Below are 144179 nucleotides of genomic sequence, written 5' to 3'. Positions count from 1 at the left end.
CAATCCCGTGTTCTGAGGAGCAACAATTGAAAACCATTACTTCCCTCTCCTGCTTGTGAGCCTCCAGGGTGTGGGATGCTGTATGAGACAGAATGCTGGAATAGCTGGATCTTTCACCTAAATTGAAAGTTCATCTAAATTGGCTCTTGTTCATTTGTTATGAGCTTTGTCTTTTCATGGTTAAGCTGCAAACATGTCTCCCTGTTATTAAACAAAGCACAGGATGGTTTTATTATGTGATGCTATTCTCTTTTCTGCTTTTCACCTAACAGTGCAGTTGCAGCTCCGTCTTTTTCTCCTGACCAAAATTTCAGATTTTTTGTGGAGGTGTAGATCAACACAATTCATTGATTGGGAAAGACAAGCCCCTCCTGATATGTCCCTGGAGAAGCCATATAGTTCCTTTGCCCCAGGCTTCTGCCTTGGATTGTTCAACCTCTGAAAGAAAGCAGACAAACCCAAATCCTTTGCCTAGCAGAGGAAAAAATATTTTTCTTTTCCTCCTGTCTGGTTGAAATGCTTGAGTAAGCCTAGATGAACAATAATCATATTATCATGATTCACCAAAGCCTTGCACTGTTGTTTACAAAAGAACAGATTGCATAATGGCTTCTGTGATCCATATCTAATGCAAACTTTTCAGAACAAAATAAAACTATTTCTACTGGGGAAATTTTAGATGCTCACTTAGGCTATTCTCTTTTTGCTTGGTGCTGCCCCAATTTAAAGAAGCAATGTCCACTATTCTCCTAATCCCCAGGCACTGCTGGTGGTACTCAGTTTAGTGAAAAACACATTTTGCAAGTAGACATCCCTGGCACAAACTTTGCTAACGTCTTGCAGGGATAGGAAAGATCTCAACAGTATCAATAATATAATCTGAATCAACAGTCCACTTTCAATGTAAGGCAGCTTCTTCTGCTTCTAAATAAACAAGATGAGGGAGAGCCCTAGATCTTTTAGTCTTCCTGGAGTCTCTTGGATATTGAAGAAGACCATACAATCCTTCCTAATTACTCAAGTGATAATCCCAAATACAAATCCTCGTCACTATCAATTCACAATAATAATTTGATAAACCATGATATCTAGTTGCTCCCTCAATATTTTATTACTGGATTCTTCTAGAAGTATCTGTACAATGCAACAATTAAGTTTAAGCTTATTTATTTGTCAAGCATATATAAGGTTACAGGTAAAAAATATAAACATAATTTGAATACATGAAAAGAGTAAGTAAAAAGGAATATTTGGACAGGGACGGTAGGCACCCCGGTGCACGTATGCACGTCCCTTACAGACCTCTTAGGAATGGGGTGAGGTCAACAGTAGACAGGTTAAGGTTAAAGTTTTGGGGGTTTGGGGAAGAAACTACAGAGTCAGGTAGTGCATTCCAGGCATTGACCTAGTGCTGTTTTGAAATTATAAACTTCATATAAAAAGTCCCAAATTGATTATCTTTCAACTTCCCAAAAGTAAAAGACTTTTAACTAGATTCTTGTGCCATTCTCATGCAACTCGGCATGATCTGAGGCAAGGAAATATCTTCCTACTCATCACTTCTGTCCTCTACCTGTTCAGAAGCAGTTGTATTAAACAACCTTTTGCCTTGTTGCCTATAGCAATTAAAAATTGTCTCCAGGCAACTGGGCAGAGATACTTTTATAAACTGGGAATGAGTTGGTCCTTCATACATTGCCGTCTTTGTTTTCTTCCTTTATGGTTGCTGACATGCGGCAAATGACAAAAAAGCTTCTTTTACTGGTAGTAACTGAAGTTAAGTTACTGGAAAGATGATGAGTGGGTGAGAAGTGGAGATGGATGAGACTGTGATGCATCTTGATCAGGGCCAGGGAGAAAAGGGCCACTCCTTCCAAGCAAAACAGTAAATGTTTCCCTAAATTGAACTCTTTGGATAGAAATGATTTTGAGGAGAAGTCTATTGCCTTGATCATTTTGAATGGCATAGATGGCATGCATGTGGCATTGCTTTCTGTTTTTTACTTAGTTGTAAGAAAAGCAGGAGTTTCATATTAATGACTTACAGACATGAATAGAATAGAACAGAACAGAACAGAACAGAACAGAACAGAACAGAACAGAACAGAATAGAATAGAATAGAATAGAATAGCAGAGTTGGAAAGGACATTGGAGGTCTTCTAGTCCAACCCTCTGCTTAGGCAGGAAACCCTACACCACTTCAGACAAATGGTTATCCAACATCTTCTTAAAAATTTCCAGTGTTGGAGCATTCACAACTTCTGGAGGCAAGTTGTTCCACTGATTAATTGTTCCGTCAGGAAATTTCTCCTTAGTTCTAAGTTGGTTCGCTCCTTGATTAGTTTCCACCCATTGCTTCTTGTCCTGCCCTCAGGTGCTTTGGAGAATAGCTTGACTCCCTCTTCTTTGTTGCAGCCCCTGAGATATTGGAACACTGCTATCATGTCACCCTAGTCCTTCTTTTCATTAAACTAGACATACCCAGTTCCTGCAACCGTTCTTCATATGTTTTAGCCTCCAATCCCCTAATCATCTTTGTTGCTTTGTTGACATCTGTCTTAGAGCCTTTATAAGGCTATGAGAAGCCCAGGAATAGCATACTTATCTGAGCATCTCTCAGCTCTTTTTTTTCACCACTCACTGTGATTTATTTCTTTGTTATTTTCTTTTCCTAATGAAATCAATGGCCCAGTAAATGGAACAGAATGAAAAATACTGAAATAACTCCTGGGAATAAATTAGAAATGTTCAGTTTTTTTCTGCCTTCCATTTAAAAAATGTGAATTCTTCCAACTGTTTAAAATATTGAACTTGCTTTGGGTCAGTCTTCCTCTGGTGAGGGGCCAAAGGCACTTGCCTTATTATCACCTTAAAAGAAAGAGCTTTCTTTTGTAAGAGATGTCTAGACTTCTGGCTCATGATGATGACTAAAGGAATAGCTATTGTCTCCATGTCCTTCTTTAGGAACTTTCTGAGTTACTAAGGACAACCTGTAGGACTGAGTTGTTCAAGAGAGCTGATTTTTGATTCAGGAAAGCCCTTCCCAGAGCTCCCTTTGCATTCACTGCTCTGCCAATGCCAATGTCAGCGTTCCAGAACAACCCAACTCCAATTAAAAATGCCAAGACAATCTTCATCTCAAAAAGGGCCTGGTGGCTCAGCAGACTGATAGCATTGTGATTAACACCAGCTGTCTACAATTACTGTAAGTTCGAATCTCACCAGGCTCAAGGTTGACTCAACTTTCCAACCTTTCTAAGGTAGGTAAATTGAGGACCTAGTTTGTGGGGGCAATAAGCTGACTTTGTATAAATATACAAAAGTATGAAGGCTATTGCTTAATGCATTGTAAGCCACCCTGAGTCTCCGGAGAAGAGTGGCATATAAATCAAATTAAAAAAAAACTTCATTTATTGGAATAGGTATACCGCAGGGATGAAATCCATTTTTTTTCCCTACTGGTTCTGTGGGTGTTGCTTGGTCGGCATGGCAGGGGAAGGATTTGCAAAATCTCCATTCCCACCCCACTCTGGGGCCAGCCAGAGGTGGTATTTGCTGGTTCTCTGAACTACTCAAAATTTCCGCTTCCAGTTCTCCAGAACCTCTTAGAACCTGCTGGATTTCACCCCTGGTATACCGGCATCTGGGAAAACCCAAATCTGAGAGTTCTGGGTTTTCCCTCAATAAATCAAAACCCCATATCCAGCCCCTGCACCCATCAGTCCATCACATGGCCCAATCACCATCCATCCCAACTTGAGACACCTGTGCAACCACTCTTCCTCCAGATGCAGGACCACCATGACCTTGACTGAAAAGAAGAATACTATTATGTCTAACAAAATCGCTCTATCAAATCCCCCCTCCTACTTTCCCAAGCGCAAGAAGGTGGCAGCATGGAAGCTTCCGAGGTTAATATGACTTCCAAAACTGACAACCAACTAAAACTTAAAAATAAAAAAAGGACATCAGCGGATATATTGCAAATCCATTGGGCAGGGAAGACAGGTAATATCTAAAGAATTAGCAGCAAATTTCAAGAACAGGAATTGGAATCACAATGGATCCATTTTGTGAGAACATGGGAGGGAGTATTCTGGAGAAATCTGGGAGTTGAAGTCCAACCTTAGCAATTTAAAGGTTGCTAAGGTTGAGAAACACTGCAGTTTATCAGGGAACTGGCTATTGTCTAGCAACCAGAAAATGCCGGAGAAAGATCCAGGACTGAATTTTAACTATAATATGTACAGCTACAAGATCTACCTTGTTTAAATTGAAGCACTAAAAGCTAAGCGTAGGTGACAACAAATCTATTTTGTGACAAAGGTCACAACCTAACTAGGATGAAGCTGGGAATAAAAATGAGAAGTGGGAAGAACAAATTCAGTAAAATGTCTATGTTGCTACTCAGGTGGTTCTCCAAATACATATTGGAAATTGAGTGGATGATTCTTAGTCACTGCTAAGTTGAAGACCTGCTTTTAGCAGAAACCTGTGCCAAAAGGTCATTTTGTTTCCTGTCCATGGATTCTCACTATTGGAAATTTCTGCAGCTATATACTCTCTGGACATGGAGTTACAAGTTAATGTTAAGGAGGAGAGAACAAATGGAAGGGAGGAGAGAGAATGGATCTTGACCATATTCTACCCTCCCATTTTTTCCCTTGCAATGCAATCAAAATATATTCAGAATCTCAGCTGGGAGCCAAAAGCACAACACAACTTGGGGGCAATAGGTTGCAGAAAATCTACTCCTTCATTTAATGATAGGGCAGGCCTTTTTTTCATCAGCTGATAGCAAGCAAATATGGAAAACTAATCTATCTGTCTCGAAGAGCTGTGAATGCCAAATGGATGGAGAAAGTGAGAAAAGTCAAAATGAATGTAAGCGTTCCAAGTTGCCAAAAATTGCATTAAGCTACAATATTGATGACCACGAGAAGCTAATGATCCTGAAACCATCTCCAAACGAGAAAAGCAAGTTAGAAGTGATCAGGGTGAGCACTGCAGTTCAGAATGGATAGCCATTCTTTGTAAGAGTGATGAAAATTGCTTTGGCTTGTCTCTTTCGGAGTAAAAGCTTTGAGCTCCAAGGCTGCGTGTACATAAACAAACACAAATAGTTACATCCTACTGAAGTCCAAGCACTGGAAATAATGAATATGTACATACACGCACTTACCCAGAAAATCATGTATCCATTATCTATTTATTTTGCATGAATGGAAGGAAATTCTACCTGCAGGTCAAGTCTTTCAGGCATAGCTAAGCTTCTTGGTCACAATTATAATACCTAATTCTGGATTATCTAATTTCCTTTTTTGTAAGTATCCCTTGGCTATGTGGCTTATCACTATTTAGTTATGCTTACCATTATCAGGCAAGGTTTTATCAGTCCAAACTTGTTTTTTTCAAGCAGGTCATGGCTTTTTAAATCTGAGATCTGGATCTAATTGCAGACAGAACAGAGGACTCATCTGTATAATTATCTGTGTACTGTAAAGTATCTCCTCTGCTTTCAATATGGGTCTTATCAATAATATCACATGTGTTCAGAAAACAGTCTTGGTAGCCCCAGGTGACCGGGTCCTTTCATAAGGCCCAGGTGTCCAGTCTGAAGAGTTCAGTTTTAACCCTAGCACAGTGTTTCCCAAACTTGGGAACTTCAAGATGTATGGACTTCAACTCCCAAAATCCTACAGCCAGCCATGCTGGATGGGGAATTCTGGGAGTTGAAGTCCACACTTCTTAAAGTTCCCAAGTTTGGGAAACACTGCCCTAGCAGCACCATTAATGATAGCAAGAATGGAAAGATAAAGAGAAACCAAGAATCCAGTATTTTGATTAGCATAGATAATGATTCTGTGGGGCACATCTTCTGGTGGGAATAGCAATTCTGGTGCAGTCCAGTCTCTCTATTCTGAATACTGCATTCAGTTTTGGTCGCCACAATGTAAAAAAGATGTTGAGACTCTAGAAAGAGTGCAGAGAAGAGCAACAAAGATGATTAGAGGAGTGGGGGCTAAAAAATATAAAGAACAGTTGCTGGAATTGGGTATGTCTAGTTTAATGAAAAGAAGGACTAGGGGAGACATGATAACAGTGTTCCAATATCTCAGGCGCTGCAACAAAAAAGAGGGAGTCAAGTTATTCTCCAAAGCACCTGAGGGCAGGACAAGAAGCAATGGGTGGAAACTAATCAAGGAGAGAAGCAACTTAGAACTAAGGATAAATTTCCTGACAGAACAATTAATCAGTGGAACAACTTGCCTCCAGAAGTTGTGAATGCTCCAACACTGGAAATTTTTAAGAAGATGTTGGATAACCATTTGTCTGAAGTGGTGTAGGGTTTCCTGCCTAAGCAGGAGGTTCGACTAGAAGACCTCCAAGGCCCCCTCCAACTCTGTTATTCTATTCTATTCTATTCTATTTTATTCTACCTGACTTTTTTTGTAATTTGGGGAACTTCTAATGAAATCATAATTAAATGGAAACATGACATCCAAAAAAGCATTATACATCATCTTAATTTACAGCCATTTTGTGAAAATGCTTGTGACATACTCTCAAAATTCAGATGCATTTATTGACTAAAAAAAATATATCTGATAGACTAATGCTTAATTTGATATAAAGCTATTCAGATGCTGAACTGTTATCGATACAAATAGAGGTTTGGGCAAACATGACCAGCTGTGTTGTATTAGACATTCAAGACATTGTCTGGATCAATTTTCTTCACTTTAGCAAATTTAAGATGTGTGGATTTCAAGTGTCAGATTTCCCCAACTAGCAATGTGGCTGGAGAATTCTGGGAGTTGAAGCCCATACATCTTAAAGTTCCCAAGGTTAGGAAACACTGATCTGGATGAATCCTTGACATATATCTAACCACACCCAGAACTAGCTATTATATATAATTCTGAAAAATCTAATTTTATACTTAGGTCAAAGGTGAGAAGCCTTTGGTGTTGTTGAACTATCCCTCCTGCAATCCATCACCACTGGCCGTGCGGCTGTTAAGAATTAGGATTTTCTATCCATATTTATGTCAGCTCTGTCTCTTATGCAGTATAATTCATTTTTCCTTCCCTGCTTTCCATCTACCAGTATAATTTTTCCTTGTTCATCTCATTGCTGGTTGCATCAGATGAGTGCAATAAATTATTTGTGACACCTAGGAGTGAGTCAAGTAGCTTTTATGGTTCTTAAAATGAAGCATTTCCTATGTTATATTGTTTATGAGAATACTGGGAAAAATAGGCTCTTGGGGACTATATCATTTACAGAGCCGAGAAGGAAGGTAACTTTGCATGCCATATTGGAGGAAATTCCTACCACAGTGATAAAAAGCAATGCATTAAATAACAGAACACATGGATTTGTTAAAGAGGAGCTTTCTTCGTACTTCTGAAAAAGGTTTAAAAGGCTGATTAATTACTTCAACTGTCTTAAGTTGTCATGATAGCACAGGTGATTAAACTCTGGCTATGCCAAAGCAATTTATATACTTGTTTATTTATTTATATCCCATCTTTCCCCCAGGAGATCAAGACAGTAGAAAACACTCCCTTCTCCATAGTAATTATCTGTATTATATTCTTATTTCAGGTGATTCTGTGGGATGTTATTGAACAATCATATTGCTTCAATGTCTATTCACATGAATGCACTCATTACCAATCCCCAAGTATAACAAAAATAACAGAATAACAAAGCTGGAAGGGACCTTGTAGGTCATCTGGTCCAACACTCCACCCAAGCAGGAGACCCTACACCATTTCTGACAGATGGCAGTCCAGTATCTTCTTGAAAGCTTCCAGTGATGAAGCTCCAACAACTTCTGAAGGCAAGCTATTCCATTGGTTGATTATTCTCACTGTCAGAAAATTTCTCCTTATTTCTAAGTTGAATCTCTCCTTGATCAGTTTCCATCCATTATTCCTTGTCTGGCCTTCAGGTGCTTTGGAAAATAGGTTGTCCCCCTCCTCTCTGTTGCAGCCCCTCAAATATTGGAATATTGCTATCATGTCTCCCCTGGTCCTTCTCTTCACTAGACTAGTGATGCCCAGTTCCTGTAATCGTTCTTCATATGTTTTGGCCTCCAGTCCCCTAATCATCTTTGTTGCTCTTCTCTGCACTCTTTCTAGAGTCTCAACATCTTTTATATAGAGTTGATGTGGCGCAGTGGTTAGAGTGCAGCACTGCAGGCTACTTCAGCTGACTGCTAGCTGCAGTTTGGCAGTTCAAATCTCACCGGCTCAAAGTTGACTCAGCCTTCTATCCTTCCGATGTCAGTAAAATGAGGACCCAGCAGGGGTGAAATCCAGCAGGTTCTGACAGGTTCTGGAGAACCTGTAGCGGAAATTTTGAGTAGTTCAGAGAACTGGCAAATACCACCTCTGGCTGGCCCCAGAGTGGGGTGGGAATGGAGATTTTGCAGTATCCTCCCCCTGCCATGCCCACCAAGCCACGCCCACCAAGCCACACCATGCCCACAGAACCGGTAGTAAAAAAAATGGATTTCACCACTGGGACCCAGATTGTTGGAGGCAATATGCTGACTCTGTAAAGCGCTTAGAGAGGGCTGTAAAAGCACTATGAAGTGGTATATAAGTCTAAGTGCTATTGCTATTGCTATATAGTGCGGTGACCAAAACTGGATACAGTATTCTAGCTGTGGTCTTACTACGGCTTTATAGAGTAGTGTTAATACCTCACATATTAATTTCTCTGTTAATACATCCCTCTGTTAATGCAATTTAGGATTACAAGTACTTCTAGCCTTACATTGTAATCTATCTGAAATATTATGAAAATAAAAATACTAAAATTACTATTCTTGAGTTTGGAAGGAAGACAACAGCTATGTGACTAAGTCTTTGTAAAAATAATAGTTTTACTAAAAAGGTAAAGTATCCAAAGATCCTTAGCTATTATTGTTGTGAAAACTGCTGGTCATAATTGCTGTTACTATCTCTAAATGTTCCAAACACATCTTTGCTAACAATGACCAGGGAATGAAAATTCGATATTTAAGCTATCCTTGGAGATTACAGCCACATCTTCCTAAAAAGGAAGCCGTGTTGCATTCAACAGAAGTCATTGACAACATCTGGTTCAAAACAGAAAGATTATTTGAAGAAGTTCAGACATGTAAAGAAACAATGCAGTATGCCTTTCTGATAAAGATGTTTTAAAAATGAGGAAATTTTTCCAGATCTTCACATTAGATTCCAGTCGTTCCAGTCGTTCTAGTTTTCATTTTCTTGGAATAAACAGGATTTTCAGCATCCATTTGAGCAAGGGTGGGCAAATGTGGCCCTTTTACAACCTGTGGACTTCAACTCTGAGACAGGAATTCTGGGAGTTGAAGTCCACAGGTTGTAAAAGGGCCACATTTGCCCACTCCTGCATTTGAGGATTACTTACATTTTATATTTTTCCTCATCTCTTGGCATTTTTCTTTAAACTGCTTTATGAAAAGGTCAGTCTCTAATTTTTTCTGGTTGCTTTCAAGTTGTTAAATAAAACATTATATATCTTGTCTAATCTGATTCTGATATTTTAGAAAACAGCCAGAAAAGACATAACCACATAGTCATAAACTGATGGCTTAGGTCCACGTTTCTTCAGGTGTGCCTTGTGTGATTTGCAATTCTGGTTGTTGTTTTTTTAATGTATATGCACAGGGGTCACCAACCTTTCGGACCCCAGGGACCACTAAATTCATAATTTTAAATCTCGTGGACCACTAATATGATCTGCCTAATGAATGGTTGGGTGGGCATGGCAAGGTGGTCATGTGATTGGGTGGGCATGGCCAACTCGATGTCACTCACGTCGAGGGGTGCCTTGCCAGCCTCTACTCACCACTCCTTGCCTGCCCGCCTGGGCTTCTTAGAGCCCCAACAGGAAGCAGTTGTTGGAGCTAAGCAGCCACCATGAGAAAGAGTTGGCAAAACAGCTGGCTCAGTTCAAATTGGATCTGACCAAGAAGGAAGCTCAGCAGAAGCAGCTCACTGAGGACTACGAGAATAGGCTTTCCAAGCAGAGGGAAGACCTGTGGGAGTGCAAGGCCACGTACCAGCACTGGAGGCTCAGCAGGCTGAGATGGTCAGCCAGTTTCATACCATGATGCAGTTCCACTGGAACAAGGCCCTCTGGCTCTTCGCCACCAGTGGCATTTCCCTCCAGCCTTCATCCAAAGCCCCACACCAGGAGGCTGAAACAGACCCCAAGTTGGAACTTCTGCCCCCCTCTGCCCCCACAAAAAGACCCAAAAGGGAGAGACTCTCTGCAGCAACACAAACGTTCATTGCACGTATCTGGCCCAGGGGCTGTAGTTTGAGGACCCCTGATTTAGTGCAATATAAAAAATGCAAATAATATTTCTGTGGACCACCAGTTGGTGACCGCTGTATATGCACATTATCACTCTTATGGGTGTCCATTTCCAACTATACCAACCCCTTAGGAATCTGGTCATTAATCTAGGTGTGCAAATACCACTATTTTTCTTACAGCTTGGTTTTTAAGAAACAGGTCTGGAATATAACATCCTGTTTAGTCTCGGTCCTTAGTACAATCATACCATGCTAATTTCAAGAGATAATGTTGAGCATAAAAATATTAACTAGTCATCTGTTATTGGTTTACTGGTCTGTTGCATCTTGTTCATCTTGATAGAGTTTAACTTCAGAAAAAGGATGCTACAGATCTAAATATAGGAGTTTCCTCTTTCTCCTAATATGTTCTGGAATCAAAATATAATATGCAAGTCAAACATGTGAATGAAAGTTGTTAAGCAAATAGATAAGTATTTACAGTAATCATTGTGGGCATGGGAGATACTAAAAATTAAATAGATCCATCACAGAATCTGTTTCTCTTATTAACCTGCATGCAGTCTATCAAAATACGTAAAACATTTTAAACTTGAAGGTCAACCAACATTCCATAAAACAATGAGAAAACCCATTTAATTTTTCAGAACTCTTAACAGTCGGACTATAGTCAGAATTATGAGATTTAGGGAGAAATCTGGCTTGGCACTGAAGCCAAAAGATGCTTAATTGGATTTTACTCTGCTAATTAATATTCCTAAAGATCCATAGAGCATCTAATAAGCCTGATTCAACTAAATTCTATTTTCTACTTTATCTAAGTAAAATCTAAGTCAACCCTGTTCCCAGTAGACTACAAATGATAGAAGCTGAATTATACACTAAATATTATTGCAATTTGTTTAACTTGGATTAAGCATATTGTGTGAATTCAGCCATTCTGGTTGTTAACAGTCATTTGGCATTAAATGTAAAAATGGGTTGCATGCCGACTTCATGATTTTACTAGCATGCCAAATACTTTCACCATTCACTCTCATTTTGTGTAACATCCACCCTAGGGTATAGCACTCATTGTTTTGTGACATTTGGTTGGCTGGAATATTTGCAGTTACAGTTACAAGCTTTCCTACTGACAAATGTTCTCTGTTGATATCAGTTAAAGACCATTATATGTAATGCTCAAATGTTAGGAAAGGAAGCCTTCTGCATTTCTCAAATGCATCTGTTTATAATCATTCTTCATCAGGCTGCATATTTTATTTTATTTTTGCCAGCAAATGAGTGGAAAGAGGAGTATTTGGTGTCATGGTACTTACAAGCCTCTTTCTAATAGAAAAGAATATACGTAGTTTGGGATTGAATTGGTGGGATACAGGTTCATTCCTCGCATCCATAAATCCAGAACTAGCAAAAGAATTCATTACTGCACAAGATAACCTGAAACATCCAGACTCATGGAACTCACTGAGCTTTATCTTGCTACCTTTTAACTCAAGGAACAATTATACCAGCAAAGCAGGAAACCTTTCATGGATCCACTATACAGATGACACCTTCATCATCATTATAAAAAAGAAACACAAGACAACACCTTTAAAGAAAGAATCGGATTGAAGATGATAATATCTGGTCTAAACAGCATAGTACCGAAAGCTTCCGTTAGTGCGCTAGAACTCCATACAGTGTTTTAGATGGACAATAGTGATTGTATCGTTCTGGGAGATGCTTTGTTTTAAATTACGTTTTGAATTTACAGAAGCATGGGGGGGGGGGTGTCATTAATGTCAAAATGGTGGGCAGGCCTGGGCTATCAAGGCATCACCTCTTCTTGCATGCATTTAATATGTAGCACACTTGCTAAAATGGGGGGGGGAGAGTAGGACTTTGATGTACTCATTTGCACCCATAATTATTTTTGCATCATTGTGTTTCTCTTGTGAATTTGTCTCCGCTTTGTTTTGTTTTTATTATTAGCTTTACTTGTGTATCACTTATGGGAACCAGATGAACTGAAAGGGGGTTAGATACACTTCATATTCAGTAACATCTGTTCAGATAATTGAGTTTCAGTATCCTGAGTATAATACTCAGTATAATATGGCAACACCAACTGGGGATATTGCTCTGATGTTGCCTGTGATATCTCCCCGCTGGCCATTATTAAGAAAACACAATTATCTAAATCCCATTGATTTCAGTGAAAGAGAATCAGGTACTATAAATTAAAAAGAATGAGTACTGTGCTTGAATCCTGAATGATCCAAAGTATAAATGAAAATGATGTTTTGCTGAAAGATGAAGTGTATAAATTCTCTGCATAAATGTTCTTGGTTGCTGCCTCTGGTTCAGTAGTGGGTTGCTACCGGTTTGCCCCAGTTTGGGCGAACCTGTAGCAGCATTGGGAGGCTCCGCCCACACGTCATCAAATACACTCTGCGCATGCGAGCGAACCGGTAGCAAAGGTAAGTGAAATCCACCACTGCTCTCGTTCTGTACATCATAAGATAAAGTAGGTAGCCATCCACAGAATCAAATAACCAATTCAACTTAGAATTGTAACTGTTCTCTTTTTCATTACTGAATTGATGGATATACCCAGCCATCCAAGATAGCATGATGCAGCTGCTTAATAGATCAGAAACTGACAGTTCAAACCTGTACAAATCCGTTGTGGTCCGCCGCCGGCCAGCAGAGCTGGCAGCAGTCGGACAGTGAGGAGACTGGGGAGGAACATGGGACAGTCCTGGAGTCTGGGGAAGGCTCGGACGAGGGCTCTGCATTAGAAGCAGAGATGGGGCCAGGGCCATCTGGGAGTTATGTGCGGACTCTGGAGCCTCCAGAGTTGGACATCAGCGAGGCAGAGGAACAGGGGGAGCCTGTTCCCAGTGCGCGTATGCACAGAGCTGCCAGAAGGCAAGAACAGTTAAAACAAAAGGGATGACTTGGGAATAGGGCTTGGAGATGATTGGCCCCTCCCATAAAACATAAAGGAGGAGCAAAGGTACATGGGACTTTGCAGGAAGCAACTGTTGTTCGTGCTGGCCAGTTTCAATAGTGCAGCTCCGTTTTGAATCTGTGTTCCGTGTGGCCTTGCAAAGTTAATTGCCAATTAGGTCTTGGCAGCGTGTCAAGGGAGATAAAGGTGGGTGCTTATCAGCCTTATCCTGAAGAACTGTGCCAGACTTCTGTCGGACTTTTTACAACTATTTGGGACTCAAATAGAGGTTGAGAATGAACAGGCTCTGAATGAGCAGAATTCACAGCCGTTGAAATAAAAAGAGGGTTTTTGGGACTCATTGTGTGCTTTTACTGTATCAGGAAGCCTAGGTCAGAACAAAATCTATTTAAGGGCCCATGTATCTATATATAGCACTGCAGCCAATGGAACTATAAAAATGTTGCTAATTAATTATGCAATGTAGTTTATAAATGCCTTTGATGTTCTTCCAGGTATGCTGATGTATATGAATGTGTATGAAGAATTTTGCAAGCGGAGCTGGGGAAGTTTAGAGCAGAGATTAAATCATGCTTTTCCTAGAATAAAATATAGTCAAACCTGCTTCATTCTGATTCTTTTGTTTTGGTTAAGTGGATTCCATAAATTCTAAGTGCATCATCACAAACTGCTGAAGATAAAGAGAACACTTTATTTTTTTTCTTCCCTTTTATTGTTTATAAGAGGATCTCTGGTTTACCATTTGTGATGCCAAAAAAAAAAAAAGATTATACTGTTTAAAACTTCTGGCATCCTGGAAGAAAATATCCAGTAATTTACAATCTGCCTTTCTGTTCAAGAAGTAATGTAACCAATTGCATTTAGCTACAGCCTGTGGGAACCATTCTGCCCTAATAATAGAAAAATTAAAAACAACAGCTAGCATCCAGAACAGCTGACTGTGGTACAGTTTTGACCCAATTAAAGAAATACTTTATATTTGATTAACATTTGTTAATATTTTCAAACTTTACCAATCATTTTGAAGCTAACAGTTTAGAAACTTTTTAAAATGATATAATAGTTAATACTAACTAAAAAATATTTTTTTAAAATCCGCACCAAATATTTTGGGCATTAGGCTCTTTGACAAGTGCTATTTTTCCTTGCTTCTAGTATATAATTGTTTTCAGTATTAGGTACAAAAAATTGAAGATATAACTTTCTGTAGCTACACGATATGCTTTACCATTGACTTTGCAATGTGCTGCTTACTTATCTATATTAAGAAATCAATTGTCCAATGTAGGGTCCACAAGGACCCAGGAAGTAAATCATGCAATCTGTTTCTTGAATCTTTCAATAGGATTTTTACCTGCAGAAATAAAAGGTGCTTTTAAGGGCATCAGCATTGGCATTTCCATTTTTCAGATCAAGGTTCTTCTGGAAAGTTACAATTATATTAGTTCTCTAATGAAGTGTAAGCAAGACTTGAAAATCATGGTAAGTTTACTGACAGTATAGAGCAGGGGTGTCAAACTCGTGTCATCATGGCAGTGTCACGTGACATATTGGGACTTTTTCCCCTTTGCTAAACTGGGGGGGGGGATGTTGGCCAGCACGTGACGCATCCGGCCCACAGACCATGAGTTTGACAGCCCTGATATAGAGAAATAGCTCCATAAAGAAATTTGCCAGTTTTAAAAATCTAGAAGGCATTCTTACCCCTTGGCTATATTTGTGTAAGATGCTTAGTCGTGGTTTATCCAATTAACTGATAAACAGATTGCCTTTGCATGAAATACTGGACTACAATGTGTTTACTCATTTGATTAAGTTTCTCTCTTTCTATTGAATAAAACACTGGTGGTTTTATCCATAAAATGCAAGAAATGAACCATAAAAATAAGAAAAATAAATTACTGTAAAACAAAACCACAATTTATTTCACTATGTTACGATTAGGCATGTTATATATGAACACAGCTATAGATTCAAAGAATTTATCTGTTAGCATGCAAGCCACCACACCCTTCATCCACAATCTGCTTTACAACCAGTCTTTGGCAATTTTTTTTTAAACAAGTTTGATTATTTGGCTCCCTGCCATACAAAGCATCAGTGGTAGATTCTAGCATCATTCTCCAAATTGGAATTAAAAGTACCGGTATAGCAGTTCGGTGAAAAGTTCATGACTATTTTCTTCTATATTTGTCGTCATGCCAAGTTTTCTATCAGACACTCTATTTATGACACTTGTGTTGTCATAAATTTTCCTGGAGAATATATAAGGTTTAATTCTCTTGTGACTGCTTTTACAAAAGCTGAGGGGGGAGGGGATGTATTTTATTCTGAAAGCTAAAAGTGGTATGCTCAAGACAAAGAGAAAAACAGTATTGCCAGAGCTATGCAGTGTATCTTTGGAAGCTCAGCTGCTTTCAAAAATTTATTCAGCCATGTACATTATAACAGAATCTCCATTCCTGGGCTACAAAGCACTGGATGACCACTAGATGGCAATGGGCAGGCAACACAAGGTGATATATCTATGCTGCCACTTAGTGGTAGTCTAGATACTGCACCCAAGTCAAACTTCATAAAGTGCTTCAAATTACAAAAGGCTAGGCAGTGTCATGGGTCCGCCCCATCCCCACCCCTCTCCAGATGCGAGTTCAGAGTAAAAGGGTAAGTTTGAATCTGCAAAGGAAAGTTTGGAGCCGAGTATTGGTCAGGATTAGGGCTCAGAGAATGCTAGTTTGATGGACCAGCCTCATCTGAGTCCATTGGACCAGTGACAGTCTGAACTAGGCGAGCTGAAGCAAGTTTGCCAGGACGGTCCAAGTGAGGACAGGGAGAAGCTACCTCCTGTTAGCAATGAGGAGGAGGTGAAGTCTACACCTCCTCGTGATCCAAGGACACATAGAGCAGAGAGAAGTCAGGCACAACACTGGTCAGCTAGAGTACTTATGAGGCAGCAACTTCACCTCTCCCGAAGGGCTGCACCAGCATTGCCTACTTAATCCCACCCTAAAGACTTGAGTGTTGCTGGAGCAATGGGCCCAGTTCTGTGCCTTGTGCCATGTATCCTGGACTGCTCGACTCCTGGACTGCTTTCCTGTACTTTGTATGTGCCTATTGGACTTTTGTTACCCTGTGATTCTTGCTGTACAGATTGTAGGAAGTTAAAACCCACCCCTCTCCTAGAAGAATGAAATATTTTAGGAAATATTAAAAAGGCAGAATATTATATTTCCCTGGATGAGAAATGGAGAAACATGTTTTAAAGACAAATCAGCTCCCTGCAGCTCCCTGCCTGCCCCCACCTTTGTCAATGGGACATTAAGGCCTGAGTAAGTCTATTCTACGTAACAAAGATCTACAGGCAAAGCCATAATAGGAATCCCAAAGTCCTTTCATTACATCATCACCCAGCAAGGCTCAACAAACTTGGACCAGAACAGCCTTCAGAGTTGCCCCTGCATGGCCCCATGGGAGTCTGACAGCCAATCAGAGTGCATTTCTTATATTGAAGTGGGAGGCCCCAGGGCGCGGCTCAAGAGAGGGTATAAAACCAAGGAACTCTCAGCATCTTGGCCCTTTTTTCTCCTCCAACCAACATCTTGAAGCATGTAATTGCTTTTCCTGCTCAGGAACTCAAGCCATGTGGTCCTGTCCACCATTAAAAAACCATCTTTCTAAGCAGTCTCCATGTTTCCAGTGTCTTTTTCCCCACTTGGAACTGAACCCAGGACGACATTTTTTCCAACAAGTTTGAAATTTGGGCCTGTGCAACAGGGGTACTTTCTGAGGACCTGTTTGGGGGGTGGGTGTTGAATAAACATTTGTAGAATTCTTACTGTGAGTGGGTGGGTAGCACAGTCAGATAGAGACATTAGTTCAACAAGGCAATCATGTGACCATCCCAACTAAATGCATATTTGAGTATAAATTAGTGCAGAACATTAAAAATTGCGCATATATTTCTATAAACAATTTTAAGCAAGCATTCACTTTGAAAATTGTTTGAAAACAAGAATTTTGGAGACATTTTCATTGGTAGCAGGGTAACATTTTTGCAATTAATAATACAAGATAGCTAAGAGGGGTGTATGAATATCTTGACTTAGATGTCTCAAGAGTGCAGTCTACATTGCTTCTGACATTTCTTCCACTTCCATTGAATACCCAGAGAAGAAACCAGAAAGGAACAATGTCTTAAAGTTCTGGAAAGATTTTTCAATAATAATTCAATTATAAAATCTCTGGCCACTCTACCAAGGTTTGCTAAGGAAATCCCACAGTATCCTATATATACTGTAAATTTATGAATTATGTAAAATGGAATCATCCATACTTTTAAAATGATGTAAATGTGAAACTTCTTATAAATTGAACTGATACATGTATATTGATTGGCAAAAGTACATAAGTGGTTTGACACTACCGTGTTTCCCCAAAAATAAGACCCTGTCTTATATTTTTTTAACCCTGAAATAAGCACTTGGCCTTATTGCCATGCGCTCAAAAGTCTGATTGGGCTTATTATCAGGGGATGTCTTATTTTGGGAAAAACAGGGTATATTCTTCCATGCTATTTTGGGACTTTCCAGTCAAGTTACAGCTCTGATGTTTACCAATAGTTTTCCATCAAAGATAGTTATATACAGTATACCTACTGTATATGATACTGAATTGACAAAATATGCATTGTGACATCACAATGCAAGCCCGATCATATCATATTATTACACACACACCTATGTGAGGAATAAGTTATTATGGCTTCATCACTCATGTTTATCACTTGCTGCCACCACCACCTTTATGCTTACCAAAGCAATTTTACTTAGCCTTTTTGAGCTCTGTTAGGGAGTCAGCAGGTGCTATCACCTACAGATAGGCTTTAAAATGATACATATAGAATCATAGGACTGGAAGGAATCTCCAATATCTAGTCCAACCCCCTACTCAAGGCAGGAATCTTAGACCATCCCAGTCAAATGGTTGTCCAGTCTATTTTTGAAAACCTCCAGTGATGGAGCATCAGAGATGGGTTCCACTTACCTTTACTACCAGTTCACAATGGGAACGTGCGTACCTCCCACCGGTTTTAGTACTGGTTTTATTACCGGTTCTATAGAACCAGACTGAACTGGGAGCAACCCACCACTGTGGAGCATCCACAATACGAGGAAGCAAACTATTCCATTGATTAATTGCTCTTAATGTCAGAAAACTTCCGCTTACTTCTAAGTTGAATCTCTCTTTGACAAGCTCCTATCCATTATATCTTGTCTTGCCTTCTGGTGCCCTAGAGAATAAGTGAATCCCCTCTTCTTTGTGACAGCCCCTTAAGTATTGGAAGCAGTGATCAGATTCAGCCGGTTCACACTGGTTTGGGTAAACCGGTTGTTATACTACCTCCCCCCTACTATCAAAGTGGATCCTGGACACTGTGCTGTGCTACAATGGAGAAACGGGCAACGGAGCTGCCAGCAGCTGCTCTGTTTCCCTTTCTCCATTGCAGCGCAGCACCCAGGATCCACTTCCATTGCGGGGAGGGTAATTTAACAACTGGTTGACCCAGGGTCAGGTTGGCTGTCACAGGAGGCTTGTCCCGCATGTGTGGCATAACTAGACGATGGGAATGGGCCAAGCCTCCCACGACAACCAAATCTTACCCTGGGCGAACCAGTTGTTAAATTATTTGAATCCCACCACTGACTGGAAGGCAACTATCCTGTCACCCCCAATCCTTCTCTTCAATAGGGTAGCCATACCTATCTCCTTCAACACTGTTCTCTAAATATTTTTTGGTTCCAGTAATCAGGCGAGCTATAAATGGGGAAGGGGAATTAGGATGTTGACGTAATTTACACTTCCTGCCATCTGCTGCAATTGTGCCTTAGATAAGACCTTTCATTTTGAGAATTAGCAAAATTCTGCACATAACTAAGATACAGCTTTTTCTCTGCTTCTAATGGCTACAGATTAAGGCACTTTTGAAAGCACAGCTGTGATGAAAAACTAGGCAAGCCTATTCTGCTACACATTTATCAGGATAGGAACTAAAATGGAGAGTTCACTCTGTAATGAAATAGCATGTAAGGTGGAGGAATGAGCTCCCTCTTTGCCAATCACTTCTTAAATAAGTTGTCCTTCCTGCATTACAGAACATTTTGTCTTTTATTACAATAGGAAGAAGGTAATTTCAGCGTCTGTCATGAAAGTCTCAACACTAAAAAAAAGAGAACTCAGAAATATATCACCTCCAGCATGATTTCTTTGCCCTTCCTTCTTAAAAATGGATGCCCTGCAGGCATTGTGGGAATTAAAATCTAGGCCCAGGGAATTCTCACTTGACCTGGAGGATTCAATAATCAGTGCCAGCTTCTTCTTTGTCCCTGAGAGTCTGCAAAGTAAGATATGAACTCCTCTCTTCTGGAGAAGCAGAAAATATCACTGATTTCAGAGGGTTTTCCTTTACAAATACTGTAAAACTTTTTTTTTCTTTTTCTGATACTCATTGAAGCTGGCTGATTCCATGCAATGTTGAAGGAACTCAGATCTCTAGTAGATCAAATGTGTTTAGATAAAAGAACTAAGAAGAAATGTCTGCTGTAATTTTGGCTAATGACCAATTAGGGCTTCTGGTTATGACTTTGATTTTTGAAAGATATTAGATCTCAAAATTCGCCTCCTTTTTCACTTTTGTTACAAGAGGCAGACATATTACACTTTTGTTACAAGAGGCAGACATATCATTGTTGCTTCTAGATCATCTTCATGGTAGCTGCTCAGGAATTGCCCAAAGGGGAATGAATCATTCTTTGCATCAATCAAACTGAGTTGCCCCACATTTTCACTTTGTCTCAGTTTGATCATAAATAGCTCAGCCTGCTTCTTTTTCATGTCTTTATTTCTCATCAGTTTATACAACTGGGAAATGGAATCATACATTCAAAGAAAATATTATTCCCTCATCTGGAGCTGTCTCTTGTATGACCCCCAACCAGCGTGATTAGTTTGATTCAAAGTGTTCCGTGAATCCAGAAACTGAGTTAATTTGTTCAGTTAACTACAGAAGGCCTATCCTACGAGTACAGCAAAAAGGACGAGCTGGATTCAAAGAGTATTTAAAGCATAATACATTACAGACTGGTTTAACAAATCACACAAAGCCATAAATCATCATTTCATTCAAAACAGTTGGATTTGGGCAACTACTCAAAACCAAAATCAAAAACCACATTCTCAATATATTGTAACGCAATCTGTGAATTCATCAATGCAGTATTTTACTACTTTGTTCCCTGGTTTTCTTTCACTGCTTCCTCAAATATCTTGATATATATATATTTTAAAAAGCCACTTCAAAATCTGTATTTTTATGCCCTCTTCCTATGTGAAAAGGTTTGGGTGTTCCAAGGAAAGTGGGTTTCCCCCCCCCCATTCTTTGTCCTATTCCCGTGATGGCAAACCTATGGCACACGAGCCATATTGGTGGGCACGCAAGCTGAGCTCCGGTGTGCATGCATGTGCCAGACAGCTGATTTTCAGGCCTTCTGGGCCCACCAAAAGTCAGGAAACATGCTGCTTCTGGCCTCTGGAGGGTCTTCGGGGTGGGTAGGTGAGGAAGGCCCGTTTTTTGCTCTCCCCAGGCTCCAGAAGCTTTCTAGGAGCCTGGGGAGGGTGAAAATGGCCTTCCCCACCACCCCAAAGGCCCTCCAGAAATAGCCTGTTTCCAGACTTCCGGTGGGACCGGAAGGCCTGTTTTTCACTCTCCCCAGGTCCAGAACCTTTCTAAGTGCCTGGGGAGGGTTAACATGGCCTTCCCCACCCCTCTGGAGGCCGGAAACGGCTTGTTCCCCGACTTCCGGTTCCACTGGAAGTCCGGTGGCCCACTGTTCCATCACGTGCCAAAAGCGTGGGGAGCACGGGGGGGTTGCATGCACATGCGCAGGGGGTGGGGCACATAGAATTATGAGTGTGGGCACACATGCGTGTGACCCCCCTGTGCTCCCCATGCTTTGATGGCACTCAATGGCAAAAAGGTTAGCCATCACTGTCCTATTCCCTTGAGGTTTCAAAGACAAAGGGAAATACAGGTAGTCCTCGACTTATGACCACAATTGAGCCCAAAATTTATGTTGGTACGTGAGACATTTGTTAAGTGAGTTTTGCCCCATTTTATGACCTTTCTTGCAACAATTGTTAAGTGAATCACTGCAATTGTCAAGTTAGTAACATGGTTGTTAAGTGAATCTGGCTTCCCCGTTGACTTTGCTTGTCAGAAGATTGCAAAAGGGGATCACGTGATCCCCAGGACACTGCAACCATCACAAATATGAACCAGTTGCCAAACATCTGGATTTCGATCCATGGGGATGCTGCAATGGTCATAAGTGTGAAAAACAGTCATAAGTCACTTTTTTCAGTGCCGTTGTAACTTCAAACGGTCACTAAATGAACTATCGTAAATCGGGGACTACTGCACATTTTTTCTATTTTGCCTGAAATGCCTTATGATCTTCCAGGGATGACCTATGGAAATCCTATTTAGAGAGAAATTTTACAATTCGGCTTTCCCAAAATGGTGCTGAAAATATATACTGAATTGATGACTAAGGATTGTGAGAATTTGAATCCAACACATCTGAAAGATTGGGATGGATCCTGTAAAGTGTAAATAGCAATAGCACTTAGACTTATATACTGCTTTACAGCCCTCTCTACGCAGTGTACAGAGTCAGCATATTGCCCCCAACAATCTGGGTCCTCATTTTATCTACCTCAGAAGGATGGAAGGCTGAGTCAACCTTGATCCTGGTGAGATTCAAACTGCCAAATTGCAGGTAGCCGGCAGTCAGCAGAAGTAGCCTGCAGTACTGCGTTCCAACCACTGCGCCAGCACGGCTCTTATCAACGGCCACATCATTCCCACCATGTTTCCTTGCCTTTGCTTCAATGGGAACAGCAATTTTCAAGTTTTCTGCTGATTCAAGATAGCATTTGAACTTACTGTAGCTGTGGGCAAACTAATATACAGGTATATTAGTGCTTTGTTTCCATGGTTACTGCCCATTTCTTTTGCTCTCTTCTATGGGCTGCCACTCTTTTTAATTGCAGTTCTGAAACAGATTCCTTTATATTGCTTCTAGGACTAGAGGTGCTCATGTTGCCTTAAATCAGTGCTGTCAAACTCCTGGCCTGCAGGCCAGATGCGTCACGCACTGGCCACGACCACACCCGGTTTAGCAAAGGGGGGGAAAGTCCCAATACATCACGTGACACCGCTGTGACGACGTGAGTTTGACACCTCTGCCTTAAATCATTTCACCTGTGCTTTTCAGGAGTGTTTTAAGGAAGCATGTTAAAAATTAAAGACTGTCCTTTTTGTTTGTCATATACCACAAGTCTGAACTGATAGCATCTTCACATTAAGCTATTATAACTTGTACGGTGTATGGTAGAAATATTAACTCTCCTAACAGTAGGCATAGCAAATGCCAGCTATAAATTTTCTTTATTTTTACCTTTTTTCAATCATACAGGATGTTTCCTGGACATAACCCCTGAGTAAAGTCATATATATTTTCATTTGAGGTGTTGCAGATCAACTTACTACTGGATATGGCAAACTAAGAATTAAGGTTTCTCTTCACTGGCAACTTGCAACATCATCTAATGCAGGGGTGTCAAACTTGATTATATTGAGGGCCGCCTCAGAGTTTGACCTCAGGGGGCTGGGTGGGTGTGGCCAGCTCAACGTCACTCATGTCGGGGGCACCTTTGGTGGCCTGGGTGAGGCTGCGGGGGATCCTTCTGCAGCCCTCTGCCAGTGAAAATGGAGCTCATGGCCCTCCCGAGCTCTGCTTTTGCTGGAAGAGGCACCGCGGGTCGGTCCTTCGCTGTTTCCAGGGTGGCCCTGCGGGCCAGATCTAAGCACCCAATGGGCTGGATCCAGCCTGCGGGCCTTGAGTTTGACACCTCTGATCTAATGTATCTGAGCACTATTACAAAGCCTGTGCTCATTGTTGTTATATTTGATGACTGAAAAGGGATTATACATAATCACTAAGGCTCAAATAGGAAAACTTCTCAAAAGTTTCTTTCCCTTACTTCATCTTTAGAGATTTTCTTGAAGAACTTTAGCATTATATACTTTGGTGCCAAAGTTTAGTGGGACTGACAGGGCGGGTTGCTTCATGCATTTTTCATACTTGCCCTTCTACAGAACCATTAGCATGCCATATTGCAATCGCAGGAGCTGTAATCCTAGCTGTTACATTTAACACACAACCATTTGCCATTTTAAAGTTTGCATTGTGACAGTGATTAGAGTTTAAGAAAGGTTAACATTCCAAAGACATGGAGAAAAAAATTCTGTGAGTGCCGATTGAAACCACTAGACAAATGTGTGTTATGTCCCCAAAGCAATTTCTTCTGCTTCTCCTGTTTTTCTCTAGCTGTTCTCACCCAGCTTTAGCAGAACCAAGAAACAGACTCCTTGTTCCAAAAAATCCCTCTTTATTTAGCTCCTGTGAATTACTGGCATTCGCCCACTGAAAAGTCTGTTTACATTATTGTTTATCATTATTCTATTTTGATGCACAAGATTCCATGCTTTCTGATTGCTTATAATCACCGAACAACAACAAAACCTTATAAATAATCTCTCAGTGGTCAGGTTCTGTACTAACAATGAGTTTTTCTTTTACAAATAGTTCAGCACAATTTCATCCTATGATCCGTTACCTATTCCAAATTATTAATATAACAGCTTTACTTTCTGAAGTTTTTCTTCTTAACTTTCAATATACTTGTGAATTTGGTCCTGTGATTCTGGTAAATTACTGATCATTAGAGAGTTGAATAATTAGTAATGAATAGTTTATTACTATGCGGGAGTAGTAGAGAAGGCAGATTAGTACAAGGGCTCTGCATCTCAGTGCATCTCTTCAGCTAAAATCCGAAACAGAACACTGTGGCTGTAGAAAGATGAAAGTACAAAATTCTTTGTGAAATGGAAACTGCCAGCCATAACACATTTATTTATTTAGAATACCTACAAGACAAGTCACTTTTCAATTAAATAAAAAATCCATGAACCATGATAAAATTTACATGAAAAAGTCATGTTACTTATACAAAATCTCAGAACTGGTTCAGTGCTGAAAAGAAACCAAAGACTGCCAGTGAATGAATGATAGCACTGTGGCGTAACTCTTGGGAAATCAGTTCCAGAAAATGCCATCATATATTTTAGCAACTAGAAATTTTATATGCTTTCAGTTGTGCCTGGAGTGCCTTTATATGTGTTGTTTAAGCTTTCTTATGTGGAGTTTTATTAAGATTAAATACTTTAGGGGTTCTTGATTTAAGCCTTACTTTATAATATAAGAATTGTTATTCTAATAATGAAAGGAAAGATAAAAGTTTCCCTCAGTGTAGTTCGTCTGGAAAACTCCCAGAATGTATTAAGGATGTTACCTGATTTTTTTAAAAATGAGCTCTGCTGATTTCAAGCGTTAAGTCTTACCCTTTCAGTCTGATCTCCACCATGTCATAGTGGAATACTCATTTTCTTTTGGAGAAATCTGAACCAAAATACAAGTAGTCCTCAAGTCACAACCAGGCGCCCCATTACGGTCGTAAGACATAATGATCATAAAATGGGTCAGTTATACAACCAACCTGATTTCACAATGTTTTCTGTGACGGTTGTTAAGCAAATGCACAGTCATTAAAAACCCCATTCTCTCTATGACACGGTTTTGCTGAAAACTGGAAGTGATGGTTTTCAACAAAACCATTGCAAAATGCAGTCATGTGACCATGAGTTGCTACAAGCAGCCATGTTGCCAAGTGCCCAAAGGTCCGTCACATGAGAGAGGGAAAAGTGGCCAATGGGACTTCGGACCCGGGTCACAAGTCCTTTTTTTTCAGACAGGCTGTAACTTCAACCTATTTTGTATTTTATAGTTTTGTAGCATTTTATTTATATAGTTTTATTTTTAATATTTTCAGTTTCCCAGAGTTACGCTGTGGGAAGATGGGCAGCTAATAAATTTGATAAATAAATAAATAAAACCTATCACTAAGTAACTGGTCATAAATTGAGGACCACCTTTAGGAGTTAAATAACTTTTTGTTGCCTTTAAGATGTCACTATTTTCACAGAATTACTGTTACACTATTTTTTGTGTTATTTTTAAGATATCCAAAGGCGGCTTTTCTGTTACTCTTTGCATCCTATGCTAACCTCAGCTTACTCAGAGCTTTCACTTTCCTAACACCAGTTTTATAGGCTATTTGCTTCTTTTCTTTGTGAACACTTCCTCTTCCCATTTCCTATACCTGTCCTTTTTTTGTTTGCAGATTATCACTAGTTTTTTTTTTTTTTTAGTCATATTGGTGTCTTCTACTGTTCTTTTCCCCCTATTAGGTGAAATTGTTTGCAATTGTGGTTTCATATTTTCTTCTTTAGGAACTCCCACCCATTTGGATTCTTTTGTCTGGCTTGTTAGTTGCAATTGTAACCCCAATAACCACCAAAACTTTTCAATATTAGTTCCTTGCATACTAATGACTATATTTTGAATCTCTTTCAAACATCCATCTATTTGTCCTACCTTGAACATTAAGAAAAATAAATTTGCATCAAGTATTGGAAGTTTGCCATTACGGCTCCACTTTAGCCTTCTCTTCTTTAGGCTAAACATAATAATCCGTTCATTTAAACATTCTTGTCAGGATTTATAGTCCAAGCCTTGCACCATCTTTGTCACTCTTCTCTAGAGTCCTTCCACGTCTCCAGCATCCAAAACTAGATAGTTTCAGGTGCAGCCTGACCAGTGCGAAGCAAAGCAAAACCATAACTTCCCATGATCTTAACATTGTACCTCTGTTGACGTAACACAATTCCAGACTGCATTGGCTCATACTTGATTTGTAGTCTATTAGGACACCTTCTCACAAGTACTATTGTCAAGCTACTACCGAAGTGTACCTGTGCATCTATGGGGTTTTTTCCCCTATCTAAATGCAAAACCTTTTAATTTCTTGCTATTGAACAGCACAATTTAAGATACTGTCCAATGTTCAAGATTATCAAGAATGTCCACTGAGCACTGAATTTATTTTCTTAGGTATTAGCCACCCCCATTTCCAATACTGTATTATCTGTAAAAGTCTCAGTTCAGTTATTTACCAAAATGTTGAAGACACTGGGTCTGGAACAGAATCCTGGGACCCCTCTGCATAACTCTCCATACATAGACCCATTAAGGACCACATATTGTGTACAGTTGTTAACTGTGAATCCATCTTACAGTGGAAACATCCATCCTGTTAATCAATTTTATCAAGGAAGAGACTATAGCCAATTTTATCAAATGCTTTACACCTCTTAACTAGAAAGGAAAGCCCAGAGTCGACATGCCACCAAAGTATGGCAGCAAAAGTAGTACAACCTGCAGCTGTAAAAAGCTTTCTATCCTGCCAGTGTATTTCTTGAACATTCCCTTCCCTTTATTCCAGATTTATAGTTTGCATTTTTTTTTTTAAAAAAAGCAATGTTGGCAAAATGATTGAAAGCCTCCGATGTAATTATTTCCTATTGCTGTCTTTTACGTATTCTACAGGATTTTGTTCATGCATGCAGATTAATCATGATTTAAAAATAAACAATCCCTGACTAAAATAAGAGCGCTCCAAGGTTACATTTTGATCTGTGAATCATAAGACAAGTGGCGTGCAAAGACTGCTGATGCATTCTGCCCATCAGTGAAGGAAACTGGGACAGTGACCTATGAAAGCATGCTTCAGGTGAATATAGGCTGTGCCCACACGTAACACAACTAAAATTATTCCATTTTATTTTCTACTATGTTGAATGAACTTAGATTTCATGGTTAGTTTGTGGTTCAGTGCATCATGTAATTCAGCAAAGTTGGGACTGAGCAAATCAAGATTAATTATGGGTATGAGTGCTATGAAAACAGCCATAGTTTGCAGCTTTCATTGGTTATGTGCCCAAAATTTCAAATATAAATGTGCAACTGTAAATTGGGAGAAGCAGAATCCTGGGTTGAGTTAGGAGCAGTGATACCTGCTGATACAAAAGAAGGATATGGATATGTTTTATATGCAGGAAATCAGCACATTATTTACAGTTGTTCCTGATGCTTTCATGTATTTGGCAAGGAGATGGAATAGTTTAAAGAGGAATAGCTTAAACAGGCAACTAGCAGCTGTGAGTCTAGGAGGACCCCTAATGAATATTTTTTTCAGTTCATCTAGACTCAAAGCCAGGGAACTGCTGGTTTCAAATGGTATCCAACCTGCAGCCATTCCACATTATGGGTTTGGGCCTGAATGCAGCTGATTATAACTTCCAGACGCTGGGAGCTCGAGGAATCTCAAAATAATGGAGCATGAAGAGCAAACCACAGGACCTGGGACGAGTGTTTCCAAAATGCATTATCCAGCGGTGCTTATAGAGCATTTAAATCAGATGTGCTCCAAGAAAACAGTTCTTATGACAGATAAAGACAATATTTTACAATAAGCAGAATAGTTTTATTTTGTCCTATAAAACAAATATTTAAATCCAAAACAAGTTTCTTGTATTTAGCTAAATAAGATTAAAAAAATTATCTTCATTCATATACAAACTAAGGATTTAAACTTATATACAAAACAGTCAGATCTCTAAAAAAAAGAGAAGTTCAAATTACAGCGGTAACTTTTATTACAAAACATTAAAGCTACTGGCTTCACATTTAATTTCTCACAGAACTAAAACTAGACAGTGGATTTAAGACTGATAAAAAGAAAAAGGTGACAGTTTACTCAAAAGTCTTCAGTTGGTACATATGATCCATGAGAATGGAATGTATGTATACTTTGAAAATATAGCCTGGATGACAAATGAAGTGATATATTCTTGTAAAAGACTCCAAAATAGGAATCAGAATCTCCTGTTTCAGCTGAAGTTACTGCAGAGAATGGGCATTCTGAACATAACTCTCAATTCGTGTAGTTTTCAAAGTTGAGGAAGGAACTTGACTGCTATAATTGCTATACTCTTTCATTCCCTTGTTTTTTTCTACATTTTACGCACAAGACAAACTAAAATATAGTTCTGTCAGGCACAGATCTTTTTTTACGATGACTGAAGTGAAGAATATTCACTCATTACTGTAAAGGGAAATATGTCCAACCAAAGGACCATCTTTTCCATTTACATAGGATTTTAAATGCATGAGTCACATTCTGCAGAAACTTCATTACTAAAAACAAAATGTCTTCAATTCAGAAGCTATTTATTTTAATAGTTCCCATTTTATTTGGGTAGTGGAATTTTACAAGAATGAGAACTCTTTGGAGGGGAATTGTAAGAATAGAGTTAAAGGGATAGATGCAAAGAGAATTTAATCAGGAAACATGGTACAGAATTCAATGGCACAGAGAGCATCCAGTTATATTAATTTGAATAGCAAATTGCAATGTTTTTAGTCTTCGTGGCAAATTTCTGTAAGCCAGATTGTATTGGCTTACAAGCTCATATATGGTACCTGTCCAACATTGCTTTATATAGAACATAAATACTTCCGTTTATTATTTAACACTTCCTTTTTTCAGCCCTGAACTTATACAAAAGGTTTGCTAATGGAAATTATCTTGGCTTTTCCTAAGTTCCAGGATGAATCAATGGTAGTAATGGAGTAAATGTTTAGTTTTGACTGAGCCAATAGCAGTATTTCCTTAATATCAATACTGAAAAGAACATGGCTTACTTAGCATTATCATTCTTCTCTGAGAAATAAGAAGGGCATGGCCCAACTCAACAACTTCCCACCAGATAAAAGATAGACAAAGTTATAGAAATGAAAATTTAAAACATCTCCTGAATTTCTGTACCAAACAGATTCTTCTTCCCAGCTCTGTGGGAACACAAAACACAGTACATACTGTATATGCAATCTGCAATTAGGTGTGTTAAGTATCAAACAAATGTTTCCAGATCTTGAGCAGTAAGGACATAATCATATATTTCCATTTTGTTCCTGTGGGAAGTTATCAAACTGCAGTGTCAGAAATTATAGACATTCATCAGAACTGTAGGCACGGTCTTCCATACACAAGTATAATATTTCAACCATTCTCTATGTATCCTCTACAGGTCAAAAGAACCTCTGAGGATAAACGTACTAGGCACACAAGGCTGTTGCAAGAATAGAAGAATTTCAAGTCCTTTTTCACATTCTGAACTCCACTTAATTATATAGACCTCTCTTAGTAGTTTGGTTGTTACATTCCAATAGTTTCATATATGTTGTGGATGGAAAAAAGGAAGATTTCAGTGGACACATATGAAACCTGAAGCTGTCATAGACACATTCCATCATAAGTTTCCCTTAGTACAAATCCAACCTTGAGATTTTCACAAAGTACCGTGTTTCCCCGAAAATACAACCTACACCGAAAGCCCTAACTTGATTTTTACATGTGCACCCAATATAAGCCCCACCCCCAAAATAAGCCCTAGTTAAGACCCTGCTCACTCTGGGGTGCATGGGGTGGGGCGACACACATGGGTAAAAATTAAGCTAGGGTGGGGATGGAGGGGGGGTGGAGCTGCCATATTTACCAGGCCTCACATACCCCAACACCTGCCTTGCTGGCCCACTTCTGCGGCTGCTTGCTGCCGCTTATGTGTGTCGCCCCCGACAAGCGGTGACAAGTGGCCACAGAAGAAGTGGGTTGGCAGCAGGCTCCTGCTGGGCGGGGCTGTCAGTGCGGCTGCCACGAGGTGAGTCAGTGGAAGACACCCCCTGAAAATAAGACCTGGTGCCTTTTTTGGTGGCAAAAAAAATATAAGACCTTGTTTTATCTTATTTTCAGGGAAACACGATATCTATTCATGAATTGTTGTATCACAGATGTATTGTGGTGGATTTTTTTAAACTAAATGGTATTTTGAAATTAATTTGGGTCTCAAGATCTTTTCTTAGATCCTAACTGATACGTGTATTTTTCCAAATAAAAGGAAACACGCCAATTTAAATTCAAAAATTCAAACCTTAAACAAATTCAACTTGAAGTAGCAAAGAATACAAAAGTCCACAATTCCTTAACTATTTTAAATAACATTATTATCAAAAGAAATACTCATTTTTTCAGAACTAAGGGAACTGACATTCCTCTGCTATCACAAAGTCAGAAAAAAATACTGAAAATAAAATATTTGTTATGTTTTTTTATCTGATAGACATCACTGAAAATATATTAGCATTCATTCAGAGTTATAATTCTAGTAAAAATAAAAAACAAAGACAAAAATATAACACTGAAGAGTAATACTTTAAAAAAAGGGGAAAAAGCATGAAGCTCTTAAAGACGTTTCTAGACTAGATAAAGTTCATATTCCTTTTCAAATGCTGGAGTAGGATAGGTAAACTTGCTAATGAATCACTTCTCTTTTTTAACTCATTTCCAAAGTTCATTATACCAATACAGCAAAATGAAAGTAAGGATTGTTTAACCTCAAGAGGTTGTTACATATCAAAGATGATGAATATTTTTTGGATCAATTTAGATAACAGATTAGTGTGAAAGGATTTCTCAACATTTTTAACAGTTCAATGAAAAAGCAAAAATTTGAATTTCTATACTTCATCCAAGAACATCACGTCAGAATTATTGTTCTAGTTACTTGGGTTTTTCATATAAATGTGTACTATACATTCTGATAGATTATATTAATATATATATATATATATTGTTTGGAACTGAACTGTAAAAACTGTAAAGTCTGAGTACCAATCTTATTCAAATCCATTTCCTACTTTTGTATTGATTTGTAATACAAAGTTTAGCTCCCAGCTAAGTCAGGATTTCTCAAAAGCAACATGCAATGTATCTAAAATCTACCATTCATACAAAGCATGATCTCTTCATGAGAACTCCATTCAATGGCATACCTGAGTTAGAAAAGGTGCTATAGCAAATAGAAATAGAAATCCACCTACACAGTAGTCATAGAACAGTTTATTGTAGAACAGTTTATTGTAAGGAATGATGGACATCTATTCTACTGCCAGGTTTTCCTCAGAAGTTCTGCTGGCGTCTTTTCTTTGCTTCAATGGCATCTAGAATTGGTTGCCGCTTTGATTGATACCTTTGGCGAACCTCTTCTATCTCCTGCTCCATCATGGGATCGAGTGTCCCAAGTCGTCTTTGAAGTTCTTCAACTGTCCAGTTCCTCAACTAAAGAAAAACATAAGGCAAAATAAATAAATAAAATAGAGTGAACTTGCAACAGGCAAAAAGAAGAACAGATAGAAGTGGAAAAATGGAACCAAACATGTATTGCACTAAATGGTTTGCTAAAGAATAACGTGAAGGGATTTACTTTTGGCAAATAAGTGTAATGAAATTTACTGTTAATGCTAGGACCTAATTACTGCTCCTACCTTGCCAAAAATGCACTTTTAATCATGACAGTCGTAATACCTAATTCCCAGGTAGTGGGAATATTTTCCCTTTATTATATAAGAAATGATGCACTACTTTGTTTTAATTCAGCAGAAAACAACTGCATATTATGTGCTATATTAAATACTTCTCCAAGAGAAGACATTATAGTACAATGAATATCCTAAATTGTTAACCAATATTATTTACAGGTAAGACTTACGTCTGTTCATTTAACCATCTTCTGAAGTCATGAGGGCCTTAGAAAAACTGATTTAGGAACTGCATTTGCATTTACAGGTACCCAGAGTCATGTGATCACAATCTGAGTGCTTGGCAATTGGCTTGCATTTACTACTGATTGCAGCATCCTACAATCATGTGATTACTATTTGTAACCTTTTTTTGCCAATCCCTGGGAAAGCATACCCATTGGAGAACCTGAATTCGCTTAGCAACTGAGTGATTTGTGAAATAACCATAGTAATTCACTTAACCACCATTGGAATAATTGTATAATCGGGTCTGAGTTGACTTACAACTGCAACAACCAATGGCAGAAAGATAATATTATCACCCATAACGATAACATGGGTTTAGCCAACAATCCTTTAAATGTATTAAACCAGCTAAAATTTTACACTATTCTTGTAATATTTGCTTCAGATCAGACTCTTCAACACGCAACCCTCAGGAACTGAAATAACAGAATGAAGTATAATGCAAAAAAGAAAATATTAATTCAGGGTTGAGTGGAGCTTTTTGATTAAAAGTCCCATTGTCTCAAATCACTAAAAAGCTGCTAGGTATCTGGTTAAAATATCATTTTCTTCCACCCTTAGTTTTTCAAATAAAAATACTGAATATTTCCAAGATTAAGCCAAAGGGTCCCCATTTTAATACATGCACACTTAAATAGAAGAATTGTTAGATAGAAACACCATGCACACACAAAATGCAGTATTCAAAAATAATCTTGACTGACTTTTCATGATTGAGCTAATTAATTTCTGGCTTTTTACCCCCCACCCCCACCCCCAATTTGCAGAGAGCCAGAAATTGCTTTACTGTTGATTTCCTGCAACAATAAGCCAGATTTTCAGGGAAACAAAATAACCATGGTAAGTTTCTTGTCTGTTTTCATATATTCATACAAAATCCAGATGGGCAGAAAACAAAAACAAACCAGGAGTAAGGATGGATCCTGGTTTCAGACATAAAGCTGAAAAAAATCAAAATAGTTTTTCAAAATTTCTGTTGCTAAGTGATTTGTTAAGTGAGTTTCGGCCCATTTTACCACCTTTCTCGCCACAGTTGGCAAATGAATAACTCCAGTTATTAAGTTCATAACATAGTTGTCAGCCAAACTGATGCAACTGTTGAGGGGTCCTCTATTACATCATGGCTCTTGTCTGTGGGAGAACTTTTTCAATCTACGGCCCCGTGGGGTTCCGCTGTGAGAGGGCAGGCCGGAGGTCGCCCCCATTGGAGGAGATAATTTAGGACCCTCCTGCTGTTGTGGGAGGACAGTTGAGACACCAACAGCACATCGATGAACAATTGGCTGTGTTACATCTTTTGTGAAGTCCCCTGTCTGAGCTTTGGGCCTCCATCGCTGCATTTTGGAGATGTATACGACTGCAGATCTTCTTGCGCTGCGAGATTCCCCCTTCTCGCAGATGTGGCCGTCCTCACTATCGAGGGCCCACCTCAAGGAAGGGTTTTGGGACCCAGAGAGGTGGCATGTGAAAACGAGGGGATTGAGGGGTTTTTTAACAAAATTTTTAGTCAAATTTTTAAGGGGTCCTAGGGAGGGGGAGGGTCAGATTGGAATTCGGGCTGTGGGTATGGGGGATAACCCACAAGGGGGAGGGTCGGGTCTGGCAGTGAAGCGTGGTGTGGGGGATGGAGGACCTGGGATCGAGGGGGGGGTTAGAGCTTGTCCGGATAGTTTTTTGAACATCAGTACTGTAGGTGGGAGGGGTAGATATGGCAGGAGCAGGGGGCCATATCGTGTTAGGGGAGTGCGCACTCGCTGTCTACGAGCGGTGGCGTGCTCCGGCCCCCAAGGCTCTACTCGCTCCTCAGGTTGCATAGACCCTCAGGACCCAGGCCTTCGGCTGATGCTGTGCAATGCCAGGTCCGTAGTAAATAAAGCCCCCCTCATCTGTGATCTTGTTCAGGAGGGGGGTGCGGACCTGGCAGGTATTACGGAGACCTGGTTGGGCCAGGAGGGGGGGGTTCCCCTCGTTGAAATGTGCCCGCCAGGTTTCCAAGCATTCCATCAGCCGAGGTCACAGGGGAGGGGCGGGGGGGTAGCGGTTATCATTAAAGAAGGTCTGAGACCGAGGGAGGCCACTGTTCCTCAGACGGCCGGCTGTGAATCCCTTTTTGTGAAATGGGGTCATGGGGTTCAGATGGGTTTGCTGATCACGTACCTGGCTCCCTGCCACGTGGCAACAGCCCTGCCCGAGCTACTCAACGTCATCGCCGCGGTGGCGGTTGATACCCCTAAGCTTATGGTTATGGGGGATTTGAACCTGCCGTCCGTGGGTGAGACGTCAGAGATGGCTCGGGAGTTCATGGCTTCCATGACAGCTATGGACCTGACCCAGTTAATTCATGGCCCTACCCACACAGGGGGAAACACGCTGGATCTGGTTTTTGTCTCTGGACAGTGGTTGAGGGATCTTGATATAGGGGATATAGTTACTGAACCCTTGTCATGGTCAGATCACTCTCTCCTTCGTCTCGACTTTCGAACCGCTGCACCCCGCCGCAGGGAGGCGGAGCCGGTCAGATGGTTCCGCCCCAGGCGCCTGATGGAACCTGACAGATTCCAGACGGAGCTTGGGCCATTTCCTGAGGTTCTGGCACACGCCTCGACTGGAGACCTGGTGGCCGCCTGGGATAGGGCGGCTGCTGGTGCTCTGGATCGGGTCGTGCCTTTGCGGCCTCTGACCCGGCGCCGATCTCAATTGGCTCCTTGGTTTACCGAGGAGCTGAGGGAGTTGAAGCGCCGGAAAAGACGCCTAGAGAGTAGTTGGAGGGCCAGTCTTCTTGAATCTGACCGGACACTAGTAAGATCCCACATTAGGAATTACTTAGTGGCGATAAAAGCAGCGAAATGTAGTTATTTTGCTGCTCTTATTGCGTCATCAGATAATCGCCCGGCCGCCCTCTTTAGGGTGACCCGCTCCCTGCTCCACCAGGAAGCGCGGGAGGACCCCTTGGAGGGTAGAGCCGAGGATTTTGTTCAGTATCTGTATGACAAAATCACTCAGATTCGGGAAGATTTGGACTCCGACTGGGTAGTCTCAGGGGGAGAGACAGGGGCAGGTCTTGAGAATGTTATCTGGGATGAGTTTGATCCTGTGACCCCTGAGGACGTGGACAGGATTCTGGGTAGACTGAACGCGACCACTTGTTTATTGGACCCGTGTCCTTCCTGGTTAGTACTGGCTTCCCGGGAAGTGACACGAGGCTGGCTCCAGGGGATTATAAACGCTTCGCTGAGTGAGGGTGACTTTTCCGCCGCCTTGAAAGAGGCGGTGGTGAGGCCTCTCCTCAAGAAGCCTTCCCTGGACCCGGCAATGTTGGTAAATTATCGTCGGGTCTCCAATCTTCGCTTTGTTGCGAAGGTTGTTGAGAGTGTGGTCGCGCAACAGCTCCCCCAGCACCTGGATGAAACGACGTATCTGGATCCGTTCCAGTCGGGCTTCAGGCCCGGGTACAGCACGGAAACGGCATTGGTCGCGTTGGTTGATGATCTCTGGAGGGCTCGGGACAGGGGGTGCTCCTCTGTCCTGGTCCTGTTAGATCTCTCAGCGGCTTTTGATACCATCGACCATGGTATCATGCTGCACCGGTTGGAAGAGTTGGGGGTGGGAGGCACTGTGTTGCGGTGGTTCTCCTCCTTTCTCTCTGACCGGTCGCAGTCTGTGTTGACAGGGGGACAGAGGTCGACCCCGAGGCCCCTCATATGTGGGGTGCCGCAAGGGTCGGTCCTCTCGCCTCTCCTGTTCAACATTTATGTGAAGCCGCTGGGCGAGATCATCCGTGGTTTCGGGGTGGAGTACCATCAGTACGCTGACGACACCCAGCTGTACATCTCCACCCCGGATCACCCCAACGATGCCCTTGAAGTGATGTCCCGGTGCCTGGAGGCCGTACGGATCTGGATGGGGAGGAACAGGCTCAGGCTCAACCCATCCAAGACTGAGTGGCTGTGGTTTCCGACGTCCCGATATAGTCAGTTGACGCCATCACTGACTATTGGGGGCGAATCATTGGCCCCCACGGAGAGGGCTCGCAACTTGGGCGTCCTCCTGGACTCACGGCTGTCTTTAGAAGAGCACTTGACGGCCGTGACCGGGAGGATTTTTCATCAGGTTCGCCTGATTCGCCAGTTGCGTCCCTTTCTGGATCGGGACTCTTTACGCACGGTCACTCATGCCCTTGTCACCTCCCGCCTGGACTATTGCAACGCTCTCTACATGGGGCTCCCCTTGAGGAGCACCCGGAGGCTCCAACTGGCGCAGAGTGCGGCCGCGCGGGTGGTAATGGGAGCGACATGGCGTTCCCATGTAACACCTCTCCTGCGCGAGCTGCACTGGCTCCCGGTGGTCTTCCGGGTGCGCTTCAAGGTTTTGGTTACCACCTTTAAAGCGCTCCATGGCTTAGGACCCGGGTACTTGCGGGACCGCCTACTACCACCAATAGCCTCCCACTGGCCGGTACGCTCCCATAGAGAGGGGCTCCTCCGGGTGCCGTCAGCCAAACAATGCCGACTGGCGGCCCCCAGGGGGACAGCCTTCTCTGTGGGGGCACCTACTATCTGGAACGAGCTCCCCCCAGAGATACGGAGGATCCCGGATCTGCGCACCTTCCGCCGCGCCTTAAAGACCTTACTATTTCACCAGGCCGGCCTGGCCTAATTTTCCCCCTTTTTTATAAAAGATTTTTAAAATTTTAAATATTTTTTAGTATTTATATATTCAATTTTAAATTGGTTTTAAAAGTTTGGGGTTTTAAATTTGTCGGGGCCAAAATTATTTAATTTGATTTTATTCTATTTTTTAAATTTTGTATTGTATGTGTTTTTATTGTTTGGCTGTGCACCGCCCTGAGTCCTTCGGGAGTAGGGCGGTATAGAAATCTAATAAATAATAATAATAATAAAAAGTGAATCTGGCTTCCCCATATGACTTTGGTTATAAAAGGTGATTACATAATTTTGGGACACTGCAACCATCATAAAGAGTCAGTTGCCAAGCATCTCAATTTTGATCACATGACCATGGGGATGCTGCAATGGTCATAAGTGTGAAAAACAGTCATAACTCACTTTTTTCAACTTCGAACTTGTAACTTCGAATTGTCACTAAACAAATTGTTGTAACCTGTAATTCATGTTCTCAAGAGCATGTCACTCAATAACTTTAAAGTATCATAGACTGTTTTGACCTCCAGAGACCATTTTATAACTGCAATATGGCTGTTTTCTCAAGTTGGAATGGGAGAATTGCAAGCATTGTTAAAACGATAATAAAATAGAAGAGCAGGAAACTGAACCATGGGTGTGTGTGTGATGCAGCACATAAGTACAGACCTCTCCCGATTAAGTGACACTACTCCATTCCAAATATGCCATTAACATCTTCCAAAGATTAAAGTTTTTAGATCATAAACTAGGTCCTGACAGAGGGCAGACACATTAGTCTAATTCCATTCTCTCAGTAGACATTATTCATACATAAGTTCATTCTGTCTGTTTTCATCCAGAAACAGCACAGAACAAAATACTGAGAAGTGTGAAAGTTAAACAATGATCTTATAAACAACAGACAAATCTGGAAAACACAATAGAGCTCTTTACTTAATAACACAGACCAATTGTAATATCTGAACACCTACTCTGGCAGTCACCTTTGTTAATTATATGAGACTCTCAACTGAGATACCGGTAGTTGATAAGAAAAAGAAACCTAAAATTCTTGGTCAGGAAGTAACTTTACTGGATCCCCTAAGTAACGACATATTGGAAGAGAAGTTAATAGACTGAGCTAAAATTGAAATCATGAAGTCTATGGGAAGACAGAATGAAGGAAAAGTTGACTCTCAAATGAATTATTTATAGAATTTATAGAATTAGACTCTACTGGAGGTTAGGCAAGTTTCAATATGCGTGGGAATTTATCTTCATGCTGTATGCCTGGGATCACAAAAACTCTGCTCTGAAGCATCTTATAAGCAGGCTGTGTCTAGCCTAGCATGCAGCAAAATTCTGAAGCCTTGATACAATCTCAACAACACAGGTGTGAAGCAAAACATGTTGTATTGAAAAGAAAATAACACTGCCTAGGAGGACAGGCATTAAAATAGCTTAAGTTTCCACTATCACTTTTTATCCCATTGTCATATGAGGAAAAAAACTCTGTAAGAGTTATAAAAAATCATCCTATTTTTTTGGGAAAAACCTCTATAGGGAAATTTACTGGGTATATACATTATGTTTCATTCCAAGCAAAGTAGAAATCTTTTTCTTTAAATGTTTGCAATGTTAAAAACTATTTTAGTGCTTTTACGTTTTCTGCTTTTTGCCTAGTTTTCGTTTTATATGTTGAATTATTTCCACACCCCTTGCTATTATTTTAAATGTTATCTTCATCCACATTTTATGCTTTAATGTACCTGTTGAGCGAACCTGTTTGAGAAAAAAGTGGTTTATAAAGCAAGCTGGAACTACAATCAATAATTCAATAATAACAATTCTACAAGGACTAAAAATGACACTGGGCATGTTTTAATTATCAAGGTTCTAAGTAAGTATCACATTTAAATCTGCTTTTGAAAATTTTCAATTATGTCCTGAGATGACTTCTGACATTAGAAATTACATTTGTTCCAATACTGGTAATGGCCCCAAGCATGATCATACATATTTATCTGCATGCCTGTGGCTGTCTTTCTAAAAACAGTTAAAAGCATTTCCCAAAACACAAGGATTCTTTGCCACAACAGCTACTGGAGGAAAAAGCCAGTGACTCTCAGCTCTTCACAGGCTCATAAGCTTCTCTCGATCCAAGCATTGTTTTGTTGCCAAGAGAGCAGCTGGGCCAGTTTTCTGTACAAATTTCACTCAACGGTTATTTACTTAACATTTGTTCTAAACACCACAGCAAATGGCATAACATAGCTGATCTTAACTGTTCTTGGAAAAGCTAAGAGACAGATTAATACCTGGATGGGATCAGGAAAAGCAATGGTCTAGCCTTGGAAATTAAATAAAACACTTCCAAAAGTGGTAATAGCAAATCCATACTGTTGTCAAGAAAACAACACTACTATATGGCACCAGGTGTGCAGCTTGATTCAAGACTTTACTATTTGTGAATATAATTTTCTCCAAATCTTTATCATATACTGCATAATTTGTTGTCCTGAAGCCACACTGAATGTAAACCAAAAGAAGCATGAAGCGTAAGTTTAGTTAACTAGTTAGGCTTGCTTTATTTATTGTACTGAAGATTGTAACTTCAATCTTAGCCTATATTCAAATATACAGTATTAGCTTGCAGACGTGGTAATTATCTTTGCAGGTAGTTCTTGACTTACGACCACAATTGATCCCAAAACTTCCATCGCTAAGTAAGGCAGTTGTTAACTAAGCTGCACCCCATTTTGCAACTTGTTTTGCCACAGTTGTTAAGCGAATTATTGCGGTTGTTAAGTGAATCATGCAGTCTTTAAGCAAATCTGGCTTCCCTCATTGACTCTGCCTTTCAGAACTCTGCTAGGAAGGTTACAAATGGTGATCACATAAGCCTAGGACAGTGCAACTGTCATTAGGAAATTCCACTTGCCAAGTGTCTGAATTGGGGATGCTGACCAGTGAACATGGGGATGCTGCAACAGTCATAAGTGTGAGAACTGGTCATAAATCACCTTTTTCAGAGCCGTTGTAACTTTGAACTTTGAATCAGTCACTAAACGAATGTCTGTAAATTGTGAACTACCTGTATCTGAAATAGTGAGTAGACATCAGCACTTTTGGGAAATACTGGGTTCATATTGTAGCCCACTGTGAGGAAATTTCATATGCTTGAGAAATGTAAAATCATTTTAATCCCAGATTTCTATAAATGAGTTATAAAGCTATCATTTGAACCTGTTCCATTTGGATTACCAAGTGTTTTATACACAGCCTAAAGCAATTAATACTGGAGTAATCTACTGTACATGGACAGATGATACTTTGTTTCCCTTCAAAAATAAAAAGAAAGCTGTACATAATATCCCACTAATTAACATTTTTAATTTTTCAAATTCAGGCACTGATTTTTTTTAAATGTAGATTCTACTCAGTCATTCCAGTGGTCATAGTAAGGGAGACTCTCAGGAAATGTCAAGTTTTATGACTGGATGGGAAATTAAAAAAACAAACAAAATGAAAGTGCAGCAATAAAAACCTTCCTAAAATACTATTAGAAAAACGCCAAAGCTAATTTCAACATATTTTACTTTTATATATGTACAGTATCAGCTTGATGGTTGCCTAAAGCTATCAATAAAAAATAATTCATTTTAGTGTAGTGCATCTAGGCCTGTAATAGTTAAATACTTTAAGCATTTGACTGAAGGAAGGTGGGTTTTTTTGTAGGATGAAAGAAGGGAACCAAATCTATATTACCAGGAAGAAAAGCTCCTAGTGGTTAGTGTATATACTCCTGCATGAGCCCATCCACATATAAGGTAACCTGCAAATATTTATGTAACACACTGCGAAAAATGCACTACCTGCAGATAAGCGAAATTTTCACAAATAGCTTATCTGTAGGTAATTCATGGATATCCATTTTTTACAATATTTTTATTAAAAATTCAACGATCAACTTGTGAAAGGGCTTATACTCGAATATAAATGGGATATATGGGTACCAAGTATATTACCATATACTTGTGAATGAACTAAGCCCTATTTTTGGGATGTGTATTTTGGCATCTAATATTTTTTGTTTATTTGTGAGTAAATGCAATGTCATAAATAAACAACTTCACATGGAAGATATTTCTTAGTTATGCTTAAACGTATTTATTAATGTTAAATTTGTGCAATCAATTATCGAGCCCTGTGAGTACTTATGTACTCATCTAAATTTAGATCAGTTTTAATAGGGATTTCTGAGGGCAAATAATTCTTTGCTTGTGTCCCAAAAGCAGAAAATATGAATCGGGAAGTTTTTTGAATTATCTAACTATCCTCTTTCATCAATACTAACAGCACAGTATGTTTGACGTTCTCTAAAATATAGTCAACAGATTATATTCTACAATTAGCAGCTGCAAAACTAAACTGGGATTTCTGACTGATTTCCTTTTCAGAGATGGGAACTGCCATACTAAGGGCACTAGCAACTAAAAATGAACTTATTTCAACTATTACTCAAGTTATAGCAATAGCACTTAGCATATAGACTTATATACCGCTTCACAGTGCTTTACAGCCCTCTCTAAACAGTTTACAGAATCGGCATATTGCCCCCAACAATCTGGGTCCTCATTTTACCGACCTCGGAAGGATGGAAGGCTGAGTCAACCTTGAGCCTGATGAGATTCGATCTGCCAAACTGCTGGCAGCCAATGATACGCAGAAGTAGCCTGCAGTACTGCACTCTAACCACTGCGCCACCGCAGCTCTGACCACAGTTGGATTTCTGTGTAAGCCAGTGCAGTCATAAAGCAAACCATCATGTGATCAGATCCAATTTTACAAACATTTTACCATGGTCATTAAATGAATCACCATGGACAATAAGTGATTCACCATGGATATTAAATGAATCCGGCCAAAGGTGGGCTTCACATAATTTAACAACTGGTTTGCTCCAGGACTGAAAATGTGAGTGCACGTGTGGCCTTCTGCATATGCACTTTGTTCACACATGCACTTGCATGCATGTGCGCGGCTTAAAAAGCGCAGCTAAATAGGACAGAATAGTGCCCGGGTGGCGGGCCACCCGCAGATCACAACTACTGACTGAATCTCACCCCTGAATCCAACTTCCCAATTGATTTGCATCACAATGCACAGAAGACAGGTCATGTCATTAACCAGGGATTCTACAATATTGACAAGTTTTAGGGATCAATATTCTACTAAGTAAACATTTTTAAAGCCTGTACTACACAATCATGAACAGGGCAGGATGTTTGAATCTTCTAGAAACAGCATCAGTACAGACCAAGCACAAAATAGCTGCCACATTTGAATATAGATATGACTTAATTTTAGTCTTTGGCAGAAATATGACTATTACTTAACATTTTATGCAGAGGTCTTCAAAGTTGGCAGCTTTAAGACTTGTGGACTCCAGCATAGCTGGCTGGAGAATTCTGGGACTTGAAGTACACAAGTCTTAAAGCTGCCAAGTTACAAGATCACAGCGGTTTCTGCTTCAATAATTTTAACTACAAGACTTTTGGAATCAATACATATAAGCTCCTTTTCAAATAAACCTCTTCTCTTCTAGCAGGGTACGTGCTATGGCAGTGATGGCTAACCTTTTTGCCATCGCGGGGGGGCGGGGGGGTCGCGCATGTGTGCCCACACCCATAATTCTATGTGCCCACCGGAAGCTGGCAAACAGGCCATTTCTGGCCTCCAGAGTGCCTCCAGGGGTGGTGGGGAAGGCCGTTTTCACCCTCCCCAGACTACTAGAAAGGCTCTGGAGCCTGAGGACAGCAAAAAACGGGCTTTCCCCACCACCCCCGAGGCCCTCTGGAGGCAGGAAACAGCCTGTTTCCCTACTTTTGGTGGGCCCAGAAGGCTTGAAAATCAGCTGGCTGGTGCGCATATGCACAACAGAGCTGAGCTTGCGTAGCCACTGATATGGTTCCACGTGCCACCATAGGTTTGCCATCATGGTGCTATGGTGTTAGGAAATTTTGGAAGCCGCAGTGCCAACACATTTTGATGCCACCAAGTCTGAGAAAGTTGATCAAGACTACATGCTCAGTTTAAGTATTGGCAAACGGGTTCAAAAACTTGGTCAGCAATTAATATGAACTCAATTCACATTCCAGGAAAAAAGACCAATCCTCAGCAACACTGAGCCAATTTTTACAGACATAGATGAGCAGATGCAGAAGTTTCTCTGTTTCTTCAATCATTGCGTTAGGTCTAACTGCTAAACAACTGCAAGTCATCATAAAGATACATTATCTCAGACTGTTTAAATTAAAACTGGTGTCACTAGAGACAAAGGGCTCTAAATAATAATGGATGAGATTAATTATCAGAATCCACTTCCATCGGATTTCATCCTTTACAGAGAAACTGCTTCAACTACTCTGATGAACTAAGTCAGGAGACAAGAGATGGAAGAAATAATTCTGGAATCTATTCTTGTAGGCCTCTTAGCAGTTGATAGTTACTTTCTTATTGTACACTACCCTGGTTTTTTTAAACATTGAAAAGAAATTTTCTGAAATGGCAAGATGTCACATTTTTTACAAAAGGCCAAATTAGATATTTTAGCCAACAGGATCAGGTCTTAAATATTTATGTGTATATATCCTAGTCATAGCACAAACTATGAAATAAGATGATGTGACCAGAAAGTATCAGAGACTGGAAACAATTGAAAAGGAACATCAAGTGCTATGTGGGAATTCCTGTAAATTTGCAACATGGAAAGTTATTAATATTTTAGAAGATCTAAAAAGTAAAAAATCTTAGCACAAGCATCTACTCTTAATGCAGCTTAATAATTTAGGCTTATTGGATGAGGAGATACTGTAACCAGCCACACGGAGTGCATTCATAACACTATGTACATTGCATTTTGGTTCAGGATATTAGAAAGTGGTGGGGAAAACTACTTTATTCTAAGCTGCAGTTCCCTTATCAAGGACTGGAAGACCTGAGACACTTTAATATATGTTAAAATTTGGCATGAAAAATATGGGAATCCATTTAACGTGTGAAAAGGTTGCCTAGAATATTTACTTTGGGTTAAGTAGCAGCTCTCTTTAGAAGACAAACAGCCACCTAATCAGTAATGTGGAGGCACATACCCGTAATTCTTTAGGCTCAACTAAGCATCTTGATTTTTAAACAAGGGAGGGACTCCAGATAGCCTGGGAAAAAGGAAAATAGTGTCTGCAGAATTCCTTATGATGGGTTATTTTGTTTTGCTACCAGGCAACTGAATTAGTGTTTCTTCATTCACAGGGGCCCAAGGGGAAAAATGTGCGTATTAAATATGAACATCTTTTCCCAGTCATATTTACTCAACCCACCAGAGAGAAGGCAGGGAATGCTATAGGTCCCCTCTCCTAAGGAGGTCCATCTAGCAAGATCAAGAAGAAGGATCTTCTCCACGGTGGCACCCTTCCTGTGGAACATCATTCCTGCAAAGATAAGATTGGTCCCCACTTTGACATTCTTTCGCATGGCCCTAAAAGTGTTGTGGTCCACCAGCAGCCTGCGAAGCTGGCAGCAGAGTCGGACAGTGAGGAGGCTGGGGAGGACAATGGGCCAGTCCTGGAGTCAGGGGAAGGCCCAGACGAGGGCTCTGCATCAGAGGCAGAGATGGGGCCAGTGCCATCTGGGAGCGATGCACGGACTCCGGAACCTCCAGAGACGGATAGCAGAGAGGCAGAGGAACAGGAGGATCCTGTTCCTATTGCATGCATGTGAAGAGCTGCTAGAAGGCAAGACCAGCTAAAGCAAAAAGGACGACTCGGGAGTAAGGCCAGGAGATGATTGGCCCTTCCCATAAGACTTAAAAGAGCAGCAAAGGCTCTTGGGCTCTTTGTAGAAAAGTAATGTTGCTACATTTGTTTCTTGTTGGCGTCTCTTGTTTCTGAACTTCGTGGGGCTTTGCCAAGAAAAGCCTTTGGCAGGATGCCAAAGAAGACAAAGGTTTGTGATAAGGTCGAAGGACTTTTTCTGAAGGACTTGTTTTGGAATTAATTTGGACTAAGCTGAGAATGAAGTAATTCTCAGCTGTTCTAATAAAATATGCTTGTTTAGGACTGATTGTGTCTGGTAATAACTACTTGGGTCTAGGTCACAAGAGAAAGCATGATTCTGCGGCTGCAGATCCCAGAATGATATGGGGCTCATCAAGTGGCTCAGCTGATTGTTGTTGTCAGGGCGATGGGGGGTTATTGTTTTTTGTACTGGGAGTTTATTGTTATAAGTCATCAGGAGTCACCAAGAGTGAATTGGGCAGCCATATAATTTTTCTTAAATAAATAAACATCACCAATTCACTAGTTCACCAATTTGTTGTGACCAGCACTCATTTCAACACTCATTTAAGTTCAATCACTCTGTTATTTTGATAAATATGATTTTGCCCTGATTTTTTAAAAATGGTTCAGGAAAAGAAGTTGGGAGTTTAAAGAACAGTAATCAGGCTCCATATACTCACAACAGTTCACTACCAGGTTTCAGCATTATTGTGATGATCTAACAGAATGTTAAATTGAATCCAGGTACACAAGTAAACTTGCTTTTAGGTCAAATTTAACATAGACTTTGAGAGCAACTTTGAGAGATCCCACTCATCAATAACTTCTCAAGACATATTCAATTTATAGGATATCAAATGTGATACTCCCAAAATGTAAGTAGTCCACTGCCTACTCCCAATTTTACGGAACAGATTTGCCTTGCTAATCCAGTTTTATGAGACACCGAAATACAGTGGCTTACTCCATTAAAAAATAGGGTAAACGGTATGGTTCATTTGAATTTTACGTAGCATGCTACATAACCATTGTTCCAAAACAGTGAGTGCATGAATTTGTACGCAACTATGTTGAGCTTATGAAAGGGAAATTCACTGCACTGGGGAAATTCAGACTTCTGATTGTAAATTGAACTGAAATCCTGCAGTGCTTCTGAAAAAGAAATATGATTTACTAAAATCAAGTCATAAAAAGAAAACAGAAAATTAATAGAATATTTATTCTCACTTGAACAGTTTGATGCTTCTGTTCTATTTGCTTTGACCAATTCTTCTGCACAGAAATGTAAGTATTAGAATCTGGATTAAAGAAATCATATGATTATGTAGTATTTTGGTTTACCCTCGTCTCAGCTGTTAATAGATTCTAATTGGCTACGGCTAATAACACAAGTAAAGCAATTATAATAAATAGCTTAATTTTGCATTAACAATAAATTACAATGATAAATAAATTGTCTAGTGTTGTCATTATTCAGTCAGTCCCAAAGAGCTGCGGCAGGATATGCATAATGGCCATGCTTTATTTCTTTATCAGGTATTGCCTCAGGAAAAGCAACAATGAGTTTTGAGCTCCTGTCTTTGTACCTTTTCATTCTCTAATGAAAAATAGATATCCTAATTTCATTCTTACAGGACTAGAAAGATTTTAAAGTGCATGATCTTATGACTCATTTCCTTTTCATTTGTAACATAGGGCCCAGACTTTTGATACCTAGGTGTTATTGCAATTCTAAGTGAATAGAATTTTCTATACTATATTTTTGTACACTATATGAATTAGATCAAGGCTAATGTTAATTGTTAGCATTCAAAGATATATTATAGGAATTTTGCCTGATCTGAACTACCTATTCATAACAACTTCACATTTACAAATTATTTAACTGATATCAAATTAAATGTCCCTGCTTAGATGTAAAAGTCTATGGAGATTCTTAGTCATCCAGGTCATGGTTGTCCCAAAGGTGTTTTTTTTTCAGGAGGCAACTGGACTGTCTGGTTTTTCTTTGAAGACGTTTCATCTCCCAACCATGAATCTTCTTCAGCTCAGAGTGAAATGTCTTCAAAGAAAAACAGAAAGTCCAGATGCCTCTTGAAAAAAGCACCTTTGGGTTAGATGTAAAAGAAAATAGTAATTTTAATACAAATGTTCGAAGGGAAAAAATGATGAAGAAATGCATGCAAATTCCACATTTTGGAAAATACGTCTTCAATTTGCTCATGCTAGAACAAATTTAATTTCTGCTAGCATTTTGATTTTGATACAAGCTTGCTTGGAAGGGAAGAAATGTCAGGGTGTCTCAACTGTCTTGTTTCACAAAAGCCAATTACAAGCATTTCATCTAATAAATCTTTAAAGGACATCAAAAGGCTTTGATAATTTAATCTAATAACACACAAAGGACGCTGTCTTTCTTCCATTAATCCTACCCTGTAATTGAATTAAAAAAGCAAAGGTCAGCATCTCAGGATCAACAAAAATGAAACACAGACCTTTGTTGCATAGCCATTTATTGTAGTTGAAGCATTAAAATACTTACAAATTGAGAAATTGTTGGCTGTTTCACGTGGGCATATTTTCTCCTCAAAATAAATACTTCATTTTCTGATTTTAGACAGCAAAGTAGTTAATACTTAATGAAGCAATAAATCAAATTACTAAGCTCCGAACTTCATGTACACGAACTTTTAATAACACAACCCTTCAAAAATTTCTGCCTTATTTGAAGAAAATATTCGTCAGAGAGTCCTTGAAGAAAATGTTTTTGCTTATGCTATGAATAATTACATGAATAATTAATAATATATATGAATAATTATAGAATAATTATATGAATAATAATTATTCTATTAATAATTCTATGAATACTATGAATTGTATTATTTTATTTATTTATTGTAGGTTTATATTGTATTTTTGTATACTGTTGTAAGCCATCAGGGGTCCAAAAGATGGACAAATATATACAAATTGGACAAATATATATCAGTAACATAAACAATATAGGCTTTGTGCATTTAAATTCCCTTTCTACAGACAATATTAATCTTTATTCTGCTATTGGGCAGTACTGATAGATATACATTATACAGATACTGAAATGCAAACTTTTAATAGGGAAGGGACATTCATAGGACACAGGATATTTAAGACACAGAAGACTTTGTAAGCTGCAAGAACTGATTCCATAGCATTCACAATTGATGAGAAATCAAATCTTGCAGTTTCAATTTACCGACACATTAACCATATCGAGCTTCTAAGAGCCTGAATCAATCCTCTGCAGGAAAAAAATATATCTGGCCCATGGGGATAGTTTCACTGAATTGGATTACATTAATACATTCTGAATTACGCATGAGTAATTACTTACAGCCGACAGTAAAAAGAAATCACAGGTAGCCTAGCTTTCAAACTTAGATTTAAGAAAATTTACTTTAATAAAATTTTATATAATGCACATATTTTAAAGATCTCACATTATTTCATATACTCCTTGTTGCAATACTTTTCTTGCAGTCATTCTTGAACTATATTAGAAGACAATTATTTGTAGCTCAGGGTTGAACTGGTTGTTTTCATGCAGACATTTCATTACTAAACAAGTTAATATCGTAACTTCTGCTAGCATTGATTATGTTACCTAGTTTGGTAATGAAATGTCTACAAGAAAACAACCAAGCTCAGAGAGCACCAAGGACCCCATGGAACTATATTAATTCACAAATTAGAAACTTGAAAGGCAGAAGAAGTGGGTATAAATACTTAGGAAAATCTACATACATACATTGGAATAAAGAAAAACAATCACACTCTTTTGCTCCTTTCACAAAGGAGCAAAAGAAGCTTTATAATAAACAGCTGCAGTATGATTGCATCCTTAACTATCCTACTTCTAATTTTATATAGTATTCTTCACTTCTAACCTGACATACTTTTGCTATTTAATTTAAACTAGAATATTAAAACCAGTTACATCGTTCACAGAAACCGGTTATTACCAAACAATCTTACCAGGATGAGGGATACATTTTATTTAGAAATAAAGTTGCCAAACTCTATAACTCTGGAGCAGGGGTCTCCAACCTTGGCAACTTTAAGCCTGGCGGATTTCAACTCCCAGGACTTGCAAGTCCACCAGGCTTAAAGTTGCCAAGGTTGGAGACCCCTGCTTTAGAGGGTGTACAGTAAAAATAACAAATACAGTTTAAAAAACCCAAATTCCTTAAGAAAAACTACCATTAAAAGATAATCAAACACATCAGATTGACTACCCATTCTAACCCAAAGCCTAGATTACATTTTCACAGGTCTTTTGAAGATGGCCAGGGTGGGGACTAGGTTTATCTGATAGAAGAATGGTGTTCCAAAAAATATGCCTCCTAGGTCTCATCAGGTGACTATCCTTTATGGATGAGATAAGGAGCATGTCAACAGCATACAGGTTGGGCAAAAACCATGGAAGACCAGTGGTCTTTAGAAAATCAGGCTTTATGCCATGGAGAGCTTTATAAGTAATAACCTACACCTTGAACTGCACTCAGAAGCTGAGCAATTCACAAAAGCCAAGTAGCTCATGGAGCAAAAGTGTCAACTGTATCTAACAACACTTGTCTATAATTACATATACCACAACATTTGGTACCAGCTGTGGCTTCTGACTGCTTTTCAAGGGAAGTCTCATATAGAGTACATTGTAATAATCCATGCATTCAGAAAATACTGACAACAAATATTGACAACAAGATTCTGGCAAGATTCTGTCTATTAGGTATAAGCAAAAAAATAATTCAGTTGATTGGATTTCACTGTGTTGTCTTTGGATTTGGGCCTGACAGTGATTGACCAGGAAAACTAATCTGGATTTTGGGTGGATAACCTGATAATCCATGTTGCTATCATATTGGGAATATTATAACATGCAACAATTGTTATAACAATTGTTATAACATGCAAAACACACTGAAGAGCAGGAAAAAAAATACTCTGGGGGAAAACTATAGTGATGTTTTTTCAGACATCAAAATTGCAATATTTCAGAATAAAGGGATGACAAAATAAAGATATATAAAATTAGGCAATGTGTGAAAGTAAACAGAAAAATGCTTCATCCTTTCTCAGGACCATTCCTAAAATCTTTTAATGAAAATGAATAATGCAAGATTTGGGCAATTTTGTGCCAGTAAACTTTCAAAAGGAGTTAACAAATATATACAGGCTGAGGCTATCAGTGATTACCAGTTACTATAGTGATATATTGCCTCCAGAATCAGAAATAATATACCTCTAACCATCATGTCGGCTGTTGGCCCCTAGGGGGAGAGCCTTCTCTGTGGGGGCACCTACGATTTGAAACGAGCTCCCCCTGGAGATACGTAGGATCCCGGATCTGCGCACCTTCCGCCGCGCGCTTAAGACTTTTCTATTTTATCAAGCTGGCCTGGACTAAATCTTCCCCCTTTTTAAATGTGGAAATTTTAAATTTTTAAATTTTAAATTCGTCTTATTTATAGGGGCATGGGTAAGGCGTTTTAAATTGGGGAGCCATTTTGGATTTAATTCTGTTTTAAACGTATTTTAATGTTTATATTGTATGTTTTTTAATTTTGGCTGTTCACCGTCCCGAGTCCTTCGGGAGAGGGGGAGGTATAAAAATCTAATAAATAAAATAAAATAAAATAAAATTTACTAGGAAGCACAAAAAATGGTATCCAGTTTTATTGTTTGCAGCCTAACATAAACATCTAGTTGGGCAATATGAAGAGAGAAAGTTGGTCAATTAGAACTTTAGTCTCACCCAGTTATCTTTTGTTTATATGTCATGTTGCATTCAACCTTACTTCAGCTTTACAAATATTCTGTAATTGATGGCAAAAAGTTGTACTCCGATTACATTAAAAAAAATTAGATCCTCAATCATGAAACACACTGAGTTGGTTTTGTCAATATTCTCATTCCAAACTATCTTGGAGCGCTTTTGTGAGAAATATAACTACCAAAGCCTGCTCTGACATGGCCATTAAACCAAGGAAGCGGGTGGCTGGATTCCTTTCATCCTTTTATATTAGTGATGGTCTTAAATGATTTACAAAGGAAGTAAGGAGCCATCTTTTGAAGCAAAATGTCCCTGCTTAGTGATTCATTGTAAGACATACAGCCAGAATGAGATCACATTTCTCAAGCTTGTAGAACACCTCAATGACACTGCTGCACAAATACAGTAGCTAATTGGGAGCTCGGTTCACCGAGGTCAAGAAAAGAGTCTATTTCAAAAGTAGATTGGCAAACATTCCAATCGAATCTTGTTAGTCAAACCTCTTTTGGTGGCTTTTGTAAGTGACATATTTTGTACCATTTCTTATTTTAAAAAATTTATTCCTTACCTTTTTTTAAATTTTATTATTTTTATACGTAGTTTAAGAGGGCAAACATAAAACTGAAGAATATAATCTCACTAAAATGAGAGCTTAAATTGAATCAGTTTAGCTATTCATACTAGATATAGGAAACCAAAACATTCTTAATATGATCTTCTGTTATAAACAATGTTCAAACACTAGGAGTCTTTATAGTAAGTTGGGTTGCAAACAGGGTGGATTTGATTTAAATCGAGTTGATTTAAATCACTAGTAAAAAGGCTTGATTTAAATCAACTCGATTTAAATCATAATTTTTAAAGAGCAACTGTCATCTCTGCTACTCCTTTGACCCATGTTGACTCACCGATAGTCCCCGTGTTGCAGAATATACAGCCTCATGCTACATAACTAAGCTCCATTTCATGCTGAATAAGCTAAATTATTTATGTATCTTAAATAGAAAACTATCTTACGATAGATTTTTACCCCAAAAGATTTTTATTAAAATAAATTCGATAAAAAACAAAAAAATCCGATTTAAATCAAAAAAATCTGATTTTTTTGATTTTTTTAAAAAAATCATTGATTTTTATCCACCCTGGTTGCAAACATAACAAAAAAAAAAACCTCAATGAAAAAAGATTATATTTTTGCAAACAGTATCAGTGTCTGCTTTCAAAACTCCAAAAAAGTATTAAGGAAGCACCCCATGGTCATATGATCACGATTTGGCACCTTCCTTGCCAGGCTTTCCACAAGCAAAGTTACTGTCAGCCCCACTTGGAACCACCTGTGCTGCACAGGATATTGTGTCGAGGGGTTGTTTGACACTCGACAGTTACGGAGAAGCTGGTAGGGAAACTCACAAGTCACTCTGTTAAGGCGGTTTGATGTTGCTGCGAGATCAATGCAGGGGAGTGGGGCTCCGCATCCCCACGCCAAATCCTTTTTGTTGGAGGGCCCCCCCAAAGTCACTCCGTAGGGGTGACACTCAAAGGAGGGGCACCCTGCAGGTCGCGGAGAGCAGCAGCTCTCCTGCTGGACCCAGGGTTTCTTCCCTCTTTTTTTTTTTTAAAAAAAATTGATTTATATGCCGCCCTTCTCCGGAGACTCAGGGCGGCTTACAATGCGTTAAGCAATAACCTTCATACTTTTGTATATTTATACAAAGTCAGCTTATTGCCCCCACAAACTGGGTCCTCAATTTACCTACCTTAGAAAGGATGGAAGGCTGAGTCAACCTTGAGCCTGGTGAGATTCGAACTTACAATAATTGCAGACAGCTGGTGTTAATCACAATGCTATCAGTCTGCTGAGCCACCAGGCCCTCTTTGCCAAAGACAAAGACGAGGCAGCCATTATGGCTGCCGTGAAGCAGGGGAAGCTGAAGAAACCAAGATTGTGCTGGAGTGGTGTGAGTGGACAGTGATGGGAGCTGGGTGAGGTGATTTTTAATTTTTGCTTAGGACTTGACCCTAAAAGAAAAGAAATCCAGGACAAGTCACTTTGTTAAGTGTCCCTGGCTTCCCTGTGCTCACACCAACCCACAATCTCCTTTGTCTGGTCTCCCTGTGCAGTATCACAAGCACAAACACAAGCCTGCTTCTCTTGCGCTCCCCACACTTATGCAGAGCCTGCACCTGTCCCCATCCCCATTCTCCTTACCTGGTGCCCCTGCTGCTTATATATGGTTATAACAGCAACCTGGATTGCTGAGACTGTTGCTGCTAAGCAATGGATCATTTGACTTGTGCTTTACGACTGCATTATTTAGTGCCAGCAATGCCTGTCCCAATTGCCATTGTAACCTGAGGACTACCCGTAAACCTTATATAATTATATGCTCGTTACAAAAAACTTTTTAAAAAGTAGACATTAATTCTAATTTTATGGAATCCATAAAATTATCCATTATCCATATTGTTTTCTTATAATCTTTTAATCACAATATCTTACCTTTCCAAGATATGCCAATGTTATGAAATGCTATGGCTTCTGACTTTGAAGGATCTTTTCAAATGTTACAAGCTCAAAACATATTCACATGTGTGGTCAGTTTTATTCTAAAGTTAGAACAACATACACCTTTTGGATCTTGGAACAAAATGTCATCGATCTGGAGAGTTCTAAATGCAGCAAATGAAGCAAAACTTGTTCATTATGAACACAGCGTTCAGCCCACATAAACAATTAAAGCAGGATCATTTACATCTGGGTGAAATCAATGTTATTAAACCATTTTCCTTGTTTAAAATATTAATTTATCACAAATAGAGATATTGTAAGGATTTCCCCTCACTTATTTGAAAAACTAAGTCTCTAAGTGTCTAGATTGCCTTGCAATCAGTCACAGGAAAAGACGAAGATAAAAAAAAATCTATCAGAGTCAGTAAAAAGTCCTGCTTCCCCTCCCTCCCCCCCGCCTCTCATGCAACCATTTCACGTAGGCTGAGATTCTCCCAAGATGCTATAATTTGTCTTAGTGGCAGTAGGAGACTTTCAAGACCCATTGCAGCACTGGAGAACATATGAGATGTAGAGGAAAGGAAAAATCTTTATAGCTTCATCTACTTCTTCAACACTGATTTCAATGGAAGGCCTTCCCCCAAACTAAACCTAGAACTAAGAAGAAATTTCCCAATAGTTAGAACAATTAATCAGTTGAACAATTTGCCTCTAGAAGTTGTGAATGTTCCAACACTGGAAACTTTAACAAGAGATTGGACAACCATTTGTTTGAAATGGTATAGAATTTCCTGCCTGAGCAGGGGGTTGGACTAGAAGACCCTAACCCTCCAAGGTCCCTTCTAACCCTGTTATTTTATTTTATTCTAAATGAAGTAAGGGAGAAAGAATTTTCTAAGAACTGGATATTGCCATTTTAAGTTATGCTATGTTCATCTGATAGTACTGAGTTTTTCTTTGGATTGTCATTTGATGTTTTACCCAGAGCTGACTGACTGGGGCTATAAAATAAAAATTATATAAATTGTGATTCCCTTGTGAATATGACCTCCTTGCAGTAATCAGATTTTAAAAATAAACTTGTTTGGCATCAAACTGTCCTCCAAATTTGATTGCCGTCAAGGAAGATTAGAAGGAGAAACATCAAGTTTTATTTAAAAAAAAAACAATTTGAGTGGTGTGTATAAAAAAAAAAAGCAAGATACGAAAGCATTGTAAGACAAAAAAAAAAAAACATCAGCACAAAAAAGTAATACATCATCAGGCAAGTTGGTCATTGTAAACCAGAACATATTTTCATTAATCAATAAACAGTAAATCATTTGGCTTCTTAAAAAGCCTCACTATCAATCATTTCCATAAATAATAATAGATGTTTCCTCTGTGCAACTGGTAAGACCATTTACATTCTTTGAGAGCTCTTCTGAAGCATTTAATATATCAAATCTTAGAAAGTGAAATATGCTTGAGGAAAATAAAAGACCTTCATTTCAGCCCTATTCTTTTGTAAAAGTTTTCTACAGAAAACACACTCTGCTTACTAAAGATTCAAAACCTGGCCTTTAGCATCTGACATAGTAGGACTAGGAAAAACTTTAGAGTTGCTGTTGGAGGAGAAACTAGTAGGGACACAAGAATTACTTAATGATCTAATATACAAATTTGTATAATTTAGCCTGGACGTTTACAACATATGTTAAAAACCTATAAAGATTCAAACACTATTCAATATTTTCTACAGCCAATCTATGGCCCTGGATTGATTAGATGTAATATTTGTTGTCTCAAATGCTAAAGCACTAAATTCTCTGCAGTGAGTTCCATGACTGGTCACCGGCCTTGATGCTACTGGCCTTTTGCAAAGCACTGAAGATCTGGATATATACCCCATGGCCTCAAAATTGGAAGTTAGATATCATGAGATGTTATTATTCTTTTAAATGACCAGGGCATTGAGATTGGTTTTTTTCATTGCTTATAATATGTTGTTAGCTGCCCAAAGCCACATTCGCTAGATGTAGGGACACTTAAACTGATTAAATAAATAAAAAATGGAATATGTAAATGTATATGTTATTGCAGATTCCTTCTGCTGACTGCCGGCTATCTGCAATGCGGCCGCGCGGGTGGCAACGGGAGCGATGTGGCGCTCCCATGTGACCCCCCTCCTGCGCGAGCTGCACTGGCTCCCAGTGGTCTTCCGGGTGCGCTTTAAGGTTTTGTTTACCACCTTTAGAGCGCTCCATGGCTCAGGACCAGGGTACTTACGAGACCGCCTTCTGCCACCAGTAGCCTCTCACCGACCAGTTTGCTCCCATAGAGAGGGGCTCCTCAGGGTGCCATCGGCCAAACAATGTCGACTGGCGGCCCCCAGGGGGAGAGCCTTCTCTGTGGGGGCACCTGCCATCTGGAATGAGCTCCCCCCAGAGATACGGAGGATCCAAGACTTACACATCTTCCGCCACACCCTAAAAACGTTTTTATTCCAACAGGCTGGTCTGGCCTAACTCTCCCTTTTAAATTGGGTTTTAAATTGGGTTTTAAATGTTTTTTAGATAAATGGGATGTTTTTAATTTTTTAAGCCTAAATTATTTAATCTGTTTTTTAATAGTTTTTAACTTTTGTATGTCTTTGTATTTTATTTTGGCTGTTCACCGCCCTGAGTCCTTCGGGAGTAGGGCGGTATACAAATATGATAATTAAATAAATAAATTTGGCAGTTCAAATCTCACCAGGCTGAAGGTTGACTCAACCTTCCATCCTTCCGAGATTGGAAAAATGAGGACCCAAATTGTTGGGGACAATATGCTGACTCTGTACACCGCTTAGAGAGCGCTGGTAAAGCACTGTAAAGTGCAATGGTGAAATCCAAATTTTTTTACTACTGGTTCTGTGGGCATGGCTTGGTGGGCTTGGTGTGGCTTGGTGGGCGTGGCAGGGGAAGGATACTGCCAAATCCCCATTCCCTCCCCACTCTTGGGGGAAGGATATTGCAAAATCTCCATTCCCAACCCACTCTGGGGCCAGCCAGAGGTGATATTTGCTAGTTCTCCGAATTACTCAAAATTTCCGCTACCGGTTCTCCAAACTGCTCAAAATTTCCACTACTGGTTCTCCAGAACCTGTCAAAACCTGCTGGATTTCATCCCTGGTAAAGTGGTATATAAGTCTAAGTGCTATTGCTATAGCACACATAGATTGCTTTCAATATTTTGTAAAACAAGAGCACGAATGACCTTTTTTTATATAACTGCTGTGCATTTAAAAACATCTACTGCACCTTAGCTCTAAAATGTTCAATGTAGCCAGCACTAGGACTACAAAAAGCTTTGGATTTGAAGTAATAGCTCTCTGAGCTTGACTAGATCAGAAAATTGATTCCATGGGAAGGCCAAAATTGCATTTGCTAGTTGCTAGTTTGCTTAGTCAGGAATGAGTCAACTCAAGTCTCTTCCTAACAATATCTCCTTTCCCTTGGGCTTCAAGAATGTCCCTGCCCTTGTTGCTTCTGTATATTGCCTTCAAGGCCATCTCTGTGGCTCTCTACACAGAAAGAAACATGTATTTCAGAGAAGGACACATGTCTCAACAATTCCTTAAAGGATCCTGTAGCAACTGTAGATGGCAGCCATTCAATCCAGAAGAAAGGATGCCTCTCCTAAAGCAGTAGCTGACAGATGCAATAGGGGTACCTCCCTGTAATCCAAAACCATATTTCTCCTTCAAATCTGAAGTGCTGCATTGCCACAGGAAACACCAGGCCAGTGCTGAAGTATTATATAATATTTATATATATTATATATATATTGTTGTTAAAGTTGTTAAGGCGAATTAAAAGTAATATGTAGCATTGAAGGTGTCTAGCATTTACAGCATTTATGTAAGCAGAAAATTCAGTTATAGGATGACATGCTAAAAGGATGTTTAGTATATCAAGGGGGGCGGGGTGTCTCTTTTGCTAAAAGGAGGTTTAGTATATGACAGGAAAAAAATGTCTTTGGATTCAGGACAGAGACCTGTTAATAAAAATACTTGAGTTTGCTAGTTGATGGCATCTAAGTGACTTTGCTGATTTTTTGGGTAGAAATCTCCAGGGAACCTCAGAGCTGAAAGTTACATTAGAAGTCAAAAAACGATTGTGGAAAAAAGGCTTAGATTAATGGCAAACATATCCTGTACTGTTGTCAAGAGAACTACATAAAAATGTCCAGAAGTTTAAATTGAATCAAAGGAAACTACTTTTTTTTAAAACATGAAATGTAATAAAAGAACACCCAGTAGTCTTTAATGTTTTTCAAGGGCTACAAATTTTCTAGAACTGAAGGTAGTTATTCTTAATGGTGTTTCCCAAACGTATTTTTGTCAGGTTACATTGAGGGAAATGAAATAAACAAAAATGTCATCTTTTATAACTACTTTATTAAACAGAACTTAAGGTAATAATAACTATAGTTTCCAAGTTCATGTACACATTTAAGCATGAATATTCATAGTGAATACCTTTTTCCATCACTATTTTGAGTAAACCTGTACTGAGTTTCACAATCCTTTTACATCTTTTTGACATCTCCCAATTTAGAAATGAATCTGAGTAGGCCAATCTTAAAGAGGTTTAAAGCAAATTAGAAATGCAATATAAAACTTTTCTGTGGTATAAAAATCTGAGCAGTTTAGGAAAGATGGGAAGGAAACACTTATCAACAAAACCTACTAAAGTAAAAGAATTTATTCAAACTGCAAGACTGTAGTAATTTAATAGCAAAGCTTGACTAGCATTATATTAAGTTGTGCAATTAGTGTCACTAATTGCATAACCTGATATAATGCTAGTCAAGCCTTGCTATTAAATTACTACAGCTTGCTATTAAATTACTACAAGTGCTCTTCATTACTGTAATCAGTAATTCTACACACAGAACTCTTCCACCCAACACTTATCACCTACAAATTTTCATGCTAAAGTTTTGCTGTATTTCTTTAGCTATTAGCTATAAAAAGTAAAGCTAAAGGTTTCCCTCCTATCAATCACGTCTGACTCTAGGCACAATGCTCAACTCTGTTTCTTGGCCAAGGGAACCAGTGTTGTCCAAAGACAATTTCTGTGGTCATGTGGCCAGCATGGCTATACGCCAAAGGCACACGGAATGCTGTTACCTTCCTACCGAAGTGGTATACATAATATAACAAGAACATGGCTACATCTTAAATAACAGATTTCTTTCAGTAACAATTTAGGTCAACCAGAATTCTGTTTTTAAAAGTTGAGCACTAAGTGGTGAATGACACCTCTAAGAAAAGCAGATGACTCTGAAAGAGATGCTTAAGACTTTTCATGCAAAACTTCTAAGTAAGATCCCTGGTCTGGAGGAGTAGATGAAAAGTTATCTGCCCAAGTGTTAATAAAAATTACAGTCTGAGCAACCAGAAATCTGGTTTGATATACAGAATAAATTTTGCAGTTCGTGAAAGAAATTTATCTACATAAAATCAAAAGGGTCAAAAGCATCACAATAATCTTATTCAGATTCTTAAGCACTTAGCTTGTCAACGCAGATCTAATTTCTTACACCAGCTTCTTACAATCTATCAAGGGTACACAAAATTAGGATGATTTTCCAAGCTCTGTCAATGTCAAAGTAATTATTTATTTATGGCACTCATACCTTCCTTTCAGCCACAAAGACTCCCAGAAAGGCTTACAAATCAATAAAAACAAGAGACAGTCCCTGACCTCAAGTTTACAATCTAAAAAGAATGGCCTGAGAAGGGAAAAAAAAAAAGAATGGGGAAGGAAACGGAAAGCAACTAAATCCAGACCCAGGAACTTTTGTGCTTAGCTCTTGTTACAACTATCTAAATTAGCTTTAAAAAGCCAAAGTGGTCAATCTTATGATCAGCTGAAAAAGAAGTGTCAAATATTTGTGGGCTGTCAATTGTGCTCCAGAACGCTTCCCTGTGCTGCAGTCTGATAGGAAAGGCTGCTAAACAATATTTAGGAGACAAATAAAGAGAACTGATGGTTGCTTTGGCCCACTTCTCTCTCTTTAGTATGGCTTGAAGGAATGATTTGGAGAAAGATTGTATTAAAAATGCTGCAAGAAACACTTGCTAAAAATCTACATCTCAATAACAAGATGATTACTATAGCTTCAGGTTCGTTTGCCTGAAGATTGTTTTAATCAAAACTAGTTAATAGAAGACAAATAACACTGTAACAGCCCAATCAAACCAAGTCAGTTAAATTTAGATCCTCTTATTTTTGCATCTTTTCAAAATGTATTATAGGATAGAGCAAGGGTGTCAAAACTCACGGTGTCACAGCAGTGTAAGGTGACATATTGGGACTTTTCCTCTTTGCTAAAGCGGGTGTGGCCAGTGCGTGACACATCTGGCCCGCAGGCCACGTGTTTGACAGCCCTGGGAAAGAGTCTAGAACGTGTCCCCTAAATATTCTACCGAGAGATCCCATAACAACAGTGGTCATAATAATGGTAGCCATTTAGCAACCAAATTGTTATACAGGTACTCCTTGACTTATAATCATTCAATTAGTGATCAAAGTTACAACAAAAAGTGATTTATGACTGTTTTTCACATGACTGATGCAGCATCCCCTTGGTCACATGATCAAAATTCAGATGCTTGGCAACTGGCATGTATTTATGATGGTTGCTGTGTCCCCAGGTCATGTGATCCCCTTTTGGAAACTTCTGACAAACAAAGTCAATGGGGAAGTCAGATTCACTTAACAACCATTTTACTACCTTAACAATTGCAGTGATTCACTTAACAACTATGTCAGGAAGATCATGAAATGGGGCAAAACTCACTTAACAACTGTCTTGCTTAGCAATGGAAATTTTAGGCTCAATTGTGGACGTAAGTTAAGGACAATCTGTATACTATTTTCACAGTAACTGAATGATTTAGCCGTAATATAATCAGAAAATAAGCGTGTTGAACAACATGTTGATTTTATTTGCATTCTAAATGTTTTTAAATTGTATGCTTTAAATAAACACTCTTTACATTTTTAAATATTTTAAAGTGTTTTCTGGTTGCTTTTCAAGTTTGCCTTTGAAATGGCTATTTCTTTCTATATCAGTAAAAACAGAAGAAATTATAATTGACGAACAGGCCAAAAGTATTTTACTTACGAATTCATAATCACCATCCAGAGGAACTCTCCAATCTGAGGAACATCTTTCAGATACCTGCCTTCCATAGTTGTTTTGCCAATTCTCTTTCTCCTTTTGCTCAAAATAGTCAAGGAAAGATGGTCTGACAGCCTGCATGGTTTCATCTCTCCCTACAAGTAAAGACACATTTATTGATTCAGAAGAGAAGGTGTTTCATGTATTAATAACCCCTTTTAAGCAAATTTAATATTCAATTATGTCCATATTATGACTAATTGAAAATAAATATTAAAAATCTGATTTACACAGAATTTTGTAAATATGTCCTATCAGCCTATCGGTGAATGGAGGCGGCTTCATTTCACTACTATCAGCATAATCCTATACTGTGTCCAATCATTTTTGTCTTTTGCACTTCCCTCACAGATGTCATTTTACTCGCTTCATTTCTCAGAGCTTCTTGGAGAACTATGACACACCCTATGATTAGTTATTGAGTAAAGTCCAGTCAGGAGCAAATTCATCCAATACTCTTGTACTCTTATCTTATCCACATTGCAGAAGAACTTGCATCAGGGATGGATTTTTCAAATAGGAAATAAATGCTTGATGATTCTAGTAACAGAACATATATATTTTCTTCTTTAGAAGAGGGGCAGGAAAGAGTTTCACAAGCTTAATTTAAAAATAGGACGAAAATTAGGAATACATTAATTGTATTCATCTCCTAAAATCCCTCAGATTAGAATCCTTAGGTATCAATTTCTACATCTTAAAACCCACATTACATCTACACATTACACATTACAACTAGGTTGCATTAACAGAGGGGATAGGATCAAGTTCACGTGAAGCATCAGTACCACTTTATAAAGCCTTAGTAAGACCATACTTAGAATACTGCATCCAGTTTTGGTCACCATATTATAAAAAAGATGCAGAGACACTGGAAAGAGTGCAGAAACAAGCAACAAGGATGATTAGGGGCTGGAGGCTAAAATATATGAAGAACGGTTGCAGGAATTGGGTTTGTCTAGTCTGGTGAAAAGAAGGACTAGAGGTGACAGGATAGCAATGTTCCAACATTTGAGGGGCTGCCACAAAGAAGAGGGAGTCAATGTATTTTCCAAAGCACCAGGAAGGCAAGACAAGAAGCAACGGATGGAAACCGAACAGAGAGAGAAGTAACCTAGAACTAAGATAAAATTCCTAATAGTGAGAACAATTAACCAGTGGAACAGCTTGCCTTCAGAAGTTATGAGTGCCCCATCACTGGAGGCTTTTGAGAAGATACTGGACAGCCATTTGTCTGAAATGGTATAGGGTCTCTTGCTTGAGCAAGTGGTGGAACTAGAAGACCTCTAAGGTCCCTTCCAACTCTGTTATTCTATTATCACTGTAGTGTCCCAGGCCAGTGATTAACATGTAGAATTAAGATGATGATGACCCTGGTTCAAGACCATTGTTAGCCAGAGAATGGCTGCCTTTGAGTCAATTTCCTACTCTAGACTAATCCATAGTATTGCAACTGTGGGAGGAAACAATGGGAGGAGACAATGCTATATGAAGTGTAGAGTTCTTAGAAGAAAGACAGGTTATAAATTTAACAAATAGAGAACCATTAAACCATTAAACTATTTCAGCAACTGTTTTGCTTGTATTCTAAAGATTTTTAAGAACACATTAATGATATTATCAAGGAGTTCTGTCTCAATGTCATTTTAAATATTTAGGTATCATTTAGATAATGCAATGTCATTTAGATAACACACTAGGAATTTGTTTTCAATTATCTCCATTTCACACAGAGAAGAAAAATCAAGCAAAACATTCAAGAGCAGGGAAAAATAACACTGTATGTACCGTAGTTAGTGTATTTATTTTATAGCATTCATTAGCAATAGCCCACTCTGTCATGAGATTGGAAGTTTATGGAAACAAATGCCTCATTCTATAGCTAGTTCTTATTTTAAACATATCCTTTTAGGTTACCGATCCAGAGCTAACAAGGAAAATGTTACTCAGAAGTCTGAGTTTCTCAGCAGAGGCAATGGAATAGCCGTGCTTCTCTTTTTCTACTCTACAACTTGATGGAATAGCTGTAAATTAACTGAGAAAGGGCAAAAGGCAACAGATAGTGGAGAGAATGGAATGTCAAGTTTCTTTTCGCTCCCATGAATATTCAATTATGAGGTACACATATATGTGACAACAATCCATGCACTGAACAAAATACAAAGCACTCTCAGAAACATTCAACAGATTTAGCAAAACTAACAAAAAGAAAGGACAAAATATTTTCATAAAAGCTTTTATTTTTCATAGTTAAATTACCCTTTGGTGAATTTTGAGAAACGTCCACATGATGCTGCCCACCCTTATAATCCACTCCTCTTTCCACAAAATGCAAAATTGTTGCATGATATTTATGACTGCTAAACCTTGGTATCCGCCATATCAATGCAATTTATGTTTTATGGTTATCTAGAAGCTGCATAATAATGCCAACTGAAGCTTTAGTCTGCAATTTTATATGCACTTATATGTTATGACTGTGGTTGGGCTTCTCAATTAACATGCATAAGACAGTTCTAAAATTACTGTATCAGTTTCAATGCACAATATTCCAGATTTTGATGGTTCTTCTTCTAAGACATATTAAAGCTCTTACGTAATAAGGCGGACTAAAAACATAATTTCTGCATCACAAGAGGCAAAATGCAAGACAATCTAGAATGTGTACCAACTGTGAAATAAAGCAAGAGAGAGAGGGGGGGAGAGACGGAGAGACAGAGACAGAGACAGAGAGAGAGAGGGGGGGGGGGAAGAATTACTATCTCCTCAATATATTTTGAAGTTTCTATAAAACTCATAAGCTTCTCTAAAGCACAACACTCAAAACCATTAATCGCAAATTGTAACACAGTGCAAATGTTCATCTTGGTCCAGGACAGAGGCAAAGGTTCGCTGGCATTTGCAGTGCCAGATCTGTGCTGCCTGCTCAGAAATACAAATTTTGGTTGATTGATTTTCCCTTAATGGAAATTCCACAACTTCAGCATAACCACCAAAGAAGTATCACTCCAAGTTCTTATTAATCTCTGGAAGACTGTCTTATGTAAGACCTTCCCAAACAACATCAATGATCATAGAGGTTAGGGTTAGGGTTATAGCCAACACTGCTATAGAACCATTAGCTTATGAAAGGGTTCTTAAAAAGAATCTTTGTGCAATTCAGGGATTGCACAAAAATAATAATAAATAAACCATTCCATCTCCAAGCTCAACAATAAAATTTGCACGTTTGTTACTTTTGTGATGTCACAATCTCTTCAGTCTGAATGTCCACTGTAAATACAGGATGTTGATACAAAAACATGAAAATTAAAAAGATCACAGTGAACTACATATTTAGTATGGTGGGAAATCAGAGCAATAAGGGATAGTACTGTGATATTTTAGGTACAATATTTTCACATGAAAATCATGTCCTATTGCAAGGCCAACTAAAATCCCAATTGTTAACGTTCTATATTCTTGCACATTTTTTAAAAAATGTGATCTGCTAAGAAGCTGACCCATGTAACTCTAGAAATATGCTGGCTAGTATGCTGATCTGAATAAAGCCAAACTGATATGCCCTACAAAACAATGGAATTCATGTAAAACGTCTGTCAAATACAGTATCTGCAAAATGAATCATAAAAAGACTTAAAATCATCAATACTCCCAGCTTATTTACCAAGATGATTCATATATAAATGTGATATTGTTTTGAAGAGTGATGGATTTCTGCATGTAAATTGCCACCTACACACATTTGAGTTTGCTCGGCAAGATCAAATCAATGTGTCCTAATTGTTAAAGAAAAATAACTTACTTTTGAAATCTTTTTTTTTTTTTTTTAATTTGATTTATATGCCGCCCTTCTCCGGAGACTCAGGGCGGCTTACAATGTGCTCAGCAATAGCCTTCATCCTTTTGTATATTTTATACAAAGTCAGCTTATTGCCCCCACAACTGGGTCCTCAATTTACCTACCTTAGAAAGGATGGAAGGCTGAGTCAACCTTGAGCCTTGGCGAGATTCGAACCTGCAGTAATTGCAGGCAGCTGGTCTTAATAACCAGCTTAATAACAGGGTGCCTTAAACCACTGTACTACCAAGGCTCTTTATCTTGCAGTGTTTGATACTATAATGTTTATCTTTTGAACGTTTTTATTAGAATCTTTAACCTGGTGTGGTTAGACATAGGGATTATCACAGGCAGTCCAAAACTTGCATACCAAAAACATCCGAGTCCTGGAATGCAAACCATTCTTTAAGCCAGGGGGTGTGGAACTATGGCCCATTTTATGACTTGGAGACTTCAACTTCCAGAATTCCTGAGTTAGCCATGCTAGCTCAGGAATTCTGGAAATTGAAGTCCACAAGTCATAAAAGGGCCATAGTTTCACACCTCTGCTTTAGCCAATACAAGGTTCACTCACAAACCCATTTTCCCCACACGTACTTCTAAAACACAAGCGCAAATATGGTACATAGATACAAAAAAAAAAAGCCTCCATCCATGTTGTGACCCCGACTCCCAAGCCTGTCCTAACAGGAAGAGGACTCAGAAGGTGATGGGGAGGGACTGACAAGGCCTCCCTCTCCAGGACCCTCCTCTCTGGCAATGCCTCAGGTTCCATCCGAAGGCCAAGAGGAACAGCCTGGGATATGCCAGGAGGAAAGCATATCGGAACAACAACAGATAGGGAGTGAGGATGATGAATCCTGGCTTGATCCCAGGCAGCGTCGGAGGGAGAAGTGTGCGCAGCAACGAAAGAGGCGTGGGAGGGCCAGAGATTGAGCTGAGTCACTGAGCCATACCCCACAAGGAATAAAAGTGGGTGTGATTGCTCTTCAGGCTTTGTGACGGTCAAAGTTAAAAACGTGAGAGTCACATCGCGTTACCTGAAATCTAAATTGGACCTTGGCCAATTCTGGCTTCGTGGATTACTTTTTGCTACTGAATCGGACTGAGGAGAAACTCTCTTGCTGACTGTGAGTGAAAACTGACTTGGCAGGCATTTCGCAGTTTATTGCCAAAACTCTTATCTGCAAGGGTTTCTAGTCTGATTGCTTAATAAAATCTTGGCAGGCGTGCCTGGTTGTGTGTTTGCCTGTGTGGGGAAGGGGAACAGAACAATCCAGAAAATAAGTAGAAATCCTTGTGCTGCCTCTCTTCTCTTATTCATTACTTCTCCTCCCCTCAATTCAAATGCTCCATTTTCTTGCACCTTTCTACCACCCTACCAGCTGATGCTGTTCAATCACTTAAACTGTTCTCCGATACTGAAGGCCTAAGGCAAAAGCTCCCTTTCTTCTTTTTTGTTTTTGTTTTTTAAGCTTTTTCTAGAGTTGGGATATGCTTCTAAAGCTAAAGATTACTCTTCAACAGACATTTCCATGATGCGAGAAAGCACTGTTCAAAAATTAAATTAAAATAGTGGCTGAGATACTGCTTCTTTAGTTTAGAAACATAGTCCAGCTATTTTTCATTTTTATTATTTATAAAAGGGAAAACTGGCCAATTCTAAGGGACAATCCGGAAATTTCAGATCTCAGCAACTATAAAACAGGATTTCGCAAATAACTTTGCCCAGAGCCAGCCTTTACTAAACAATCTTAAATTGAAGAAACAGATTTTATTTATTTATTTATTTATTTATTTAAATTTCTATACCGCCCTTTTCCAAAATAGGACTCAGGGCGGTGAACAGCCAAAGTAAAAAACAATACATACAAAATTTAAAAGCAATTTAAAATAATTAAATATTTTGGCCGTAAATTAAAACAACCCAATTTAAAATAAAATTAAAATTAACTCAAGCCAGCCCAGCTAGTTGAAATAAATGGGTTTTCAGGGCCCAACGAAAAATCCGGAGGTCTGTTATTGTACGTATCTCTGGGGGGAGGTTGTTCCAGAGGGTGGGCGCCGCCACAGAGAGGCTCTCCCCCTGGGAGTCGTCAGCCGACATTGTCTGGCGGACGGCACCCTGAGGAGGCCCACTCTGTGCGAGTGTACTGGCCGGTGGGAGGCTATTGGTGGCAGAAGGCGGTCTCGTAAGTACCCCGGCCCTAAGCCATGGAGCGCTTTAAAGGTGGTCACCAACACCTTGAAGCGCACCCGGAAGACCACCGGGAGCCAGTGCAGCTCGCGCAGGAGAGGTGTTACATGGGAGCGCCTCGTCGCCCCCATAATCCCCCGCGTGGCCGTGTTCTGGACCAGCTGGAGCCTCCGGGTGCACCCCAGGGGGAGCCCCATGTAGAGAGCGTTGCAGTAGTCCAGGCGGGAAGTGACGAGTGCCTGAGTGACTGTGCGTAGGGAGTCCCGATCTAGAAAGGGGCGTAACTGGCGTATCAGGCGGACCTGATAAAAAGCCCCCCTGGCCACGGCCGTCAAATGATTTTCTAACGACAGCCGTGCGGCCAGGAGGACGCCCAGGTTATGAGCCCTCTCCGTGGGGGCGAGTGATTCGCCCCCAATAGCCAGCGATGGCGTCAGCTGGCTATATCGGGACGCCGGAAGCCACAGCCACTCGGTCTTGGAGGGGTTGAGTCGGAGCCTGTTTCTCCCCATCCAGGCCCACACGGCCTCCAGGCATTGGGACATCACTTCAAGGGCATCGTTGGGGTGGCCTGGGGTGGAGATGTACAGCTGGGTGTCATCAGCGTACTGATGGAACTCCACCCCGAAGCCATGGATGATCTCACCCAGCGACTTTACATAAATGTTGAACAGAAGGGGCGAGAGGACCGACCCTTGTGGCACCCCACAAGCAAGGTGCCTCGGGGTCGACCGCTGCCCCCCTGTCAACACAGATTGCGACCGGTCAGAAAGGTAGGAGGAGAACCACTGCAGAACGGTGCCCCCCACCCCCAACCCTGGCAGCCGGTGCAACATGATACCATGGTCGATGGTATCAAAAGCCGCTGAGAGGTCTAACAGGACCAGGATAGAGGAGCAACCCCTATCCCGAGCCCTCCAGAGATCATCCACCAACGCGACCAATGCCGTTTCCGTGCTGTGCCCAGGCCGGAAGCCGGACTGGAGCGGGTCTAGATAGACAGCTTCATCCAGGTACCGGGGAAGCTGTTGCGCCACCACACTCTCAACAACCTTCGCAACAAAACGAAGGTTGGAGACTGGACGATAGTTAGCCAAAACAGCCGGATCCAGAGAGGGCTTCTTGAGGAGGGGCCTAACAACCGCTTCTTTCAAAGCGGCCGGCAGGACCCCCTCACTCAAAGAAGCATTAACAATCTTCTGGAGCCAGCCTCGTGTCACCTCCCGGGAAGCCAGTACCAACCAGGAGGGGCACGGGTCCAATAAACACGTGGTTGCGTTCAGCCGTCCCAGGACCCTGTCCATGTCCTCGGGAGCCACAGGATCGAACTCCCCCCAGGTAACACTCTCAAGACCTGCCTCAGTCATCCCGTCCGGACATATCCAGTCAGAGGCCAGCCCTTCCCGAATCTGAGCGATTTTGTCATATAGATACTGCACAAAGTCCTCAGCTGGGCCCTGCAAGGGGTCGAGATGTTTGATCAACTCACCAGGAATCCTGACTTGATGTAATATATGAAAATCAGCAGTGTCTTGTTTCCTGGCATCTTAGGCTAAAAGAACTGGAAAAGTCATTTACTCAAGATTCCTCCTGCCAGATTATATATTACTCAGATAAATAAGAGGAACTTAATGGCTGAGTGGTTCAAGACGCTGAGCTTGTCAGCTGGAACAGTCAGGGGTGAGCCCCTATTACTTGCCTCAGCTCCTACCCACTTAGAAGTTCAAAAGCATACAAAAGCAAGTAGATAAATAGCTACCACTTCAGTGGGAAGGTAATAGCATTCTGTGTGCCTCAGCGTGCTGGCCATATGACCATGGAAATGTCTTTGGACAATGCTGGCTCCCATTGGATAAGAAACAGAGATCAGCACCGCCCCCTAGAGTTGGACTTGACTGGACAGGAAAAACCTTTTACAGATAAATAAATACACATGTACCACCAGATATAAAACAGTTGTATCATGTTGCTGGACTATTTATTTACTTATGAAAATAAATCAAAATTAAAGTAGCACACAAATGTAAACTTTTTATTACTGTTTCACAGCTGTTCTCATACCATGAGGTTTCAGACAACTCATTATACAGTTCTGCTTCATTTTAATGTAGTCCTACCTGATTTTAATGTAACTGTGTAAAGCACCTGAGGAAGTTTTTTAGACTTTCAACAAGAACAGAACTATAATGCATAGAGAGAAAATAAACAAGATATTTGCTTACTCCCTGAATGAGTCAGTCTACCTAGAAAGTAGTGCAACATTTCAAAGAATCAGCCATGATAATTCCAGCTCCAACAATGTATATTAAAGTTGCTGCAGTTAAAAAGCAGTTGGATCTTGGGATTGAGCTGGGAGTCCGACGCAAGGTAAGGTATCATCTGCCCCAACCTCTGCCTCACAGCGCTCCCCTGATACTCTTAACCAAGTGCCTTTCCAATTTTTTTTTTTCCAAATAACTCTAGTTTTTTGTATGTCACAAATACCCTACTGGGTGGTAGCAAACACTCTGGATGCTATAGTTGATGAGAGAGTGGGTGCCTCCAAGAGTGGTGATGGCTAAAAAATATTGCAAATTCTTCCATTATCTGCACAGATAGTTAGCTCTCCACAAAAGGCTCTTACCAGGAAAAAGTAGAAAGGTATGCCCTAGTAAAGTAAGAAAAAAATTGGAGAGTGAAGCATTTGGTTTTGGGATTTCTGTAACTTTTATCCTTTTAATAAACCTGGTTAGAGAAGCTTATTTGAGAATCTTAGTTCAGGATGGACTTGGCTGTCCAAAGTGTTGAACTGTGGGATGAAATCTGCAAAATGAGAGCTCAGTGACTGGCCATACTCATCACTGAAGCCACTCTCTGAGGTCATCTCCCGCATGTTCTAAAACCGTAATTTCAAATTTTTAATGAATCAATTTCTATTATTTGTAATCCTATATGTGTTGAAAAAGACAGAATGGATTTTTTAAAATAAGGATAATATTCTGTTCATGGCAGAGACAAATGACAAAGTGAACTCCCATAAAGAGATGGTCAATTGTTAATATTTCAAGGTAGGCAAGGGAGTCTGTACATACAGTCTAAAATATTAATATAAATCTTTAAAATGCCAATAGCAATTTAACTGGCATTCCTAGAAGTATTCAAGTATAAAAGTAAACTATAGATTTCTGAATTATTAAAGATAAGAATTTTTTCCTACTTACTGCAATTTTCTCTTTGAAACTCTTTTTACACAATATGATAAAGTATCACAAAAGTACAGATACAAAAAAAATTGAATGTCTAACTCAGAAATATAAATCACTGTAAGTCTTACATTTACTAATGAGAGATGTGTGCTATTTTATTAGATCATAGTAACAGAGAGATAGCAAAAGTAATAGTCAATGGCTAAGATACTGTAGAATAAAGAAAAGATACTATAGAATAAAGAGCAAAACAGAAGTTGCAGGGAAAAAAATAAGGGGATTAGGGGGTGAAATATCTGCAGGTCCCAGACTGTATTTCAATGGTTAGATAACCTAGACCAGGGGTGTCAAACTTGTGGCCTGTGGGCCAGATGCGTCATGTGCTGGTCCCGCCCCTGCCCAGTTTAGCGAAGGGGAAAAAAGTCATGACGACGCGAGTTTGACACCCGTGGCCTATACATTCGTATCTTAATACAGATGTTTTTAAACATTTATATTTTATTGTGTTTTTTAATCTAAGGGTTTCTTTTTAATCTAGGGAAACCTTATTGGTCATTCTGTTGGGATTGAAGGAAATTGTTTTATAACAATTCTGCTCTTCCCTAAGCAGTGTTGAAAGTGAAGAAGGAAGAAAGTTCATGGTTCTAATCGGCCCAGTATAGGCTGACCCAAGGCATGGCTTATTCCTACCTTAGTTAATATTTATGAAAGCTCTGGCAAAAATCATCTGTTGGTCAATGTTAAGATTAACATCACTATGCTGATATTAACTAAATCTCTGGGCTAAAAGAGAAATTAAATGGATGTCCTGACCCAGGATCTGGAGACTGTCACGAACTTGTTGGATCAAAAGAGGCTCAAGTTGGATTCCTTGCAAGACAGAGTGGCCGTTTGTTCAGAAATCTTCTGGTGTCTGAGAAGCTCCAAATTTGGCTCTGTATGTGGTTGCTTTTTCCTAAAAGAGCAGTTCCCTGACCTAAGACTTCAGCAGAACATCTGTTTTGTTTAAATGTTGCTTGTTTGCTTTTGACGTAACAAGTATGAAGCCAGCCATTGGGTTCATAATTGGTGGTTATTCAGTAAATCTTAGTTAAACAAACTTTGACTGTGTAGTGCAGGGGTCCCCAAACTTTTTGGGGAATTGAAGTCCACAAGTCTTAAAGCTGCCAAGTTTGAAAACCTCTGGTGTAGTGTATAAATCAGGTCTATCATTAAAATAGAAAGACATGCTCAGTACAAAGTAACCAGTTATTTATCCCTACTTTTTATGTACTCAATAAAAACAATTTTGCAATAAAGTGCTAAATGGTTAGACATTAGATCTCAACTTGTGTGAAATATCAATAATGCTATATGATTTCAGTATTCTTCAACTTTAAAACTGATAGATAAAAAGCCATTCCGGAGCACAAAGGACTTATCTGCAACCATAATAAAGACATCTCTTATAAAAGTTATTTTCAAAACTGGAAACCAGGCATAAGATGTAATATGGGGGGAGGGGGGGACGACTCTGTTATTAAAGCACCTTCAGCTCTCCCTTAAAAAATATGTGATCAATCATGCTTTGTCTACACATTTAAAGGATGCTGTTCTGAGGCTCCTATAATTATACTGTTTCAGATCTCCAATTTTACTGAGAAAATAGGGCCATTGCTCTGCATGAAAAATTACCAAGTGAAAAGTTTATTGAACGAAGCAGATGAGCTTTACTTTTCTAATATAATAATATGTGAGAATGACCTTGGGAGACAGAAGGAAGAGCTGCATTTTGCTATTCTCTCCTGGGTTGGGGCAAATTCTGTCCGAGCTGCTGTATTAGTTTTATGATAGCATTCTGTAAAAAAATAGTTACTTATATATCCATGTGTTGCTGGTATTGTAATGATGTTGCAGCTAGCTGCTTGGTGGGTGGAAGTGTCCCCTGAGGACTACAGACCATTACAAAAACTCCAATCAAAATCTTGTGCCTCTCTTAAGAAAAAAATATGAGTCTTAAAAGACTGAGGTGAGCCCTTTGAGATAGTCCAGACAAGAAGCAGAATTATGAGTCCTAACTCTACCTTTGTTGTAAGATTATGTTAACAGAATTTTGAAAGGTGGGAAAAATTTCTCACTACCTCTTTCTACTCTCTGGAAAACTAGGGAGTCCCTTCTGAGAGACTTCCCATACCTCTTTCTCATCTTCTGTGGACTATAACTCTTCCTCCTGTCTCCCAACGTCATTCCCACATACCCAAAATAGCAGCCATAATTTGTGTATAGTCAAAACTGAAGGTCATCATTTTACATATGGGTGCAATGCACAGTCTGATACTATTGAACAATGATGGCGAACCTATGGCACATGTGCTGGAAGTGGCACACAGAGCCATCTCTCCGGGGATGCCAGCTATCGCCTGTTGCTCTTCCAGGTTCTGGTGCACACATGTGCACCGGCCAGCTGGTTTTCGCACGTGCGGGATCACCGAAAACCAGAAGAGCAGCTCCCTGGCGCGCACGCGGTGGGAACCTGAAATTGCGGTTTCTGGTATGCACATGTGTGCCAGCCAGCTGGTCTTCATGCATGCATGTGTGCCAGAAACGGGAAAACCAGGTGACAGGCACACACGTGCACACTGAAAACCGGAAACTCAGCCTCCCAACGAGTACCTGCATGCCGGGAAACTCCTCTTCCGACTTCTGGCGCTTTTGCATGTGTGCGACGGGGAGCTGCTCTTCCGGTTTCTGGCGCTCCCCTGCATGTGCGCATTCCCATTTTGGCACTCGGTGCCGAAAAGGTTCGCCAACACTGCTATAGAACCATTAGCTTATGAAAGGGTTCTTAAAAAAGAATCTTTGTGCAATTCAGAGATTGCACAATAATAATAATAAATAAATAAACCATTCAGTCTCCAAGCTCAACAATAAAAATAGTAGTTTTAAAATTTGCATGTTTGTTACTTTTGTGATGTCACAATCTCTTCAGTGTGAATGTCCACTGTAAACACAGGATGTTGATATAAAAACATGAAAATTAAAAAGATCACAGTGAACTACATATTTAGTATGGGGGGAAATCAGAGCAAGAAGGCAAAATTCCACATAATCAGAAAGGAATTTAAATCAGAGTTCAGGGGAAAGCTGGACCAAAATGCCATAGATTTCTTGGGATGTTCAATCCTGTAGGTTTAAGACACCCCAAGAGTAGTGTTAATAGCCAGATTGTAGTTACCTGCATTGAAAGGGATGAAATGCTCCCCTAGTTTTTTCCTGGTACATAGTAGTAATATGAGGCAGTGGCAAACATTAAAAATGAAACTAAAGAACATCCAAATTTATGTCAATAAAACTTATATTACTCTTTCACAACATAATACTTATTGGGAGGAAGCAAATATTTTAATTCACTCAGAGAAATAAAAAGCATTGAACTGCCTTCTTGCCAAAACCAGTAAATATGAAAGAATGTTATTCAAGTACCGACCTTGAAAAGAAAAGTACTTGCAAATATTCCATCTCTTGGTCCAAAGAATAGCTAAAATTTAATGCCAATGAGCATTTTCTTAGCAGGGTCTGTTTTACTTCTCAACATTCTTTCTCTGTTTTAAATGTTTTTATACCAGCCTTCATCAAAATAGATTTAAGGAGGGCATAATCATGGAGGATATAGGTTTGCAGGAACCAATCAGGACCAAAAACAAAATGCCAAACAAGGGTAGAAAATTCCCTACTATGCCCCATGAATTAAATGTTACATATTTCTGACAAATAAAATTTTCACTGAAAATGTGTCTAAGAAGAAAAGAAAAAAAACCATTCTTAGGCCTAACAGATAAACAGCATACCTATTTTATGAAGAAATTCGTTTCTACTATTTAACACCAGGCATGAAATATGAGCCACTCTAGGATATTAATGACCCCAATTCAACTGCATTTAAAACACCATTTAATTATAGTGATCGCTTAAAACCCTTTCCCATGAAGAATCCTATACAAGGCTGATAAATTTTTACAGATAAATCAATTTAATGAAATGTGAAAGGAATTATTACTGCAGAAGTGATAAGCAGAAAAAGAGAGCTCTAGAAATAAATGTATGTGGAGCACTCCATGTATTGAATATGGCACAAGTCACCTTGCAAAAAATGATATTCTTCTCTAAATTTCAGAGCCACAAAGGCAATTGCAGGTCAGCTTGACATTGGTTTTCAAATTGGTTTTCAAATTTTCAAATTTCAAATTGGAAACAGTAATCATAAACATTTTTTACATACCGTGTTCAACAGTGTTTCTCAACCGTAGCAACTTTAAGACAAGTAGACTTCCCAGAATTCCCCAGCCAATTTTGGGAATTGAAGTCCACTCATCTTAAAGTTGTAAGGCTGAGAATCACTAGTAAACCAGGTTCCAGTTTTAATTCATATCATTAGTGGATGTGTTCTTTTTAACTCATTCTCCTGAAAACTGCTGCTTGCACTCCCTAACATATTTGTCTCCACACACTCACATGTCTCTTTGCAAATCTATGTCACAAGCTTCCTTCTTTTTGTTATTTTATTTCTCGGTTTATGAATCTTTTCACATTCTATTAGTTCTGGGGTTTTGCTTGCTTCGCTTGCCAGTATCTCTTAAAGAAGCAGTAACAGCCATGAAATATGTATTTGAGAGATAGATGTCAACAGGGTGCAACCTTGTCCATCCACCCAGCCCCATTCATCAACTTATTAAAAGCATATTTTCCTGGGCCTGCATCTAAAGGATGACCCCAGGAAAAGGTCCAGGTAAGGGGGCCCAGACACATGTACCCAGACCCTCACTGAAGCATCTTTGCTGCTTTGCAACCAAATAACTATGTATCTCTAGATTTAACATGACAGAAAACTCAGAAAAAAGTTTCCCGATGAATGTAATACTAACACAGATATTTATGTCAGTCTCTCATTTATACATTGTATATGTCAGGGGTCCCCAAGCCCCGGTTTGTGAACTGGCACTGGTCTATGGCATGCCAGAAACTCGGCTCCACAAACAAGTGAAGCCTAATCCATGGGATGCAGGCAGCACATGAAACCGCACCCCCTACGATCCACAGAAAAATCTTTCTCCACGGAACCAGTCCCTGATGCCCAAAAGGTTGGGGGCCACTGGTATATGTGGTGGAGTTTCTGTCTATAGGCGAAAAACAATAAAGGAAACTGCTTAAAAGTAACTTTGTGTGTCTTTCTTGGTTTTTGGAGCCTGACAATATAAATAAATATTAGGGACATATTGTATATACATACCAAATAATCCTTATGCAATAGTTAGAATAATTCAGTAATTGTTTTTAGCGTTGTTAGTAACACCAAGGAGAAAATAAGTTCTGAGTTAACTTTCTACTAATCTATTCTTTGAAGTTATGTTGGAGCTCCCCCTTTTGATTAACTGCTCTCATTGCTGTATCTTTTAGTTGATGCTCCACTTCATCACTTTTTCTGCTAAAGTCAGATAACATTAACACAAAATTACACAAAAGTCACACAACTCAGTATAATCCCTATTAATTTAAAATAGGAAGATTTCGTGCAGAATGTGCACATCATATTTAGAAATAAAAGTCCTGTAGGCCAAGAAAAATTGAGTGAAAGTTGCAAATTCTATCATGTATTGAAAGACCACATCGATAGAAGTTAAACTATTTAAATCAAGAGCCTCATCTTTCATCTAAATCCCAAACTGTTGCATGTTTTGTTACTGAAATAACACAAATCCAAAAATAAACCATGGACTTAAGGGGAAAAAAATCTGCCTATAGCAGAAAAGACAAAAGACTCCATCTTAAATTCCTTTCTTACAATGATGTACTTGAAAATAAGTATTTAATAAGGCATTTATTGAGAACATATGCTTTGTTCTCAATCTGGACAAAGCAGAAAATAGTCCAAGCAAGCATTTTATAGCCATATCCACTTGTAGTATAAGCATCTGTAAATGTTCTATGTAATAACCATCTCTAATATCTGTGCTACAAATCACTAGCTGTGCTACTGTGCTAGTCACACTAGCTTTTCCTTATTTGAATTTAGTATTAAGCTCAGTGGCAGATTAAGATATCGTGTTTCCCCGAAAATAAGTCCCTGTCTTATATTTTTTTGAACCCCAAAATAAACGCTTGGCCTTATTTTCGGGGAGGTCTTATTATTTTGGAGTGCTTGGAGCAAGATGGGTGCTCCTCTTGCCGTCTTACCTGATTTCCAGCTCTGCGTTTAAATATTTTCAGGGAGGGCTTATTTTCGGGGGGAGGCTTATTTTAGTGCATGTGCTCAAAAGCCCGACTGGGCTTATTATCAGGGGATGTCTTATTTTCGGGGAAACAAGATAGCTGAATATTTTGTTTGTTTTTGCTTTCCATTAAGCTTCACAACTTATTATGCATTCTGCACCAACTTAGTGACATTCTTAGTAACATAATATCAGTAACATTCATATGCAACTGGATCCCTTAGTTACAAACAGATAAACATTTAATAAGAAAATACACTACCATTATAGCTCTAAAGCCAAAAATTCTGCAAACAGAAGGGCATGGAGTATAAAATACAACTAAGAAAACTATAGAATTGAGAAAATGCAAGAGGAAACAAAAAGGAAGATAAAGAACAGCCATCAAAAGAGACAAATCACCTGTTCAACTAGAACTAGTGAAAGTGAAAGCACCAGAACTACCGGTATGAAAATAGAAGCCACATGATGTTGTAAATGCAATTGTTTTACCAGTTTCTGGTGAGCATGATGGGCACCCAGACTTTCACACTGGGTCAAGAAATGATCCCTGAACTACTCAAGAGCTTAGGCTAATGATGGCTAACCTTTTTGCCATTGTGTGCCAAAAGCGAGGGAATCATGTGCGCGCCCACACCCATAATTCAATGTGCACCCCCCCATGTATGCGCCCATGTCCCCCCCACGCTCCCCCTGCTTTTGGCACATGATGGCATGGTGGGCCCGATAGGCCCGTTTTTTGATCACCCCAGGCTTCAGAGCCTATCTTAGGAGGGCAAAAATGGCCTTCCGCACCCTCTTGGAGGCCCTCCGGAGGCCAGAAACGGCCTGTTTGCCGACCTCCGGTGGGCCCAGAAGCCTAAAAATAGGTGATGCGCGCTGGAGCTGAGCTAGGGCAACACTCGCGTGCCCACCAATATGGTTCCGCGTGCCACGCGTGCCATAGGCTTGCCATCACGGGCTTAGGCTCTTTCCTTATTTAAATCAGATTAAATACAGTGATATGGTGATTACAAATGCTGGTTGTGCAACATAGGTGGATTAATATCTCAAAGAATTAGTGCAAAGTAGAATAATCTGAGTAGAAGATTAATAATCCATCTGCCAGTCTCTGGCATCACCTTGGCTCCACATGGGCCAAAAATCAGGCCATGAATTCATGAACCTTGCAACAAAATCAACAGACGGTAGACAATCCAAAATACATGTCCGATATTCAAGGAGAGATGATAGCACCTACCACAGAGTTCAAAGCACAACTCATGATCACTATAAGTTTTGCAAGTTGGGATATGGGTAAATCAAGAAACACACTAGTCTGTGTTCATTTGATCTATTATGCATGGTTAATTTAGTCAATATTTTCTCAAACTGATTTCCTAGGTTTACTGATCTATCATTTAACCATGCAGAATTGGCTGAGAGAACTTGATTCCCAATAAGCCCTTTTCCAAGAGATGACTTGTTCTTCAAATGTCCATGTCTCCTTAAGCTTGAACACACAAGATGCTTGGGTTTCTTGAGCTTTGGATGTATTTTTCAGACCTGGGTCTGATTATTTAGCCTCTTGTACTTCTAAATAACGAATGGCCCTCAGAACGTAATTTTATTTCCAACATTTCAAACTTCTATGGCAAACCTGCCAAATTTCAGATTTTTTTTTATCTTGCCCTACCCCCATTCCCAAAAGAAGTGGGAATGCAAGTGGAGGGAAAGCCTCTACTATTCTGATCCTAACACACACACACTAAATGCTTTTTTAAAAGGCATTTAAAAGCACAGCAAACTGGAAAAAAATGTTTAGCGCTGACCCCTCTGGGAATGTTATCATGTTGCAAGGGCAGGCTGAGGATTTTGCACAGTATCTGCACGATAAAATTGCTCAGATTCGGGAAGGCTTGGACTCTGACTGGGTAGGTCCTGGCGAGGTGACTGAGGCCGGTCTTGAGAATGTTATCTGGGACGAGTTCGACCCTGTGACTCCTGAGGACGTGGACAGGATCCTGGGGAGGTTAAATGCAACCACATGTTTATTGGACCCATGTCCCTCCTGGCTGGTACTGGCTACCCGGGAGGTAACAAGAGGCTGGCTCCAGAGGATTATAAATGCTTCTCTGAGGGAGGGTTTCTTGCCTCCCACCTTGAAAGAGGCGGTGGTGAGGCCACCCCTCAAGAAGCCTTCTCTGGACCCGGCTGTTCTGGCAAACTACTGTCCGGTCTCCAACCTTCGCTTTATTGCGAAGGTTGTTGAGAGTGTGGTTGCGCGACAGCTCCCACAGTACCTGGATGAAACCGTCTATCTAGATCTGTGCCAGTCCAGCTTCAGGCCTGGGTACAGTACGGAGGCGGCATTGGTCGTATTGGTGGATGATCTCTGGAGGGCTTGGGACAGGGGTTGTTCCTCTGTCCTGGTCCTGTTAGACCTCTCAGCGGCTTTTGATACCATCGACCATGGTATCATGCTGCGCCGGCTGGGGGGATTAAGGGTGGGAGGCACCATGTTGCAGTGGTTCTCCTCCTATCTCTCTGACCGGTCGCAGTCCGTGTTGGCAGGGGGGCAGAGGTTGACCTTGAGGCGACTTGTTTGCGGGGTGCCGCAAGGGTCGGTCCTCTCGCCGCTCCTGTTCAACATTTATGTGAAGCCGCTGGGTGAGATCATCTGTGGTTTTTGGGTGCGATGCCACCTGTACGCTGATGACACTCAGCTGTACATCTCCACCCCAGACCACTCCAATGATGCCCTCGAAGTGATGTCCCAGTGTCTGGAGGCCGTGCGGGTCTGGATGGGGAGGAACAGGCTTCGACTCAACCCTTCCAAGACTGAGTGGCTGTGGATGCCGGCGTCCCGATATAGCCAGCTGGTGCCATTGCTGGCTATTGGGGGCGAGTCATTGACCCCCACAGAGGGGGCTCGCAACTTGGATGTCCTCCTGGACACACGGCTGTCTTTAGAAGAGCATATGACGGCCGTGGCCAGGGGGGCTTTTTATCAGGTTCGCCTGATACACCAGTTGCGCCCCTTTCTGGATCAGGACTCCTTATGCACAGTCACCCATGCCCTCGTCACTCTCGCCTGGACTACTGCAACGCTCTCTACATGGGGCTCCCCTTGAGGAGCACCTGGAGGCTCCAGCTGGTCCAGAATGCGGCCACGTGGGTGATTATGGGAGCGACGTGGCACTCCCATGTAACACCTCTCCTGCGCGAGCTGCACTGGCTCCCGGTGGTCTTCCAGGTGCGCTTCAAGGTGTTGGTTCTCATCTTTAAAGCGCTCCATGGCTTAGGGCCAGGGTACCTACGAAACCGCCTGCTGCTACCGATAACCTCCCACTGGCCAATACACTCTCACAGAGAGGGCCTCCTCAGGGTGCTATCGGTCAAGCAATGTCGGCTGGCGGCCCCCAGGGGGAGAGCCTTCTCTGTGGGGGCACCCGCCCTGTGGAATGAGCTACCTCCTGGAATACGACTGATCCCGGACCTCCGGACCTTCCGTAGGCCCTGAAGACTTATTTATTCCAGCAAGCTGGCCTAGCCTAAATGGTTTTTAATGGGATTTTTAAATTTTATAGACTTGGGGTTTTAAATTGGGAAGCCAATTGATTTAATCTCTTTTAATTATCTTAAAAGAGATATGTATTTGTATTGTATGTATTTTAATTTTGGCTGTTCACCGCCCTGAGTCCCCTTGGGAGAAGGGCGGTATATAAATTAAATTAATAATAATAATAATAATAATAATAATAATAATAATAATAATAATAATAATAATAATAATAATAATAATAATAATGTTATCCAGATGTTATTTTGCAGGTCAGTTTTTCTAATGGTAGAAATATTTTTTGGAATATGAACGATATAATGGGAGTAAAATATTACTTTGAATTTTCATTTCATTTTCATTTATACAATGATATTAACAAAATTTTATTGGTATGTTAAAATGGTATGTTAAACAAAAACCAGCAGATACAACCACACACTTTATAAATTACTAAATGTTTTTTAAACTTTATTTTCATAGTAATAAAACCCTCTACAGAAAGACCAAACATTAAGTAAGATAAACATGAGCCTGTCTGTCATTACAAAAAACCATTTAGGTCAAAAGAAAAAATTCTAAAATTTTCCCATGGAAAGACATAATCAGAAGAATCCAAACTATGTGGGGGGAAAACCTATAACAGCCGACAGGAAATTAGAACAACGACTAACTACATTATCTAATTAGTTTTGTAATTTGAAATTGCAAACATAGAAAGCAAGGCTTCTGCCACTGGTGTCGCCCCAAAAGCTACACAAAGTCTGTGCCCCTCCCCTGGCCAGTTAGGAGAGGATCTAGGATAGTGGCAGAACCCTTTCAGTTCCATCATACCTCAAATTCATATAATGGCAGCAATGACAACTACAAGCTGATGCTTTTCAAACCAGGTTGCCAGAAGACACTTAATATCCCAGAAACATTTGTGTTTCAAATATAGTCCTCTTGCTAGCACTTTGAGATGGCTGATATTTGAGAAATATAACCCGAAAGGGTCCTTTGGGGCCATTTTGCTGTGCTAGTATTAAACTGAGAAAAAGAATGTTTAACTGTAATAATAACATTGTTTTTACAATGCCTGCTCATGTATAAACCCATCTGTGGATAAGCCGACCCTGAGCTTTTTAATAAAAATGTATCACAAATGTGCCACTAAGCTGACCTGCATTTTTCATACCAGCACTTTAGTTAAAAATTCAGGTTATCCACAGATTGGTGTATCCACATGCATCTATGGAAAATACAGGTACTTGTAAAAAGTGTCACCATGTATACTTGTACCATAGGTAAACCTAACCAGATGTTTTGGCATTAAAAATTCTAAATTTATTCACAAGTATATATGGCAAATGATTTTGTTCAACAGCTAGCACCATATTTACTGTACACTGTTGCTACATAAAAAGTTCATTCACAGAGTCGTCTTCTAGACCAATTGAATTTGTGCATCCAAGTATGACAAGCAGTGGCTATAGTAACTTCTTCTAAAACAAGGAAGTTCTTCTTACCTAGCAGAAACCACCAAATTTGCATGAATTATCACCTTTATTAGAAATAAATTTTTAATATATTTTTTTCTATATTGAATTCCTGAGCATCCTTTTCCCCGATTTCGCTGAATAGTAATAATTTTAAAAAGCACTTACTTTTCATGGTCCCCTCATCTTCTTCATCTTCTGCATTTATGACCATTGTTCCTAATTGTGATGCTAGAGTGTCATTGTATTCTATCATGGTATTGCCACCTTCACTCATTCCACAAGCAGCTCTGATTGTCCCTGTCTCTTGACCCCTTGCTCTAACCATGGTCCTAGAATCAATTTCATCTTCTTCCTACATTGAGAGAGAAGAAAAACTTCTAATGTAAGTAAGGCAACTCCAGTCATCTAGAATTATTCAAGGCATCATGGTTCTTCAGTTACCACTGAAACAGAAGCGAAGCAAGAATGTGTGGTTTGTTTCCAAACATACTTCTAAAACTCATCAAACAGCATCAGACAGGTAGTCCTCGACTTACAACCGTAATTGAGCCTAAAATCTCTGTTGTTAAGCGAGACATTTGTTAAGCGAGTTTTGCCCCATTTTACGACCAATCTTGCCACACTTGTTAAGTGAATCACTGCAGTTGATAAGTTACTAACCCGGCTGTTAGGTGAATCTGGCTTCCCCTACTGACTTTTGCTTGTCAGAAGGTCGCAAAAGCTGATCACATGATGCAGGGATCACAGCAACGGTCAAAGATATCAACAGATTGCCAATCATCTGAATTTTGATCACGTGATCTTGGGAGTTGCTATAAAGATTGTAACTGTGAAAAATGGTCATAGGTCACATTTTTTCACTGCTGTTGTAACTTTGAATGGTCACTAAATGAACTGCTGTAAGTCGAGGACTACCTATAATTAGTTTTCTTTTTTTGGCCACAAATGGACAGTAAAATATTCCAACTTGAGATTTATTTTGTTACTGGAAGGAAAGACAAGGGGATGACCTCCAGAAACATAGATGAAATTACAATGCCAATGAGTACACTATTGGAAGACTTGAAGGACTATGCTGGGGACAAATCACCTTGGAGGCAATTGATCTATGTGGTCACTGATGCTAACTTGATGGCACACAATTCTGTCATTAAACGCCAAGAATGCAAGGCATGGAAACTAGGGATATTAAGAAATTTAAATTATATCTAATGAACTGCAGAGAAACATTTGTAACAGACCAACAGTTCCTAACTGAACTGGCTTCAATATATCAAAATGACCCACAAGCAATAAGTTAGAATGGCTAAAACAAAAAAAAAGCAGCAAACTTATAAGAGGCAGGAAATACTACTTTTTGAAGTTGTTTCCAACCTCTGTTAGAGAAATTAATCAAGTTCACTAAAATGACTGCCATATTTAGAAAAATAAAAATAGAAAAAAAAAAGCAAACTTATTTAAGAAGATGATATACTTCTGAAGTAGATAATGTAACAATAGCACTTAGACTTATATACCGCTTCACAGTGCTTTTACAGCCTTCTCTAAGCAGTTTACAGAGTCAGCATATTGCCCCCAACAAACTGGGTCCTCATTTTACCAACCTCAGAAGGATGGATGGAAGGATGAATCAACCTCAAGCCTGGTGAGATTCGAACTGCCAAATTGCAGACAGTTCGAAGGTAAGCAGAAGTAGCCTGCAATACTGTATTCTAACGACTACACCACCGCAGATCTATATAACAGATTGTTCACAGTTCAAGTGGCAAAAACCTTGCCTTCCTGAGTGCAGTAATTGTGCAATCACTATAATTTGTTTGTTTGTTTGTTTGTTAGATTATAACCATCTTTCCTTTGGGAGCTCAAAGCAACATTCATGTGTTCCGTCTGCAGGTGGCTTATGGGGCTGAGCCTTGGCTTTCTAGAGTTTCATGGAATCTGCCAATATCTCATCTCTCCTAATACACAACACACAAGAAGCCTTAGAAGGGTCAAATGATCACCTGCTATCCACAAAGGAATGATCCTGTTATTCCTCTTCATAGGATAGGAAGGAAAGAGGTGAGGGCCAGAACACTGGGGAAAAAATGCAGCAAGTTCATCTTACAGTCTGTTGATGCTTCACCTCCAAAGAGGTGATTTTTTTTAAAGGAAAAATTTCTACATTTAAGAAATTAAGAAATGCCTGAGCAGGGGGTTGCCCTAGAAGACTTGCAAGGTCTCTTCCAACTCTGTTATTCTATTCTACTCCAAATTAATGTGTTGTTTTTAATTTTCAGGTTATGTTACGTACTACTCAGAACTGGTTGGAACAGATTGCAACACAAATGCTAGCAATAAATAAATATTAAACAATAGAGTGAAACAATAGAGTACAGGAAAAAGAGTTTACAATTCTACTACAGAAAACGTTATGGCTTTAGCACTCACTGAATTTTCTTCATCATCATGAAACATGTCACGCTGTTGAGCTTGCTGAATTTTTAGTTTAATATCCATTGCCTCATTAATCATATCTCGCAAGATGAAAACTCCTTTGGCATTTTTTACAAATGGGTGCTAAAAAACAGATATTAATTTTTTAACACAAAAGTTAAAAGCAGAAGGAAAAAATCAGAACCCAATATTATGTTAATACAACTCTAAAGAGAATGCTAGTAGTAACTTTAATGCAAAACTAGGTCAATTTTGTTCAACTTATATAATTTATACAGAAAATGAAAAACTGATACACTATTCTATAATACTTTAATAGCCTGGAACAGAGGGGTCCAATCTGCAGGATTTAGTCAGTCCCCTTTAGCATCTTTGAAAACTCCCAAACAAAATTCAGAGGCACGATTTTCAAAGTTTGGTAAAATGAAACTGAAAGACAAAAAAAAAAAAAAAAAAGGAAGCTTCTATTCTCATCCCCCATTAAAAACTTAGAAGAAAATTCTACTTTATTAAGCTCTCCAAACATGTATGTAGAGGGAAGAGCTCCAGATTTCCTTCCATTCCAGAATAGCAGATACTAACCTGAAGCAACTGCGTAGCTGTGGCTCTTTGTTCTGGACACTTCACAAGACACTGTTTTACAAAATCTGTAAATTCGTCTGACCATAGTTCTGGCTTTCGAAATGTTGGTGGTGGATTTGTTGGAATCATGAAAATTGCCTGCAAATAACAATATTGGTTTTTGCCCTTTGCTCATGTTGCAACTAAGCAAAAAATAGACGCACAAGAAAAACGCAAGAGCCCAAAGGGCCAAAGCTTCCCTATCATTTTTCTGTAGGTCAAAAATGGGACTACAGCTTCATGTGGCTATTTTTCTAATCACAACTATTAAAAACTGATGGCACAATTTTCTGCCATACTGAAGTTGGAAAGAGATGAAAATTATAGTATTAATCCTGAAGTAGGTATTAAAAAAAAAAAAACTTTCTCAAGAACCCAAACCCTGCCCAGATGTGAAATGGGTCCATATATAATGTCATTCTTGGCCTCACAGAAAATATTAAAGGATAGCAATGTCCTGCTTCAGAGCATAAGGCTGAAACTGGACATTCCTGTAGTCTTCCCCCAACATATTAAATGCAATGGCACCCCAACTATCTGAATGGCCCAGATTGGAAAAGCTGTTTTAGTGGTCTTCATCCTCTGTTTCAGTATACAGATAGTCCTTGATTTACAACAGTTCATTTTGTGACCATTTGAAGTTACAATGGCACTGAAAAAAGTGACTTATGACAATTTTGCACACTTATAACTGTTGTGGCATCTCCATGGTCATGTGATCAAAATTTAGACGCTTGGCAACTGGTTCATATTTACGATGGTTTGCAGTGTGCTGGTGTCACGTAATCCCCCTTTGCCACCTTCTGACAAGCAAAGTCAACGGGGACAAAGTCACTTAACAACAGTGTTACTAACTTAACAACTGCAGTGATTCACTTAAGAGATGTGTCAAGAAAGGTCGTAAAATGGGGCAAAATTCACTTAAATGCCTCACACTTAGCAACATAAATTTTGGGCTCAAGTGTGATTGAAAGTCAAGGACTACCTGTGATTAGCAACAGTACTACAATATATTTCAACATGGGCTACTTTACATATTTGCATTCAAATAACTCTGAACTTTACTGAATCCAAACTTCCTGCTTAAAGTGGGTTGAAAATGATAAACATTTTATTCTCTAAGACAGTGATGGCTAACTTTTTTGCTATCGCGTGCCAGGAAAGGGGGGGGACGAGGGAGGTTTGCGTGCGCGCATGCCCACACCCATAATTCTATGCGCCCTGCCCTGCGCATGCAATCACTACTTCCCCCCCCCACTCCTGGCCCAGTAGACCCATTTTTCTTTCTCACCTGGCTCTAAATCCTCTCTATGCATCTGGGGAGGGTGAAAACAGCCTTCCCCACTCCCTCGGAGGCCCTCCGGAGGCCTGAAACGGCCCATTTCCCAACTCCCAGTTGGACAGGAAGTGACATTTTTTGCTGTCCCCAGCATCCAGAGCCTCTCTAGGAGTCTGCATAGAGAGGATCTGGAGCCAGGTGAGAAAGAAAAACGGGCCTTCCCCACCCACCCCAGGCCCTCCGGTGGCAGGAAACAGCCTGTTTCCCTACTTCTGGTGGGCCCAAAAGGCCTGAAATTTAGCTGGCCGGCGCGCACATGCGTGCCTGAGCTGAGGTGGCGTATCCACTGATATGGCTACATGTGCCACCTGTGGCACGCGTGCCATAGGTTCACCATCACGGCTCTAAGAAGACTTATGTTTCACACTGATGTTTCCACTTATGCACGTAGTTCTCACTTCATTATGCCAATTAGGACCTCCACTCCATCACTAAGTGATACGATCTTAACACGCAATGTCATGTGACCACACTGATTTAACAATAGCTGTTGCAGCAGTCCTGGTTGCCAGCATTAGGTAAATCCCATGTGGTTGCAGCATTCTGCAGTCACATGATCACCGTCTGCAACCTCCTTCCAGCTTCTCCACAGACTTTACTTGTCCGAAGTTGGCAATGAAGATTGCAAATGGCAATCCCGTGACTATGGACATTGTGACATTGTAATTGCAAGCTGAATGCCAAGCACCCAAATCACAACCACATGACCACAGGGACATAGCAACTGCCACAACTACAAGGATTTGTCATAAGTGAATGTGTGGTCATTCAACGAGACTGCCTGTACTGTTGATCACAAAGGAAGGGCGAGTCTTCAGGCAGGCAGTAAAAACTTTTGAATATACCTATAGCTATTCTAAGAATAGACATTTTTTAATATGATGAGAGAAGTTATTAAGCGTATGGGGTATAGACATATTTAGTAATCAAATTTAGTGTTTTATGCCTGCAAAAAGCAAGGCAAATCTACTTTACTACACAGTATCATCATGCATGTGGAATTTTATTAAGCTGTTGTTTAGAGACTACATCTAACAAAGCAGGATAATGAGAACTAGGGCTCAACTTTACTAGTGCATTAAAGCTACAATCAACTCCCTATCTTGGACCAGAGATCCAGCATTTACCCTCATTGGATGAATATCAGCATATGGAGGTTTTCCTTCAGCCATTTCAATGGCAGTGATACCCAGAGACCAGATGTCTGCCAGACAATTGTATCCAATTTCTTGGATCACTTCAGGTGCCATCCAGAATGGAGTTCCTATCACAGTATTTCTTTTTGCCATAGTATCCTATGAAGGGAGACAAATTTTAAGCAAGTTAGCTATTTAAAAGGGATCTGGTAAAAACATCTGCTGATCAATTATTCAAATGCTTTTAAATATTCTGTAAGCTATACTGTAACCTTATAATTACAAATACTGTAAGCTATATTGAACATCCCTGCACCAGTTTGGTGTGATGGTGAATATGCTCTTCTAGAAATCAGGAAACTATGAGTTCTAGGCCTCTCTTAGACAAGAAAGCTGGCTGGATGACTTTGGGCCAGTCATTCTCTCAGTCCAACTCACCTCACGGGGTTGATATTGTGGGGAAAACAGAAAGAAGAAAGAATATTAGGCAAGTTAGTCACCCTAACTTGCCTAAGAGAGAGGAGGCAGAAAGATCAGGAGAAAGGATATGATGCTTCTGGTAAGGTGATAGGACTTTTTGCTGGACTATGAGTGATGCTCCCAATCCAGCAGAGTGGCAGAGGGGAGAGAAAGAAAAAAAGTGGTGAGAAGATTACAGATAGCCAAGCTGGTAGGATATGATGGGTTGGGAGCAATGCACATCAACTTTCTCCTATTCAACCTGTCTGGATTTTGTTTCATTCAAAACCCAAACAAGCAAAGCATTCTGAATTTCAATTTTTCTAAATTATGCCTGACCAGAACAAGTTAGCAAAACCTCCAGAATTTGATGGTTCTGGGTTGAAAACAATTTTTCCCACTTTGTGCAGATCCATGTCAATAGAGATACATTGAAAATACAAAAACAAATGAAAATAGATAATTTCTAAAAATCTAAATCTTACGATCTTAGAAAATCAGGTTATTTATATATGCCAATAGTTCTCCGGTGACCATCCCATATTATATAGCAACATTTGATCCAGAAAATATATTCCAGCTTGGTTTACATATATTGAACTAGAAGGTTTATTTGGATACTGGCATTTTGTGATGTTTGCATTCAGTCAATACAATTTGTAAACCATTGTTAATATATTACTATGTTCCCAATTGTGGCTTGTTAAACAACCAAGTCTTTGCACAATATAGGAAGAGATGTATCAGTAGTTTCTACACTTACAGTAAGCTGGCCAGCTACCCCAAAATCTGCAAGTTTAGCATGTCCTTCTGTATTAAGTAATATGTTGCCAGCTTTGATGTCACGGTGTATTTTCCTCATGAAATGTAGGTATTCCAGTCCTTTCAGTGTTGATTGTATTATTGTAGAAATTTCATCTTCCATCAACTGTAGAAGGAAACTTACTAAATGAGCAAATAGTCATTGCTTAGACTAGTCATTGTTATTGTCACTTAAAATACATGTCTTCTATTAGGATAAGGGATGGAGAAGGCTACAAGAGGATAATGCGACTTATTGATTTCCAGTAATAACAATTTCCAGTGGAACATAGAAGGAATGTTGAAAGTCTGCACTTTCACATTTTTATTACTCAATAAACCAGGCTAACGTTTATAAAGTTCATCAACTTTTATCCAAACTTTTTATCCAAAAAAATCCCCTCAAGCATTTATTCAGATCTGAAGCAGCACATACCGTTTTATTTCGTAGTCGAATTATATCAGACACAGATCCGGCACCGCAATATTCCATTACTATCCAGAGGTCCGTGTTCTTAAAATAGCTGCCATAATATTTGACTACATGAGGACTAAGGAAGACAGAACGTATTACTGAATTGACTCAAGTACACATTTGGAAAGAAAAAAAAAGTCATCAACTTAAAATCCTAGGATTGGGGAAGTATTAGGATCTTAAGAAAAAGCATAAACTCATAAAAATTAAATTCCATTCTCTGGTTTTCAATTACGTATTTCTACTCCTATTTCAAAGGAGTGCAATTTTTTTTTCACAAGACAACTCATGCAAGTGGAAAAGTTTGATTTAGTTGGCTTGCTCTAAGGATTGAGCTGGCAAGGCAAAAATAAAAAAGCTGCAGACCTTGGCAAGACCATTCTGTAAGTATGGGACAGCGCTTTCCACATTCTGTTCTGGGAAAACAGTGTTAAAAATTACTGGCACCATGAAAGGGCATGAGAACAAGATCTAGGATTTAAGTCTTGAGTGCCCATCTGACTAGCTTTCTCTCATACATACATACCCAGGCAAAGCTGGATTCCTGTATTCTGCAGCAATTATGAAGCTGTGACTTAATTAGCAATAAAAGTTTTATTTAATGGTATTAAGTCTTTGAAACGTCTGCTGTTATTTAGCTATGACTATGGGAATGACAGCTGAGTATTTGAAGAGTCATGTTTTTCTGAAGTCCAGCACTTCCAACGGCTACCCAATATTTAACAGGAATATACTAATAAAATAAAATAATTCAATTCAGGTATGAAACGTTATTCAAGTTGAGAATTTTTATAACCATTATATTGATATTAGCTACAACTTTTCAAAATACATTCCTCTACAAATATTTTAGTTTATTATAATAGTATATTTAACAGAGAAAATTGTGCAAAATACATTTTCATTGTTTTCTATCTATTATCTTACTAACATTTAAAACATTTCTTTAAACACCAATACATGGTGAAAACAATCAGCTCACACAGAGGGTTCCCTTGATGTATTGTTCTGTAGAAATTCTTCAGTTGTTTCAAAATAACAGGAATGAATGAATGGTTCATGAATGGTTTACATATTCTTGCTGTAGGAAAGGTATGTTCTCTCCCTACTCCCCCCCCAACCCACCCACACAAACATTCTTGCTTCCTCTGTACACTAGTGAAAATCTGCTCCAAAGCATTTGAGGATGGGGGGAATTCTTGTAAGGAGGTTAGGCAAAAGCAAGGAAAAATGTTTTTCCTCAATTCTTTCATCGGATCTCAATCTCTTCAGCAAATGGGATAATCCATTATCAATCAAGTGGGACAGCTTTACAGTTTTAACATATTTCAGATTTGTATGCTTATTATTAATCTATTTTAAGTCCAAATACACAAACTCCTTTCTGCACCAATAGTTTTTTTTTTTCTAAGTTTACACATATTTATTTCTTTTAAAAAGATTATATGGACTTCGGAGTATCTACTAATATTGCAATAATTTTCCAATAAATCATTTCCAATAAAAATATTTTTAACATAACAGTTAAGCTTTTGTATTTTAGCTTTCTTTGAATAAACTGAAAATTTCCAGGGAAAAACCAACATTTAATCACTTCATTGATCACATTTAATCACTTTAATTTTAAAAAAATTACTGTAGTTCAAGAGGATTGTGGGAAATTAACAGAGCTCTCTTATTTACAAAGTTCAAAACAACCTAATGAGGCCAGACTACATAGATCAATACGGCCAAGTTAATAAAACATTTGTATTTAGAATACAAATACAAATGTATGCGAATACAATAGCTAAAAGCTTCAGTTGTTCAGAAAGAATAGAAGCAACAGAAAAGGATGACACATTTAACTATTAAAAAATATCCACATCTGCCCTGATATCCAGAGTCGTGATCTAGGCTCTGCTATTGAGAGCATCTCTTATTAAAATAAACAGGGCCTGCTGGTGTCCACTATTATGCTTGGATATTCCAGGAAATTCCTGACAACTTTCTCCTTCAGAGGGAAGAGATAGAAGAAGAGAATATGCTAAACGGCCTTGAACTTAACTAATACAAAATATTTGGTAGACGAAATGAAAGTAACGGAAACTTTGAGGAAAGTTACATGATAGTATAGTTTCTGATATTAAGAGAAACTAAAGATGAATATAACTGAGTATTATCTTGAACTTCAGATTTAATAAATTCAGAACAATGAAATGTGGATCCCTGAAAGGTGCTCAAAATGGTTGGAAGAGTCTTAAGAAATAAAGACATTAAAAGCACAATAATGACTAATTCCAGCAGGAGATAAAGGAAAATTGCAGAAGCGCTTAATGTGGCAGTCCAAAAAGTTTAGCAAAAATTAAACAAGGAACATACAGAATTAGGATTGAGGATGCAGAGTAATAGTACATACAGGTAGCCAAAACTGTAGGTGGTATCAGGAAAGATCAAGCTCAAAATGAGTCAGTCAGTAAAGGGTGCCAAGAATGACAGGAAGACTGTCTATGGAGATTCTCGGTTATCCAGGGTGATGGTTGTCCCAAAGATGTTTCCTTGAAGACATTTTGCTTCTTCACTTCTGACTGAGTGGTGGAGAAGCGAAACATCTTCAAGAGCTGAAGAAAAGAAAGTCCAGTTGCCTCTTGAAAAAGCACTTTTGGAATGACAAAAAGGGCTTCTTCGGGTATAGGTAAAAAAAAAAATTAAAAACATTTACTGGCTATTTGGTGAAAATGATAACATCCTAACTGTTACCGAAGAAAAAGCAAAACTATATAATTCCTACTTTGATTTAGTCTCTGAGAAATCTTAGAGAATGGGGGGTAGGGGGGCAGCCGAATTCTGTCCAACTATAGAAAGGCAAAGTGGAATTCTGAATATTTCAGACCAGGGATCCCCAACCCCTGGTCCTTGGACCGGCACCAGTCTGTGGCATGGCAGCAACCGGGCCATGGAAACAAGCAAAGCCCCATCCACGGTTTGCAGGCAAGCACACTAAACCACACCCCCTCCAGTCCACGGAAGCGGTCTGTGGTGCTCAAAAGGTTGGGGGCCATGGCTTCAGACTATTTCATCTGAAATTTTTAACCTGAAACATTCTACAGATGATTATAAAGAGTTTGATCTGTAAGCATCTTAAAACAGCACTATGGTTTGTCCAAAACAAATCTTGCCAGAGTAAACTTATCTAGTAATTTCATTAGTAGGTTGTGAAATGCTATAGACATATCTTAACTTTGTATATAATGAGAACAAACCACTACCTAGAGAAATAGGATGAAAATAACAGAATAAACTTTAAGAAAGAGGAATGCAAAGTTCTTAAATTATGAAATAAATCGAAGGTATAGATATTGGTCCCCTTGGTAACAGCACACATGAGGTATAGTGGAATAGTACATCACCAGATAACTAACACCCAACAGAATGACATAGCTGCCAAAAAACAAATGCAATTTTAAGCTAAATCAATAGCTATCTAGTTTATAAATCACAGGAAGCAACATAGGTTGTATTCCTTTTAAGTACTGTATGTAGTCCTTGGCCCTATATTTTAAGAAAAATCAGAGGCAGAAAAAGAAAATAAGAGAAATTTGATCAGAAGACACTATAGGAACTGACTGTGTTTAGCTCTGAGAAAAGTTATGAATTATATCCCCATATTATTATTATTATTATTTATTAAATTTATATACCGCCCTTCTCCCCGAAGGGACTCAGGGCGGTAAACAGCCAAAAATTAAAATAACATACAGTATAAAAGTTAACATAACTAAAAATAAATTAAATTAATCAGCCTCCCAATTTAAAACCCCAAGCTATACAATTAAAAACTAACCCATAAAACCTATTCAGGCCAGGCCGGCTTGCTGAAATAAAAACGTGTTCAGGGCCTTACAGAAAGTGTGGAGATCCGGGATCAGTCGTATTCCGGGAGGTAGCTCGTTCCAGAGGGCGGGTGCTCCCACAGAGAAGGCTCTCCCCCTGGGGGCCGCCAGCCAACATTACTTGACCAACGGCACCCTGAGGAGGCCCTCTCTGTGAGAGCGTATTGGCCGGTGGGAGGTTATCGGTAGCAGAAGGCGGTCTCGTAAATACCCTGGCCCTAAGCCATGGAGCGCTTTAAAGGTGAGAACCAACACCTTGAAGCGCACCCGAAAGATGCATATGATAACACTTCTGTAGTATCTGAAGTTTGCTGGTTACTATATTAACAATATAGTAAAAATAAAATACAGTAAAAGCTTTCCTTAGGTAAAAGAATTGTCTCCATTACTTTCTGCCATTTTGAAGCACAAAGCACTGCAAGAATTCTATATCTTCACTCTATCTCCATAGAAACATAAGGTGGGAAATGACAAATTTGACCATTATTTCACCCAACACTTAATCCAGAAACCATGTCTTTCCCCCACATCAAACTAGAGAAAGAAGTGACATAACCTCCCACATAATTTTGAAAAGACAGTCATTTAGGAGAATGAGAAATAAGAGATTTCCAACCAGGTGAATGAAAATACTGAGTGCTGATGCTTACCTATCACATTGTTGCATTATTGATATCTCCTTAATAATCTCCTGCAAATCAGATTCAACAGGAACTTGCTTAATTGCAACAACTTGGCCGGTTTCTTTATGGATAGCTTTGAATACGCTGCCATAGGATCTATAACCAGAAACGCAAACTTGAAACTCAGAAAGGGCAATAAAAGAAGCTTGTTCATTGTGCTGTACCACTAGTTGTAGCACTACCCCGTGGCCACATTCATACCTTATTATCATCTCATTGATTGAAACACTTCATTCTAATTTTTCCCTTCAAATAAACTGATAAATTTAAAGGTTCAAATATTTTTGCTACACACAAATATGTAAGTTTGGATTATTCTCAATAAATCAAGGGATTCTTTCCTCAATAAATCAATGAAAATCAATGTTCTGACTCATTTAATTGGGTTTTTATTTAATTTTAGGGCTTATGTAGGGAACAGATCATATAATAGATCATACATGCAGAAATATTGAAAAGTGAAAAGGGTTCATCAACCTTTAAGTACCACTGTATATAAGAAACATTACTGGAATAAGCTGTTTTAATACTCCTAATGTGGAGAAAATATATTTGGAGGAAAAACATAACTTTTGTTCTCAGAAGCTGACTTTTTAGTTTTTAGAAGCTAAAAACTAGACTAGTATAAATATTCATCACTAATCAATATTTTTATTTAGTGGGATACAAGTTATGTACCAGTGACATTACTTAATTTTAAATGTGCTAAAGATTAATCAACTTGTTTCACTACTAGAAATGAACTGTGGAGTATATTTTGCATGATTAATCTTGCTTTTGGAAAGAGTGCGATGTAAGTCACGCATGGCACTGTTGGATATAAGAGAAAAATTTCTAAATATTTACAGTGTTCTCTCATTCTTCTAACTCAGACCGAGAAAGTGAGGCTTTGCACACAGCACGACTTCCTCAATTGCTAGAAATGGACAACCTGCAGACATAGCAGCCCCCCTTCGGATCCCCTCTAACCACCGCAGTTTCCTACTGCCTTGAGGCAGGAAACTTGCAGAACCTAAAATAGGCTAAACAAACAAAACACCAGAAAATTTGAGGGGGGGGGGGAGAAGCAAACAAGAAACAATAAAATTTTAAGAATTCATTTTAAATGCTACTAACAACTTGATTCATGTAAAAAGGTTTACTTTGTTTTGGAAAACAGAAACTAAAATATTTTATCTTCTGATTTATGTCTGTGCACTTTCCACCACTTTGGCAATATGGAATATTTGACATTACAGGAATACCAGTGGAATAATCTTTAGGTCACACATTGCAAAAATGAAGATAGTAACAAACACTCTGCATAGAAATGACAAAACCATTTCATAGATCTCACTAACACTACTCTTTTAGATTCCCCCCCCCCCCCCGGTCATGATGAAAAAATCTTAATAGTTTCCTGGCCTGTTTAGAAAAATAGTCTTTAGAATAATAGTGATGAATCTTTACAGAATTCTGCATGTATACAAGCAAGTCTTGAATTACGATGGCCACCGGTGGCAGAATTTCTGTCACTAAGCAATGCAGTTGTAAAGGATGGCATCATATGACCAGATCTCTTAGCAAAGGCAATCGCTGTAGTCCCCATTGTTATTCTTAAGCAAGGATTGGGAGTAGTTAAACAAACCCCTCCTTGAAACTACCTGCTGGCTTCCGACAACAAAAGTCAGTGTGAAAGCCAGCAGGAAATTGCAAGTCCCAGGCAGATTACAAGCAGGCCAGCAGACAGCTGCTGCCAAATGGGAGGTGGAGTGAGGGGATGGCAGGTGCCTGGGAAATGTAGTACAGATAAGGCAGGGCTTGGGGTGGCTGCTACTGGATGGGGGAAGGTATGCAAGTCGTTGTACAGTGTGCACAAGAATACACGGCATGAGCACAGCAAGGCTTGGAGGGTGCGTAGATTGTCAGGGAGGTGCAGTGTGTGATGTTGAGCTGGCCATGCCTCCCAGCCACGCCCCCGAGGTCAAACACAACCCTGATGCGGCCCTCAATGAAATTGAGTTTCACACCCCTCTTTACAAGCTTAGAGGGCTAATTAAAATGATCCAGTTCAGCTTCTTTTGCAATGGTTTGGGTCCTGCCTAAAGGTGGTACTGGAGGAATTACTCTTCAATATCTGAATCACTTATCTATGGTGTTCCATAAGCTTCAGTCTTATCTCCCATGATATACAACATCTATAGGAAATTATTGGGAGAGTTTTGGGTTCTAGGGTTAGAGTGCCATGTATTTACTGATGACATTAAGTTCAACGGCTCCCTACCAATTAATTTCAAGGAAGCAATCAGTATCCTTGAACCCCTTCTAATCTTGATAGTGCACTAGATGAAAGAGAACAACCTGAAATTAAATTCAGATTAAAAGAAATGTACCATTCATAGGAAAAAGATGGACTCTAGGATTGAAAGAAACATTCCCAGAAAAATCAGCTTCAGTTTGGGGATGCTTCCTGAACCTCACCTATCACTGAGTTTTCCTGTGTAGGGAAAAATTATATATGCATAATTACAGTTCATGAAGCTATGTGATCTTTCCTCAGTGGGCAATTTAACCTCTCCTCATTATAACCTCTCTTGACTGTACATTCCACTTTAGATGGGGCTACCCCTGAAAAGTATCTAGAAACTGTAATTCAAACAAACTGTGGCATTCCCACTAGATATACGGTGTAAGATATATAGAACATTTGATGCTAAAAAAAAAAACATCTTCACATTTCCTATCTCCTAGAATACAAATTACTCTATAGGCTAACTTTTTCTACTGCAGTCTATAAAACAATGTTTTGACCTGAAATAAGTAATCTGGTTTATTTACAGTCTTCAAAATTACTTGCTGTTTCAAATAGTTTTGTTTGACTGTACATACATATCAGGAAATGATATCAATCCTATATGTATTGCTATTATCTTTGGTAGCATTATAAACAGTGTGGTAAGGATATTTATGTGGTTTACTTACCCTTCTCCAAGTTTTTCCAACACATCAAACACTTCTTCAGGCTGTTTTGTCAAACTATCTTCATCTAATTTTCTTAGCTGCCTGGAATCAAATAATTAGATATGTTATCAGATTTTGATGGACGCACCTTCAGTACCAACTTAATTCCAGCAGTAAATATAATTTATTAACTAATTCTTCTACTAATACCAAGTATAATACATACACAACACTGCATGTTTAAAGAACAGACAGAAGAGAGACTCTCAAAGTTCTAAGGCAGCCTGACATTTGCATGAAGTACTTCACTTAATCCTCCAGGGAACGATTGAAGGCAATTGAGGTCCAGGCAGAAGAACATCATGACTTCAAAGTCTAAGGGACCGGTTTGGACAAAACTCAGCAGCACTTTTTCGTGTAGTTGTTGATATAAATAGGATCGCCAATGTCTGATGACAGATATGGCACAACAAGAAGAAGAAGATCTCTTGTACTACAGTGTATTCCAATTCATAAAATATTTTTCACCCAAATGCACTTATTGGTAATGAAATATTTTCTACAGTTTCATGAAAACTAGGTATTCATTTTCTGAATGCAAAAATATAAAAAATATCAGCAGCATATGCAAAACAGACAATGATTTTAAAAGAGGAAATATTACTAAGATTCTATCCAGGAAATGATGAAACATGAAAACAAGTCTTAATGATAAAGCTTTAAGATTACAGAATATAATCTGGTTTAGAATAGAAAATAGCAAATGTTATCCTTCCCATGTTATAATTTGGGTAACTGTTAGCCAACAAACTGTTCCAGCTATGCATTTTTAAACACGCCATAATTGACTATTTTCATATATCATAGTGTGAATTCAAATGTATTAACCGTGCTCATATACTATGAACAACCAGTTAATTCATTTCTAACTGTTATCATAACATATTTAGCAACTATATATATATTAGGAGTTTTTAAACTTTGTAATTTTATTTATTTGGTAAATTTATACAGGTAGTCTTTGTTTAGCACAATTGGGACCAGTGCTAAGTAGGAAATAACTGGTGCTTTCTGGATCAAAATTGACACCACTAATCACGCCTTTCAGTTTTGTTTGTTTCCTAATCGCTTCCCTACCCTTTGGAATGTATACCTAGTGCCGGGATAATTAACAAGAGAACTAATGTTTTTATTTAGACTCATTGTAGAGAAAGATTATAAGAGAGTAAGCAGGCACACAAAGGGGGAATACCCATGAAAAACAACGTACTAGCATTAGCAGCTGGGAGCACACAATGAAAATATCCCACTGTATTCTCTGTTGTGTGCCTATTTACTCCCTTGTAATCTCTTTCTCTCCAATCTTTCCACTCTGCAGGAAAAGGGGGACAAGCAGCGGTAAAATCCGGCCGAATCTATCCAGATCGCACAAACCGGTAGCACCGGAGGCGAGAGGCTCTGCCCACTCATTGGGACATCATTATGTCCCATTTTTTACCCTCTGCGCATGCGCAGAAGAGGTGCATGCACGTGTAGCGTGTGCTCCCATTCCTGAACCGGTAGCAAAGGTAAGTAGATTTCACCACTAGGGACAAGCAATTTCTCTTGAGTCTGATCCATTCCCACTCCTTATAAAGGGGAGAGATTGGAGAGTAAACAGCATATTGCTTTTGACGTGTATTTTCCACTGTGTGCCTGCTTATTCTCTTGTAATGAATGTTCCTCTTCAATCTCTCTGCTCTACAAGGGAAGGGGGAGAAACAACAGCTCAGGCACAAGATGCCTATTAACTCTAATGGTAATCATATGACTAAAGGACAGCATGGTTGTAACTTTGAACAGACACTTCACTAGCAGTCAGTGAGGGTTACCTGTGCAGCTGCCCATTTCACAAACATGACTCTGAGCAGTCTTCATCCACAATTTTAGAACCCCTCATATACATTCTTTGAGTATTACTTCACTGAGTATTTTAACAGAAAAACATTAACCCAATTTTAAAGTTACTTGTGCCTGTAAAATCACTGAGATGGGCAGCTACAGAAATTGAATAAAGTTGCTGAAAAAAGTTATTACAAAATTTCATAACCAACAAGCATACTGTATGTAGCTAATACAATTCAATGTATACAGGTATAAACTAATTATGAGATATTTATCAAAGTAGAGAAATGCTATAAAGCAAATCATACATTAAGTAAAATCCAAAACCTAAAAGGTTTAAAAAATAATGGGCAATAAAAGGGGAAAAAAGGAAAGGAAACAAATTTGAGAATTCAAACTGTTCATATTCAAGTGAATATAAATATGGAAAGGCTGAGATGGTGAGACATGTACACAAATATCTCTGTCTCTCACCCCATCACTATTGTGGAAAAAATGTACCACAAAAGAAGGGAAACAGGTTCTTTTGCTCAGCATGCAAATACATTAATTGAAACCAGCTGCAGTCTCTGATAACAGTTTAGTTACAGAAATTCCTTCTGACCTCAATTGTCTTTAACTTGGGTTCCTACTGTAATGGGTAAAGTACAGATAGTCCTCAACTTACAACCATTTGTTTAGTTACCATTCGAAGTTAAAACAGCACTGAAAAAAATGACTTATGATTGTTCTTCACATTTACAACTATGGCAGCATCTCCATGGCCACATGACCAAAATTTCGGTGTTTCACAATTGGTTCATATTTTTAACAACTGCAGTGTCCTGGGGTCATGTGATCACCTTTTGCAACCTTCTGACAAGCAAAATCAGTGGGGAAGCCAGATTCACTTAACAACCATGTTGCTAACAACTGCAGTGATTCACTTAACTGTGGCAAGAAAAACGGAGCAAAACTCACTTAACCGGCTGATTAAGCAACAGAAATTTTGCACTCAATTGTGGTCATAAGTTGTGGCCATAAATTGTGGCCTACCTATACTACTATATTTTTGTTCTCCATATACTGAGTTGCAACTCCAATTTATCTGTATGTCCATCCAATTTAGAGGCCACTTGATTTCACAGAACTTATATTACAAAATAGTAATAAAAATATATTGCTAAGTGCAATATTACAATTTTATAATCTTATTTCAGCTTTCCAGGCCTGCAAAGGTTGTAAATGTTAGGAATGGTTGCAAAGTTACTTTTTCAAGCCATTGTAATTGCAAACAGTCACTAAACAAGGCAGGCAGTAAATAACAGTTCTTTTTTTCCAGTATAATCTTTACTGTTTTACTTTTATAAAGATATTCATACAAGCATTCTGCCTGCTTTCAAAGGGATGTTTTATTTCATACCTAAAATATACAGCTGAAAGGCAACCATATAGGTTATGCATGACTAGCATGAGTTAATATCAAGGAGTATGTGCAAGATGTTTTTTTTTTAAAGATGGGACAAAAATCTATAATAATCAGTAAATTATATAATTTGCAATCTACATATACAGAAATTTTTAATATTTTAAATGTTTAAGGCACTGTTTAAGCAATTAAAACTGCACAAGAAAAGTATTGCCAGTATTTCAGGGTTTTGACATTCTAGAACTTCCCTTTATGCATTTTAAGACACTGGGTACTCCTATACATATTCACTTCCCCTTAGCATGTTTTTAAGCAATGAGCTTTGGTAACTAAAGATACCAACTTCCGCTGTAGACGGCGTCTAAAATGTCCAAAGTACATCAAAATGTATACATGCGAGCTCATATTATTTTGGATTTCAGTTTATGCTTTACCTCCTAGAGAAAAGTTATTTCTAAAAAAGAAAAACATATTACTTGGGAAAGCCTTGCAAATCCATAAAACAAAACTTTTACTATGCACTTCTCTATTCTTCTGTCCATGGGTTAAACCCCAAAACTTGGAAACCAACCTGAATTGTAGGAAGCCCAGGCAGGAATACTTAGGCCCTAGGCAGAGACAATTTTGGAAAACTACTAGAATAATCAATATGGGATTTCACCCTAGGCCTCCCTCGAACTTGAGATGACAAGTTCGTATCTTTTGATAGCGCGATACACGGTAAGTTTTAGCACAGTAACGGTACCGCTGCATTTCTGCTCCGATTTTTTAACAGTGGGAAAAAGAACACGACTGAGGAAAGCAGATGCTCAAGATTCACAGATTTAAGGGGGACCCAAAATGGTAGCTGGGGATTTCAGGTGGAACTTAAAATCCAGAGAAATAGTTGGGACTAACGCAGAGCCAAGAGGCAAACCAGCTGCAAAACGCAGAACCCGACTCCACCAATAGGGAAACGAGCCGGGCACCCAGTTTGAGACAAAGAATTACAGAAAGACGCCTGTCTTTCAGCACAAGGTGCAGGCGAAGCCGGACCAGCGAAAGGCAGCGGAGAAGGGTGAGAGCTTCCTCTGCAGAGAAGACCCAAGAGCCGGACTCAGAGGCGAGAAAAAGCGCAGTCTGCGCGCAGCAACCACCGCCCCCCCCCACCCCGTCGGGCTCTGTCCTCGAGGAGTCTTCCACCATCCTCATCGCGCGGTCACGCCCTTTTCTCTAGGGGGCCCCCCAATGTCCGGCTTCTCACCGGCGCGGGTGGCGCAACTGCACGGTCTCCATGGCCGCAGGAGCAGCAAAGCGGCCGGTAGACGATGCGGAGAATGAGAAAGAGAGGCGGCAAGTCACCGGCGCTCCATCCCGCCCGCTTTCTCCCAGCTCTTCTTCTTACTCGCTCCCGACTCAAGGAGCGGCCCCGCCTCCCCCAAAACAAGCGGCTTGCACTTCCGCCTCGGAGCCAGCCTATCAAGGCGATGCCCGCCGGCCTCTTTGCAAAAAGCGAAGCCAAAGACAAGACCCCGCCCACCCGGCAGCTGGGACTGACGGACGACGGCGCGCGAGGGGGTTGGGGGGGAGATGAAATTCACAGGCCGGCCCACGTGGTTCGCGCCAATTCTCTCCTGGCTTTGGAGGGCGTGGCTATGGAGCGGGGGGGGGGTGAGAATAATCGCGTCCCCCTTTTTATTCCTCATTTATTCACGAAGGAGGGCGTGGTGGGCGCATCTTACTCAAACTTACTTAAGTTTGAGTAAGATGTGGCAAACCCGTTATAACTTTGGAGGTGTTGGAGGCACACGTTGCATGAAAAGATGATTTTTTTCCCCCAATCACCTTGGCGGAATTCACACCTTTCGCTAATTTATATCCTTATTACCCGTTCGTTCGTTTTCTTGATGCCCAGGATGTATCCACAGCACCACAAAACTAAGTTAAAAAGTAAAAAGGACTGAAATATCCCGAATTCTTGTCATCTTGTAAGATTTCAGGCAGGAAGTTTTAAAAAAGGGAGTACATCAGATTTTAACAATTTTTGAAAATATATGGAAACTCAAGCATCACAATCCAGGGCAACCATTGGCTACCAGCGATCCCCTGAGCACAGGTTGACATCCATTAGGCTTGTTTGTCAGACAAAACCAAGTTTCGTGGCTTATATTCCAATGTAGTGTACAAACCCAGAAAATTATGTTAAGTCAGCACATTCACAGTAACTGGCCCAAATGATCCTTCTAAGCTACCCAGGAAAAATATTTGAGCCTACTCTTATCCAAATATATGTTAGTTTTTGTCAGTGGGAATTTAATTTACATGTGGTTGCAATAGCATTTAGACTTATATACCACTTCACAGTGCTTTCCAGCGGTCTCTAAGCGGTTTACAGAGTCAGCATATTGCCCCCAACAATCTGGATCCTCATTTTACCAACCTCGGAAGGATGGAAGGCTGAGTCAGCCTTGAGCCTGGTGAGTTTCGATCTGCCAAACTGCTGGCAGCCGGTGATCAGCAGAAGTAGCCTGCAGTACTGCACTCTAACCACCGTGGCTCAATCTTATACTTAGGGTTATTTGTGAATATTCATGATTAGAATACTGTAAGCATATGGTCCTAAGTATGCCTAGTTCAGAAGAACAGTCCTGATTATTTGGGATTGTTACTATTTGGATTCAGTTTTCAATCCATTTACTTGGAAGAAAGCGCCTTTGAATCAAGTGAATTGTGTTATAATTGTTAAAATAATACAGAGAATTAGGGATTATTTATATATCACAGCACGCACTGGTTTAAGCAGAATGATCTTACCAGGGGCAATTCTAGCAACTCCCAAGAAAAGAATTTGACATTTTAAATTCCATCAGACAACTAAATTGTCTGTGGCATAAAGCTTATTAACAACAATCTGTTAGCCAATTATGCAAGAGTGGGGAGAGGTAATTGGTTAAGAACTGGTCCATTTTTTTTTGTAGGTTTGAGGAAAAATAAGGACCAAAATGAGTATGTATTAACTGGAAAATTTCAGCTTTGCTGGAATTTTAAAAAAATAAAATAAGTATCTTAACTGCAAATGTTAAGGTGCTCATTTGCTTTTAAGAATGGTATATCATGAAGAGTCCTGGTCTAAAAGACCTCCAAGGCCTCATTCAATGCTATGATTCTGATTTTTAAAAAAGATTAAAAGGGGGATTCTGAGGTTTAGAAAAGGCTATGAGAGCCACTAGGAGGCTGTATGTAGTCTGCAGACATCTTTCAGTGATGAATTTGTGTTGGGTGGCACAAACAAATGGATATTCTTCTATATAAATCTAACTGTAATTCAATGGAGCTCATATTATTTTCATGTATTTAATCATCCTCCCTTCTGTTGAATTATAAATCTCAGTAGTGTAACAATTCGTGGATCCGTTTTGTAAGGTGCAATTCGTGAATTGCATTTTACAAAAGGTGGGTTGCAATTCGTGTATCCGTTTTGTAAGGTCCCTCGTGGCTTTAAACTTCAGTGCAAAATCCACTTCCTTTCTAATAGAAAAGCATTCTGTCTTGGTCCAGAATTTGCACTGTTCTAAATTCCCATCCCATGGATACTTTATTATATGTCTGTGCTAAACCTTGCTAGAAAAAAAAAAACCCTGATAGGACTCTCCCCACTTTTAATACAATACAAATACCACTATCTGTTGGAAAGTCATTGCCACACACACACACACACAGAGAGAGAGAGAGAGAGAGAGAGAGAGAGAGAGAGACTTAAGTTTAACATCTACCTTCTCTCTTTCTTACTGAAACTTCAGTTTCCTGTTCAATTCATTTCTATCATTAAGTGGTGTACCTTATGATTCTTGATGAACGTATCTTTTCTTTTTATGTACACGGAGAGCGTATACACCAAGACAAATTCCTTGTGTGTCCAATCACACTTGGCCAATAAAGAATTCTATTCTATTCTATTCTATTCTATTCTATTCTATTCTATTCTATTCTATTCTATTCTATTCTATTCTATGCAGTTTTATGGGAGATTACTGCTTATAAATTTGTTGAGAAATTCTTCCAGAATGAAGGCAGAGGGGTTTCCTCTCACAGAAGGATCTCGAAATACTCCATTGGGTTCACTTTCCATTGAGTAACAGCATCCGTAATCTAAGCAGGTAGCATCGTTTCTGCCCCCCCTCCACTCCGCCCCCCCCTCCCCCCCCCCATAACTGACTTCCTAACCAACCCTGCATGGATTGCAGCGCTGGACCTCCGGTGCACGGGCGTCTCTAAAGGAAGGAGGCGGGGCGTAGGCCTCTTGCGCCGCCCCTAATTAAATCGAGCACAGAGGAAGTAAAGCGTCTCCTGGTTTCTACGCCGCCAGCCGGTGCCGGCTTTTTCAGACCTCCCTCGCCCCGAGTTCATGGCTCCTGCGTCGCGGATCGCCGACCTTAAGCAAGCGGGCAACGAACAGTTCCGCAATGGGCAATACGGCCAGGCGGCTGCGCTCTACGGCCGAGCTCTGGAATTGCTGGAAGCGGCAGGTACTGGCGTAGAGCGCGAAGCCCCCGCAAGGCCTTGCTGGGTGTCCGGGGCGGGAAGTCCGGGACGAGAGACCTCGGGTTAGGGCTCTGAGGCAGTCGCCTCATTAGAAACCCTTAGAAACCCTTCGATAGGCATTGAAAGGGTTTTTGGGTTGTTTTTTTTTTAACCTTCAGTCATCGGGTCGCTCCTTGCTTGCTACCGGCTTATTCCCCCAAGTTTTGACTCCATTTACTTCTTTCGTGTTGTAAATGAGTTGTAAGATGGGGGGTGGGAGCGTCCGGCTGGGCTTCAAAGCCACAGCCAGGTGGGGGGGTTGTTTGTGTGTGTGTGTGTGTGTGTGGATGGGGTGGCATGATTTACGTTTACATTCCACATTTAATTTGCAAAATCACGAAGGGCCTTTACGGATTCTCTCAGGAAGATTTCTTGGGTAATGGCTTCATCCATTTCATAGGTGGGCGAAACTGAGGAGGAGAGATTCCCTGGCAGAGATGAGATTTGAATCTCTTGAGAGACAGCGATTGGGTAGGAAAGTGTGTGGGCCACTGTCTTTAATTTTGTCAAGAGACAAGCAGAAGCTTAGAAAGACACACAATTCTGAATTGAGGCTGGGCTTTTTAGAGCTTAATAAACCTGGGCTTAATAAACCTGGGTTTATTAGAGTAATACTATATTTTGAAACAACTTCCTAGATGAATTCCAATTGATATCAATGCACTTTCTCTTTGGGCTTAAGTCCTGGCCGGACATTTTTTTTAAAAAAAAAAATTATGTTAGGACTAATATTTTAGATTATAGAATTAGAACCAAGCTTGAGGATCCTGAAGTGTAAATGCACAAAAGAAACCCGCAAAGATGTTTGTGTAAATGCATAAACAAACTCACAAAACCTTGCTAACATAAATGCGGACAGCCAGAATATTTTAAACAGTACCTTATGGCAGAATATAAAAACTCCATCCCATTAGTTTTTATTAAAAAAAATTATGTTAGTGACTAATATTTTAGATTATAGAACTAAAACCAAGCTTGAGGATCCTGAAGTGTAAATGCACAAAACAAACCCACAAAGATGTTTGTGTAAATGCATAAACAAACCCACAAAACCCTGCTACATAAATGCGGACAGCCAGAATATTTTAAACAGTACCTGATGGCAGAATATAAAAACTCCATCCCATTAGCTGGCTTTGAGCGTTCTGGGCCTTTTTTTTTTACCAGCTTCTTAGGTAGATAAGAGGTACTTTATGGTCCTCTGGATTAAAATGGAACAGCATTCTTTCTCTTGCTACATATTCTTGGAATTGCAGCCCGTGGAGTACATAGACCAAATGTGGCAGATTGTGGTGGACATACAAGAAGAACTTTAGGTCTTCATAATTTCCTGGTCTTAAGTTACTGGGAGCCTCTGAGTCCACTTTCATAATAAGCTTTAGACTTATTATGTCAGCAAAGCTATCTGCTGCAGTCACAATGAGAGATTTTTGGCCACTAGCAGAAATGAAAGTTATGTGTGGAGTCAGAAGTTGGATAGCTCTAGTGAAGCACTTTCTGTTTCTGTTCTGTTGTACTGCCCTGAGCCTCAGAGCTTTAATAGGAGCAATTCATTTTTAAGTATTTTCTGGTTATTTCTGTCCCCTGTGTTCCTTATGGACTCTAAGGTGAGGAACAGAAACTTATCTAATTACCTTGTAGCATCAGCCTTGTCACCCTTTCACTTACGCAGTTGTAGCCCATGGCCTTTCCTAAACACAAGAGATAGTGAGTGAGTGACCTTCTAAATAGAAAGCAACATTCTGGAATGATAGAGCATAGTGAAAGCCCTAAGATATGCAGCAGATAAATGAAAGAAATTAGAGAAGACTTAAAAGGTCTTATGTAACATAAGACCATTTTTAAGGAGCATTTCTTTGTCTTTATAAAATGCTAATAATGTATATTCTGAGAAAGAATTTTAAATAAATAGTTATAGTAGTTTGAAAAGCTCACATAAAATTAATTAAAGTATTTCCATAATTTGTTTAGGTATCATATGGTATTTTCTTTGGTAATTATCTTGTATGAATAATGGATACAAAGGTTTACATGCTACCTATTAAAAATAAGGTAAAAAGTTGCTAGCTCTGTCTCTTTCCTTGAATAAATTCTACTTTAAATTGTATACTGTACAAGCATCATTTAGGGACCCAGTGTATATAAAACAGCAAAGGTAACATGTAAGAAAACTTCATTTTTGAATGGATATATTTATATTTTTTGATATCTGTATTCAATTACAAGGAAATTGACAGACCATATTGGTTATTTAGCCATGTTGATAGGAATATTCAACAGTACTTTGAAAACCATTGATCCATAGAGTTCAGTAACGTCTATTCCTGCTAATATGATATTTTCTAGTCTTAACTGAGATGCTAACATGATTGGAGATGCTGGTATATCTAAATGCATATAAACTACATTTAAATGATCCTTACCAAAATTATATGTATAAAAAATGAATTTAGCTCAGTCATAGGTCAGCTAGGGAGGACCATTTCAATTTCCAAATAAAAAGACCTTACTGATTACTGGAGTTCTTTCACAAGATAAAAATCTAATATATTCATGATAATATATAATGTGATAGAGAAAATTTTATTACTTATAAGCCACACATTTCCCTTGATTTTTCCCCAATTATGACTTAAGGCTAGGTAGAAATTAGTGGACTCGAAGTTTTATGTAGACAGCAAAAGATATCTCAAAAAGAGGAGATTGTGCCAAACCCAACTGTACCTTATCATAAACAAATGCTGTTCTTGTACCTAGGGCACGTTTGTTATATTTTAATACTTGTCTTTATACATAGGAGATGTGAATACAGAAGAAAAAAGTGTTCTCTATTCCAATCGTGCTGCTTGTTATTTGAAAGATGGGAACTGTAGTCTTTGCATTAAGGATTGTTCTGCGTAAGTAGCTGCTCTCTCAAGAAAAGGAGAATGAGTGCATACATCCCTGTTTTTTTTACTTGGCTATTTAACATTTGAGGTTTTTCATAGTCCTGTTGGGATTGCGAAATAAAGAAAGTAACTAATTCTGCTTGTTCAAAACTGAAAAATTCTCTCCCACATTTAACTTTTCTTCTTTGTAGAGACTACATATAGTTTCTGTGTATCCAGTTGTCAATAGTTTTTTACAGAAGAGGAGAGGAGAGATAGCATCCCTGAGGATTAAATGTATATTCCTTTAACTGACAAACAGTAGGAAAAGTAGGAGAGATTTAAAAAGTGGCTTGCCATGTATCCTTAAGATAGCAGCAGCCATCTTAACTGCTGACTTGGAGTTAGCACTACACTTCTTAGATTTGGGAAATGTAAATATTTAAAAAATGGGAATGTCATATTTGTTATTTAGGTACCATCAAGTTGGAAATCATCCCTGATGATTATCTGGATAAATGTCACCTGTCTGTGCCACTGATTGAGTTGAACAGATTTGGCATTCCAATTATTTGATAGGTGATTCAGAAGAAAAAAGTTATTGTCACAAGAGTTGAAAGTTAATATTAAATAAATATTCAGCATTAGTAAAGATAATAAACAGCTATTTCTGAGGTGTGGAGATTTGTAACGGAGTAAGTCTTATATCGCAAGCACAATATTTATATATCATACATCTACAGACTCTAGAAAGAGTGCAGAGAAGAGCAACAAAGATGATTAGGGGACTGGAGGCTAAAACATACGAAGAACGGTTGCAGGAACTGGGTATGTCTAGTTTAATGAAAAGAAGGACAGGGGAGACATGATAGCAGTGTTCCAATATCTCAGGGATTGCCACAAACAAGAGGGAGTGAAGCTATTTTCCAAAGCACCTGAGGGTAGGACAAGAAGCAATGGGTGGAAACTAATCAAGGAGAGAAGCAACTTAGAACTAAGGAGAAATTTCCTGACAGTTAGAACAATTAATCAGTGGAACAATTTGCCTCCAGAAGTTGTGAATGCTCCAACACTGGAAGTTTTTAAGAAGATGTTGGATAACCATTTGTCTGAAGTGGTGTAGGGTTTCCTGCCTAAGCAGGGGGTTGGACTAGAAGACCTCCACGGTCCCTTCCAACTCTGTTATTATATTATTATATTATTATTTTCTCTTATACCTTGGAAACATTTGTCAGAGACAAGCTCTATAGAAATATTTTATACTCTTCGATAAAATGCTTAAAGCTGTTTGGATAATTCAGCCAAATTTCAAATATTAAATTAGGTGAATTTAAATATTATTTGTATTGATGGTACTTCTATGTATATAATCTTTCCGGAAATTAAAAATGAATATTAACTTTTCTGCTCCCATGAATTGTTTTCTCCTCTGCTGATTAGCGCTCTGGATCTGGTCCCTTTTGGAATCAAACCTTTGTTGAGGCGGGCAGCAGCCTATGAAGCCCTTGAACGATACAATTTAGCTTATGTGGACTACAAAACTGTATTACAGATTGATTGCACTGTACAGGCTGCACATGATGGAGTCAATAGGTAATCCCTTTCTTTGTATCTAATGAGTATACAAAAGTGATTGAATGGTTTGCAAATCTAATGCCATTGAGATGAATTGGACTATACTCCTACAGTCTGTGACTAGCCCATAGTGGCTGGGAGTAATGGGATTTGACATTCAAAATACTTAGCATGAAATTACATAGTCCCTCAGGTCATATAATAGATTACTCTAGCCTCACTTAGGTAAGAAATGCATGCCGTGTATAGAGATGTATAAAATGTTCTGCACGGAAAAGTAATGTTTTGGAACAAAGACTATTATTTATTTATATAATTATTTGGTTTATATTCTGTCCTCCAGGAAGTCAAGGTGACACACTTTATTCCCCCTCCACCAATTTTCCCCCTAGCACATATGAGTTAGAATCCTTTCAGTATTCAGGTTCTTGTCAACAGGTAGTCCATCAGATGTGGAGGACAGGCATAGCATAAAGTTACCCAGCTCTTTCTTGGGAATACTGTACTGAAATAAACATTCTAGAAATGGCCATAATGACCAAGAAATTATTAATCAGCTACCTGTTTGTTTTAAGTTACTGCCATGAAATTATATATAATGTATATGACCATTGTATGTGACCAATAAAATTTTCTAATTTAAACTTATCAACCAAAATCTTTCTTTGCTTATTTTCTGACAATAGACATACATTTGTTTATCAAAAATTTAAAAAAGATATTGCAGCAGATAATATGCATTAAGCTTATAGATAGTTCTCTTCATTTAGAATGACAAAGGCTTTATTGGAAAAAGATGGTCTTCAATGGCGCCAGAAGTTACCCCCCATCCCAACTGTTCCTGTTTCTGCTCAGAGAAGGTGGGAGCCACCTACTGGAAGCCAGGAAGGTACTCCAAGACCCAAAGCAAGCAATTCTGTTCCTGTAACAAACCAAGGTCAGTAGCCTTCTCATTTACTAAGTAGTAAGTGACTAAAGCTTCTTTAGCTCATATATACTTTCCTAAAAGATTTTGTCCAAACAGTCACTTTCATTTTTGTTGTGTTGTGTTTACAGGGAACCACAAATGCATTTTGGAATGGCTGTTGGGAGTGGAGGAAGAGAGAATATTTTGGCTAGAAAATAATTGATAAAAACATGTACAAAAACTTGCTATCAGCACATATCACATCAATAAATAAGCATGTGGTTATTTGTGTTCCTTAAGCTCTGCTAAACAGTAGGAAACATGATTTTAAAAAAGAATAAATGGAGTGGCATGCTATATGAATTGGTTTTAGGAAGAAGAGTGCAAAACCCACTATTCCATGCACTACGGCTGGAAGTGTACAGAATTAATTAATTCCAAGTAACTAGAAAAACATTGGGCTTGTTGATAGTTGAAGTATCATATTATATAGCAGAAATGGTTAATTCCTGAAATCTTAAAATGTTAAGTACTGTCATTCAAAGTCCAAAGCACTCAGAACTGGATTTTCATCCTGATATTTATCTCTTATAATAATAAATATGCAATGAAATGTTTTCATTTTACTATATAGTTTACTGTTTTTTCTTGAATATGAATTCCAGTGCCTAACGCTGCCTCAAGTGAACGAGCAAATATGCTGAAACTAGAAGGAAATGAATTTGTGAAAAAGAACAACTATAAGAAAGCTATTGAAAAATATACAGAGAGCATAAAACTCCACAAGATGGAATGCACAACTTACACTAACAGGTAATGCTTATGTAACCAAATGAAAAATAACTTCACTAACTTGACTGTTAAGTAATCAGATAATGCCACTGCCAGAGATGACATTACACGTTAAACCACAGTTTGATAAATTGTATGTAATTTAATAATTCATAAGTATTATTTTAAAAATTAAAATTTTATTCAACTTTAAATGGGTCATAGAAAGGAAATATCCTCAAGATATACGTATTAGCCAGTACCACTATGAGCAGCAGAATGGTGGGTTTCACATATTCTTACCACCGATTCGCCCTGCGCGTGCCTGCTTGCTTTGCTCACGTGTGCCTTCCGTGCATGCGCTTTGCTCACACGCGGGCCTTCCACATATGCGCCCAGCCTTGAAAATGTGGCTAAATAGGATGGCATTACGCTACCGGTTTGTCCAAACCGGTCCAAACCAGCTGAATACCACTTCTGGAGCAGCATTCTACGCATCTTTTTTTTTTTTTAATTTGATTTATATGCCGCCCTTCTCCGGAGACTCAGGGCGGCTTACAATGCGTTAAGCATCTTATATAGTTTGCTGCGATTTTTTGAGTTATTCAAGGATGATTGCTGTTTACATGGTGATACTGGTATTGGTACTCGTACTGGTCTTTGAGATTTACACATCCAGTGATGTAATAAATTCCAGTCTGAATTGAAAACAAAAATTACAGCCTCACTAAACTCCACTGAACTTCCACATTACTTTGGATCACCTATTAGAAATAACAAAACATAATTCAGATATGTTAATATGATGAGGAACATGAGAACTTTGAACAGCATCTCCAAACCTTACACCCCAAGGGCAGAGAAAATGGTTTCCTTATATAACAAATATGCAGGTAGTCCTCAGATTATGACTATATTTGAGACCAGTATCTCGATTATTGAGTGAAGTGGTAATTAAGTGAGACAACCATATGACTGCCTTCCTCAATAACCACAATCCCAGTCCTCCCAATTGCGATCATTAAGCGATCTCCCAGATCATTATGCAGAGAGACTGAAAGAGCTGCCCACTGGGGACTGCTCTGACAGGCTGCCGGAATGGAGCTCAGATCTTCGGGCTCTGAGCTCTGTTTCTGCACTGCCCTGAAGGAGTTCAGCTCCCTAGTGTGCATGAAAGCAAACTCTTCCAGTGAGTTGCAGGAATGGAGTTTTGATCTGCCAATGTTTTCTGTATGGGTTGTCCTCAGTTTACATCCATTTTTTTTATCATTATGGCAGCACTGAACAAGGGGGAATTACAGTAAGCCCTCAGCCATTGATTGCAGTGCTCCAGTGGTGAAATCCAAATGTTTTTACTACCGGTTCTGTGAGTGTGGCTTGGTGGGCGTGGTGTGGCTTGATGGGCATGGCAGGGGAAGGATACTGCAAAATCTCCATTCCCTCCTCACTCTCTACTCTTGGGGGAAGGATGTTGCAAAATCTCCATTCCACTCCACTCTGGGGCCAGCCAGAGGTGGTATTTGCTGGTTCTCCGAACTACTCAAAATTTCCACTACCGGTTCTCCAGAACCTCTGGATTTCACCCCTGCAGTGCTTGATGTTGCAGCCAGCGACATTCCCTGCTGACTTCCCACAAACAAAATCAACAAAAAAGAGAGTCAGACATTGTAGTCACGTAACATTGCTTAACAACAGCAACCAAAACTGCCGTTGCTAAGTGGTGCAATCACCTATCATTGTGCTTTATCATTGTGTTGCTTAGCTCTGGCAATTCTGGTCCAAATTGTTATCGTAAACCGATGACTGCCTCTTCCATATGCATGTCTACAATGTCGTGATAGCCTGTTCCCTTAATGCAAACATTTCCAGATGTTCTGGATGGTATTTAGTATAAGTGTTTACTTTTAAATAAGGACCGAAATCAAATGGCAAATAGCAAAATTATTTTTCAACTCCATCACATGGAACAAAAAAAAAAAAAAAACCCATGGGAAGATGGAAATGCATCTCATCAGTGTATCTTATTGTATTTTGTAATATGCTTATATAATCTCCATCTCTTACTTTGTTATTATAATTTGAAGCAATAAAATGGATATTTTTGCTGTTTTTAAGCCATCGTAAAGTTGACTGATTGATAGATGTTACAGCTTTGCCTCATGTATGAATCAAAGCACTGTATATAGCAGTGATGGCAAACCTATGGCACGCGTGCTGGAATTGGCACACAGAGCCATCTCTTCGGGCACGCCAGCTGTCGCCCGTTGCTTTTCTGGGTCCAGCTGGTCTTCGCCCACGCGGGAGCACCAGAAACAGCAGCTCCCTGGTGCACATGTGCGCTCCAGGAAGCCGAGCTTCCAGTTTCCGGCACGCACATGTGCGCCAGCCAGCTGGTCTTTGCGCATGTATGCATGCCAGAAACCGGAAAACCAGGTGATGGGCGCATGTGCACACTGGAAACCGGAAGCTCAGCTTCCCGACGTGCGCATGCGCACTGGGAAACTGCTCTTCCAGTTTCCAGTGCTCCCACACATGCACCCTGGGGAGCTCCTCTTCCGGTTTCTGGCGCTCCTCCGCATGTGCACTCCCCCGTACGCCCGCACATGCTCCCGTTTCGGCACCGAGTGCCGAAAAAGTTGGCCAACACTGGCATATAGTGTCAGGGACTGGAGATTATTTGTCGGTTTAAAATTATTCTGAAGGAAGAGCACCTTAGTAAATACTCAATTCATGGAAAACACACCTACACGTGATCTTTTTTCCTTCTGTTGTTCTTTATTTTAGAACAGCATTTTCCTGTTCTACTTACATGGCATTTATCTGTCTTTCATATATAGGAAAAACATTTTTCCCATTCTCTTCTGAAGGCAGTTTAGATCTTTAAGTTAAACTTGGCCCATGAAATGATCTACCTCCCATTTATATTATGTAAGAATACTGAATTAGAAAATCTGCGAACAGTAGTAATAGTGAAATAGATAGCACTTCGCAAAGGGTGTAATGCAGTGATAAGAATCCTTTTGGTAGAATGCAGTTCCATTTTCATCCTGTGGGGGGTTGTGGGAAAAATACTGGTGATTATTTATTTAATTTCTTTGCCATCTATCCAAGTAAAACACACATTGGTAAAATAGCTCCATTTCTAAGCTAACACAAGAAAAGGATTACATTCAATTATGCAGCATAGCAAACAAAATAAAAAAAATATAAGGAATTATATCGTGCTGTAAATAGTGCTGTTCTGAGAGCCAGCATGGTAAGAAGTTAAGGTGTGAAAATAGAAGTAGGGAGATCTAGTTTCTTGCCTCCTTTGGGCATGGAAGTTGGCAGAGTGATTCAATCCTAGAAGTTGAAGAACTGCCTATCAACCGGCACTGGATCAATATGGTAGATTACATAACCACCAATAAAAAAGCCTTCATCCTGTCGTGGACTAATGTTGGATATTGGCTTTCAAGCTTGGCAACTTTAAGATGTGTGGACATGGGCTTCCAAAACTCCACACATCTTAAAATTTCCAATTATGAAAAATGATGATTGATGATGATGATAATAACAACAATGAAAACAAGATCAAAGATTTCAGTTTTTCCATTTCTATTATATTTCCAAAGGGCTTAGTAATATTTTCAAGATGACACTGAAAACTAGATTGAAAGTTCAAAGTTGTTGTGAACAAATGCTACATGGAGGGCATTTGTATATTTGTAAAAAAAAAAAAAAAAAAATTCTGGAGAACTGTTAGCTATAAAAATTGGATTGGCCGGAATATTGCATTCTATCTCTTTCAGTTCATGTCATTTATATGCATGAACAGAAAGAGATATATTGTAGCAATTTTAATAACAAATCTAGAGAAACTGGTCAGGGTATACATAACTGCAGTATCCTCAGTAAGTGCATAGTAACAGTAGATATGTAATGATAGTGAATATACAAATAAATACTGTACTGGTGGTGACAAATAATGCCAAATAATTACATCCATTATAATTTCAGGGATATGGAAACAGATTTGGAGGACAAGCTTTTCAGAAATTGTAGATAACGTTGCAAGATGTATAAAGCCTTTTAACATTTTTAACACATGCATTGTATAGGGAGTATAATTAAAGCCAACATTTGAAAATAAAAATGGAACATTTGCACCATTAGTCTTCAAGAGATGAATCAATACCTTGAATCCTAGATTGTTGTAACCAATTTTTTTGAAGATATTTATAGGTTATTTTCTATATTTCAGGGCTCTTTGTTACCTGAACCTGAAGCAGTACAAAGAAGCAATTATGGATTGCTCAGAAGCCCTTAAAATAGATTCTAAGAATGTCAAGGCATTTTACAGACGAGCACAAGCATATAAAGAGCTTAAGGTAAATAACTTTTTTTTAGTTTTAGGTAAGTGCACAGTCAACATAGGACATTTAGATTTATCAGTAAGGAAATAATCCATTGTGTTCTCTTAAGATTTTCAGGAGATAATATTCTTTACAATGTAGATAATTTTAACTGCATTGCATTTAAAGAACCATCTTGCAAATTTGGAACTATTGGAGCTGCATATCATATTTTTGGGGGTTTTTTTGTGGTTTCTTCTGTGTAAGTTAAAAAGACAACTCCAAACAATTCTTTCTTTGCTTATAAAAGTGGACAGTACATACAGGGGCAGGTATTGTCTACAGTTAGAACAGTATGGCTGCAACAAAATAAAGTATTTTAATCCCTTAAAAATACATTAAAGGTATTTTTCTCAGAATTTTAATTGTTTCTGTTTCTCTAGGATTATAAATCCAGCAAAGCCGATATCAACAGCCTCTTGAAAATTGAACCAGACAACAATGCTGCTAAGAAGCTACAACAAGAACTAAACAAGCTTTTAAAATAAGATAGCTAGAACTTTGTGCTTTTCTCATATGTTTTTGTTTTTTAAAAGAGATTACTGGGATGCGTTTGCAAAATCCTAGGCCTGCTGATGTTTCTCTGGTTCCTTCCCTTATAAAAAGTGTCCATTCTTCCTCCTGCAGTTCTAAAAATTCTGTGTTATCTCTTGAGATCTGCAAATTATATAGAAGAGGAATTCTAGAGAATTGTTTTTAATTAGCACACTATTTGTCCAATGTACTCCTAGTGTGATTGCAGAGACAGAACTATTATAGTGGCTGATTGATGAAAGTCTTGACATAACAAACAAGCAGTAAGACTTTCAAGATCCTGCTTTGCCTTAATTTTTGTGGACTAGCTTTGGTGGAGCATTTTGGTCTTCAATGTGTCATTTGGAAATCTAAAAATGCTTTTGTCCTTTACTATAGAATGGCATGTTGTCCTTTCTTCATTCTATCTATACCTTTTAGCTTACCTTAATTTCACATTCTCTGAAGTTTAATACATGTTGAAATATGTTACTCTTTTTTCAGAGATATTTTTTCATTTTAACCTTGTTAAAAGCTAAAGTTCATGTTATAGTGGAGGAGGGAAAATATTATCAGTTTAGAATGGCCCAATCTCAGGGCTGCTTTTGCTTTTGCTTTTGCATCTGTTTTCAGTTGCTTATCTACAACCTAGATTTTTGCAAACCAAAAAAAAAAGTGCCCTCAGAATGATAATTCAACAAACATCTCTGTAGAGAGGATTGAGTCATGTATGTTGTATCTCTCACATTGGCCGAGTTTAGATGGGTCTGTTGGGCAGTTGTAATTTGGCAACATCTAGGTGACTACACATTTTCCTTTCCTGCTAGAGATAGAGTAGAATTGAACATCCACTTGCTATTTGGTAAAAATGCTATCCAAGATTAACCACTATGTCACCTTAAAAAATTCCTTACTTCTTCTTCAGTACCTATACAGATGTTGCTACTCAAATTATGCTATCTCTGCAGCTTTTCCAAGGTGGGTCTGTAGGGACCCACTTAGAGCATTACTACTTCTTGTCTTAGTGAGAGAAGAGTTTTGCCTCTTCCTACAGAGTAGAGATTTACGCACCAAGCATTTTGAGAAGATACGTTTTCAATGTACTGTGGAGTATCATTTGTTCCTAGAAATTTTAGATAGAGGGGAAAGTCTTTCCTTGAGCCTTGTTGCCAGGAATAAAGCTTGTTGCTTACAGTATCAAGTTACCTTGTTATTTTAAACTTTCCAAATAAACAAGCTGTTACGGATATAAATTCAGAATATTCCAAATCTCTTCTTTTGTGTGTGTGTGTGTTACAATACTGGGCATCTCTTCTTTTTGAAGGAAACTTATCCTAATTTCATCCCTACATTATCATTGTGTTATTTTATTCCCAAGGGGGGAAGGATTTACACCAGGAATGCATGTAGCATCTATACCTGCCAAGCAATACTATCCGCTAAAAATAAATGTAAACCCACTAACATTTTATAATCTGTGGAAGTTTCCAGCTTGTGGGAGATGGGATGGGATAGTTGATCCACCTTTTCTTTGAGATATCGTCCTAAAAAATTTTCAACCAATCTTCCTCCCCCTTTTTTTGGAAAGGTGGAGAAATTGATTAGGCTGCAGCTTCAATGGGCCTTGGAGAAAGTAAATTATTGGTTTTAGTATAGCACTGATATGGAATTAGTTTTCCTGGTCAGTCTAGAGATGACAGTGCATCTATCCTGGCCTTCTTGACTGGCTTTGAATAGCAGGGCATTGTTTAAATAAAAATCAGTATATTAAGGCAGATGGAACATCAGAGAAAAGAGCCATTACTTGAATAGCATAAATGAATGCCTAGATGAATACCCAATTTCCAGACAGGGTCTTTACTCATCCCTCCCTCTTTTGGAGCCAACTGGAACTGGATTACATACATCTCCAAACTAAGTGCAAGCATAGGCCCAAATGGTAATATTAAATGTAATTCCGGTAATATGAATGATGGTGCCATACTTACCAGGAAAATAAAAGTTTATAGTGAGTCTGATTTGTGGCATATAGTATGCCATAGGCTGAAAGACCCAGGGCTCTTCACACTAAAGAGAGCATTATCTTGCATATTTATAAAACCCCAATTTCCTTTTTTGGTCACCCTCAACTCACAAGTCAGTCAAGATATCCTTCTAAACCAGCTCCTGGATTAGAAGGCTCTGCTCAGAGTCACTCATCTGGATTAACAGACCATGCTCTAGATGGGCTTCCTTGAAGGCGATTCAGAAGCTACCTGTGATCCAGAATTCAGCAGTTATGGGTGCACCTTACTACACACATCTAATACCATCCCTGCATAAATTGCAGTGATTACTGGCATACTTCTATTGAGTAGGTTACTGTGTACAAAGCCCCTTTATGGCACAGGGTAGGATATTAGAAGAATTGTCTATCTCCATTTCTCTGCTCATCCAAGAATATTAGAAAGGTTTGGCATATTCCAGGTTGCATCTACTTAACAGTGCCAGCATGAACTATTGTGGTTTCTATTAAATAGAACAGTCTTCTATTTAAGATTGTTCTAAGTCTTAAGAACAGTTCTTAAAAACACTCAGAGATCCAGATGGTTCCAACACTGCCAGATTTCAGAAAAGCCTTCCCAAAACCTAGACTTCCCACAGTCGGCAGGTCAGGATGGCCCATGAGCCATCAGTGTGTTAATATAGGCAGTCCTCAGATTCAAAGTTACAACAGCATGAATGCCAGGTCCTTGGAGTTCTGGCCACTACAGTGAGTTGCAGTTCTAATGTCAACATTTCTGATGTTTCCTGACAGCTTCCACAAGCAAAAGTCAGTAGGGAAGCCAGCAGGAAGTCAGAACCATGTGAGGTCCTCACTTAAGGAGCTATATGGTTGTCACTAAACAATGGCAACGAGGCCTGCCAAAACTGACATTGCTAAGCGATGATGGTTGATGATAATCACACTTAGCAACAGCAATTTCAGTTCTGGTAAATTTTGATGCGACAGATCTGTGTGCTTTTTAATGGTATTTTTCCTCTTGGATTTTTATTAGTTATATTCCTTTGCTGATTTCAAAGTTGCTAGTGGCCAGAATTACTTGCAAGCTGACAGTCATATAAACTGAATAAAATAAATACAAAAATAAGCATTTGGAGAGTTTTGAATCTACCCACACACACACAAAAATAGTTGTTTCTGCCGTTTCTACAGTAAATGTGAAGAGTAGCATCTAGAAAAGGAGACAAAGGTTGGTGAAGTTTCAGCTGTTTTATCAAGTCAGCAGCAGGAATAAATAAAATACCGTTACAGGCTCTCAAGCTTAAGGTTACCCAAAAAGAACCAGGACTGAAAAATAAATTTACAAAAAACAACATAAGAGAATTATTACGTTCCATTTTCATCTTCCTACTGCATCATTATCATATATACCAGGATCACACACAGGAAAAGTTACTATAATAGTTATTCAGTGCAAAAAAGAAAACAATTCAAATCAGGCTAGATTTTTGCAAGAACAACTAGTTTAAAGAGATATTCATAAAATCTCTGGTAACGTGAAGGTTTTGTCCTCTCTTCAGTGGGGATTGTCCATTTTCTTTTTTTCCTGCAACGACACATTTCAATTTTAATTGGGGAAGCCAAGCCTAATTTTTTTTAACAAAATGTTGCTAGTTAACAGGTTTTCAAGTGTTTTTTTTTTAGCTTCACAGCCTCAGCAGCAACTTTTTAAATCAATATTTTTTTTCATTTCAATGTGAAAGTGAGCCTTTGTGAGGTATCCGATACCTCAATTGTAAATTAGACCTGCCCTCCCAGATGAGCCTTCCTGCAGTCTTCATGCACTTTAAATCTATTATACCATCAACATTCATTTCTGCTAAAGCTGTGTTTCTCAGTCTTTAACTTTAAAACATGTGGACATCAGCTCCTAGAAATTATGGGCGTTGAAGTCCATGCGTTTTAAAATTGTAGAGGTTGACAAAACACCATGCTAAGACATTCTGTGCAATGGAAAGTAATGCTTATAAGAGGGGAAGGGGAAGGCAGCCCAAACAGAATATTGACTTTGTAAAAATCACAGACACTGTTGAAATGGAAAGCTAGGCTCAGCAGGTAATGCTCACTCAGCGCACCTTCCGTCAGGGGAGAAATGCCATTGAACTGCTCTTGTGGGTTGCTTCAGAGATCTGATGGGCTTGAAGCACAGCTACTGCTTCCTCGATCTAACAAAGTCAAAGCCAAAGACAAGATTGGAGTTTAGAACAGTCATTTGCAGAGTTTGAAATATCATTGTTTCTGCATCCAAAGAATCCAACACACAGTCAGGGCAAAGCCTTTAAAAGGAAGCTCCACTTGAATTTTGCTGGTACAGTAGCTCATGCTTCTCCAGAGCCCTACTGATGCTTTGAGATTAGCAGCCCCAGAATTCATTGGCTCCACTTCCAATTGTCTTGAAAGACTCCCAAGTTGGAGAAGACTATAATAACACCCTGAGACAACTTTTTCGCTACTTTGGTGAAATGGCCCCTGTTTAACAGATCTGGGAAGTTGTCTTTATAATCCAGTTCATCTGTTTACTTGTGGGCTCTCTCTCTACTTGGCACTGAGCCCACCTTCACAAGCCTTCTGATAAACAATCTTGCTATAAAATATTTGAAAAGGGGCTAATTAAGAACAATGCCACCCAAAGCCACTTAATTATTTCCCATTCAAATTCAATGTTTTTTTTAATCCGCACTTGAGCTTTTAAGATACATGATGAAACTCTTTCATGCTAACGAAGATGCAGGAGAGGAAGAAAACAGATGTGACTTGGTACAGAGATAAAGCAGCCCAAGTACTTTTATTAACTAAAAACTGTTCTTGAAAACAGTGGTAGGTTAAGACCAGACCATGAATTAGATTACTCTACAGCAGGGGTGAAATCCAGCAAGTTCTGACAGGTTATGGAGAATCGGTAGTGGAAATTTTGAGTAGTTCGGAGAACCAGCAAATACCACCTCTGGCTGGCCCCAGAGTGGGATGGGAATGGAGATTTTGCAATATTCTTCCCCCAGCAGTAGGGAGGGAATGGGATTTTGCAGTATCCTTCCCCCTGGAGTGGGGTGGGAATGGAGATTTTGCAGTATCCTTCCCCTGCCACACCCAAGCCATGCCCACCAACCCACACCACACCCACCAAGCCATGCCCACAGAACTGGTTAGTAAAAAAATTTGGATTTCACCACTGCTCTACAGGTAAGTCCTCAATTTACAGCCATTCATTTAGTGAGCGGTTGAAATTGTAAAGGCACTGAAAGAAGCAACTTATGACCAGTCTTCACACTTAAAATCACTGCAGTATCCCCATGATCGTGTGATCAAAATTTGGGTAGTTCGCAACTGGAATGGGCAGGGGTGAAATCCAGCAGGTTCTGAGGGGTTCTGGAGAACCGGTAGTGGAAATTTTGAGTAGTTCGGAGAACTATACCAAATACCACCTCTGGTTGGCCCCAGAGTGGGGTGGAAATGGAGATTTTGCAATATCCTTCCCCCAGGAGTGGAGAGGGAATGAGGATTTTGCAGTATCCTTCCCCTGGAGTGGGGTGGGAATGGAGATTTTGCAGTATCCTTCCTCTGCCATACCCACCAAGCCATGCCCACCAAGCCACGCCCACAGAACCGGTAGTAAAAAAATTTGGATTTCACCACTGATCATGGGGTCACTATCTGTAACCTTCCCAGCTGGCTTTGGACAAGCAAAGTCAATGGGGAAGCCAGATTTACTTAACAACCCTATGATTCACTTAAAAACTGCAGTGATTCACAACTGTGGCAAAAAAAATCACAACATGGGACACAACTCACTTAAACCCCCCTTGCTTAGCAATGGGAATTTTGGGCTCAATTGTGGCTGTAAATCAAGGATTACTTGTAGTCAATCTGTCCTTCTAGGATCAAACCTGCTTCAATAGAAGTACATGAATATACAGTAGATATATAACAGAGAGGCTATAAAAACAAACACCTTGAAGAATACATTCTTACAAGTTTAAATGTTATTTTAAATGCAATCCTTCCCAACCTTTTGCATCACTCCCATTATATCTGCTCAAGATTTTCTTTCTTATTACAGTTCCTTCACACCACTTTTTAAAAACAAAACTAGCATTTTCACAATCTATCATGCTTTTCTTCTGACCACAGTTCTGATCGTTCTTAGAACTTATCATATTCATAGTAGCACTCCCATATCATGCTAAAATAGATCAGGCCAGTAATGAATACATTACTAGTATATGCAACTGCTAGATTTCCAAATCAGAAATTTGATAGTTAGCTTGGGGATCAACCACCAGTGAGTGCTATTTTGATAATGTCATCCTTTCCAGAGGCATCTAGTTGGCCATTACAGGAGGCAGAACAAGGGACTAGGTGAACGTTCGCTATCACTCTTCCAGTATCCGTATGCTCATAAGGTTGAAACAGGAGTAAAGGTATGTAGGAGTGAATACTGTACAGTTAATATCTCTAGGCCCGTGATGGCGAACCTATGGTACGTGTGCCACAGGTGGCACATGGAGCCATATCTGTGGGGACACGAGCCTTGCCCTAGCTCAGCTCCAGCGCGCATGCATGCACTGGCCAGCTGATTTTTGGGCCTTCCGGGCCTACCAGAAGTTGGGAAACAGGCCGTTTCCAGCCTCTGGAAGGCCTTCAGGGGTGGGGAAGGCTGTTTTCGCCCTCCCCAGGCTCCAAGAAAGCCTCTGGAGCCTGGGGAGAGTGAAAAACGGGCCTACCAGGCCCACTGGTAACCTTTTTGCTGTCGCGTGCCAAAAGTGGGAGCGCGGGGGGGGGGGTCGTGCATGCATGCGGGGAGGTGGGGCATGGGGGGCATTGAATTATGAAATTTGGTGGGTTATGCAAAATGTTTTGAGGAAAAAACTTCAGTTTTCTCCACAACTGTTTTTATTGGGTATAGTTAAGGGTTTTACATTGGGTGAAACAAAGCTGATACTGTATATGGTGACAGCAGCGAGATTATTGATAGGTCAATATTGGAAAAATGATGCTTTGCCCACTATTGAAGAATGGACTTTGAAGATGGCCAGTTTTGCAGAGATGGCGAAGATTTCAGCATATTTAAAAGACCAAACTCAAGAGACTTATGTATGGGAGTGGAAAAAGTAGATAGACTATGTGCAGAATAAATATCAAACTAGGAAATATCAGATAGCTTTTAGCTGAATGAATGTATTATGTAGGGATAGATTGAGTTTTATGAAGGTATAAATGGTATATAGGGGGGGGAGGGGTTTAAGTTTCATAAAATGTATTTTTGATTAGGATTTTATTTTGTGGAAGTCCTGGGGGGAAAAGGGGAGGGTTAGGGAGGGTTTGGGGGAGGGGGAAACTGGGGAGAAAATGTATTTGTAAAACTTTTCAAATAAAAAAAAAAAGAATTATGAGTGTGGGCAGATGCATGCATGACCCCCACCACGCTCTTCCCGCTTTTGGCACACAACGGCAAAAAGGTTAGCCATCACTACTCTAGGCTGTTGGTCTCTGTTCTTCCCTCGTGCTATCATTATAATGGATCACCATTGAAAAGCTAAACCAGATATGCATTGGTGGATCTATACAACACTTAAAGGACAATTACATAACCCCAGTTATGTACAGTAGCACAAGGAATAATATAAAAGAACAAAGCAGGTGGAAAATCAGTCTGCTTAGGAAAAACTGAACTGAAAGAAAAAACAGCCATGGAGATGCTATTGAGACAAATTTAACCATGCAGACCCACCTAACACAAAGCAGGACAGTTCATTTCATCTGAAAAATTTGGAATGGCAGAATTAGGGCATTTTAAAGCATGGAATCCCAGTACCTTAGAGTGAAGGGATTCTGGTGACTCCAGCATAAGTAGCAGGTCAGAATTATCTATCTCCAACAGCATGCCTGTAATCTTCCCAGCCAGGGTGGGGTGCCTTGCATGAATTAGAGGATAGAGACGTTCACCTATGCACAGCAAAAAAAAAAAAAAGAATAAAAAAAGGAAGTACTGGGAAACCTGAATTTATCTTGTGTTTTATGAAGTCCCCCAGCAAGTTCTATTTCAGCACTTAACCTTCATCCAGCCGACCAACAGAAGACTATGAGGTCTGAGAAGTTTCCTACAATCTTTGAAATAGCTAATATATCGTGATCATTGTCAGGTACTGTGGAAAACTTTAAATGGCAAATTCTTAGCTAGCCATCACCATTGCTAGAGAACTCATATCTGAAAAGTAGGTTCATTAGCAAGGGAAGTAACAACCTCAGATGGACCACCATTGCCTCAGACCTAGACTTGTCAATGATGTTCTGTCTTTAAGCTGTTAGGTAAAACTGAGCTGGCAGATTTCATCCTCCGCTGCAACCCATGTGCTCTCCATAGCCACCACAGTTAGAAGATGATACACAGATAATGCAGACAACCCAACTGGCTGTCTGGTGTAGTGGCTAAAGTACTGGACTACAAAACAGGAGACTGAATTCCAGGCCTACTTTAGGCCTGAAAGTTGAGCTGGCTGGTTGTCTTTGGGTCTCTCATTCTCTCTCAGTCCAACACACGTCACAGGGTTGTTGTTGTGGGGGAAAATAGAAGGTAAGAGTATTATGTATACTGTCTTAAGATGAACAAATAAAAAGGATATAAATCTAATGCTATTTTTAAAAATCTTTGAAGACTACACCGAGTAGGTATTTTTCTCATATCATACTTCTTTAAGCAATACTTATTTGTTACTTTTCTGGATCTCTATCTCTGCATCAAGGCCTAATGTTGCTCATTAGATGTTTTAGACCAAGGATGTCAAACTGGCGGCCCGTGGGCCGGATGCATCATGCGCAGGCCACGCCCACCTCGGCTTCACAAGGGGGAAAAAATGTTGTGATATGTCATGTGACATAACGTGACACAATCAAGTTTGACACCCATGTTTTAGGCCATGGGTGTCCATCCTTTTGGCTTGCCTGGCCGTATTGAGTGAAGAGGAATTGTCTTGGGCCACATATAAAATACATAATATAGTTATATCACATAATAATAATAATAATAATAATATATATAACTCACATAATAATGTAAAAGTTTACAATCTTTTAGTACTGGGGCCACAGTACTAACTATTCACGCTATATGTGGCCCATGGGCCCTGAGTTGGACATGCCTGTTTAGGCTGAATAGTAAGGAAGTACATGGGCAAGTACATTCAGGAACTTGCTATAGAAACTAGATTATTTAAATTGGGTAAAATAAAATAAAATAAAAAATAATAAAATAACTTGGTGTATCACTTATCAGCATTGGATGTTAGTGTTATGGTTATCACAGAGACAATAGCACAAAATGTGACAGCATTTATTGTCCTACTGCCACCCATAAAAATGTGCAGATAAATTTCCCAGTTTCCCCCCCCCCAGTCAGAAGATTATTGAAGTTAATTGCAAAGTTCACAAATATCAATTTGATAGGCAATTTATTCAAAGGGGGTACAAGATGAAGAAGGAAAACTTTAGATATATTCAGAGTTAAATCTGCCTGATTTTTTTAATCCCAAGCCTCTTGAAAAATTCTGGAAATATTTGGAAAACCCTTCTTCAGACCAGCGTAAATATCACTGGACTCATTTGGAAATCAAATCCTTCCTTATTTCACTTTTAATAAGAGATAGTTGGGAGTTACTTTTTATGACTCATGTTTACCATCATTAAATGTTTTGGTGGATAAGATCTCGCAAAGATTCCTTCACAATCAGAGATGAGAAAATGACAAGTACTGTAGTAACTACTGCTAATTGCTGCCTGACTTTAGCTATTCAGAAATGTGTCACTTCTAATCAAAAAAGTTACACTGATCATTCTTTTACATACTAAATAACTAGACCAGCCTTTTCCAGCTTGGTGCCCTCCATCTATATGAGGACTTCTGGGAACTGAAGTCCCAACACATCTGGAAGTTGCCAAGTTGGGAAAGACTGAGGTAGATCAATTCTTCAAAAATGTAAATCAGAAAGACAGAAAAAGTGATAATCACTTAGGTGCACACATATCTTGCAATAACAGATATTGCATTCTTTTGTTTTTATAAATATCCGTAATAAGTAATATTTGGATATAGATTTCATTTCTCACAGTGCTTTGTGTGCATTAGCTATAGGTACTCTGATCTGCAAACTGCCAGGCTGTTGTTATTCCCTTAGCCCACATATTCTAGATCAGGGCTGTCAAACTCCTGGCCCTTGGGCCAGATGCGTCGCATGTTGGCTACGCCCACTCCCGGTTTAGCAAAGGGGAAAAAAGTCTCGATATGTCATGTGACGCTGCCGTGACGACGTGAGATTGACACCCCTGTTCTAGATTGTTTGGGAGAGGGGTGTTATAAAGTCACTCACCGCACATTTTTGGAAGACATGTGATTCTAATAAGATTCTAACCAAGGACTTCTTGATTTATCATATGGTTTCTTACATTCTATGATTAACCAGCCAACTCCTTGTTTTTGCTGTCCTATTACCACCTCTTAGGTAGGAATAACTAGATGACCTAGGCTGATCTCAAAAAACTAAGTAGACTTCATCCTGATTAAAGTCAGATAGGTAGGCTCTAAGAAGTGTTTAGGCTGTAGGCTACATTGAGTAGATGACAAAAGCACCCCAAAAGACAACTTCTTCACTGTTACCAAAAAAACTCTACATAGACTGCCCATAAAAGGCATTACAAATTGAAGTTAGTTGCAGTAAGCTTTATCATTTGTTTATCAGGTGATTTAAACTGGAAAACTCAAGATTTCACCAAGGTAATACTTCTCCCTCTTTTCTTTTCAGTACTCGCTGTAACAATTTCATCCCTTTTGCCTGCTTTATTCTAAACCTATAAAGTGGACATGGGTGACATTGAACTAAGTCATGAAGCTAGATTTTCCCCTGAGACTATTTCTTGCATCTGTATTGTCCAGAAGCATTGGGGCAGAGGAGCAAAGCAACAAAGACTGACTCCAAGACTCAGTGTGGTGGCCAGAAACATACAATACAGGGCGAGACTAAAAAACTAAGCCTCTGAAGATAACTGGATAATAATCCTCATCTCTTGCAATAGAAAAGAAGTTGCATCCTATCAGCCAAAAGATGCATCTCTTCCAGTCTTTTTACAATTTGATTTATTCTGGTTTATTCCTATACAAGTACATATCTCTACAAGAGTTGTAGAGCATTCATCTAAGAAACTAACCTTCTAAAATACTGCATATGCCATTAATTTGTTAGTATATGCCTTCTCAACAGTTTCCCTGAGATTTGGAAGCTACCCACTGTATTGGGCTTTAGGAGAACTGTAAAGACCTGGCTCTGGGCTAGGATAGAAATGGGCTCAGCAAATGTAAGAGCATGGAAAGTTATGTGATGTTGCAGCACTGTGTATATGAAGTTAAATATTTCATTTATTCTGCTTTTATTTAATGTTGTTGTGAGTTGCCTAGAATTATCTTGTATCAGATAGGCAGCCATGTGTGAATTTCTAAACAAATAATTAAAAGCTTTAGATAATTTGTAGAAAACATTATGACAGATTTTAGGACTAGTATAATACAGAGAGTCATTGCTTAATAATCATTCATTTAGTGACCTTGATGGCATTGAATGAGTTTTAGGATTGGTCCTCATAGTTGCAGCCATTGCAACATCTCTGCAGTCAGAATCAGAATACAGCTGGAAGGGACCTTGGAGGTCTTCTAGTCCAGCCCCCTGCTCAAGCAGGAGACCCTATACCATTTCAGACAAGTGACTCTCCAGTGATTTCTTAAAAATCTCTAGTGATGAAGCACCCACAACTTCTGAAGACAAGCTGTTCCACTGGTTAATTGTCCTCACTCTTAGGAAGTTTCTCCTTAATTCCAAGTTGATTCTCTCCTTGATTAGCTTCCATCTATTATTTCTTGTTCTGCCCTCTGGTGCTTTGGAAAATAAATTGACCCCCTCCTCTTTGTGGCAGCTTCTCAAATACTGGAATACTCTATATCTCTGATGGTGAACCTATGGCACGCATGCCCAAAGTGGCATGTGAAGCCATGTCACCCGGCACGTGCGGCCTTGCCTGTTTGCCTTCCAGGTTTCTGGCACGCATGCACGCGCAACAATCAGCTGTCCTTTGCATGCATGGCAGTGCCAAAAACCAGTGTGTGCATGTACCAGCTGATTGTCAGGTGCGCATGCGTGCCAGAGCCCAGAAGTTTGGCTTTTCCGGAGCACGATCCCTTCATGTACGCGGCAGTGCCAAAAACTAGCCTGCGCATGTGCGCCAGCCAGCTGATCAGCGGGCGCCCATATGTACTACAACCCAGAAGTTTGGCTTTTCCGGAGCACAGCCCCAATGAGCACACGTGTGCGCGCAACATTTCCGCACAACCTTTTCGGCACTCAGTGCCGAAAAGTTTGACATCACTGCTCTATATAGACTGCCCATGACCCCCCCCAGTCCTTCTTTTCTCTAGACTAGCCAAATCCAAATTCTGTAGCTGTTCTTCATATGTTTTAGTCTCCAGACCTTTAATCATCTTAGTTGCTCTTCTTTGCACTTTTTCCAAAATTTCAACATCTTTTTTGTAATGTAACAAAAACTGGATGCAGTATTCCAGGTGTGGCCTTCCTAAGGCTTTATAAAGCGGTACTAATACTTCATGTGATTTTGATTCTATGCCTCTGTTTATACAACCAAGGATTGTATTAGCTTTTTTGGCTGCTGTTGCACACTGAGTGTCAGAGTCAGGTGATTGCAATTCAAGCATTTGCAACTGGCATGCAATTACAATGGTTGTGGTATTCCACGGCCACATGGTCTCCGTTTGCAATCTTCACAATCGACTTCTGACAAGGATAGTCAATGGGGAAGATAGCAGGAAGTCACAAATGGTGATCACATGACATTGCACTTAACAATCAGGAAGGATTTTGTTAATTTCAGCAACCAGAACTGCAGTCATAAATTGGTACAGTCACATGACATCACATTTTACAACCACATTGCTTAGCAATAGAGTTTTCAGTCCCAATTACTGCTGTTACAAGTAGTATATGTACGTCCATTGACAAGAAACAATAGATGGAAACTAACCAAAGAGAGAAGCAACCTGGAATTAAGGAGAAGTTTCCTAATAGTGAGAACAATTAACCAGTGGAACAGCTTGCCTTCAGAAGTTGTGGGTGCTTCATCACTGGAGGTTTTTAAGAAGAGATTGGACAGCCGTTTGCCTGAAATGGTATCGGGCAGTGATGGCTAACCTTTTCTGGACCGAGTGCCCAAAATGGACCTGCGCAAATGCACAAGCACGTGCCCGAACCACCAAATGCAATGCGCACGCTGGCCCATGCATGCACCCCCGTGCATGCATATGCACCCCCATGTGCACCCTGCTCCCATGCATGCGCCCCCTGCATGCACGCCCCCCCCACATTCTATGCATGCACACACGGCCCTCAGCGCACACCGTGTCCCCGCATATGCATGGCAGAAACCCGACGACCAGTTGGCTGGTGGGAAGCGCATGCGCATGCGTGGCAGTGCTGAACTGGGGTGACAGCTCGTGTGCCCACAGACAGGGTGGTGCATGCCACCTATGGCATGCATGCCATAGGTTCGCCGTCACGGGTATAGGGCTCCTTGAGCAAGGGATTGGAATAGAAAATCTCCAGCTCTATTCTGATTGAATGAAGTACATCTTTTTTTTTTTAGGAAACATTGTTTTCTAAGCTGAACTATGGTAAGCATAAAATATTTGATTACAACTTTTTCTATGAGAAAGTCCTGGCTGAGGGGGGAGGTTCACAGTGCTGCTTACTAGAAGATACACACACCACTCACCAAGTATTTGTTTCTGTTCTTGAGGAGGAGCTGCAGCCAGCATGGATGTGGTCAAAGGCTCCTGTCCATGGATATGAATGATTGGTTCTACAGCCTAAAGCCCAAGAAACAAAATATACTGAGAAGAGCCCTTCCATTCCTATCGAACAACTAATATCAACTGATGACTCTCTGTGAAGTATGCATTGGTTAGAGCTTTGCTTCTCTTTGCAAACTCATATGACAGCTTTAATATAAGCATCTGTCCAACTCAAATCTTATCCAGAGAATTGAAGAAAAAACAGAGAACCTTTGATTTCTGTACACTATGCAATAATCAATATATAGCTTAAGTTAACTTAAAAGATGGAATGTTGTTGTATAATATCTCCTTTTCATACAGAAAGCCATAGATCTAAACCTCAATTTCTGAAAGCGGAGTTGTCTTAAAAAATGGAAAGCTGCTGTCAATCATTGTAGCCCAAAGATCCCCACTATATTCTGACCACTGGACAAATACAGTATCTTGCAGCGTCCTCTCAATCCTATATTTGTATTCTTTTTAATCAAGGTATGTTTTTGTGTAATCAAACGCAGAAGAGAACAATCTTGTATGTTCAGTGTAATAATAGCACAATAATCAGAAGTGTAGTGCTCTCCATTTCCATCTAGAGAGAAACACAGGAAAGGAATGTTATTGGTAATCTGGTCACCTCATCTGATCAACCAAGTGTGCAAACATGAACTGGTTAATGATCTGATTCATTGGTTTCTCTGTGATTGAGTTCTCACTGATATCCAACCATTCCCAAATCAGAATTCCAGCTCTACATATCTCTGCTACAATTTGCCAAATTCAGTATCTCAACAATAACCCATCTAAGAGCAGTTAGGTTCTGCATCTAAGTGTGTATTTTAACTGCAGAATGGAAGAGGAAGAGACCTGTTGCATTGGCAGAGATGTTACTGCGCCCAAAGGGTGGACATTCCTCACAGCTGAAGAATACTTGTACTGCGAGACACCACGTGAGAAAGTTGGAGAAGAGGATGCTCTCGCACTAATGGTCTGGGTTCCAATGTTGACTGGAATGAAACCAGAAATATTTTGAAGGAAGGCTTTAATTGTTCCACAATATTACATGTTTATTTTTATTTTAAAAAAACTTTTAAAATAGCACAGTTCTACATTGCACCCAAACCTGGGAACATACAGATCTGTAATAACCTTGCCAGATTTCACATGCATGATACATGGTACAAAAGTAAAAAGATATCCCCCAATGACACTCCGGGAAGAAAGATTACATCAGACATAAACTCTTGGTGAGCCTTTTGTCCAGAGCAGGCTCCCAAGAAGTAACATTTTCACCAGTCTGCTGTTCATACATTTAACCCAACTAAGCCATAAATTTAGTTTCTTGGGCTACACTTAATATTAAAAGCCATAATGCGTCTTAATTGTTTTAGCTTTGTGTAAACCCATTCCTTTTGGCTAACACTCATGAGCTTGCTCAGTAAGCCAAAACAAATTTAATTTAGATTTAAATTATTTTTCATTTAAGCTTCAGCATTACATGGTACTGTATTCTCAGATTATATTTTCCAATCATACAGCAACAGACTTCCAAAACTTAGGTTTTAGGTTAAGAAATAAGGAGCATGTTGTAGAATTCATTGTGCAAACTTTCAAGTTCACTTTCCTCCTTGTTTCCGGTCAGTGATTCAAAAATCAAGGCAAACCCATTCCCTTGAGAGATATAAGTTGCATTCATCTGGACGATGTACTAGCAAAGGCCCCAAACCTACCCACTCTCTGGCCAGTGGATGGTACTCTGGGAACTTGAGTGGAGGCTTGTCTCATAGTGCTGATGTTGGAGAGGAGGCGGCGAGGGGGTCCATTTGGTCTTACCATTGGAGTAGCTGGATGATAGGATGCTAACAACAATTAAATACCTTCAGTCAGAAACCTTATTTATGGATGAGATCATAGCGGTAGTTAATACCAGAATTCTGGTTCATTCTCATTACTGAGTTTACAATTAAGACTACCAGCCATGCACACCACCCCATAATATTTGAACCATAGTTTGGTTGCTATTTTAAGAACATTTCTTAGTCCTCCTACCCCAGAGGTTTTCAAACTTGGCAGCTTTAAGACTTGTGAACTTCAACTCCCAGAATTCTCCAGCCAGCATAGCTTTTTGGGAGTTGAATTCTGGGAGTTGAAGTCCACAAGTCTTAAAGCTGCCAAGTTTGAAGACCTCTGTCCTACACTATGACATTAAAGGAAGAACTTCATGCATGGGCAACCTCATTTCCTTACATTCACAGACATATTTTCCGGATAATAACATTTCAACTCACAAGGAGGTCTGGAGGACTGAGTGTTCCAGCGAGGGGCTGGGCGGACCGGGGCAACTGGGCTAGGACTGTAGAAAGTAGCTCTAGTTTGTGGCTAAGAAAGAAAGAAGAGAAGGTGGCATGACAATGTATATAAATTAACAAGGTATTTATTTTTGACCTCATTAACATTTTGAAACATACGAAGGAACCAACATGGGGATTTTATAAGTTCTGTGCTGTGGTGGGTTGCTACCGGTTCGCCCCGGTTCAAGCGAATCAGTAGCGGCGGCGGGAGGCTCCTCCCACCCACCCGGACGTCATCACGGATGCTCTGCACTTGGACAGAAGCTTCTGCGTGCGTGTGTGCACTTCCAATAGCAAACCAGTAGCAAAGGTAAGTGAAACCCACTACTGGTTCTGTGTTTTTATTTTTGTACTTCCAGCATTATTACAGATCGTTGCTATCCTGCACTAGGATTATAAATCTAAGCAGTTTTTCCAATCTGGTGCCTCCAGATTGGGAATTTCAGCTCTAACTCAATGATCGATGATGAATTCATTAACATATCCAGGTAGGTTTCATGGCAACAATATGGAAATGTTTTGCTATTGTCTTCTTTTTATTTCCCAGTCTAGCTTCAGTTATATGTATAATTGAATAATGTTACTGGCTGGAGATGACTATATGAAGCTGTTGTCAACCTAGTGAATTTCAAAGGTATTGGATTACAGATTTCAATCAGAGCATGGTGAATGAACAATGATGAAGCCTTTCTTCACATGCAACAATTCGCTTCGTTTCTTATTTGAAACAATTCATTGTTTTTCAGACTTCTCTTCTAACATTAGAATTTGAGGGCATTCAAATAAAGCTGATTAGATTTCGATGAGCCAAAATCATACCTCTTCACAGAGTGCATAATTACCTTGTGGAAATAATACCCATCAGAATGATAATAGGCACTAACAAAATTCTAACTTAGTGTTACATGGTACCAAAAATCTAATTTTTTCCAGTTTTTCGTTGTAATATTGTAAGGATTAGATAAATCATTTATCTCTCTGTGAAGGTTGAAGAGAATGCATCTCACTCCCATCTCTGTCCCCCAAAACAAAAAAAGTTCCCAAATGATTGTCCTGCCACCTGGCGATGCCATGACATCATTGGCACACTATTGTGCCTCCAGGAGGGCACAAGGGCAAAATAGAGTCCCCAGGTTGGAAAAAAAAATAGTCCACCCTAATCATTCACATGCTGCAGGTATAAATTTGATTCTGATGCCTGAGGGCACATTTTAAAATATGCATCTCAAGGGAGAAGTGTTTTCATATTCCTTGAGGTCTAAGCTGTCAAATGCTGTTAGCTTTATTTATGCATCTTTAAGGGAAGTGGTATTCTTATAGGTCTTACCTGTGGCATTGAGGGCAGGAAGTAGCCCGCAGAAGGGTGGAAAGAACATAGGAGGGGACCAGGGAAGGCTCTCATAGTGGCCAGCCTCTGCATGTATTGGTTGGTGAGAATGGCTTTTCTCTCCTCTTTCCGTTGGGCAAGGGCAACATACAAAGGCTTAGTGCTGACGATGCGTCCATTCATTTCAGTCACAGCCTTAGTCGCTTCTTCTGGGGAAGAAAAACATACAAACCCAAAACCTTTGCTGTGTCCACCATCCGTCATTACCTGAATGAGAAATTAAAACAAAGTCCACTGAGCCCATGACTCTCAGCACAGACAGGAATGTCCACCCTAGTCAGTATGGACAAACCAGTCAAGATGGTGCTTACAATAGTGCAATTAAATTTTATTTTATTTAGCTTATGGCATCTATGGTCATGCAATCACTGATATACAACACTAATACACAAATATGCATTTACATAAAGCAGTGTGTGTGTGTGCATGCGTGTACAATACAATATATAAGATAAAACATTACATTAAGGTAAAACCATGATAAAATCTTCCTAATGTACCATAGAGTCACAACAGGATAGATGTTCTAATTCTATATCTAAGGAAGGTAACCATCTAACTCAGTGATGGAGCGAGCGTGTGGCACCAAGTGCCGAAAAGGGAGCGTGTGTGCATTTGTCAGGGCCGCGACCAGGAAGAGTGCTGCCCAGGGGTCATGTGTGTGCCTGATAAGGTACTTCCAGTTTCTGACATGCACATGCGTGCCAGCCAGCAAGTCTTCCGGTTACTGCTGTGCATGCACACACACCAGTCAGCTGGCCGGCACGCATGCTCACACAGGGAAACAGAAGACCAGCTCTTCTGGTTTCTGGCAATGCTGCATGCACAAAGGCCAGCTGATTGGCTCATGCGCATATGCGCCAGAAACTCAGAGGAGGAATGGGTGACGCTGCGCATGCCAGGCAACATGGCTCCATGTGTGACTTCAGGCATGTGTGCCATAGGTTCACCATCACGGATCTAACTGCTTCTGGTGTGGCTGCAATGAGATCATCCCAGCCCAGGTGTATGAAGTGTAGACTTCTTCCATGATGGAAGAATAACTTTTAAAAGCATTTGTAGAAAAAAAGCTTTTAAAAGTAAAAAAAAAAAAAAGACTCTGATGATCGCACGGCTCAACTTGGCATGGGAGGGGCAGGGATTTCTGCTACCAATTCTCCTAATCACCCACCGCCATCGCTACTGGATCGGGTGATCCGGTCCGAACCGGGAGCATTTCATCCCTGTGCCCAACCTATTACACAGCTTCTAACACACAGTAATCAATGTATTAAATTGGTTTATTATTTCAAGATTGTAAAATGTTTCTACCCTTCCACATTCTCTCCCCCAGAGATAAGAGGAAGAGAGAGAATTTGCAGAAACTTGGTTCTATTGGATAATCTTACATCTATTAGTAAGCCATATTGCTATCCCTCTGCATTCAACAACTGTACAAAACAAGTCTTGTGTTTTATGCTTTCAGACAGAAAAATTCGATTAAAATGTTTTAAATAAAAAATATAGCAATCAGAATTACTGCAGAAAATACAAGGCATAGAGAGGGGTAATTAATTATAATTACACAGAGGCCGACTTGGTGTCATAAAATGAGCTTTGGTTATTGAGTGGTTTAAGCATATTAATAAATAAATCAATAAAAACAATTAAGGGAGAATGGTAACAGACTGCACTGCAAGTGAAAACTCCTGTGATTATTATTCCTTCCATAATATGCAGCCCTACATATTAAAACATCCACTAGGTTTTAGAAAAGCAAATCATGAAACAGGTTCAAACTGCATTCTGAAAGGAAACAGCCCAGTACTATTTGCAATTGGTGAGAACAACTAGCAAGCATCCACATCAAATATGCAAGGATACTCAGGTGTTAGAATCTTACCTTGGCACTTGTGATGGTTCCATAGGGTGAGAATTCTTTTCTCAAGTGCTCATCATCAATGCCATCATCCAAGTTCTTTACATACAAGTTTACTCCCTGAAAGCAAACAAGCACAGCCATTTTTGTCTCTTCACCATAAATGATATTGAGATAAGAGTTTTGTAATGAATATAGACATATAAGTGACATCATCCAGTATCACAAGGCTGAAAGAACCTCACGTGCTCTCAAGAGCAGTATCTAGGGTTTAGGATTAGCTTTATCTGATGAGTGGTCATGCAAATCAAAGATAAAAAAAGAGTTATAGTTGAAAATATCTAGAGGACTTGGGGGAGAGGCTGCCCTAGATATTATCTTTCAAATTCATGAAGTGAATTTAACATTGACCTATGCTAACTTCTATTATTTGCCATTTACCCAATGCCTAAATCTAGAATACATGTTATTTTTATTGAATTTGTTCTCTGGTTGTTTATACCTACTACAGTTTATATGTTGCTAATGAGGGTCAAACCAGAAGGAACAATGCAACATTAATATAGCAATGACAATATGCAACGAAACAGAATAACAGCACCCTGAGGATCAATTATAACAACCAATTCATGGCAGGATGATCCCTTTAATTATCAATCAATCGCAACCCTTTCAGGAAAATGTTAACCGTTTCTGAAAAACAATGAGATGGGAACAAACCTAATCTTGAGAAGAATGCTATTCCCAAGGAGGAGGACACCAACTGAGAAGGCTCAATCTTAAAGTCCCTAAAGATGACATTTCTTAAGAGAAAGGATCTTAAAAGAGTCCACCCTTCCCAATTTTAATGAGTGGATGGAATCCACTGATTGAAGGCAGTCCATCGATATCCAAGTCCTAAGCTATGTAGCCATGATCATATTTTACAAAAGAAGAATAACTAGCTAGAAAGGCCCACCTCTATACTGTAAGTAGTCCTTACCTAAATGACCCCCAAATTCCTCCTGGATTAAAATAATCTACATATACTATTCATGTAACAAAGATAAGAAAGAGCTAATTATCAGAAAAACCGATTAACTGAAAAGTTCCACATTTGAGAAATATGAGGAACTTCATTTGAACCTTGTCTCAGCACTTTCTGGGATAATTAGACTGTACATTTTAAAAACAGGAACATCCATTAATCGCCATATGGCTCTAAGGATGAGCATGACAGAACTGGCCTCTAGAAAAGTTTTTTAAACTACCATATTTGTTAACTTCCAATCCAGTTATATCTTGCCAACATTTGTGGTTTTTCTTTGGGCAAAATATATACCTTAGAGTTTATAACACAAAGCAAGAAATGTGCAGGATAGGAAACTGGGTCCAAATTAAAATAGAAAAAGTACAAGAAAATGATGTTTGTTCACAGTTTGAGAACTTTTCTTGGGAAAAGACACTCTGCTCAAAAGGCATAAAAAGAAGAGAGACGTCACTGCACTTATTTAGTAACAACCTGACACTTGCTGTTCAGAACTTCCAAATCTTCCTTCAGGCAGCCCCCATTCCCCATCTACCTCTTTCTGACTGAAAACAACACAGTAGAGTGAACCTAACTGCTAGAGTCATCAGAAAACATCCAAAGTATTGAATTAGCCAACAACAGTCACTTAAACTCAATCTATTCCAACTTTCTGTTCAATAGGTCCCAGTACAGAATAGAAAAGGGGCAGAGAATGAGTATGAGAATGGAGAATGTTACTGTAATAAAACTCGCAATGTAACTGTGGGACTGAATCAAATCAAGTCAACTACTGTATAATACAAGATGAAGAATCATAGCCAGCCATAGACGGGACATTTGAGATTATTTAGCAGAAAAGGGGAATTTAGTTCAATTTTCCTTCTCTCATTCCCCCTCCTGATCCGATTTCTTTCATCAAGAGCCACAGTGGCGCAGTGGTTAGAATGTAGTACTGCAGGCTACTTCTGCTGACTGCCAGCTGCCTGCAATTTGGCAGTTCAAATCTCACCAGGTTAAGGTTGACTCAGCCTTCCATCCTTCCGAGGTCGTTAAATGAGGACCCAGATTATTGGGGGCAATATGCTGACTCTATAAACCACTTAGAGAGGGCAGGTAAAGCACTGTAAAGTGGTATATAAGTCTAAGTGCTATTGCTATCTCTGTCCCTTCATCCAGTCCCTTCATTCTAGTAGAGGTGCATTTTGGAGTCCAACAACAGAATGTGGGATTTTTAAAAGACATCCAATGGTTCTGTACCAGCCACACTTTGCCTTCAGCTCATATTACCTGATATCGGTTCATTCTTTCCTGCTTCATTTGTTCAAATTTACGCTTCAGCTCGTTTTGTCGCTCCATCCTTTTTTGGGCTCTGCCAACAAATACTGTTCGGTCATTGATTTCACTTCCATCCATCTGCTCAACGGCCTGCGGTGAGAAGAGGTGACAGGCCACACCGTAAATTTATTTCACAGTAAATCACCTCATACTTTATGATTTCATTACAGGTAGTCCTTGACTTACAGCCACAATTGGTATCAGAATTTCCATTATTAAGCAAGGCAGGTTGTTAAAGTGAGTTGTGCACCACTTTATAACTTTTACCATGGTTGTTAAGCAAATCGCTGCAGTTGTTAAAATGAATCATGCAGTTGTTAGGTGAATCTTGCTTCTCCCATTAACCTCATTTGTCAGAAGTCCTTGAGATCTCAGATGACAATCATATGATCCTCGGACACTGAAACTGTCCTAAAACTTGCTGGTTGCCAAGCACCCACATTTTGATCATGCCACCATGGGGATGCTGTAACAGTCTTAAGTGTGAGGACCAGTTGTATGTTGCTTTTTTCAGTGCTGTTGTAAATTCAAAGAGTCGCTAAATGAAATGTTGTAAGTCGCGTACTAACTGCATTTATTATTTTAATCAAGGCCTGCTTTGAATTAGCCAAAGGATGAAATGCTATCCTGCCACAGCCTGAGGAAATAATTGGAACACTAGTTCAATTTATGACGAGATGCTGGCTTTAAAAAAAGACTCTTAAACTCTTATTATATTCCCCAATCCTTCCTTCTACCATTACTTTTAAACAGAGAAAGGAAGATTGCGAACGAAGATCAACTTGCCTTCTGAGCATCTTGATGCTTCTCAAAATTGACAAAACCAAATCCTTTTGAGCGGCCAGTATTATCTTTCATGACCTTGACACTCAAAGTTTTTCCTGGAAGTAGAACAAAAATGTTTAGGCTTATACTACAAGAAATAAGGTTTTCATGGAGCGCTGAGGCACAAGGTGCTCAGCTCCATTCATGGATAGTAATGGATACATGCCAATAAGTACCACATTCTTCTATTACATTTAAACCTTTGGCTCACAGAGAAATTTTACTCCAGGGAGGTATTTTTCATGTCTTCAAATTCTGCAATAGAAAATTCAAATTTGTGTCATGGCAGTTCAAGGGACCCAGAGTTGCTTAAATCAGATGGCTAGCCATACAAATCAAGTTATCATTCTCCAAATACTAGCCATCCTTGTCATTTTATATATATTAAAATGAAGTCTTCCGCTTACCAAGTGCATCCACTTATTAGATAGCTCAAGACAAACAGGTCAGGTGTTCTGTATATTATTACAGGGAAGGAATTTCTAATTGATATTGAAAAGGAAGCCATTTTTAAACCATCTTACATGTAAAAGTGTAGCTTCCCATAATCCTGTACCCTCCAAATATAATGGTTATCAGTTTTCATCCCTTAGGGATACTAGACAAATTCAAAAGAATTAGGGGAGGTGATGAGCACTGCATCAGAACAGCAACAGATGGGGAAAACTTCCCAAAATATATCCTTAAAACAGATGCAAAATTGTTGTATCCTTATGTCTTAGATTATGATTTCAAATTTTTACTTTGCAATGGAATGTTTTTACCTATGTGGAAGTAGGTTAGATCACACTTCTGGCTCTATCTTCTGCACAAAAAAACTGAAGCAGCATCTAAGCCATGGTGGCGCAATGATTAGAGTGCCATATTGCAGGCTAACCCTGCTGACTGCCAGCAGTTCGATCCTGACCAGCTCAAGGTTGAAATCAGCCTTCCATTCTTCCGAAGTTGATAACATGAGGTAAAATGCTGACATAAGTAAACTCCTCAGAGAGTGCTGCAAAGCACTATGACACAGTATATAAGTCTAAGTGCTATTGCTATTCTGCTAAACTGTTAAACTTATGCTCACCCTAACCTTAACCCTAACCCATACCCATATTTTATTAGCAGCACTTTTAACTGTCACCCTTACCAAATTTTGAGAATATTTCTTGCAGCCTCTCGTCAGTCATGTCCTCTCCAAAGTTTTTGATGTAGACATTAGTGAATTCCATTGCTTTGGCTCCATATTCTGCTTCTCGCTCTCGGCGAGACTTAAAGTGGCCAACAAATCTGCAGTCAAGACAGGAGATGTGAAGCCAACTCTTAAAAGGGTATTGCAAGGGCAGAAGAGACCTCCTACTCTCTTTTATTCAGCTGACAAATTATGCAGCTGGGGCAGCTTCTTCCTTGCTGTTCTGCAAAGCCAAAGCTTGTCTTCTCAGGTGAATCTTTTAGAAGCCAAATTTCAATAAAATTCAGAAAGAGGCAGGATTGTATGCTTTGGTATGTTTGCAAAGGTATTTTCTTTAGGGCAGAGGTCCCCAACCTCTGGGCCGCAGCCCACTACCGTGCCATGGCCTGTTTGGAATTGAGCCACGTGAGTGGCTGGCTGGAGTGCGCACGCATAGCTCAACTTGTGTGAGTGGCAGGCCAGCGTGTAATCACACACATGCACACCAGTGGTGAAATCCATTTTTTTTTTACTACCAGTTCTGTGGGTGTGGCTTAGTAGCCGTGGTGTGGCTTGGTGGGCGTGGCTTGGTGGGCGTGGCAGGGGAAGGATACTGCAAAATCTCCATTCCCACCCCACTCCAGGGGAAGGATACTGCAAAATCCCCATTCCCTCCCCACTCCTGTGGGAAGGATATTGCAAAATCTCCATTCCCACCCCACTCTGGGGCCAGACGGAGGTGGTATTTGCCCATTCTCCGAACTACTCAAAGTTTCCACTACCGGTTCTCCAGAACCTGTCAGAACCTGCTGGATTTCACCCCTGATGCACACATGCCTGTTGCTAGTGCAAGTTAAGTTGTGCGCATACACACCAGCCCATCATTAGTGTGGCCCAGTTCCCCTCTCCTCCTCCCCAGCCAAGTCTCCAAGTTGTAAAGGTTGGGGAACCACTGCTTTAAGGGAATCCAGAGGTTAAAAAATGAGATTGAGAAGTGTTTTTTTATTTTATTTTTTTAAAAAATCCATATTCCACCCTTAAAAATAATGTTTCTAAGTGTGCAATACCTTAAAGTCAATTTAAAAAAAAAAAAAAACCCAGTAAGTTTAAGAATGTTGCTTTATAGATTTAAATTATTATTTATAAAAGAGAAGAATAAAAACTGCTTTATTAGATTCATATTTTGTAGTGAGTCCTGAGTCCTTCGGGAGAAGGGCGGTATAGAAATAAAATTATACTTGTACTTATATTTTGTATAAAATATGTAGAATGATTTCAAGATGTACAATAAAAAAACGTATAATTTGAGATTTTTTAAAAAAATCTAAAACAATATCTGCAGCATTCAAGTGAGGACCAGAGTTGGCTTTTGGGAGTAAACCCTTATTCCTGGTGATTTATTATTAAAATGTCTGTGAAACCAATATGAAAGCTAATTTTAATATTAAAATTTCAGTATTATAAAATGACTTTCCCCTTTTATTTCACAATTCCCTTCTTTAGTAGAAATCTGATGGCAATTTACACAGAAAATCTGGGGGCCACAACCAGGGGTTTTGGGGCTACCAATTGCTTTGGGCTATTTCTGATCTAAAAGGTCAAACCTGACCCCAATTATGAGTTGAAAGTAAACTCTCAGGCAAAATACTACAGTAACCACTCCAGTATATAGAAAAATGCCTCATGCCAATTGATGTATTTAGCCTGGTAAACCTAACTGACTTCACTCTGTCGGCCCTGACTAATAAAGGATCTACTAAGTTTCAAAGATTCAGAGAGTCTTGCTTCCCAAGAGATCCTAGAACTGAACCTGGATCTTATACATTCAAAACACACATTTACCACCAAGACATGACTGTTTCTTTAAACTATACTAGAATTGCAGGTTATTCCCCTTGTAAAGGATATTGGAGGGGGGGGGAATTCATTGCACCATCTGCTCAGGCTTCCACTTACACCTTGCGATCATTTAGAAGCATTCCATTCATTGTATCAATTGCTCTATTTGCTGCCTCATGGGTCTCAAAATGGACGAAGCCATAACCCCTAGATCCATTCTCATCACAAACAACCTGTTAAGAAATTTAAGAGAAGGGTGAAAGAAAGAAAATGAGGCAAATCAAAATTTGGAACTGATAATCAGTCCACTGCTTGCCTTTCATATTCCCAGTTCTTCCCAGTTGCCTTTTAGAATAATAGCTATCACCTGCTTAACATGAAGCCATCTAAGAATATCTCATAATCTCCAACTACTAATCTGTACTGTTGATGCTGGATGGAGATTATATGGATACTGAATGGAAGCGTATTTGGAGAGATTTCAATGTATACAGTTCTAGAGCTCCCAGTTGCTCTTCTGGAGCCATTCTAGTAATTTTGACAGCTGAGAAACCATAATCTCTTGTCCCATCCTGAAAAGATGCTGGGAGAAAATGGGGAAATGAGCTAGATGAGGGGTGTCAAACTGGCAGCCCATGGGCTGGATGCGTCATGTGCAGGCCATGCCCTCCCCAGCTCCGCGAATGGGAAAAATGTCACAAAATATCACCTGACAGCAACGTGATGCAGCGAGTTTGACACCCGTGATCTAGATGTTTCACCCAGGGGAAAAATAATTGAAAGTCTTGTTAAATTGAAAGCCATTAAACAATAACAGATTGATACTGCAGCTGAACATTGATAAGAAAAAGTGACACAAACATGAATATATTTCAGACTTCCAAATGAAAATGCATCATAAAAAAGAGAACTGTCAGCACTAAAGTAAATATTTATAATTATAATTCATAATTATATTTCATAATTATATTTCATAATTTCTGAAAAGGTTGCACCTACTTTGCAAGAAAGAATATTTCCAAAAGCTGAGAATGTATCATATAAAGCTTTGTTATCAATGGAATCATCCAAATTTTTGATGAAAATATTCCCGACACCTGATTTTCTGAGTCCGGGATCTCTCTGGGACCACATGATACGAATGGGCCGACCTTTTATGACTTCAAAATTCATGGTGTCCAAAGCCCGTTCAGCTTGAAGGAGGAAAAATAAAAGCACATTCATTTACCAATAAATCAAACACAAACCTGGGAAACACAAATTGCAGTGCACCAACATCTAACTTTTCAAATAGTTTAGAATTACCAACATAGATTATCTTCAAGAAATCAAGAGATAGGATAAGGGTTTAAGAATTCACTGGTTTTCACGGTGTTGTTTGCATGTGAAATCCTAAATTTAAAATGATCAAAATGAAAACGATAGTATAGAACTGATTAATATGTAAATATATCCTTCTGCAGCATATTCACTGCATTTTTTATTTAACAAAACTTTTTTTCTGATGAAAAGCTTAAATTGTACATGTTCAATTTGATGTTTCAGACATTATTTTGGAAACAAAGGCCCTGTCAGAAATTATGAATGTAGAGTGATGTTGACAGGTTGAATTTATGATCATTAACATTAACATTTATATTTGATCCATTGTTGGTGTTTGACACCATTAATAAAATCCATAAGGACAACTTTGTGCATTAAAAATTAACATTTGCATTTGCAGTTTATGAGTAAAAGAGGTGGTTTCTGTTTCAGCACCTGCTTCCTCAAGACAATATTATTTATCATTTTTTAAAATTAAAAGCACCAGTTCTCCCGTTTCTTCAGATTGAAATAGATCAACAAGTGGCATTCAGATTTCTAACAGAAGAGCACAGACTGCCATTAAGAGCTGTAGAAATAAAATGTCACATTTAAAAAATGGATAAGCAAATCTGAGTGTTCATACAATTATGAAAAATAAGAAATATTGATATAAAGCATATATGAAACATTAGTTCAAAGTTATTAGCCCTGAAAAGGATATTACACCCCTTCTCCATCGGAAAAAGGAAAATAAGACTGAAGAAGAAACCATGTCCTCTCAGAAAATCTAAAGCTTTTAAAGACAAACTAGTTGGAAGAAAATAGTAAAAGAGTATTTTAGTATGTATTGCATTTGTGTACAGTATCAATATTAAACCAAGCAAAGAAAGTTCTTACCATCAGCAGGCTGTTGAAAATTTATGTAAGCATAACCTAGAGATCGCCGTGTGGCAACATCTCGACAAACTCTGATGGACATGATGGATCCAGCAGGTGAGAACTTCTCGTACAACATGGCTTCAGTAACATCTGGATGCAGGTCACCCACATAGAGAGAGGCTAGAGGATATCCTGGGCCACTAGCATTCATGGCCAATCATCTAATGTAACTTTGGAAGTGAAGCAGAACCTAGTTACTACTCAGTTGCATAATGTAGACTTTTGAGACCCAAAAATAACATAGGGTTAGAATAGCTACAATAGTGCTCCTTGTAACTTCTCCATGTGTGTCTGACAACAGTGCCATGAAGAAACTCACATGGTATCAGGGAAAAAATATTTAGAGTGAATTACATTCCAACATATAATTGAAAGCAAAGTATATATAAGCTCTCCAAACCCAGGTCTAGCTAAACTAGAATCCAATCCCTTTTCCATAATCCCCATTATATTGCAATAAGACTAGGAGGGGGAGTAAAGGAATTCAACTCTCTATAGCAGAAAACAAGAAATGCTATTTAGAGAATTCTGGGAGTTGAAGTCCACACATCATAACATTGCTGATGTTGAGAAACATTGCAGTAAACTGACTTGGTACTTCTTTGGAACCTATTTTATCTTTATATCTTCTTAGTGAAGTACTAATGTACTTAGTGAGGTACAATGGGCTGAGATTATACTAAACTCATTATACTTGATGATGATAAACTATTATCCCAAGATTGCTAAACTGGAGTAAGTATCTCAAAGTTGCTAATTTTTATGGCCAAGCAATTTTCAAAGCCAGATCACACTATTCAAAATCCAACAGTATTCTCAGAAGAGGTCATTGGTAAAATGATTTTATACTGGAAGAAAAAAGTAGGTCTTTTGCAAACTGAGTTCTTAAACCTTTTGAGTCTTACAATTGCTTCCCACACTAGTGTATGCATATATGGGAGAAATAACATATGAAGCATCTTATATAAACTTGGACAGTAGACAGAGTCATGAGACAAGGATTCTGGTGAAGTTTCACCTTTTCTTCAGGATATTCAGTACTAATCTCAAGTTTAATGTTCTGAAAGGGGAAGTTTAACTTCTTTCTCATATTTTCTTCGCTGTAGGATGCATTTTAGCTTCCTCTGTTTAATGCAAACAATTATTCTATTGATTGTTCATTTGCAGAAAAAAATTCATTATGTAGCTAAAATCTTTACTTACATACATATCCTCCCTTGTTCTTCCAAAAAAAAAAAAGATAACTACAAACTCATAATACTTAATTCTTACTATAACATTTTTCTGTGCTTTTATATAGTACAAGTAGTGAAGAATTTTAAGAGAAAAATTGGCCAACATACTGATGCTATGCTTCTTTAATATTAGAGGATTCAATGCTGTACCAGTTATTTCCCTGATTGTTTAAAACTACTTCAAAAGAGAGCTACAAAAGTATTTAATCCTCCTAGGAAAATTATAAGAGCACCCTGGATTATAGATTCTGTAAAAATGATTTTAGATTAAAAAAAAAAACTCTCAAATGTATCAATAGATAAACTAATATTTTACATTGCCAATAATTCTTAATTATCTCTCCTTATAATTTCTATTAACAACCTTCAAGTGGTCAGATTAGGTTGAAACTGGTAACAAAATATCTGGAGGAACTCAGGTTGAGGAAAGTTGCAAAAATGTTTTGATTTGATGCAAAACTATTTTTTAAAATGGCCACTGTTTCTGAGTAATTAATTCAGATGCAACTCAACAAACTTTTTTTTTAAATGAAGAGTTGTTTGTTTCAGTTCATTACCTATGCAATTTTACCAGTTATTATTAATATCATAGATTAGTTTTTCTCAATCTGGTATTCTCAATCCTACAAAGCCCAATATAGCCAAAAAATGACAGACAATGCTGGGAATTGTAATCTCAGCACAGTTGGAAGCTATGAGTTTGAAGAAAGTCTCTCCCAATCACAGCTGTCCCATTACAGCTCTGAAAGATTGAGAAGGGAGGTTACTTATTTCCACATTTAGAAGTATTTCAATTTCAAAGACATAAAGATCAGGTATTT

General features: G+C 39.3%; 3 protein-coding genes and 1 long non-coding RNA gene across 5 annotated transcripts; 2 read left to right on the top strand and 2 right to left on the bottom strand.

Annotated features, from left to right (window-relative positions):
* Positions 1-31329: 31329 nt before the first annotated feature.
* STK4 (serine/threonine kinase 4) lies at positions 31330-104519 on the bottom strand. 2 transcript variants are annotated; one of them, XM_034413893.3, is made up of 11 exons: positions 104273-104519; positions 95346-95426; positions 92352-92480; positions 87791-87905; positions 87317-87481; positions 86086-86253; positions 83581-83718; positions 82993-83121; positions 80728-80914; positions 60016-60167; positions 31330-31561 (listed from the first exon to the last, which is right to left on the bottom strand). In XM_034413893.3, exons 1-11 carry the CDS (start codon positions 104296-104298, stop codon positions 31403-31405), a joined length of 1449 nt encoding a protein of 482 aa, XP_034269784.1. In that variant the 5' UTR covers positions 104299-104519; the 3' UTR covers positions 31330-31402. The 2 variants fall into 2 exon arrangements, with proteins under 2 accessions (XP_034269784.1, XP_034269783.1); XM_034413892.2 differs by lacking the exon at positions 104273-104519 and adding an exon at positions 99860-100116.
* On the top strand, positions 80864-82927 carry LOC117663617 (uncharacterized). Its single transcript, XR_004590758.1, has 3 exons — positions 80864-80944; positions 82456-82623; positions 82842-82927. It is a non-coding gene; the product is annotated as an uncharacterized LOC117663617 (long non-coding RNA).
* Positions 102296-115456, top strand: TOMM34 (translocase of outer mitochondrial membrane 34). Its single transcript, XM_034413894.3, has 7 exons — positions 102296-103121; positions 105974-106073; positions 107484-107636; positions 108389-108555; positions 109191-109338; positions 113540-113666; positions 114074-115456. Exons 1-7 carry the CDS (start codon positions 103001-103003, stop codon positions 114176-114178), a joined length of 921 nt encoding a protein of 306 aa, XP_034269785.2. The 5' UTR covers positions 102296-103000; the 3' UTR covers positions 114179-115456.
* Positions 115457-117441: 1985 nt separating this feature from the next.
* PABPC1L (poly(A) binding protein cytoplasmic 1 like) lies at positions 117442-143830 on the bottom strand. The gene is made up of 15 exons (XM_034413885.2): positions 142082-143830; positions 140879-141072; positions 139997-140112; positions 138020-138159; positions 136849-136943; positions 136015-136152; positions 133743-133838; positions 131801-132067; positions 130411-130501; positions 129853-129981; positions 128990-129129; positions 128068-128161; positions 122060-122190; positions 118323-118412; positions 117442-117793 (listed from the first exon to the last, which is right to left on the bottom strand). The coding sequence occupies exons 1-14, from the start codon at positions 142272-142274 to the stop codon at positions 118329-118331; spliced, it is 1908 nt and encodes a 635-aa protein (XP_034269776.1). The 5' UTR covers positions 142275-143830; the 3' UTR covers positions 117442-117793; positions 118323-118328.
* Positions 143831-144179: the final 349 nt, after the last annotated feature.

The sequence above is a fragment of the Pantherophis guttatus genome, chromosome 3 (genome assembly GCF_059756535.1).
Source record: "Pantherophis guttatus breed Tessera chromosome 3, ASM5975653v1, whole genome shotgun sequence".
In the NCBI taxonomy this organism is placed as follows: domain Eukaryota; kingdom Metazoa; phylum Chordata; class Lepidosauria; order Squamata; family Colubridae; genus Pantherophis; species Pantherophis guttatus.
Note: the sequence above shows the minus strand (reverse complement) of the source record. Positions and strands in the feature narration are given on the sequence as shown.

Coding starts and splice junctions, on each gene's coding strand:
- STK4 (XM_034413892.2), bottom strand. CDS start 99,891: ATGGAGACCGTGCAGTTGCGCCACCCGCGCCG. Junction 86,254..87,316: donor GGGTAGCTGGCCAGCTTACT/GTAAGTGTAGAA, acceptor CTCCCTTCATAG/GATACTATGGCAAAAAGAAA. Junction 31,562..60,015: donor TGGATGGTGATTATGAATTC/GTAAGTAAAATA, acceptor GTTTTTCTTTAG/TTGAGGAACTGGACAGTTGA.
- TOMM34 (XM_034413894.3), top strand. CDS start 103,001: ATGGCTCCTGCGTCGCGGATCGCCGACCTTAAGCAAGCGGGCAACGAA. Junction 108,556..109,190: donor TGTTCCTGTAACAAACCAAG/GTCAGTAGCCTT, acceptor TATGAATTCCAG/TGCCTAACGCTGCCTCAAGT. Junction 109,339..113,539: donor TGCACAACTTACACTAACAG/GTAATGCTTATG, acceptor TCTATATTTCAG/GGCTCTTTGTTACCTGAACC.
- PABPC1L (XM_034413885.2), bottom strand. CDS start 142,274: ATGAATGCTAGTGGCCCAGGATATCCTCTAGCCTCTCTCTATGTGGGT. Junction 136,944..138,019: donor AGAAATATTCTCAAAATTTG/GTAAGGGTGACA, acceptor TTCTACTTCCAG/GAAAAACTTTGAGTGTCAAG. Junction 118,413..122,059: donor CAGAATCCCTTCACTCTAAG/GTACTGGGATTC, acceptor TGACTTTGTTAG/ATCGAGGAAGCAGTAGCTGT.